We start from the raw sequence: 124,005 nt of genomic DNA on the forward strand, positions 1-124,005 counted from the left end.
TGTAAATGGAGAGCAAGCTCTCTTTCATACCAGCTTATATTGTTGCTGTGTCATTTCTTACACAATTACTTCAAGTACTTGGTAAGATAGTGATACATTGTTTTCGACAGCATAAATCCCCGAGATAGAATTGCAGATTGACAAATTGAAAGAAACAAAGAAGTGATATTTTTTCATCTTGAGAAATTCTTGTAAACTTTTGCAGTTCCACACCGCACCAGACAGAAATGTTAGCTTACATTGTAATGATTTATGAAAATTAATATTAAGACTGAATTGAGAATACTGATAAAGAGAAATTAAAATTCTGCATTTTGATTACTTTGAAGCAATAAAATTTTTGTCATTCTGAGATTTTTTGTATCAGAAGTGCTCTTAAATACCATGTACATTTTCTTTCATATCTTTTGTTGCATTTTTTTCCCCATCAATTGTAATGCCCTAAAGCAAGGCAAAATGAAAGATAAGCAACTTAATTCATACAACAGCAGCACATATACACTTATTTTTCAAATTTTGTGGTAGGATATAGTAATTTTGTCAAAATAACTTGTAAAAAAATTTATCAAATAACAAAATTAACATTTAACTTTTTAAAATTATTTTTGAACTTCCTAAAAGTAATTCTAAATGGACTCTAAGTGGGTCTTTTATAAAATTTTAATATTTCATTTATTCCTGACATTAAATTATATTAGAAAAACAGAAGGTTAAACAAGGTAGAAGTTACCTCATAACTTATAAATTAAATAATTTTATTTTGTGCATGCGTCAAATAATCAATTTTTATGTTCAAAAGTAACATGTACCCTTCAACAATCAGGTGTTGTTGTTAATGTTTTAGCACCAGAAATCAAATGGGTAAATTAAAACAATTTCTAAGTGAGACAAGTGTCATTTTCCCTGCTAAATAATACCATATGCCAAATTTTTAAGTGATGATTTCCTTTTGCAAACGGCCCAAATACCAGAACAATTGCTTAAATACTTTATTGATCTTATTATATTTATTTCGTTATACATAACCTTTTTTTTTTTTTTTTTGCCAACCGGAGATTTATCAAGATTCGCGTTACCTTGTTTTCTCACCTTCTATTAATAAGGATTCATGCAAAACTTGCCGCTATACATATTTTAACAATAACAGCAACTAGCTATGTTTAACCAGCCTAATTATGTCTCTACTTTATGACTATAAAACATAAATTTATCATGTTAACTTAAAAACTTTGTTCCAATATTGTTCAAAACTTTAATCAAGACTCTCTGTTTATGCCCTTTTTTTTATTGAATTTGTGAAGTTGAAATGATTTTTATGTATCTGGAAGCCTGTAAAACTAATATTTTGGATATTGGAGGAAACTGAAGAGTAAATTTAGGGCTGATTTGGTTGTTCCAGTAGTTTGATGTTGATGAAGGATTTGCAGATAAAGTCATCTGGTGATAAACCAACGCACATTGTTCCGTTTGTCTAGTGATAAGACAACAAATGTTGTTGCATGTGATTCTTCTTCTCCGTTTTCAAACTCTACGAGAAACTTCAATTTGGGTAGGTGTTCAAATCTTGTACAGTTGGTCAAAAAGCATAAGCCATGGGATCTGAGACGATGTTTAAGCAGTATTCACCTAAATAGCAGCAGCTCTCTTTGAATAGCAGATGTTCTGAGTATAACTGTGTATATATATTTTTTTAAAATTACGAAAATAGCATAAGGATTTGGGTTCGTTCCAGTTCTGGATTTTTTAACCGAAAACGGAATGGGGGAGGTTTGATTTTGATTTTCGGATTAGGCTTTAGATAGAAGGCGATGAATATGGGTATATCAGTGTTATCCTATTGTGTGTGAATGCGTATGGTGATAAAATGAAGACACCTATCAAATTGAGCCACTTGGCAAACTTTTTAAGTTCATAAGCAAATAAACCGAACTGCAAATTCGGTTTATTTACTAGATTACACTGCCTCACTAATATTTACGCAATATAATGGTCCGATTTCTAATTTTCTATTGAGAATCCGTTTTTTACCTGCCTCACTAATATTTACTCAATATTATAATTTGAAGTTTTGAACTTCATAGGATAGCAAAATTCGGGCTCGGCCTTAGGTACGGTGATTTTCGCATTTGGTTTACACCTATTTTTAGGCATTTGGGTCACATTTTTTAAGCTCAGATTTTATATTTTAAAATATTATATATGTATTGTTAATTTATTTTATAATTTTTAAATTTTTTTTAATAAAACTTGACATGAAAAATATGGATTTTAAATATATGTAATAAATAAGTCAAATAAATATAATTATTTAAAATAATATATATTTTATAAAATCTAAATCCGTGACCAAATGTCACGCTTATCAAGTGATGTCTGGGATAAACCGTAATAGAAAAGCCCTTCTTCACTAAGAAATTCACCGCATGCGAGCTCAACTACACTGCATTAGAGAAGACTTAAGAGTTGAGGGATCCTCCTAACAGTTAAAGTTGTCGAAAACCGGAAAGAGAAAGACCTATTACTACATGTTGGCGAAGGCGACCAAGCTACGCAACCAGGATCGGAAGCCTTTTAGTACATTTACTCCCATTCCTGGGCTTGATACTAGCCAAGCACGTTTCTTTGACATCCCGAATAATATGCACTCATGGTTAACTAAGCTACCTCCAATGGACAAATAATACTTTATTTTATTCTTTCAATGATGAAGGGTTTATATCTAATTTTTATTTAACTAGATACTTTCATAGAATATGAGTAAATTTATTGACATAAACATATTAATATATTTTCTTCTTTCGAATTATTTTGTTATTGAATGATGTTAGAATAAGTTCATTTATATATATATATATATATATACTCTACTATCAAAAAAGAAATCCTTTCCATTGTTTTGTGCATTACAAAATTTCAAAGTGATTTATTAAATAAAAAATTCCTACTTAGAATTAATTGCAAAGCTGCAAAACATGTTTTGGAAAAAGATGTTCAAAATATTGCATCAAAACAGTTTTTTGCACGATGGCAAGCCATTTTATATATATATATATATATATATATATATATATATATATATATATATATATATATTTTCACACGTCCGGTGCAACCAAAGTTTCCAACTTCCCCCATGGTTAAGATTGACTTTTGTTTTGTTTTTAACTTTATTTGTAATTAAGCCAAAGTTTTCACTAAATTATCCTTGTCATTTAGTATAACATGAATTATTAATTCTATTGGAATTATTACTGACGTGACTCAAAAGTTATTTATAATTTCTAAATATAAGAGCATATTGTTATAATATAGTTTGGTGAGTCCAAGATTGATCCATAGATAAAAAATTTAATTTAGTTTCCTTAAATTATTTAAAACTGAAAAAATTTAAATACACATTATTTAGTTTAAAATTTAGATGAAACTATGGAAATAAATTATATAGGATTATGGATCCACTCTTAGTAGTGAATATAATTTTAAAAATTCTTTTTATTATTTTTTGGCCAAAAAGATTCATCACATAAGTTATCATTGTTTTACAATCAATCTTATTGTGGATTATGTACTTAGTGTCTCAAAATTCAATTTTTCTACAATATGTCAAAATACCATTTTAGCATACCTTGTACTAAGATATTAAGAATTTGTTGTGCAAAACTCCTTTGTTTGTCTATAAAAAATCAAAATTTTAAAATATAAAATATGGATAAAATTAAATAAAAATAATTTAATTTATATAACTAAAATTGAATTTGATTAAATCACATTTTTCTACTAAGAGTTTTATCTCACCCTAACTATATTATATAGTTAAACATAATTGAAATAAAGATTACTATTAAAATTAAATTACACATAATCATAAATAAAATATCTAAAATTGAAAATAAAACTAAATTTTTTGATGAAAATAATTTCAAAATCTTAAAAGAGTATTTAGGGGAGATGAGGGGAAGAATTTGGATAGAAAGAAGAAAGGAGTAGAAAAGGAATAAAATGGTAATTTTATATTAAAATATGTAGAAATACAAAATAGAGCGAGAGTTACACAAAATAGAGTTAAAATTTGAATTCAAAACTATCAAATTAGGCCGAGGGGGTCCTTTATCCATAAATACAATAGATAAATAATGGTTATTAGATGAAAACAATTCAAGTGCATAAAATTGCATCCCATGGCACACTTTAATTAGATGGAACACGACATTAGGGTTGTCATTTCGTATATGTACATGTACGCATGTGCGGTTTTCATTCCAATAATATGCCACCAAGTCACCAATCAACACAAGGTTAGTGGACATTGTTTCAGTGTGTGTAGGTTTATGATAAGCACATAGTTCGGTCGAATAAGATGTCGCCACATCATTGATCAATGAAAAGTCAACTAGGCTTCACAAAATTAGCATGCATTCTACCACACCAAATTTGAATCTCTATAAATATTGTTTTATACAATTGGAGTTCGTTTATTCCTAGTTTCTGTCATTCTTTGGTTTTAAGGGCTTCTGGATCTGTTCATGATTTCGGTATCACCATTTGAGACCTTGAACATGAGTAAAATTATAATTTTGCCCTTTATACCATTCGTAAGGTTTTTAACTATTCTAAGCTTTAAAATGTCGTATGTTCTATGGTTTGATTTCTCAATTAATCGTGAGGTATCATGCACATTTTATATTAAAGTGAAAATCATTGGATTGAGAATGTAGAGTGGGAGACACTGAAATAAGAGTATAAAATCGGAATCAGAATCCAATTTATTATTTACTTTGTCTTAGATTGGGAGTAAATAATTTCAAATTAAAATTTTACTCTTATTTAAATTATTTTATTTTTAATTAAAATTTAATAAAAATATTTGAAATTTAAAAATTTATTTTATTTTATTTATAAATTAATAATAATTAATAATATTTTTAATTATGCAAATCATAACTTTTATTAATTTTAATTTTAATTATGTAAATTAAAAATTATTGATAATAGAAACACAAATAAAACATTATTATTAATAATATAGTACAAAATTAATATTTTCTTAGATGAAACTATTTATTATTATTGATTATTAATATTAAATAAATATAATAATATTATATTTTCAAATAAAGGTAGTATATAGTAATATTATTAATTCTCTATAAATATAATATTATTATTTTTAAGTAATTTTAAATTAGAATCAACGTAAGTTATTATTTTAAACTAAATATAATAATATTAATAAAGTTTAATATAATTACTTTTATTAAATGTAATTACATTGAATTATTATATTTAGTTTTATTAAATATAATTACATTGAATTTAATAAAAAAAATTAGTAAACATTGGAATGGTCAAAATTTGGGCTTGAGCTTAAAAATCTATGCCAGATCAAATTTAGGTCAGGGGCCATTCCTTGCCCGACCCCAACTAATCACTTAATAATAAAAAAAAAGTGTGTTTTTGTTTGGATTTTGTGTTTTTATTTGAATTAGACATGTTTTTGTTTTTGTTTAGTTATTTATATGATTTTATGGCTAAAATATTAAGTAGAGTAATGTTTATGTTTATGTTGTTTTAAATAAGTTTTAATTTTTTTAATTTTAATATATTAAGGGAGATAAATTTAAATTATTAATATTGAAAAATTAAAAAAAATTGGTTGGACTCGGACTTTCTTAACCTGATTAAGGTGAAAAAGTCAAGTTTTTCATCGGGTTCAGTTCCTTGTCTTCATTATTCGGCCCAAACCCGAGCCCGACGCGACCCATTGCCATGCTTATTGCGGGTAGCCTTTACCCCAACGCATCCTGACGAGTAGGTCCCATTCTCCACAATTCGAATCTACTCTCTCCCTCTGAATCCGCTACTGCCAATTCTACCGCAATAAATTGCCACATTGATAAGTGAAGTTCATTTACAACGTACCACCTCCAGATCACTGCAAATTAACGCTCCACCTACGCATAGTATCATTTGCTGGAAGTTTTGACACGCGATTCTTGAGAGGGTCCGCCTGTTGTTGTATCTGATGCAGCCGCTTGTTATTATTTTTTATTCTACGGACATAACCGGCCGCAGGAAACAAAACAGGCAATTGTTAAAGGTAATTCTCATTAAGCTCCCTCATTTTTTAGTAATTATCATTCTAGCTAGAACACTACCCAAGACCCCCTCAATTAAAATTGGAAATACGTTTTTTTTATTACGAACATGAAAATGTACGTAAAATAAACGAGAATTCTATAATAATGCGATTAATATTTGAACATAAGCTAATAAAATTGATTATAAATTATCTTTTAATATTAGATTATAACATTAATGATATTTTGCATAAAAAATTATCGGAATATTTTTATTCTTTTTTAATAGTGCAGTGCAGTCTAAATATCATACCAATAATATTTGTATATTATATAAATATAAATAGGGTTGGCAATGGGACAAGATGAGATGAGATTTACCAATCTCAGTCCCATCCTGTATATGCAAATGGGATGAAAAAAGGTCCAAGTCCCATCCCTATATTTTTTTTGAGACGAAAATATGTCCCAATCACGTCCCAAAAGAGATAGGATCCTGCGGGATCCATCTCAATTGGAAAAATTTTCATTCTTAATTGGTAATGAGACGGGATGGGACGAAATTTGTCAATCTCACTCTCGTCCCGCATATGTAATTGGGATAAAAAAATGTCTCACTCCCGTCCCTAAATTTTTTTATGGGACAAAAATATATCCTAATCCCATCCCAAATGGGATGGGATCCTCCATCGAAAACAATTATCATCCCTAAATATAAAGTACCTAATGTTTGGAATTTTCAAATAACACTTGGGAACAATTTCTTATACAAATTAATTCTTACAAACTTTTATGAAATTAATTACTTTATTTATCCTTTCATGCAGTATTATTTCTATAATTACATTTATTCACTATTTTCAAGCTTCTCATCTCTTTTTGACTGAAATTTATGTTGCGTACTAAACGCAGAAATCATGGCTTTGTATGAGATTTTAAAAATTAAGGCAACTGGGACAAATCCCTCAATTATATGATAATTATGGGTCTTGATTTGCAAAATCATGATTTTCAGAATGTTTTTGTCTTTTAGAGAAATTGTTATGTTCGGGTAACAGCTAAATGAGATGGGACCTTTACAAAGACTTGATTCTATACTACTTAGTAAAGAATCACAAAAAAGATGAATCGTCCATCTCTTAGGACAGCAAGAATAGAGGTATTAAGACCTTCTTTTGTTAAGGGTTTTATACCAACTTGTATTAAGCCGATGTGAACATAATTAAAATTCTTATCTTTTATTTTCTTTAAAGAGTGTTCTGAAAATAGGTGAATAGTTTCAAATGATTTTGAAAGGGTTATGTCACGTTCTTCAGTTTTTATGACATAATCATTTTTTAAAAAATCAAGCTTTTTTATTTTGTAAATCATTTCTTTAGAAATCTTTGGTAGTTCCCAATTATCAATTGCTTTATTAAAGTCTTCAATAATAAATTCTTCTGAATTTACCACATTCTTTGAATCACTAGTTCTTCCAGAAGAAGAGCTAGAGAAAGATGATACTCTACAAAGTAGAGAATCCATGGGTAGGGACCTATAATCTAGTTTTAATCCTACAGGTATGGCTACAATCCAAGACTAAGAATTGGTTTTACTACCCTTCAACCAAATCGGGACTTACGACCAAATACTACCAAGGCACCAGAAGTAACGCTCACCACACAAGTAAAATCTTAACTAAACTACAAGTCTTTAAACCATAGAGTCTCTAAACTATCTCACACTATTCTCCCCAGGCTCATATGTATATATATATATATATGTGAGAATATATATGGTATTGTATTATGTATAAAAATTATATTGAAAATAAGAATCTGAAAAGATATTTTTTCCTTATTTTTCAAAATCTGTGGTAGGATATAGTAATTTTGTCAAAAGTAACTTTTAAAAAATTTTACCAAAAAAATTAACATTTAATTTTTAAAATCACTTTTGAACTTCCCAAAAACAATTCTAAACGGGTCCTAAGTGGGTCTTTTATAAAATTTTAATATTTCATTTATCCCCGACATTAAATTATAATAAAAAAATGTTAGGTTAAAAAAAGTAGAAGTTACCTTGTAACTTATAAATTAAATAATTTTATTTTGTGCATGTGTCAAATAATCAATTTATATGTTCAAAAGTAACATGTACCCTTCAACAATCAGTTGCTTTTGTTAATGTTTTAGCACCAAAAATCAAATGTGGTAAATTAAAACAATTTCTAAGTGAGACAAAAGTGTCATTTTCCCGGCTAAATAATACCATGTGCCAAATTTTTAAGTGATGATTTCCTTTTGCAAACGGCCCAAATACCAGAACAATTGCTGAAATACTTGATTGATTTTATTATATTTATTTCGTTATGCATGATTTTATTATTTTTTTTGCCAACCGGAGATTTATCAAGACTCGCGTTACCTTGTTTTCTCACCTTCTATTAATAAGGATTCATGCAAAACTTGCCGCTATACATATTTTAACAATAACAGCAACTAGCTATGTTTAACCGGCCTAATTATGTCTCTACTTTATGACTGTAAAACATAAATTTATCATGTTAACTTAAAAACTTTGTTCCAATATTGTTCAAAACTTTAATCAAGACTCTCTGTTTATGCCATTTTTTTTTTTTATTGAATTTGTGAAGTTGAAATGATTTTTATGTATCTGGAAGCCTGTAAAAACTAATATTTTGGATATTGGAGGAAACTGAAGAGTAAATTTAGGGCTGCTTGTGCTTGTTCCAGTATTATCCTATTGTTATCTTTAATCAAATAATAAAGTAGTTTGATGTTGATGAAGGATTTGCAGATAAAGCGCATCTAGTGATAAACCAACTCACATTGTTTCGTTTGTCTAGTGATAAGCCAACAAATGTGTTGCTTCTTCCCAGTTTTCAAACTTCTACGAGGAATTTCAATTTGGGTAGGTGTTCAAATACAAATGTGTTGCTTCTTTTCAGTTTTCAAACTTCTACGAGGAACTTCAATTTGGGTAGGTGTTCAAATCTTGTGCGGTTGGTCAAAAAAGTATAAGCCATGGGATCTGAGACGTGTATAAGCAATATTCACCTAAATGGCAGCCGCTTTCTATGAATAGCAAACCCTACCAAAGCAATAAAGGCATTGTATGATTTTATTCTCCCAACGATTCCCAGAATGATTATCAGTTGCCGCAAACAATTCAAGATGGTTACAAGGATTTCAGATGCTAGGTAGGATTTGTTTTAGGATTTTTTATAGCAATAATGTTAGTTACTTGATGTACGATTTAACATCGTTTTTTTTTTTTTAACAAATAAAATTCTTATTACTTATATCCGATAATCAGATAATTAGCAGAATGTACACCAATTAATTTGCAGTCTTTTCTTGGTATTCGGCCGGGGCCATGCATCTGTCATTAAAGCAGTATTCTTGCCTATGAAATGATAGAAGTTTATGAGTGATTTCTGACAAATTAATTTAGAGAAACAATATATTAGGATAAACTTATACATAAGATTTAATGACATAGACAATATCATCAAACATCAGATATAAGATTTATATCATGAATCTAATCGAAAAAAGTTTGTATCTCAACTTTATAAATGCATCATTGCTCTATTTTGGATAAATGTATCGTTACTCTTTCTTGGATAAGACTTTTGCCTATATGAGTTAAAAGACTAATTCCAAAATCTGACAAGAAACTAATAATCGGAAAAAGTTTCTGTGTCTGTGCCTGGAAGGATAACATTGACGCAATGGTTAACAAAAGGTTAGCTAGACGAGATGTGGACGTGGAGAAAGTAACGAGGGCAATTCAAGTGAGCTTTTGGTGCATACACCAGCAACCATCTCAGAGGCCAATTATGGGAAAAGTGGAGCGGATGCTAGAAGGAATTAAGGAAGTTGGGTAATAAAGCCCAACAACACCCAAAACGCGTGGCAGGTTATGTGTACAAAGTAACAATATCTACTTGATTGTTAAGCTCGAACTGTCACAAAAATAAGATATTTCTTTCTAATCCACTTGTTATAAAAATAAGTTATAACTTTCTTGTTTGTCCTGTCCACTCCAGGTCTGTTGATTTTAATAAGTTGCCTTGACAGTTCCAAAACTTAGTTGTTTTACCAGATAGCATGTGTTGCATGCTTATTTAGGTGATCTTTTTATACAAGTAAACTTTTTTTTTTTGTTTTTTTAATACTTAGTTTGAAAGTTTCTTTGTGGACATAATGTAAGTATGTGAAGAAATTTTGCACAGAAACAAATGTCTTTGCCTTTTACTCTACCTATTAGCTTTTAGTCTTTGCTCATCCACAATATTCTGTTTTTATTACTTTTGAGTTTGTTACTTTGAATATTCATTTATTTTAAATCTTCAATTACATTTAAGAAATTTAGAATGCAGATTTATCTCACTATTTTTTTTTCTAGGTTTAAGTAAAATTTGGGGCACATGCTTACTTAGAGTTTACATTATTAATTCTAGTGAAGCTCAAACTCATTAGATTTATGTAAGATAAAGGCAATACTCATATGTAGATTGGCTTATGCATCATTACGGCATGAGAATCCATTAGTGTTGTTCTTTTTTTTTTGAAAAGGAAAATTCTATTAATTTAAGGAAGAAAAAAGGTACATTAAACGTGAAGGGTATGAACCCATCCATACAACATTTTTGAATTTTTCTAAAGCTAGTTTAGCTAAAGAATGGGCAATGACATTGCAAGATCTATGAGTATATTTGATGTTAATTTGTTCAAACTGTTTCATTAAGCTTTGAATTTCTGAAAGTACCCAATAAATCTCGGTTCTACTACACTGCCTGTTGTTTACTAAGTTAACTACTCCTTGAGCGTCTGATTCCACAGTCAAAGCGCGTACATGTGCATCTCTAGCAATCTGTATGTCCCATTCTATGGCTTCTGCCTCAGCAAAAGAAACATCTCCAAAGAATTTTGAGACTTTAATTGCAGTTGCTATCACCTTCCCGTTCTCATCTCTAATAATAGCTCCCAGCCCTGCAAGGTTTGATTCTGAGTTGGTAGCTGCATCCATATTAACTTTGGCATATCCATTCTGGGGGGGACTCCACGTCTGAGTAAGCATCACCTACTGATTTTCCTTGTGTGCATCACTTGGTTGTTTAACTCTTGTGTAAGCTTCAGTAACGGCTTCAGCTTTGGCAATAAGCACCTGGGGGTTTTCTCTTTTCCCTTGGAAAAGCATTTTGTTTCTTGCGTTCCATGCCACCCAAAAGATTGTTACCATCATTTCTAAGTCAGCTTTTCCTCTTCTTCTGTTCATGTCATGCATCATAGTCAGAATATCTTGCCCAGGCCTTCCTCTGATATCATCTTCCATGTGAGTAAGCTTCCAAATTTTCCTGACAACCTTACACTCCACCAACACATGAAGGACATTCTCCAGCCCTGTTTTGCACGCCTGGCAGGTGGGCTCCTGAATTATTTTCCTCTTCCACAAATTCTCAGTCGATGGAAGGAGATTCTTGGCAGCCCTCCATACAAAAATTTTGATCTTCTCCGGCAAGGCTAGGTTCCAGATTATATTCCGTTGGTTTTTCACAGCCTATGAACTTGATGGCATGGCTGGAAATTTCAGCTTGAGTGTTGTTTGATACCCACTCCTTACAGTGTACTGCCCTCTCTTCTCATAGCGCCAAATGATTTCATCTTCCCGCGGCCTTCTCGGCAAATGAATTCTGACTATGCTATCAGCATCCAACCTATCAAAATGATTGTATATCAGCTTCTCATCTTAATGATTCTCCTCGTTTATCAGTTCAGAAACCAGTGCATCAGTTCGCATATTTGGCTTGAACACAGGTTTAAAGGTTAGTGGCTTGGGGATCCAATTGGCCTTATGAATCTCAATCTACTGCCCATTTCCAATCCTCCACCTAGAACCAACATGTATAATCTACTGCCCCCACAAAATGCTTCTCCAAATGAAGGAAGGGTTGGAGCCAAGCTTTGCATTCAAGACGTCTTTATTCTCGAAATACATGGTCTTCAAGACTCTCGCCACCAAAGAATCAGGAAATTTCAAAATCCGCCAACCTTGTTTTGCTAATAATGCCTAGTTGAAGCTGGAAAAATCTCGGAACCCCATTCCTCCCTTCCATTTAGCTTGACTCAGCTTCTCCCACTTCGACCATTGAATATTCCTTCTATCATTCTTTGATCCCCACCAGAAATTAGCAACTGCTCGCTGAATATCATTACACACTCCCATAAGGATCTTGAAGACACTCATTGCATAAGCTGGAATGGCTTGCGCTGCAACTTTGATCAAAATTTCCGCATGAGAAGAGCTTATGCTGCCAGCTGATTTCTTGTTGTAAAGCCTTAGCTTAATGTCGTTGAAAAAGCTGCTTCTTTTTCTCCCAACCATAGATGGCAGGCCTAGGTACTTCTCGTGCCTTGAAACGATGTTGAGCCGAAATATGTTCCCAATTGCAGTAGCTTGATCACTCTGGATGTTGCCGCTTAGGAATAGAGAAGATTTCTCAAAATTAAAAATTTGTCCAGAAGCTGTAGAGTAACAATCAAGGATCTTTTTCAAGTTTTGGCAATCGGCAGTTGAGGCTCTACTGAATATGAGGCTGTCATCGGCAAATAATAGGTAGGAAATTCTCAAGTCTCTCCCAAATGACAGCCCATGAATACGCTTTTGTTGTTCTGCCTGCAACAGCAACGAGGAGAAGGCCTCCGCAGTCCGTACATGTGATAAACAAGTATGGGGATAGAGGGCAACCTTGCCTTAGGCCTCTTTGAGGTTTGATTAACCTTCTAATCGAACCATTTATCATTTTAGAAAACGAGACAGAACTTATACATCTCATGATTAAGCTAATCCATTTTTGGGAGAAGCCTAGGCATTTCATGGTTTGCTCAAGGAAGCTCCATTCTAATCTATCATAAGCTTTACTAACATCAAGTTTCAAGGCTACCAAGCCATTTCTTTTTCCTTTGCAGTGCCTAATTTTGTGAAGGCATTCATAGCCAACTATGATATTGTCTGTAATCAACCTATCGAGAATGAAAGCACTTTGCATTGCGGAGATTATTTTGTGCAGGATTTGTTTAAATCTATTAGCAATTGACTTAGCCACAATTCTATAGATAACGTTACAAAGGCTAATAGGCCTAAATTCTGTAACTTTTCTAAGCTTCCCAATTTTTGGCACTAAAGCAATGTAGGTGTGGTTGAGAGGAGTTATTGTACCTTGCTTATTTAGGATGTGAAGGCAAGTAGTGGTAACTCCCTCTTTAACTTGATGCCAATGTTTTTTATAGAACACTGCTGGCAGGCCGTCTGGTCCTGGAGCCTTGGTTGGACACATCTGATTTAAGGCTTCAACCACTTCCTCTGCTGAAAACAGCTTCTCTAGTAGCTCATTCATGTCTTCAGAGACTCTCGGGCTGATTCCTATAAGTGCTGCTGACATCTGATCATGACTTGGCTTCGAGGTTGTAAAGAGTTTTGTGAAATAGTTACAGAACTCATGCTCCACTTCTTCGGCCTTCGCAACCCATTTCCCTGCATCAGTTTCAATTCCCCATATTCTATTCTTCTTCTTTCTGGATGAGACCTTATGATGAAAAAATTTTGTGTTCTTGTCGCCTTCCTTTAGCCAATCCGCTCTTGAGCGCTGTTTCCAGTAGATTTCTTCATCAATGAGAATGTTTTGAATTTGTGGATCAGATGAGATCATTAGTGTTGTTCTTATATAGGAATAAAGTCGATCAGATTCTTTCCGGATCTTAGTCTTCACTCTAGATAATTAATAAGGGCATGTGATTGGAAATTAGTCAGAAGAGAATAATAATATAGCATAAATGTGGTTAATTATGTACACGTGTCAAAAATAACTTGAAAAATTAAAAAATTAATTAAGCTTCAATTAATCATATAATGGTCAAATAGAGGTCACATTGATCGACTTCGCATTGAACAGAGTGCAACTATTCAAACAATTATAGTACGTGTACTGACCATACATACTGTTGGTTTTTTGGAGGGGAGGATTTGGGGTCCGGATTTATATCACCAATTTTAAATAGCAAACAAAGAGCGTGCCACTTCAACTATTCAAAAGCCTTTTGATTTATTTAAAAAAAAAAAACCAACCAAGAAAGATCCAATATTGACTCCTCAAATGTAGGAGAAAAAACAGGAAATATAAGGAGACATGATTAAGAAAAGAAATGTCAAAAGCTTAATTTCTAATTTAATTCTCCAATGGCCTCTTACCCCAAATCTCTTGTTCTTCTCCCTCTTACCTTATGTATTTTCTATATCACTTCACAACTTTGGCATAGGCAATACTATCCTCATTCAAGGCCATTACTCAAATACCCTTTTGATGATGATTCCAATACCAATCAAGACTGTGACGATGGCAGCTGCTTTAAAAGCAGAGACATCCTGGAAAATCCGGATTATGAAGATGAATTTAAAGGCAAATGGGAGCTGGCTTCTGAAAATTCTGGCATATCAGCTATGCATATCATCTTGTTTCCTAATACCAACAAGGCAATTATGCTCGATGCCGTTTCATTAGGCCCATCAAACGTTCGGTTGCCCGTTGGAATCTATCGTCTTAATCCTGGCGCTTGGCAAAAATATGTCGATTATCGGGCTCTTGCTGTTGAATATGACGCCGAATCTGCAGCTATAAGGCCACTCAAGGTACGTGCATTTATCGTTATTTTTTGTTATGTGTTTTCTTTTTTTTTTTAATATTTTGTGTTAATTGTTGCATTTTCAATATCATTCATGCATATGTTTAGATCATCACAGATCCTGACAGACACGTGGAGCTCATCGGGTGGATTATCGGCTAACGGGACCGTCGTGATCTCCGGCGGATGGAGCGGCAGAGGGAGATCTGTTAGATACCTTTCCGGATGCTACCATGCATGTTATTGGAAAGAGCACCATTGGGAACTTTCTGCCAAAAGATGGTACATATATTTTGCCAAATTTATTATATATATAACATTTAGTTTTCTTTATGTACGATCGCAAGCCGTCAGCAGAAGATCTTTAATAGCTCAGCACATCTCAAATTAATATTTATAAATTGGTATTAAGTTATTAATACGTTCAATTCTAACTTTGTATGTATAATGTTACTCATGTATTATTATTTATACAGGTTTTCCACGCAACATATTTTACCAGATGGCAGTTTCATAGTGGTTGGAGGGAGAAGAGAGTTTAGTTACGAATATATCCTCAAGGAGGGAAAAAGAATAATCTATGACCTACCGATTCTTAACGAGACCACTAACCCATCAGAAAATAATTTATACCCGTTTGTTTTCCTGTCAACCGATGGAAATCTCTTCATCTTTGCTAATGACCGTTCGATTCTGCTCAATCCAGAAACCAATGAGATCCTCCACGTATTCCCTATCTTACGCGGTGGGTCACGAAATTACCCGGCGTCTGCCACGTCAGCACTGTTGCCTATAAAGCTCCAAGATCCGAACTCGAATGCGATCCGAGCCGAAGTGCTTATATGTGGGGGTGCAAAGCCTGAGGCGGGCGTGTTAGCGGGCAAGGGTGAGTTCATGAATGCATTGCAAGATTGTGGAAGAATTGAGATAACGAATAAAAGTGCCACTTGGCAGAGGGAGATGATGCCAAGTCCGAGGGTCATGGGTGAAATGTTGCTCCTGCCCACAGGAGATGTTCTCATCATCAATGGCGCCAAAAAGGGCACCGCAGGATGGAACTTTGCGACTGACCCAAATACGACTCCGGTACTTTATGAACCCGATGACCAGATAAACGAACGGTTCTCGGAGCTAACCCCAACAAGTAAGCCGCGAATGTGTCATTCCACGTCAGTAGTACTTCCAGACGGGAAAATTTTAGTCGCGGGAAGCAACCCGCACTCTCGTTATAATTTAACGAGCGGGTCAAAATACCCAACAGAACTTCGAATTGAGAAATTTTATCCGCCATACTTCGAGGAATCATTCGCCTCGTATCGCCCTTCCATTGTATCAAAATTTAAGGGTAAAATGGTAAAATACGGACAAAATTTTGTTATTCAATTTAAATTGGACGAATTAGAGGTAAGTTCGAATGATTTGAAAGTGACGATGTATGCACCACCATTTACGACGCATGGAGTTTCAATGGGGCAAAGGCTTTTAGTACTAGCCACAAAAGAGCTGATTGACGTAGGGTCAGGAATTTTCCAAGTCAGCGTTATGGCACCACCAACGGCTAAGATTGCTCCTCCGAGTTTCTATCTTCTTTTTGTTGTATATCGCCAAGTACCTAGTCCTGGAACATGGGTGCAAATCGGATGATATATGCCTCTTTTTTTTTTTCTTGTTTTTTAGGACAATACTTTGAATTAAAATAGTTAATATCCATTACGTTTTTTTTTGCTTACAATGTTCAAAACATTAGAATTTTACCAAGAACAGTACGGATTTTGGTTTGAGAGTGAAAAGTATTATTTTGTGCTAAAATTTGCGTGTTAGATTTTTGAAATTATGCAACTCAAGAGAGGAGATGAGGTGGGTACTTAAAAAATTCTAAGTTTGACGTGCAACCCAAGCAAAGAATATGAACAATTGAATTTAACAATTATACAGTAATTAATTAACAATTGATATAAATAATAAACGACAGGAGAATTTGATTTTATTTTCTTAAAATTACAAAAGGTAGGAAGTGTAAATAGCGAAAATCAAATTTTTTAACATTTATTTCTTCAGGATTTGAGCTCGAGTCACCGACGGCAGCTTGAAAACACTCAATCAAGTCTCCAAAGGTGGCAACAAGATAAATCTTACAAAATAATGAGATAATTTGACAATCTCACCCACGTCTTATCGTCCATATATCTAAACTAATTGAGTTTGAGGATTTTATTGCCACATGAAAGATCTTATATATGTATCCATTGGCTCTTGTTCTAAAAATTGATCTTGAATTGTTTTATGACATTTTTTTTTTCAGATTTTGTACGAGTAATAAAAGATCATTACCCTTATTTTTCTCATCCTCAAATCTTTTTTTTTTTTTTAAAAGTGTTTTGATATTAGACGGCAGTTATTTTGAGTTGTGAAATGTAGGTAATGAAAGCTCCCACTTCCATTTGCCTCATTTTCAACAGTCTCGAACGTCAAAATCAAAATATTGTAATTTCCTATGTTTTTCTGGACCGTCCAGTCATACTACTACCGTGTCATGATTTCCCTGTTCAATGCATAAAGTTTCCAACCAATTTCCCATGATTCCAAATATATTAAATTAAAACCGAGTTCCTAAATCCAATTTCCCATATTTCTAACCTAATTTGATTATTTTTTTACTCTAATTCAATTATATTAATTAATCATTAATATTTTATACAAAAATATTATATATATATATATTATTTTTTAATTAATTTTTTAATACAGAACCGATCGATTTTTAATTTTATCTGATTCAAAATTAAAAAGCGATCGATTCACATTTTTTAAAGGCCATTAGATTCTAATTAACTAAACTAAATTGAACTGAATACGAACCCTAACTATAGTTATCAACCTACAAGTTTCTCATCCCAAATCACAAATCACGTTACTAAATAAAAATTTTATGTGACACATTAGCAAACGCCAACATCAAAAAACTGCAAATTCATATTTGATTTCTCCAATGGATGCTTTGTCGCAGACAGTGATGCTGGTATAAAAACAACGTTAGAATTAATGGAAGATACAATTCGTTGAATTGCTTCCCTCATTTTCAATAGTGTAATGTCAAAATAACAGACTCCTAATTCATTTTCAATCGTTCATTTTTTATTTTATTTTTCAAAAATATTGTATGTTATATATTTTTTTTTCCTGGCAAGGAACTCTAATTTTTTTACAAAGTTAAATGAATTGAAGATGCGTTTAGTCCAAACAATGTGTTCGTTTTGTGGTGGCTAATTGATTTTCCCAAAAAAAAAATGCTTTTGACTTACAAATTAAAAACATTTTCAAACCCTTTTGAATTCAACATAAAATTCTATGAACTTTTTTATTAAAAAACTTAATAAATTCTTTTTAAAAGTAGAAAATAAATTTACCTAAAAAAGTTTTATTCCTATGTATAAAAAAATGGGTTTTATTCCAAATAACAAAAAAAAGATTCAATATATGAATGCAAGATACGATACAACTTGTTCAAAGGCACGCCTCATTTTGAACAAGCCTGCCTCCAGAGGTCAAAAGATTAGAATCTTCTATGTTTCTCTGGACCGTCCAATATTTATACTACTATTTTGTCATGTTTCTCTTGATGAAAATTTCCAGTTCCCAGCAACTTCCTAAATCAAACGGTCGTTGTTCATATGATCAAACGCCTAAACATCATCAAAAGTTGGCAAATCACGGGACCATCTCCAACAAACGTCCAGTAAAATCCCAGATCAAGATTTCTCACCGCACAACGGGGACCATGAATACCAACTGAGGAATAATAACATCCGGATTCCTATTTCGTATAATTCTCAACTGAGGAAATAACTTTTCCATTTGTATCAAATAAGTCCATGTTCCCACTAAAATGATTGAAATATCCTTAGTTCCAATTTTCTTCCATACTCCTCTAGTCTCGTCCCATCCCATGAACAAACGCAAATTGAAGAATTATCTCTTTCAAAATTGATGTGAACAAGAATTGATTTCTTAACATCCCATTTTTATCGTATAATGATAAATTAACAATGTCGTCTTTTAACTTATCAGTTGACTTATCTCTTTAATTAAAAATAAAGATAATAACTTCGAATTTTTTATAAAAACTCAAATCTTTTAGTTCTTCCTTAATATTTAAAACAAATTTCGAAATTAATCGCAACACACCTCTATAATATGCTATTAGATATGTATTTAGATTCTCAATAAACTTCAAATTCTAATTTTGAGGAAACACGTTCGCACATGTCGTGTAATGAGGAGGTATCAGTAAGTCACAGGTCTGGGACCTATTTGAAATAAATCGACAAGTTATGTTCTAATTTGAAAATACAGAAAAAATGAAAGAAAGGCGCAGAAGTTTATTACGAGAAGCAATACGTGTTCAAGAAAAAATTGAACTAAATTCAAGCCACCAGATTCTGTGGCTGTTAACGCTTCAAACAACTCTCTTCTTCACAGACTTCCATTAAAAACCCAGAGGCTCTCAATTTTCACAAACAAAATATCCTCTCATTTCATCAGCAGCACAACCCCAGAAACCACAAACAAGCTAGCAAACCCTCTGAGCCTCCTTCACTGAAAGCACAAGCTATTTGTGTGTGTGTGTGCGCGCGCGTGCGTGTTGAGCGTTTCAATTATGGCTGCTACATCAGTATGTGCAGCTGGGTTATCATCTTCGTTTCATGGAAGCTGGGGAGCTTCGTTTGCTAATGGTGGTGAAGAATACAGGATGTTGGCAAGATCAGTGCCGAATGTTAGAGTGGCAAGACCCATTAGAATGCAACCGATGATGGGGAACATTAATGAAGGCAAAGGCATTTTTGCTCCTGTTGTTGTTCTCACTCGTAATATCATTGGCAAGAAGAGGTTCAATCAGCTTAGAGGCAAAGCTATTGCCTTGCATTCTCAGGTATCTATCTCTCTCTCTTTTTTTTTTTTTTTCACTTTCTAATAGTTTTTCTTTTTTTAAAATATTGATTATATCTTCATTATGCGGCTCTTCTTTTTCTACTTTGTTTATAATTTTTAAATTAGTTTTATTTTTATTTTTAAAAATAATTGTTTAGGAGAACAATTAATTAGAGTCATATAGTATGGCCAATCAAATGGATAGATCCTCTTGTGAGATTGTTGATTGCCGGATAAGAATGTTAGAAATAATTATTAAATCTTAAGCATATGGATTATAAGTGGGCCCGCATTGTCATATGGTAAAAAGTTAATAAAAATTAGTAAAATTTACCCATCCAACAGTATTCAGGTGATATCTCACAGCAATATATATACTGTTAAATAGTCAAAAAAATTAACAGAAATTAGTAAAATTGGACCATCTAATGGTGCTCGAATTATGGAATAGAGGTACCAGAGTCACAACCGTTATGAGTACACAAGAGGGCTTTGATCAAAGTTGAGCTTAACTCATCAAAGAAGTCACTGAAAGATTATTATTCAGGAAAAGCATATCCTAATATGTATAGATTTTTTGGTGATTTCACTTCACAAGCAGAAAGCATTTTTCTGGTTCGTGTAACTGCTAATCTGTTATAATGTTAATCTTGACAGGTAATTACTGAATTCTGCAAATCAATAGGAGCTGATGCAAAGCAAAGGCAAGGCCTCATCCGTTTGGCTAAGAAGAATGGAGAAAGACTTGGCTTCCTTGCATGATAAGAAAAACATTTATTGTTTTGTGTTGTTATCACCATGAGATGTTTTAAGTTTATAGTTTTTTCAAGTGCTTTCTAATGTAAACATACTTTTCTTCAGCTGGGTGCGTCCCAGAAATAGAATGTAACCTAAGATTAATCCATCCTCTTCTACCCTTATCATTCTTCAGTTTAGCTGCAGTTCTTTGTCAGGTTTTTCTCACTATGGCGAAAATCAGCAGCAATCGAAAGATCCAAAGTTATAAAGCAACTTTACAGTAATGAATAAAGGGTGTAACTTGTAAAAGTAGAACTAGAATTTGCCTTGATTCAGCAAATAAATCTCAAGAGGCAATACAACCAGAGTCGATCTGAATGAACAATTCAAGATAGAGTTCTATTTGAACAAATCAGAGTAGTACAAAACTACAAACAAACTGGGTCGCAAAAAAATTTCTCAATATCTCCTCTATCAAAACAATAGAAGTCATTGTATTACATGTCTAAAGGCATATGGCAACACATTTGAAGTATCTAGTGTTTAATTGTTTATGGTAAATAGGGCACAAAAAATACAGAAACAGATTCAACGGTCTAAGCCACAATTTGGCAACTACAAGTACAGGCTACTGCGACAAAACGGTCACTTTTGAGTTCACACACTGTATCGACTTTTCACTGATCGATCCCTTCTAGAGTCATCCTGCAATAATGGAAGCAATGAGAGATCCAGCAAGAAAGCATGCATTCAAAATCAGAAAAAGGTGGGGAAAATGAAAAGGAATTTTACGTGGAAGCTGTAAGTGATCCTATCAGTGAGATCGAGGATCTCCTTCCACTTCTTTCCAATGCCCATCTACACCAGGTTTTGAGTAACAGCAATTAAGAAATAACGTTAAGCTTGTCACATCAATACAATCTGTAATCGACAGCACATCACAAACTCACAAAATTATGTAAAGTCTTTTGATGCCACACAGGAAAGAACTCAATGTAACTCAATCTCGGTTCACAACAATATATGCAAACACTATATGCATACCTCATAAAACATGCCATCCAAGAAAAGTCATTTGAGGAACTTTAAGACATTGTACTCATGCTATGTAACTCACAACACGGCAAATAATGATAAAATCCTTCAAATGAAGGCTACCACCATTTCCTGGTGGCACAAGAACCATTCCCACAGAACACCAAAAAAGAACTCCCCTAACACCCGCAATTTCAACATATACGAATTCATCAAGGTCAAACTTGTGATACTTGAGAGTTGGAAAATATTAACCTCCAATATATTGTAGGATTTTATAGGAGGTTTTACTTTTATAATTTGAGTATTATGTACCAAAAAAAAAAAAAAAGTAATCTGGGCCTTCAAATGTTGGGCAGCCATCTAGGCAACTTAATTTAGAACAGGCAGTAGAAAGAACAAATGAGAACTATCTTGCCTTGAGCTAGGAATAGAGAATTTCAGAAATAGTGAGGATAAGGAATTTACCCATGACCTAAGTTTTATTTGGCATTGAATCATAGAAAGAACTTAATATTATGTTTTATTTTCTCTCCACCTAGAAAGTATCCCTTCTCAACTTCCTCTAATGCATTCTTCTCCTTGTTACATTGCATGTAAAGCTCCAAATATTGGTGTGTCATTGCATCTTCAGTATGTTGTAAATCTACAATGAAAACTCCATGGTTATCCTATTCATAACTTAAACAGTAGCTAATCAGATGGTGAACTCTTTCAGAATTTTTGCATCCATGAGGCTTAAAATTTGTTCCAAAATCGAAAACTTGGTTCAGTTAAGCAAAAAGCGGAGAATATTTTAAAATTGACACCTAAGCTCAAGCACTGAAAAGAGATTGTAGTACAGTATATAAAAACAAATCAGAACAGATAACAATTAATGCATACTTCGAGGGGCTAAAAATATGATTTATGAATCCACAGAACTGTAAATGAATCACATTCAATAAAAAGAAAAAAAGGAATATTAAGTGCCAATATAGAAAGAAATCATACCTGAGCAGCTTCATTTGCTGCTGTCTTGGTCCATAAGGCAAGTTTGTCCTGCCTCTGGCGTACACTAGCAACAACCCCACAAATCTCATCCGCCTCATCAAATTGCTCTCCAATCAGGGCCATCATCTGCACAACAAACAACAGTTGAATTGATTGCCAAAAATGCTATGGAATCCATAAGCAACAAAAACCAACTGCCCACATGTTTTCAAATCAAAACTTCTACAAACAGAAATCAAGCGAGCATGTAAGAACTATACTGTTTCAAGCCACATGGTATCAAGGTTAGCCTTCCTGTTGCTAGTGACCGACCACTTTCCTCCATTCGCACACTCAGGATCTTCCCACTTTGGTTCTATCCCAGTTTTGAACAAATGGAAATCCGCATTCATTGGCAACCGGCTTGGCTTGAATATCTGTTCATACAAACTGAAAAGGGAAAAAAATCAACCAAATGATCAAGAACATATAACCAGATTAAACATTAAAATGAATCAAACTCAACTACCTATTTCTTTTTTGGAAAACGTATATGATCTAACTAATATCAAAACCAATTGATTTGGGTTAAAACAAAAAAAAAAAAAACTAAAACAAATGTGTGTCTAAAGCTGGATCAAACAAATTCATGAAGAGCACAATAATAACTATTATAAAGATGTTAATAAAATTTCACTAGATCTCCAGACACAAGATTCTCCAGGATTCAAAAGTTCACATTACTTTGCTTTAAATTTCTTATCAACCAAGCGAGAAGAATCAATCATAAAGCTCAGTTAATTCAATGCAAACCCATCTCATTAATTAGATCAATAAACCTAACAACACAAAGAAAAGAAAATCCAAACATTTACAAATATTGATCAGAAAAAAGATATTAAAGCAGAAAGAAACAAACCCAGTTGAAAATAACATATAACAGAGCCATATCGAGGGTATGTGTGTTAGTAGCGTACCACCAAAATTCTTCGACAGTGTCGAAGGTGTAGACTTTGCGCATGGAGGAGCCCCACGCGGCGCCCTGTTTGGGCTTTGATATGTTGTCGAACCAAAACGTCCATTTTCTCTCGAGCTTGTGCGGCTGTGATTGCGGCGGCACCTCCGCCGCCGCCGTCGCGCTTGCCTCCTCACTTGTTGCCATATCTCTCTCTTCTTTGTTTCTATTAATTATATTTTTTTCCCCCTGACAGATCTATTAATTATATATTTATATTATTGATGAAAGAACAGAGAGTCGTTTCTATGTCTCTCTTAATATGGAGAATTTTTATGGACCCAGTTTGGGTGGCCCATTTCTTTTAGAAGCCCATTGAATTTCTTGGACTTGTTTAATTTGTTAAGCAATTAGTTTAGATAAGTTTGTACTTTGTAGTTTGTACTTTGTCAAGAGTCTAAACTACTTTCTTCCATCAACTCTTTTTTAATTTTTTTTTCTTTTTTCCATTTCTCAAAATAACAACAACATCAACGTCATATTATCATCATTAATAACAATAATAATAATGTGAATTATTTATCAATTAGGAGCAAAATAATATAGTAAGAGAAAGAGAAAGAGAAAAAGCAAATAAGAGATATGACGTTTAGAGAGAAATTTTATTAAATTTCAAGTGTATACTAACAAAGAGATGGGCTCTCATTTTATAGTCTTATAACTATACAAGTGAAATAAATGATTAATAAATAAATATATAATTAGTCATAACTTCTTATGAGATATTGGAGTCATAAGTATTGAAGAGTTGTTTAGTACAGAGATAAAGAGTTACTTTGATGAACACTCATATCATTATAATTATTTAATAACACTTTCTCGTGATTGTTCATTTTACAAAAAATATACCTTGTTAAAATCCTAATAAGAACTTGTTAGAAAAAAGATTAATTAAAGAAAAAGAGTACATTATTCATTTATATCTTATGCAAGTTCGAACTACCTCATTCAAACCTTACTAGAAAATTTTGATAGGACAAAAGCTTAGTGAAGGAAAAAGAGTACAGTGCGTGTATATAGTTCTCCACATTAATAACTCTCCTTTTTAAATACGTTCCCTCTCAAAATGACATGGGTGCTTTAAAGATCAATCATAATTTGTTATAATTAACAACAATTTGGTGAAACAATGTGCAAGATCAACACCATTCTTTGAAAGTTTGAAAACATTTAATAAATTGGAGATATCATCATCTTGAATTTGAAGAATATCGCCATGCATATATCTTCGTAATTTTGTTAATCTTCTCAAATAAAACCAAGCTTTAACATTCATATTAAGGAAAAAGAATGATATAATTTTCATACTATTTTGACATTTTCAAATTTATGCTGAAAAAAAAAATTATTTTGCAATGATACAATTTTTCCATTGCCTTTATATGCACAAGTTGGAACGAAATATGGTAATTCAGAACCAAAACATATATATTATATTTTAAAATAGAACAATTTTTTAATATAAATATTTTTTATAATATTAGTATTTCACTTGATAAATTTCAATCCATAAATTGAAAGAAGTTCTTTCATTTCAAGATCTTCACCTTAAATTTTATTTTTGTAAGAAATAGGTTCATAAGCTCTTTAGGAGTCTTTTCATGATGAGATCATCAATACATTTTGCAAAGATTACAAATTTAATATTTAATAAAATCACATAGTAGAGTGGATAATGACATATCCACTTATAATAAATTTTCACTCAAAATATTATATTGTATAAGTCTAGATTGTTATAATATACATAAGTATGATTATAGAATTGTCAAGAATATATAAGATGCAAGCTTTTTGATTTAGTAATTCAGGTATTTGTTTCAAGCATTTTATCCTTCAAGAATAAGTACATAGAATTTTCAATTTACTTTGGACACACTATAGTTCAAGTTTATATTTTATTAATAAATTTTACGACTTCGGACATAAGGACTACAAGTCAAAAAACCCTCAAAATTTACTAATCAATTGTATGTCCTCTAGCGTATGGACTATAAGTTCAAATCTTTTATAATTTTGGCCAATCATATAATTTGATAATCTTCATATTTTTTTATTTGTGATCAAAAAATTTTTATTATAACCAATTTTTTTCACAAAAATCTTATGTCAATTTCAATTTTTTCTCTTATACTAAAGGCCCATTTGGTATTGTTTTTAGGAGGCTTAAAAGTGATTTTAAAAATTTTAAAAATAATTTTAGTGTTTGGTAAAAAAAAATCAAAATCATTTTTGTCAAAATTAGCCCTTTCCCCGTATAGTTGATTTTAAAGGTAGGAAAATAGTATCTTTTAGATTCTGATTTTGAAAATCAATTTTATCTTTTAATATAATTTCATAAATATCCTTACAATTATTATATAAACCCAAAATTATCCTTATTCAAATTGGAAACAAAATCAATAATTTAGTAATTTTTTATTATAATTCATATATTCTTTTTTACCCTATTTCTTCTTCTATTGTTTGCTTTCTTTTTTCTTTTTTTGTAGCTCATTACTTTTTTTTATGTTTATTTATTGGAGTACCTCATTATACTTTGATTGATGTTATTTTAATGAAACTGTAATTGATTTTTTAATTATCAATTGTTTTAAGATTAAACAAAAAAAGAAATAAAATCAATATAGTAAAAATTTTATTTTTAGCTAAAATTATTATAACACACAATTAAAAATATTGTATGTACATGTTTTTGTGTGTAAGTAAAATATATTATGCATTATGTACATTTTAGTCATTTATTTTCTCACAGCAGTTTAACAGTAAAATTTTATTAAACACATATAACTGCTTTCAAAACTCATAGTACTTCTGAAAATAAAATTTACCAAACGCTTAATTAATTATCTTCACAGTTGATTATTTTTACAACACAACTAACAATAATTATTTTAAAGGCTACAACATTCCCAAATCAACCCTACTTACCAACATTAATTAAATATTTCTCATTTTCAATATACGTGCCCAATTGAGATCTTTCAAACCTTCTAATATATATGCCTTTACAAAGGCTAAAGATCGCTCTTTCTTAATGTGCATGATTGACTTTTATAGGGCAAGTTGAATCTCTTTATTATCGACCTTTTCAAGTGTTTTTGGAATTCATTTACTAGTTGATACATTATGTCTTCTTAGGGACCATATATTCAATAATTTAATCTAGGTAAAATATTTTGCTACATATGCAAACATGATCTCTTTAGAAGCACCAAATTATTTCACTTTAACCTCCTAGGAATTAAATTTTTGAATCAATGGATCTATCACATGCTTCAGGCGTTCATATATTTATTTCTCTCACCATTTCTTCCTTCAGGGACATCATATATATCAACCCTCAATCATATTCTTTTTGTGAATTATTTTTCAATTTCTAGACCTATTGAACTTCTAATTCATCACAAATTATTTCAATTTTTAAATTGTTCCACTTCGGCTAGTGCAATCTATATATTGCAATCATTAATGCTTAAATGGTGATTATTGTAATGTTGATAGCTTTAGTCATGGCATATCTAGCACTAATCTCACAATTATCAAAGAAATATTTGCTTTAAGAAATGAAAATATATCATCAGTTAGATGAGATTAGTTATTTACATCAAAAACTTAATATTTTGTTCATATATAAAGAGAAACAATGGCTTCAATATACACGATAACAATCTCAATTTGCTACTGCAGGAGCATAAATGAGCTATAAAATATCTACACATGCCACATGTTTTCTTTATATATAATCTTGATGATTTTCTCCTCATATGCATATAAAAGCAAGAAAATCATATATGAACTTTTGTCGATATTTTGATGGTCACATATTTCTTTTAAATTATTTTACCGAAATAAATTACCTATTAGGATATTCAACTTTCACTCCTTCAAGGAGATAAAATAAATCGTTGTGTTAATTCAATGACCTCGCCTGGCCCTTTGGCAAAAGCTTAAAGGGATTGATTCTGATGACATCCGTGAGACCGCTTACGAGGTCTTTTTCACTTCATGCAGGTCTTCTCCAGGGTTTGGTGGACACAATGCTATAACCTTTTATTCCTCACATGACAATAATAATAATAACGGTGGTGGTGACGAGGGAGAAGGAGGAGGCTGTGGTACCGAGTCTGGGTCACCAACTGCTAGGTTTAACGGCGTCATACTAATTCCAATTTCTATTTTGAGCATGCAACAAATGCCATTCAATTTGCCTGCCAACATGTATCAGAAGTTGCTGCCTACCGTCTAATCTTTCTTGATTCAAACTTCATATTGTATGAAAGTCTTTTAAGTCGGTGATGTTGCAAATGCAAGAGTCAGGCCTACATTGCGAACTCTTAGACATAACCTCATTCTTTTGAATGCCATTCTTACAGATAAAGCTCAGGCTTTAGCTATAAAAGAAGTTATGAAGGCATCTTTCAAAGCATTCCTTATGGTTTTGCTTACTAGGGGAAGCTCCCCATTCTTTTATCGTTCCGATCATCAAATGATTAAGGAGGATTTTGACAGCTTGAAGAGGGTCTTCTGCATATGTGGTGAAGGACTGATAGTCGAAGATGTGATGGATCGCGAGGCTGAGACCATTGAAGGGGTGATAGGTTTGATGGGGCAACAAATTGAAAAACTAATAGAAGATTTCATAATTCTTTTCTGTGAAACAAGTGGTATCAGAGTTGGAGGAACATGTCAAAAGTTACCAATGCCACCAACAACATGAATGTGGAACAGAGCAGATCCTAGCACTACACTGAGGGTGTTGTGTCACATGAACGACCGAACTGCAAATCAGTTTCTGAAGAAATCTTTCCAGTTAGCAAAGAGATGAAGGTAAATCTTGTCTTGTACATTTGAAGCAGAGAGAGTAAATTTGTGTTTCACAATAATATTGATCACTTCTAGCCATGTAGCTGAAAATAGAACTTGGAGATACCATAGGGGGTTCTTGTATCTAAATTCTGTTCACTCAAATTCTATATGAAGATGTTGCCGAGGGCTGAGAGAGTATTATAGTCTTTTTGGACTTCAATTTTTTTCTTTTATTTTTTCCCTAGCACTGGGCATTGTTTGATCTTAGTGTGAATCTTCTTGGAGTATTTTATCATAGAGAGTGTGCATAATATATCTTCGCTGATAACTTTTTTCTTTTTATTTTTAATCATTGTTTATCTTGTCTATAGGATGAATATTTTCATAATCTAAAACTCACATTGAATGTTTTCAGAAACAAAAAACTGACATTGTTGTCTATTGAGCTATTACTCTGGGATTAAAAAAGAACTTAGAGCGAAATCCATTTATATTAGTCAATCGTTTTTAATCTGCCATTCATAGTTTTGTTCAAAGCAGTGCAGGTTTAATGGTTTTTATTTTGAAAAATACATTTTCAACATTTTTCCTCAAATTTCAACTCTCCAATAAAGTCATTATTGAAACAAATAATTGAAATCCTTCATACAACTCTATACCTATGGACTAGAGTATTATGAATTCAAAACTCAAAGCTCCAAAACGGTTGCGTTTTGATTAATTACTTTTACTCATAATTCACGTGCAGTCACAAGTCACTTAATTTAAGGGAAAAACATCATTGCTTTCTGTCGTTTTGGGCAAACTTAAGTAAAACACGTGAGATAGCATGTGAGGAAGGACTCAAAGTCGTTATGAAGCCGTTACACACGTGTTAGAAGGCTGTGCAATCTAGGTTTTCACAACAGGGTATATAAAGGCTGGTTGTTGAAGCAAATTCTCTGTGAGTTAGTGTGCCTTTCAAAGAGTTCCAAGAAAGTGAGAAAGATTCATCTTGTTCCTTGTATCTTTCTCTGTATTAAGTCTGTAAAATTCATCTTGAATCATCAATAAAGAGTGTTCTGTGGCGTCTCCCATGGATGTAGATTGTGCATCTTATGCACAATCGATCCACGTTAAAATTCTATTCTTTGTGAGTGTGTTTGCTTCTTTGACGCAACGGTTTGCTAGATGTCGGTCTAATTTGCGTTCTCACGAAGAGAAAAAGGTATAACAAATTCTGAATTAGAATTTAAAACGAGAAAACTCAAATTTTGATTAAAGATTAGATGATTTTTACAATGGATTTAGCACATATTTATAGTACTCATACTCAACTCCATCTACTGCATTCCACTCAATAAAAGACATCAGCTGTAATCCACTAATAACACTCAATAAAACACACCAATTGTAATCCACTAATAACACTCAATAAAACACAACAATTGTAATCCACTAATAACACTCATCACACCAACTGTAATTCACTATTTGGGCCCTCATGTCTTATGTTGTATCAATTTCTCCCCCTCTTAAAGACAACTCATCCTCGAGTTAGTCAAGGAATTTGTTCTGGACCATGATACTCTTACAAATCTTGAACATTGAAAGTGTTAGAAATGGCATAGTGTTCAGGGAGATCGATGATATAGGCATTATCATTAATCTTTTAAAGGATGCGAAAATGACCAATTTTCTTCTGCTTGAGCTTACTGTATTCTCCTGCGGGAACTCGTTCTTTGCACAGATGTACCATGACATAATCACCCACTTTATATGACTTGAATCTTCTGTGCTTGTCAGCAATGGCCTTGTATTTTGCGGTAGATTCTTCTAACTTCTTTTTTACCTCTCCATGTACATCGATCACTTTATCGATTAAATGATCAGCAATGACACTTATTCCATGAAGCTTTGGTAAAAGGAACCAAGTCTAAAGTGTGCAATGGAGGACGAATATAAAAAACTTCAAATGGAGATTTACTACTAGAACGATTAGGCACATTATTGTAAGTAAATTCAGCTTATGGTAAAGCATTCTCCCATTGTCTTGGGTTTTCTTTAACCAAGCATCGCAAGATATTACCTAGTGTGCGATTAGTGAATTCAGTCTGCCTATCTGTTTGTGGATGACAAGTGTTACTAAATTATAAAGTTGTATCAAGTCTTTTCCATAAAGTACGCCAAAAATAACTCAGAAATTTGTTATCTCGATCAGAAACTATTATCTTTGGTGATTCATGTAGACAAACAATTTCTCGAAAGAATAGTTGTGCAATGTAGGTAGCATCTGAAGTTTTCATGTATGGAATAAAATGAGCCATTTTAGAAAAATGATCTACCACAACAAAGATAGAATCTGAACCTTCATGTGTTCATGGTAATCCTAAAATAAAATCCATGGACAAGTCTTCCCAATGTGCATTTGGAATAGGAAGTGGCATGTATAACCCAATATTCTGAGCTTGTCCTTTTACAGTCTAGCATGTATAACAACATTTGACAAATTTCTCAATATCACGTTTGAGATGAGGCCAGAAATATCGAGCTTCTACCAATGAAATGGTTTTGTCACGTCCCATATGATCTCCTAAACCTCCAATGTGTAGCTCTTGAATGATGTGTTCTCTTAGTGATCCTTGTGGAATACATAGACGATCTTCAAAGAAATAAAAATCCATCATGTAATTGGTGTTTACTTGCAACTCTGCTAGTGCACTTTTGCCATTCTTCATGAAAATCCTCGTCATCTGCATACAAATTTTTCAAATAATCAAAACCAATTATTTCATTATAAACACTAGTCAATAACATAACTTGAGAACTTAGTGCATCAGCGACTTTGTTCAATTGGCTTGACTTGTGTTTGAGAGTGAAAGTGAACTTTTAAATGTAGGCAATTCATCTCGCATGCATTCGATTGGCTTTAGAAGAACTGTTGAGATACTTGAGAGCTTGATGATCTGTGTTTATGATGAATTCTTTTTTAATTAGATATGGCTCCCATTCTTGCAAAGTGCGAACAATTGCATATAATTCTTGTTCATATGTTGACCATTTCTTTCTGGCTTCGCTGAGCTTCACACTGAAAAAAGCAATTGGCTTCATTTCTTAAGATAGAACAGCTCCAATTCCCACTCCAAAAGCATCACAATCGACTTCAAAAATATTGTTAGAGTCAGGAAGTGTAAGCACAGGTGCATTTGTAAGCTTCTCCTTCAAGACCGTAAAGCTTTGTTCTGCTATTTTTGTCCAAACAAATTATTTTTACTTCAAACAGGTTGTAAGTAGTGTAGCTATGGTGCTGTAGTCCTTCACAAATCGTCTGTAAAAGGTTGCGAGGCCGTGAAAACTTCGAACATCTGAAATTATCTTCGGTGTCGGCCATTCTCGAAAAGCTTTCGCATTTTCTTGATCGACTTTAATTCCGTCTGAACTTACAAGAAAGCCCAAAAAAATTAAGTTGTCTTTCATAAAGCTACAGTTTTTAAGATTGGCATACAACTTGTTCTTTCATAACATCTCAAATACTTCTTTCAAATGTTAAATATGATCTTCCTCGCTATGGCTGTAAATTAAGATGTCATCAAAATAAACAACAACAAATTTTCCAATGAAAGGTTGAAATACCTAATTCATTAACCTCATAAAAGTGCTTGGAGCATTCGATAGACCAAAGGGCATAACTAGTCACTCGTACATACCCTCATAAGTTTTAAATATTGTTTTCCACTCATCACCAGGGCAAATCCGAATTTGATGGTACCCACTCCGCTAAAAAAATCTTAGAAAATAATTTTGACCCTCCTAATCTGTCAAGCATGTCATCTAATCGAGGAATAGGAAAACGATATTGTATCGTAATCTTGTTGATGGCTTGACTATCTATGCACATCCTCCAGCTTCCATCTTTCTTTGGAGTTAGGAGTGTGGGTACAGCTACAGGGCTCATACTTTCTCGAACCAGACCTTTCTTGAGAAGATCTTCAACTTGCTCATGCAGAATCTCATGTTCTTTAGGGCTCATGTGGTAGTGTGGTAAGTATGGTAAGCTTGCTCCAAGAATAAGATCAATGTGGTGTTGGATATCTCTAAGTGGAGGTAATCCGATTGGTAATTCATCGGGAACAACATCAGTGAATTCTGCCAATAAAGTTTGGATTGAGTCTGGTACGCTTTGTGAGATAAGAGCACCAAAAGAAGGTTGTTCTTAGTCTTTGAGCATGTTGGAGTGTTAGACTGCTTTATTGGGGCAAGAATAAACTTCATGTTGTCTTTATAAAATGTATAAGTGTTATTTTTGCCATTATGCACTATATTTAAATCAAATTGCCAAGGACGACCAAACAACATATGACAAGCATCCATATTAACAACATCATACATTACCTTGTCTTTATACTTACCAATAGAGAAAGGAACACGACATTGTTCGGTCACCTTTGTCTCGCCGACATCTTTAATCCACCCAATGCGGTATGGAGTTGGGTGTGGTTGAGTTGGTAATTGCAATTTATCTACCATGGTCTTGGATACTATGTTCTCGCTGCTTTCGCTATCAATGATAAGATCACATACCCGTTGGTTGACCGTGCACCGTGTTTTGAAGATGTTATGTCATTGAATGCTTTCATCCTTCTTCGGGGTATACATTAATCGTCTTATTACTACTGATACTCATTCATCTTCATAAGTGAACTCCTCTGATTCGTCTTCTTTTTCATATTCATCATCCTCCGGATACTCATCTTCTTCAATGTCATCATCATGTGTGCCCAAGTTAATTGGTTTACTTTGTCGACACTGATTAGAGTAATGACCCGTCTGACCACAACGATAACATTTGTTTCCCCTTGGGACTGCATAAGAATTGGTGGATTTGGATTTGTTCACTGGTTCATTTTGTAATCGTCCTGCCGATTGATTCTAGGAGAAATTTGGCCTAGGTACTTCTTCACGTGGTCTGGCTATTGTCTTTCCTTTATTCCAGTCAGGCTTTTGTGGTGGTATAGAAGATTGTGAAGAAACCTGAATACGGGTGCCTCTTTTGTTGAGTTGTGCTTCAATCTTCAAGGCCAGTTGTATTGCACTAGACAAAGTGTGATATGACTGCTTGAATACTTCATTTTGAATATCAGTGCGAAGTCCATCAATGAACCTCAAAATCTTTTGATTTTCAGTCTCGCGAACATCCACGCAAGCAGCAAGTTTGTGAAATTCTGTAACATACTCATGTACTGTTCGGTTGGTTTGCTGACAATGTTGATACCGACTGAAAAGTGTCTGCTCATAATCTGGAGGAAGAAAATGCTCAATCATTAATTTTCTCATGTGTTGCCAAGTTCGAACTTTGTGCTTTGCTTGTCGAATTCGTGTTGTTTGTAATTGATCCCACCAAGTAAGCGCACCTCCTTTGAGTCGATAGGCCACCAATTTGACTTTCATGTGCTCCTTAGTCCCCCAATAGTTAAAGAATTTTTCAACTTCAGCTAGCCAATCAAGAAATTCATCAATCATGAATAGGCCATCAAATTGTGGAATTTCAATTTTCATTCGGTAGTCAATTTGCCGAGGCCCTTGGTTATTTTCTAGTGGCACCGGTCCTTCATCATCTTCACTAGAATCTTCGTTGAAAAGTTGATTCCGATGAAGTCTGAAATTTCCTTGAGGAATATTGGGCTGTCTTGGTTCTGCTCCAACTTCAACTCAACTTTGTTGTTGGAAATTATTGTTTTGCCCGCCAAGGAAGTGTTAAGTCAAATTCGTAAGCGCGACTTCTAAATTCTGTAATCTAGTTTCAAGTACAACAACTGATTCTCTTGTTGTGAATGTACCCATAGCTTGGTTAGATTCTTCGTCTGACATTTTTCTTTTTTTTTTACTTCTTTTTTTTTCACAATTCAAGTAAATAAACAAATATACATACGAAACAAAACTAACACAATTCTGATTTTTTTTAAATTATAGAATAAACTACCCAAAAAATAACTCTTTTTTTTCACTCGCAATTATTCCTCCTAAATTCTATCCCTTCTCCGAACAAAAAATCTAAACCCTCTTTTTTTTTTTTTACTCAAAATTGATAAAAAAATTCGCACTTTTTTTTAAGATTCACACCTTTCACTTTTTTTTTTTAGTTCGTGTAACAACAAAATACACAAGGCACTTATTATTTTTTTTTTTTCAAAACTCACTACCCCTTTTTTTTTTCTTTTAATTCCCTGCACATGCACACCTTACAAGATGCACATACCCACGTTTTTTTTTTTTTAATTCCCTGCACATGCACACCTTACAAGATGCACATACCCACGTTTTTTTTTTTTAATTCCCTGCACATGCACAACACCTTTTTTTTTTTTACAAAACTCACGGCCCTCTCTCTTTGTTTTTTTTCTTTTAAACACTCCCACCTTTTTTTTATATTCCCTAGCACAAAGACAAAGTACAACACACTAACACCTCTTTTTTTTTCTTTTTAACTCCTACTCTTTTTTTTTTTAATACCCACTCACCTTTTTTTAATATTTTCTCATTATCTCTTTTCTCCTTTTTTTTTTTTAATACTCCCTTCACGGAGCACAAAACAACTTTTTTTTTTTTTTTTCAACACACTTTTTTTTTTTTCAAGGCACAAGACACGAGCCTCAAACTTGTCACTTCTCCAGTTCTCCTCACGTCTCTCTTCTCTCTCTCTTTTTTTTTTTTTTTTTAATATTCCCTTCACAAAGCACAACACACTCATGCCAACCTTTCGTTTCTTTCTTTTTTTTAAACACTCACACTTTTTTTTTTTCAATGCAAACTTCACAAAATACACGTACTCACTTTTTTTTTTTAAATACTATGTACCCTGCTCAACACACTCACGCCCCCCCTTTTTTTTTTTTTCCCTCAAACTTTTCACTCTTTCTCACGCCTCATGCACAAAACACAAAACTCACTCCCACAATTTTTTTTTTTAACTCACTTCTTCCTGCTCTCACCTCACGGCTTCTTAATTCTTCACTAGGCTTTTTTCTTTTCCTCCTTCAGTTCGTCCTCTTCTGCTAACTTCTTTCTTTCTTTCTTATTTTTTTTTCCCAAAACCTACAAAGAACTTGCTTGATTTGGTGACTGGAGACTGGAAATGGGATCAGAGTTGGTGGATATATGGTGGCTGGAGATACGAAGATCGTGTCGGTGGCTGTGACTTGAAAGAGTCTTGGCGGTTTGTAGGCAAAATCGACTAGAAGATGATGTTGGTTTGATGTGTTGTGGTGGTGATTTTGGTTGATGAACGGAAATGATTTTTTTTTTTGTATTTTGTTTTTGTTTTTTGAAATAGAGATGGATAGTAGTGGAGATAGGTGGTTTGGATATTTGCGAAGTGGTGGTAAGTACAGTGGCGGCGGCTAGGTCTAGGATTTCAATTTGATTTTTTTTTTGTTTAATGGAAAATGGTGATGGAGAATGGATACATATGGTTACCAGGAAAACTCCGTCTGATACAGAGGAAGGCTCTGATACTAATTGACGCAGCGGTTTGTTAGATGTCGCTCTAACTTGCGTTCTCACGAAGAGAAAAAAGGTATAACAAATTTTGAATTAGTATTTGAAACGAGAAAACTCAAATTTTGATTGCAGATCGAATGATTTTTACAATGAATTTAGCATATATTTATAGTACTCGTACTCAGCTCCACCTACTACATTACACTCAATAAAACATGTCAACTGTAATCCACTAATAACACTCAACACACCCGCTGTAATCCACTAATAACACTCAATAAAACACTGTAATCCACTAATAACACTCATCACACCAACTGTAATCTACTATTTGGGCCCTCATGTTTTATGCTGCATCATTCTTGACAAGTTTAATTCTCTGTTCAATCTCCATTAACCTAGAACTAAGCTAGAAACGAGTGTTGAAGCATCAGGTCAGTTCTTGGTTATAATTGCAGCCTGGCCTGAAAACGAGCTTCTGTTCTGATTCTCATGTGAATCAACTACCTAATCAGCCAGCCACAGTTGCTTCCTGTGCAGATGCCCTCAATCTCATCACCTTCAATTCTTCAATAAGCACCTCGATTGAGTTCGAAACTTCAGTCTTGTACACATAGAATTTTGCCATAACCAAGAAGAAAACGAAGTTCAAGACATTCAATATTGCGAAAAAGGCATAGTAATAGTCCAAATGAGAAACATTAAGGTTGTTCAGAATCCACCCTTTGCGGCCGTGCCTTTTAGTTTTGTCAGAAACCGTTGAAAGCAGAAAGCTACTTAGGAAATTTCCAACTCCTAAAGTAGTCATTGAATAAGAAGTTCCAAGACTCTTCATGCTCTCTGGTGCCTGATCATAAAAGAACTCAATCTTAGCTACCTCCAAGAATGCATCAGCTGTTCCCATAAGCACAAATTGAGGAAGCAAAATGAATATCGTTAAAGGTGTCCTTTTTCAACTATACCATGGTCCTTGGCCACACTTAGTCTATATCTCTCTGTAAAAGAAGCAATAACCATAATTATAATATGAATGACTAGGCCAATTCCCATTCTTTGAAGAAGAGTGATCCCTCTCGGATTCTTAGTCCACATTCGCGTAATCCTGACAAAGTATCGGTCATATAAGATGACACAAACAAGCATTGATAAGGTTACAAATCCTGTTAAACTTGCAGGGGGGATCTTGAAGCTGCTACCAATAGCTCTATCAAGGGTAGTGCCTTGCTTTACAAAAAGGGTGTTGATTTGAGCAACCATTGTGCTGGGAACAAACATGGCAACCAAGATTGGGATCATTGCTAACATTTGCTTGGTTTCCTCTACTTGAGTCACTGAGCATAACATCCATGGATTTGTTGAACCTGTTTTGACTGCAGCTTTGTTAAAGAACCTGCACGCAAGAACAAACATGAAGATACAATTAAACAAAATGTGCCCGTGAGTCTGCCACACATTCAATGGGAACAAAAAGTAAATAAGTAAATAAAGATATTCAACTAAGACACTAACCTCAAATTTTGGGTGGAACCAATCCTGTACTTCCCTTTTTGTGCATAAGCTTCCAAGTCAAGTTCATAAAGTTCTCTGGGGTCAATAGGGAGAGGCACATTCCATTTTCTTATGGTAGCAACAATGACCTTTGCCATCCTTGTGAATGGGCTTCCAGCAGGCTTCTTGTGCATGTAGAAGGGTGTGCCCGCCAAGAAAATCACAATGGATATGGCAAGACCGAGTGTCGGAAGCCCATAACCCAAGGCCCAGCCCACATCATCTTGTATGTAGACAAGCGCTGTATTGCCTAAGAGTGTCCCAAGGAAGATACTAAACATCCACCAGTTGAAGAAGGAGAGCTTTTGGGCCTTCTCCTTGGGCTCAAAATCATCAAATTGGTCCGCGGCGATCGTCAAGATGTTGGGCTTGGTTCCTCCGGTTCCCACAGCTAACGTGTAGAGTGCAGCAAAGAAAGAACCCAATTGTAATGTTGAAGCCTTCCTGCAGCCTTGACTGTTAATATCTTTGCATGGAGGAGGTTTCAATCCAGCCAGTGACACTGATAGTGTTAGTACAATCATCCCCTGTAACCAGGAAAAAGAAAATATCATGAGTGGACTTGCATGTTTTAAAAAAAAAACCTAAATTATCTTACAAATTAATTAAATAATCGTGACCATAATAAATAAACATACATACCATGACGTAAAAAAAGGAAGCAATGACGAAGGTCCAGTAGCGGCCCAGATGGGCCTCCGCAAGCCCAGCGCCCAAAATTGGAGTGACCCAAATGGTGCCACCCCAGTTGGTGACACTGTTAGCTGACTTCACAGTGCCGTGATGCAGCTTGTCTGTCAAATACATGACCAAATTTGACGATATCCCATGAAAGGCCATTCGTTCAAACACCTCGTATACTGCAAATAATGACAGCAAAAAGAAACGTGACTACAAGTCGTGATTTGATTTGGAGAGATGGATGGGAAAGGACCGCTTTTTGGTGACCACTCATGGGTTATTTGACAACTACGAAGTTTTGGATTAAGGCTTGATTTTTACTGTTTAAAGAATCACTTTATAAAAGTTTTAAGAAGATAAATACGAGTGTAGCTATAGATTTAGCAGATGTACACAAAGAGATCATACGGGGAGGAGGAAAACGAAAAAGGGTTCCAAAGAAACATGGAAGATGGAACAAAGGCATATGCTGTTGCAAGGTGAGACAAAAGTGTAACAAAAGAAATTGTTGAAAATTGATTAAAAAAAAGAGGAAAAAAGAAAGGTAGCTTCAAATTTGGTGGCTTAACCATCAAATTTGTTGACCAAATTTGTTGATCAAATTTGATGGCTAAGCCACCAATTTTGATCAAGGTTGGTGGGCTTGATTTTAGGCAAAATCTTGCCTATAAAAGGAAGCTCTCATTTGAGAGCTTAGTATCCTAAATCCCAGAGAAAGAATTCAAGTTTTGGTGAGAAATTAAGAGAGAAATATTCTTAAGCATGTAGTTATATTGAAGGAGCATTTGGCTCATCAATATGGGTATTACGGGTTTACTTTGTTAAGGGATATTTCTCAGGATTATGTATTTGGGGCTTGGGTGAGAGAAAATTATTTCTAAGAGTGGTTGTAATAATTTTCCACATAGTGATTATTTTTCTCTAGTTGTCTCTCGACAACAGCAGTGGATTTTCTCCGGATTTAGAGTTTTCCACGTAAATCTTGTGTTGTGTGATTGATGTATTTTCCATTTAATTTTTCTATTAATTTGTTGCTTGATAAATTGCTTGGAGTGATCTTGGGAGGAAGCTCAATTTCCTAACAGTGGTATCAGAGCCATTGATTGAAGTTTTGGTGTCGGGGTACTATTCACGTATACTGTTCACGTGAAGCAGTGGGAGCCAATCCAAATAATCTGTGGTGAAGAGAATAGGAAGCAAATATGTCAGCAGCTGGTGTTTTTCAAACTTGGTTGAAGTTTGATGTTGTTGAAAAATTAATGGGAGAATGATTTTATTGGCTTGTGGAGAATTCAAGTCAAAGGTGTATCCAATCTGGTATGCAGAAAGATTTGAAGGTATGGACAATTTTGGCACCTCAAGAAAATTGTCAAGAAGGCGGAGTGGGCTCGGCAAATTACTCCAGAATCAATAAAGGAGATATTGATATTCTCGCAGATGGTGAGTTTCCTTTTAATAGGAGACTGGGTTAGTTCTTTTGGCATGTAGATCTCCAAGTTGCCATGAAAGAGAACATGTTATGATCAGCGGGGTCCACAAGTTTGCACGCGGGCATTGGCTTGGTATAAATGCAAGGTGTGTGGTGGAAAAGTTTATGTCATGGCTGAACAATTCTCAAGGAAACCAAGCATGAGAATTGCACCATAAATTTCAACAGGATATTTTGACATGTATCGAGAAAAATCTTAGAATGGTTGATTCTAAGTGGTATACTCTTTATGGTGGAGTATGATAATTCTCTATGTTGAGAATTATGACTGTTGGTGAAGACAGTGTGTTTGTAGTAGTGGCTATGAATTTTTTTTTAATCAAGGTGGAGATTGTTGAAAATTGATTAAAAAAAAAGAGGAAAAAAGAAAGGTAGCTTCAAATTTGGTGGCTTAACCATCAAATTTGTTGATCAAAATTGATGGCTAAGCCACCAATTTTGATCAAGGTTGGTGGGCTTGATTTTAGGCAAAATCTTGCCTATAAAAGGAAGCTCTCATTTGAGAGCTTGGTATCCTAAATCCCAGAGAAAGAATCCAAGTTTTGGTGAGAAATTAAGAGAGAGAAATATTCTTAAGCATGTAGTTATATTGAAGGAGCATTTGGCTCCTCAATATAGGTATTACGGGTTTACTTTGTTAAGGGATATTTCTCAAGATTATGTATTTGGGGCTTGGGTGAGAGAAAATTATTTCTGAGAGTGGTTGTAATAATTTTCCACATAGTGATTATTTTTCTCTGGTTGTCTCTCGACAACGGCCGTGGATTTTCTCCGGATTTGGAGTTTTCCACGTAAATCTTGTGTTGTGTGATTGGTGTATTCTCCATTTAATTTTTCTATTAATTTGTTGCTTGATAAATTGCTTGGAGTGATCTTGGGAGGAAGCTCAATTTCCTAACAGAAATGAGCTAGCAAAACGGCCTAGAAATAATAACTACTCATACACATATAGAATTAAACAGATAGAAGAAATTCAAATATCGTACCAACAAGAAAGGAGCAAGCTCGCCATCCCCCGCGCTTGGATCTGCGAACAGGGTTGCCTTTGAAGTCCGCAGTGCCATCTTGTGTATAGTCGTCTATATTTCCTTCTTCACCACTCATATTTTTATTTAATTATTTGCTGCTGCTCCTCTTTTCTTCTTGTTCGTCAGTTTAAGTTGAGTGTCCATAGATGTATAATATCGTCAAATTTATAGACACTCAATTTCTCTTCGCCGGGAAGGATAATTAGTAGTAAATTTACCCATATGCCATCACGATTCTTGCTTTGACTCTTTTTTTCTTTTTTTGGGATAAGAATTCTTCCTTTGACTTGTATTCAGTATCCCGCCATTTTTCTAAAGCTAACAATCGAAAGCGGTGGGTTCTTCTCATGATTGTACCACAGTACCACACAATCCTTTTTATTTATTTATTTATTAAATTTATTTAGACAATTATCATTATAGAAAGATGTCACAGTGAGGCAGTCAATAATATATAAGAAAATTTGATTTTAAATAGCATCTCAAAATAAATGTCAAGTTAAAGAACAAAAAAAAAAGTGTTTATCAAATATTTGTGTGTCGTGCTTTTGAAAGTTAAGTAGTAGCAAGTAAGTTACAAACGTGTCACACAACCCAATTGGATATATTGCTTGTTAGTTGTTGTATATGTCACGAATTATATGATCTCACAGAATCTTTTGACTCTTGAATGATCTATGATAAACAAAATTTGCAACATGCATGTTGAAAGATAAACAAAATTGTGCGTCGCCTTGATTTTCCACGACTCTTTCAATCTTCTTTTGACTAGTAATATAAGTCGTAAGAAACAGCTAGCAGGGGCTTCTAGTTCTAGTTGAACGAGAATGGTAACCGCGGGCAAGTTTGAGTATATGTAACTTGCGACAATAGTAAGTCTTTGTAGCTCAACTTTTCAAAGCCAAAAAGACGTGTTCTCACTCACTATTTTGTTAAGTGTAATTATTACTTTATAATCTTGATTACTCAGTCAAGATTAATATTCCTTTTAACTTATTGCAACGCTCAAATGCCATGCAGGCAGAAGAGTCTACGTGTTAGGTGACCTGCATTGAGCATTAACACCTTGAGCAAACTCTATATATATAAAGCTAACATTTCTGAGCCAATAAGATTCAAAACTAATTATCGTATGATTTTATAAGATAATGTAACATTATTCACGACATCAGCTAGGATACGATTAAACTGTATATCCAAGGCTTGTTTTACAAGATCATCATCATTGGGTTCGTCAATTACTGATATCTCTCGTTTAACTCGTGCAGAAACAGTTTCAGTAGAGACTTAGAAACCTAGAGTCAACGCATGGGTCAAGCTTAGTTTAATAATTTTCTTCTGGCGTAGGGACATATGAGCAGCATGGCCCAAAATTCTTTGTGGAATAAATTTTGCAAATTAAATCAATTGATGACCTCACAACTGGTGATTATAATTAAGACAAATTAAGCCAGCTTCCTCTTGCGAACGTCATCATAAATAAATGCGTGATTGACCAACACCCAAAAATTATTCGCCGAATTTTCAAAATTATGAAACCAGGTGGTGGTTGGTGTCGATTAGATTATTTCTACACCAACCACCATAAGTACCGAAAATTTGTATAATGTTATCTATAAGATTATAACCAAAATAAAAATTATTTTCATTATCGTGTTTGTTATTTAATCTCTACATTGAACCATATGAATGAGGATTATCTTATGTCTTTTTTCTAAATAAATTAATATTAACGCCAAGTGTTTGAGGGAAAATAGGAAAGGTAATAGAGCGCCACGTGTAAGCCAATGGAATGATTTCAGCACAATTGGAGGTACCCTGCATAATCCAAGGTGCCCGGCATGACTTGAGGTACCCCGTATTTATAGAGGTACCCTGTACAATTAGAGGTATCCCACACAAATAGAGATACCCCATACAAATAGGGGTACCCCATACAAATAGGGGTACCCCGCGTAATAGGGGGTACCCCACGTAACTCGAGGTACCCGGCAAAGCGGATGTAAGAGAATCCGCCGAAAATATCCGCCATGAGAAACGTCTCCGCCTCCTAAAAGATATTATTTGATTTTGTCAGAATTAGGAATCAAGAACGTCGTATCAAAAGGGGGGGATAGCCGCCTGCTACCTCTGCCAAAAGTGAAGGACATTGTCCCAAGGACAGTGGTCCCCAGCCGCCTACCCGACAGCTACTGCAGAGGTACCCCGGACCACTTTCCAGCGCGCGCCACGTTTCCAAAAGATGAGATACGCCGCGAACATGCAGATAACGGCCCAAAAAATTATAAAGAGGTAAAAGGACGTTAGCCAAAAAGGGGTACGCCACGTGGCAGCGAAGGTACTCCATATATAAAGGCGCCTAGGTTTCACTCTCCACCATGCTCTCACTCACCATTAACACTCACACTCCAAAAAATAGGTTTTCTTCAACCTTAAACCCTAAATTTACAGAGGGCTGGCCAGCTCTCTTTACCATAAAAACTTGAGTTTGCTAACTTGAGCGTCGGAGTGTGAACGCCGGGGTACCCCGGCTTCACCTCTAACCTCTATTTCACTGTTTTGCAGGCGTGAAATTCATTTGGAAGGACACCTCTCTCGTTTCTGACCTTTCACCATTGTTACCACTCTCTCTCCTCTTCTCACCTCCCCCGAATTTCAGATACACCGCACCGCACAAAATAAACTAGTGAGGTACCCCATCTCCCCCAAAAATATAAATTTATTGTTCTAAATTGATTTTGGATTTTCCTATCCCAAAATCAGTTGAAAACAATTGGCGCCGTCTGTGGGGAGACGCACAAAAAGCCTTCTCCACGGTTACCAAACTAGTTGTTGTGTGTACTCCAATATATGGCACCCGACGTACCTCCCGAAGGTTTAATGGGGGATCCTACAAGGATGAGAGAGGACAGCAGCAGTGAAGGTAGTGATCCCGCGAGAAGGGTAGCCCGCATCAGTAAGGGCAAGGGTGTCAAGCAATCGACGGGTGTTCGCCAAGAAGAAGAACCTATTTCGCACAAGCGTTTTGAGGATCTTGCCCACGCAATACTTAGGGCGGTCGGATCTCAGGCACCCGAAAGTTCACTTCCACCAGTGACGCTAGAAGCTCCACCACCTCAAACAGACGACCAAGCTATGGTCAGAAGAGGGGTACCCGAGGCCAGCAAGCCGAAGCCTAGGCCATCGGGTACCCGTTCTAAGTTTCAAACCATGGGCTCCCGCGATGAGCGTTCCACTGCCTCTTGCAATTCCCGCAGTAGCCAGGGTATGAGGCGTGCAAAGCGTACCCACGAGGATCTCCGTGAGAAGTTAAACGCCAAAAGGGCTTCTCAAATGGCGGCGACATCATCAGGTACACCGAGGGTACCCCTCGAACTTGTGTAAAAGATGGAGAACCTGGAAGCCCAAGTGAAGCTCCTCTCCGAGAAGTAAAACATCACAGCTGCACCAACGCCAATGATCTACCAATCGCCATTCACTATGGAGATTAGGACAGCAGCTCTCCCCGAGGCGTTCGCCATGCCTCAGATACCCCAATACTCGGGTACCACTCATCCCTCGGAGCATGTTGAGCTATACCGTGACCAAATACTTATTAAGGGTGTAGATGAGAGCGCCATGAGTAGGATGTTTACACACACACTCACGGGCCCCGCGAAGTCATGGTTTCGCTCTTTGAAAGCGGGTAGCATATCTTCCTTACACCAATTGTTATCTGAATTTACTAAAGAGTTTTCCTATGCTTCCACTCAAGATAGGGTAGCCTCCAAACTTGCATTTATCAAGCAAGGGGAAGCCGAGCCTTTGGCGGAGTATGTAAGTCGTTTCCACCAAGAGGTGCTGCGAACCGGAGCATTTGGAAACCAATACACATTGACCCATTTTGAGAAAAATTTGCGGTTGGGCAAGTTATGGCGTTCTTTTCAAAAGAAGCGTCCACTTTCATATGGGGAAGCCCGTTCTCGGGCGTTGCAACAAGTGGAGACGGACGAGAAATGCCAATTGAAGCGCCAAGAAGATAAGGCCGATGTTACAAAGAACAAGGAGAAGCCCAAGAGGGTGGAGGCCCCAATACCGCGGGTACCCCGAGCACGGAGCCCTCCACGGGCTGCCTTGCGGGGACGAGGGTATAACCCTCATGGTGCCTCAAGGGTACCCCAACCTCCAAGATCGCCACCACCGGATCAGCGAGAGCCACCGCCGAGGCCTCGGTATGAATCTTACCACCCACTGAATCGATCCCCAGAGCAGATATTCTACCATATTCGGGATAGCGGCCTCTTCCGTCCTCCTAAGCCAATGAAGAAGTACCCCAACATGAAGCGTAGCCTGAAGTATTGCGAGTTCCATGAGGACTTTGGTCACAGCACAGTCGAGTGCTTCACCTTGCGAGAAGAAATTGAATCTTTGATTCTCAACGGGTACCTCAAAGAATTTGTTGCTGGCATGAGAGAAGCTCGGAAATCTGCGGAACAGGATAAAGGTAAGCGGGTAGTTGATGGCAGTCCCGAACGAGAGGTACCCCCTGGACACAAGAAAGGCGTGTATGTCCGAATGATCATGGGCGGACCGACTTTAGCGGGCCAATCTAGGAGGGCTATCAAAGGCTATGGTAGATCGTTGTCAATAACCACCAATATGGGCAGAGAAGTCAACCTTAATGAATGGGGTACACCGAAGGTACCCCACCATCCCCCGCCTATCCTTTTTACAGAAAAAGATGCGGAGGGCATCTCGTACCCCCACGACGATGCCTTCGTAATTACGTTGAAGGTTGCCACTGGTAAGGTAGCAAGAACTCTCGTAGATACCGGTAGCTCCGTTGACATCATTTTCAAAAGCGCCTTGGATCAACTATTGATTGAGTCGCCAAAGATCACCCCATATGCTACGCCTCTTATTGGGTTCGCCGGAGATATGGTTATATCAAAAGGCATCATTACGCTGCCCGTTACACTTAGTAAGGTACTTCACCGTGTTGTTCATATGATTGATTTTCTTATTGTAGATCACCTGGGTGCCTACAATATTATATTGGGTAGGCCGTTCTTAGTAGCAACTAAAGCGGTGGTATCCATGCACTACCTCGCCATGAAAGTCCCGGCCGCCCAATAAGTTATCACCATTAAAGGGGACCAGCAATCGGCTCGTAGATGTTATTCCGTGGCCTCCAAAGTCACTTACCAAATAGCTTCAGATCCGCCAATGAAGGGGTACCCTAGTGGCAGCCAACCCACACCTTCCCCCTCAAAGCGAGCACTTGCTAGACAGCGGAGAACAGTACTGAAAAAATCTCCTCAAGTAGCCCACCCATGAGAAAAGTTGGAGTTTTCACCAAGGGGGATAGAAGCAGTTACGGGGGATAGCTCGAGGGTACCCCACGGGGACCATGAGGAGCCCAGATGTGAAGTTGAGGCACCTTTGAATCCCCGAATATTGAAAGATGAAATGCGGGGTACCCCAGTTGAAGATTTTATTTCAGTCTCGATTTGTGCCACCGACCCAACAAAGACAGTGAAAGTAGGCTCCAACCTCTCGGAGGAACAAAGGGAGAAACTCATCACCTTCCTATGTGAGCACCTCGATGTATTTGCTTGGTCCCACTCGGATATGCCGGGTATCCCACATTCTCTCTCTTGTCACAAACTCAATGTCAGCCCGCATAATAAACCAGTCAAACAGAAGCGTCGCACCTTCAATCAAGAGAGGTACGATGCAATTGAACAAGAGGTAGACCGCCTATTAGTAGCACGGTTTATTCGGGAAGCAGTGTACCCCGGTTGGGTGTCCAACGTTGTTCTTGTCAAGAAATCAAACGGAAAATGGCGCATGTGCGTGGACTTCACCGACTTGAATAAGTCCTGCCCCAAGGATAGCTTCCCGCTTCCTCGGGTGGACCAGCTGATTGATGCAACAGCTGGGCATGAAATGCTTAGTTTTATAGACGCCTTCTCCGAGTACAACCAAATCCCGATGTACGAACCCGATAAAGAGAAAACAGCCTTCATCACCAACCGGGGGTTATACTGTTATAAGGTTATGCCGTTTGGTTTGAAGAATGTCGGGGCTACCTATCAGCGGCTAGTGAACAAAATTTTCAAAGAACAAATCGGGCGCACCATGGAGGTGTACATAGACGACATGATCACCAAATCGGTGCATGCGAGGGAACACCTGGGGCACCTCAGAGATACCTTTACCGTTTTGAGAAAACATCAGATGCGGCTTAACCCTGAAAAATGTGCATTCGGGGTAACCTCGGGAAAGTTTCTCGGGTTCATGGTACAACAACGGGGGATTGAAGCCAACCCCGATAAAATTCGTGCAGTTCTTGACATGAAATCGCCAAGCACCATCAAGGAGGTTCAAAGCTTGGCAGGCCGGGTAGCTGCTCTGAGCCGCTTTATCTCCAAGGCTACCGACCGGTGTAAGCCCTTTTTCAAAGCTTTGAAGACCAGTAAAAAGCTCCAATGGACACCCGATTGCGAAGAGGCTTTCCAAGAACTGAAGGGGTACCTCGTGAATGCTCCACTACTTGCCAAACCTGAGCCGGGAGAGGGGCTGCTGCTGTATCTCGCCGTATCCGAGCATGCCACCAGCTCTGTGTTACTCCGAGAGGATGATAATGGGGTACAACGACCTATTTACTACACTAGTAAGGCTATGGTTGATGCCGAAAAGAGGTACCCCACCTCTGAGAAGATCATTTTGGCATTGGTTGTCTCCGCACGGAAGCTCAGACCATATTTTCAGGCTCACACCATTGCAGTCGTCACCAACCTTCCCCTCCGGTAAATCCTTCAGAAGTTAGACATGTCCGGAAGGCTTCTCCGATGGTCCCTTGAATTAAGCGAGTTCGACATCATCTTCAAGCTTCGTTCGGCGATTAAAGCTCAGGCCATTGCTGATTTCATCGCGGAATTCGCCAATGACTCAAGTGGTGAATGTGATCTGAGATACCTGTTAGATACCCCACCTACCGATGAAGAGGAGCAGGTCTGGGAAATATATGTGGATGGTTCCTCTAACTCGCACGGAAGTGGCACGGGAGTTATTATAATCGACCTGAACAAGGTGAAAATATGCTACGCCCTGCAATTCAGATTCAAGGCTTCAAACAACGAAGCCGAGTACGAGGCAATCATAGCGGGGTTGAGGATGTCAAAGGCTTTGGGAGCAAAAAGGGTACACGTCAAGAGTGACGCACAGTTGGTGGTAAGCCAGATTACCGCACAATATCAAGCGAAAGAGGAAAACATGAAGGGGTACCTCGAAAAAATCAAAAAATTGATGTCCCAATTTTGCGAGGTTAAAGTGGAAAGGGTACCCTAACTGGAGAACAGCGAAGCCGATACCCTAGCAAAAATGGCGTCCCTTGGTGTAGCTCAGTCAGCTGGCCCCATCACAACAGAACATATACTCGCCCCCAGCATTGATCTCCTAGAGCCGTTGGAAGTAGGATCACTGTCCAACGAGGTACTTTGGATGGAGCCTATCATAAGGCACCTCAAGGACGAAGACCTCCCCTCAGATAAAAGTGAAGCGAGAAGACTAAAGTATAAAGCTGCCCGGTATTGCTTGATCCAGGATACCCTATACAGAAGAGGGTTCACTCTTCCTTAACTTAAATGCTTGGGAAGCGACGAGACCGAGTATGTCATGAGGGAGATACATGAGGGGATTTGTGGCAATCATTATGGAGCACAATCACTGGCGCAAAAAGCTCTCCGTCAGGGGTACTACTGGCCAACCATGCGGGAAGATGCCAAGAATATGGTACGAAACTGTGACAAATGCCAAAGGTTCGCCAGGGTACCCCACCTACCCCCAGAGAAGCTAACAGTTATATCTTCCCCTTGGCCCTTCGCTATGTGGGGAGTGGACTTCATTGGCCCGTTGCCTACCGGGAAGGGGCAAGCAAAACATGCAATCGTGGCGGTAGATTATTTTACAAAATGGGCGGAAGCGGAGCCACTAACAAGCATCACAGAAAGAAAAACCACCAAATTCATTTGGAAGAACCTCATTTGCAGATTTGGAATCCCCTATGCAATTGTCAGTGATAACGGCAAGCAATTCGATAATGAAAAATTTCGAAGCTTTTGTTCGGAGTTGGGGATAGCCAACCGATTTGCTACACCTGCCCACCCCTAATCTAATGGGCAAGTCGAAGCCGTTAACAAGATTATCAAAGGTATCCTGAAGAATAAGCTAGAAGAAAGAAAGGGAGCATGGGTAGATGAGCTACCTGGCGTACTGTGGGCATACCGGACTACTCAAAACACCTCCACTAGGGAGACCCCGTTTTCCCTCGCATTCGGTGTTGACGCAGTGATTCCAGCAGAAATCGGGGTACCCTCTCACAGGGTTGAATACTTCGATGAGGCCGAGAACACCTCCTTGGTTGCTTCAAACCTTGATTTGATGGCTGAAAAAAGGGCTAGAGCAGAACTGAGGACAGCCATATATCAGCATCGCATTTCGGGTCTATATGAAAAAAGGGTACGCCCTCGATCCTTCAAGAAATGAGACTTGGTCTTGAGAAGGGTAACTCAGAACACTAGGGTACCCTGCGAAGGTGCTTTCGGGGTAAATTGGGAAGGACTTTACCGCATCGACAAACCCGTTGGGACAGGTGCATACAGGCTACTCCACATGGATGGCGCAATTGTGAGGCACCCCTGGAACGCTGCAATGCTACAGAAATATTACTAAAGGACAGTGTCTCAACTTTTAATCTTTTGCTGTTATTTGCTTTCTTTAATGTTTTTGTGTGGTAGGCCAAATGGGGTACCCCAAATGCCCTATGTCAGTCAGTTGCAACTTTAGAGTTTCTTTAATTGTCAAATGAACGGGATAGGAGGTCTTGCGGTCTCCCATTCTCATCAGGGTAACAAAGCTAAGTCATGTATTGATCAACGCTTTCGTTATCTATAAATGCATGTTCTTTCTCAACAAATATGGTGTGGGTTCTTTATTTATTTTTCTCCACTTCGATCTTAGAGTGCGGATTATATTCATTTATCGCCATTAATATACCCTCGCATCTGGTAATATGCAATTCTCGCCATACGTTTGTCAATTATGACTAACCTATCACAGGACCAGCCAGGGTACCTGATATGCCTAGATCGTGACGATCTATGTAAACCCAAGATGGGCAACGGAGGGAACAGCCCGGGGGTAGCCTTTCTGCGGAAGCATGATAAAGCTACCTAGACAAAGAGAGGGAGGGTCAAAGAGGACCCGAGGGTGAAGAAAAACCGGCATACCCTAGCGGCACGAAGTTCGGCTTAGGTATGAGAACACCCACACCTCCGTCCTCGTACTTTTGCAAAGTATGGGGTAGGCTATTTAAAAAATTCGGAGAAAACTTCGAAAGAATAAGAAAGTGATTGGTTGGACCAATTGCGCTTTCAACGTTTGATCGAGATGTCGCAATGATATTTTGATTACCTATTTGTGGGGAATCCGCCATAGTTTCCGAGAAAGACATGCACCACATTTGTAGGGAATCCGCCTGATGTTGGATATTTATTAAGGTACCAGGGGTACCCCATTTCAAAAAAAATGAGAGGTACCCTAGACATTTACAAGGTAACAGTTTAGTCAAGCATTCATTGGTAGAATAACAAGCATACAAAGTACAAGAGAACTCGATGGCATGGTATCATAACAAAAGAGAAGTCCCAATAATACAAAATATCCCGAGAAACCAATAAGAAAGAAACAAGGTCCAAATAGCAAAATGTGGATAGGTCCCAAAAAAAATAAGAGCATAGTGAAAAGGCTACACCGAGGGGGGAACGCCATCCCTAACATCCGTCTCCAGAGGGCGATCAGCAGAGGACTCCGAGGTACCTGGAATATGAGCAGCCGAAGTAGGGGCATCCGAAGCAGGCAACGGCTGAAGCTGATGGGGTACCCTAGGCGACCCGGAAGGGGTACCCGACCGTGGCTGGGAAGGCTTCTTCCTCTCTGCAATTGTCTTCAGAATCGTAGCCTTGTTGACAAATTTCTACACCCGGGGTACCTCCAACTCCGGATCCACACTCCACACCTCCGTCATGATGAGTGAGAATGCATCCTCCTCTATCGTCTTTTGCTGAGATATCAGATCCCCGTTGGTGGCCCTCAACTCCTCACAATCCTTCTTCACCCTAGCTTTCTCTCCCGACAGGCCAACAATGCGTTCTTGCGGAGTTTTAACTTCTCGAGCGAGCTGATCCTCACGAGATTGACGGCTTTGAAGCTCACTCCTTAATTTGTCGACCTCTGACTGTGCAACAACAAGGGAGTCGAGATCCGGAAGGCAGTGGCTTAGGAGAAAGGATGCCTGCGGGTCATGAAAGACATGTTAAATATATGTATATGACAAAAAGATTAAAAAAGTAAAAAGAAAATGATGAAGAGTACACCCGGGGTACCCCAGGAAAGCCTACCTCTTGGGTAGCCCTAAGTGCTTGACCGTAACGCTGGCTCAAGCTCATCTTGTCAACCTCTTCAGCAACCGCAGAGGTAACATTTTCAGCAGAGTAGTAAAAGTGGCGAGCCAAGTGCGAAACCTCCTTGTTAGAAGCCGGGTCTAAGTCACCCTCACGTAACTCATCGGGGAAAGTAGAAACCAGCCCGAATTTTCTCTTCTTCGAGCGAGGGGTACCCTTCGACCCGCTGTAGGAGGTCGGGAGCCTTTCGGGGGTACCGCCGAATCCTGAGATCCGGAAGCACCGCCCACTACCGCTTGGAAGAAGGCGTCAAAAGCGTCACCCGTCGATTCCATGACTGCACCCAATGCACAAACGTTATGTTAGCTGGACAAGTACTAAGTACTGCAAAAGTAAAAAATAGGAAATGGAAAGCGGGGAAGCGAAACGAAGAATGCAATGATAATGGGGTACCCCAGTCCCATAAGTAACAATAGGATACCCCCCGACACCCAAATCATACATGAGTCACCCCCAGGAGCAGGCGGAGGACTTCGGTCAATCAGCCCCGCTCTCCATAATCGGCTCTCATTTAGCACATCACTACCCCTCTGTGCACCTCGAAGCCTGTCCACAAACTTCTTCACCTCTCTCCCCACCTCCTGAACTGGGCATGATCCTTTAGCACATGTCACACCTGCGAAAGCATAAAGAACTCAAGGTTAGCGAGACATTCAGGCGAAAGATTCTGATAAAGAACCATAAGTAAGGGAGATACTTACAGTCTACATTGAAGGAATGGGGAACCTCCACGGGGTCGCCCTTCTCACCCAGAGTCTCTGTCCTCCACCTACCCTCAGCGACAAACCATCCCTTTCGGTAACCCTTCTTCAAGGTGGAGTTCCCCTCAACGATATGGCCATGATCACCCCAGGGGGAGAAGTAAGCAATGCCGGGACCCTCAGGCTTCTTGAATTGGTAAAGGCCCCTCAACTCCCGAACAGAAATGTCGCGCTTCACGACCTCCAACCATAACACATGTAAGCCCGTCACTGTCCTCCACCCTGGAAGGGACAGCTGCCCAGGAGCTACCCCCAAATAACTAAACATTTTCATAAAGAATGGTTGGAGGGGCAGGCGAAATCCTAGATCGAAGAGGTCGATATGGAGAGCAATCCCATCAGACTTTGGACACTCGGGTCGCTCATCCACATGGGGTACCCTAAGCTGGACAGACGAAGGAATATTGTATTTGACTCTAGTTTGTTCTAAGTCCCCCAAAGTAGCCCTCCTAATGCCTAGGGAAAAAAGGTTGCTAGATTTTGAAGGTGTGGCAGGGGGAGATTTAGGCGGCTGGTCCGAGGAACGAGCTGGAACCTTAGGCTTGGTTGTCTTACCCTTCTTCCGAAGATGGGGGTAGGCCATTTACTAGGAAAGCGTGGGCTGACACGAGGGGTACTCCTAGGAGGAGGGGGCTCAGAATGAGAATTAAAACTCTTTGAGGAACTAGGAGGGGACCGATCCCCCTCGCTAATGGAGATGTGGGAAGGGGAACCCGTAGGAGGGCTGTCAACCCTACCAACCCCAACTTTACGTCGCTTCCTCATGGGTCCCGTGTGTTTCTTACCCATCTACCTTTCTCCAACAATACATCCACAAGCCCCCAACAATACACCCAACAATACACCCAACAATACACCCAACGATACACCCAACAACACATCCACAAGCCACATGTTTTCCAAACAACAATATATCCATACCAAGCACCATCCACCACACATCAACCACCAAATGCAAACACCAACCAACAAAACAAAAAACAACAAAAACCAAAAATAAAATTTTCTCAGAGTATGCAAAATAGCGCCACTGTGAATGCGCCAAAGGAGGAGAAGCGAGGAGGAATACCTGTGATTCACTAATTCAGCAGATCGGGATTGATAATCGCGGCGAAATGAAGCTGCAGGCAACCAAAAATAGTGGGTAAAAATATGCAAGTATAAAAATAAAAATAAGCTTAAATATATATAGTTATTTATAAATAAGTAAATAAATAAAATGAAGAACGAAGAAGCTGTAGTAACCGGCGTCGGCTGTAATGGCTGCAACCACCGAGAACCGACGCCGACCGCCGCAGCTGCAGCCACCAAGAAGAACCGACGCCGGAAAAATGCAAAGGAGGACGTCGGCCAAAAAGAAAAAAGAAGAGAAAACCGAGAAGCTGCAGTCACCAAAGAAGAACTGGCAGCCATGGCCGCAACCATCAAAACCGACGCCGGAAATCACAAAAAAAAAAAAGAAGAGAAAAATCAAAAAGTTACAGCCGCTAAACTAACGCTGGAAACCACCAAACCGACGTCGGCTGCAGCGGCTACAGCCACCAAACCGACGCCGGCCGCAACCACACCAAATCAACGCCGGAAATCACAAAAAAAAAAAAAAACACCAGCCGAAACGAAAAAGAGAGAAGAAAATGGAAGGAAGAGAGAAAGCACCAAGGGAAAAATGAAGAAACGATGAAGGAAGAGTTACCGTGTGTATCCTCGAATTGAGATCTCGCCGTGAGCCGCTGAAAATAGCCTTGAATCGACCAGATCTGGAGCCCAAAACCGCCACTGCAGCAGCCGAGATCCACGCCGGAAAACGTACTAGATCAACGCCGACCGAGAGAGAAGGAGAAAGAGGAAAGAAAAAAAAAAGGAAGAAAAAAGAAAGGGAAAGAAGAGAAAACGGGAAAGAAAGAAAACGGAAGGAGAAGGAAATAAAAGAAAAAGAGGGAAGAATGAATAAAGCCTAGGGGAAGACGAACGGAAGTAAAAAAAAAAAAAGCGGGAAAAGGAAAAGACAAAGGGAAGATTTTTAGTTTGAAGTACACAAAGTTTAGTCAAGGGAAGAAGCTAAGCAAGGTACCCGCCAGTCCAGCCGCGTCGCCACGTGTCACTCATACAATGAGTTTCTTTTGCCTCCAATACTTCTCGCCAAAAAGAAACTAGGGGGATGTTGTTTGAGGGAAAATAGGAAAGGTAATAAAGCGCCACGTGTTAGCTAATGGAATGATTTCAGCACAATTGGAGGTACCCTGCATAATCCGAGGTGCCCGGCATGACTTGAGGTACCCCGTATTTATAAAGGTACCCTGTACAATTAGAGGTATCCCACACAAATAGAGATACCCCATACAAATAGGGGTACCCCGCGTAATAGAGGGTACCCCACGTAACTCGAGGTACCCGGCAAAGCGGATGTAAGAGAATCCGTCGAAAATATCCGCCATGAGAAACGTCTCCGCCTCCTAAAAGATATTATTTGATTTTGTCAGAATTAGGAATCAAGAACGTCGTATCAAAAGGGGGGGACAGCTGCCTGCTACCTCTTCCAAAAGTGAGGGACAATGTCCCAAGGACAGTGGTCCCCAGCCGCCTACCCGACAGCTACTGCAGAGGTACCCCGGACCACTTTCCAGCGCGCGCCACGTTTCCAAAAGATGAAATACGCCGCGAACATGCAGATAACGGCCCAAAAAATTATAAAGAGGTAAAAGGACGTTAGCCAAAAAGGGGTATGCCACGTGGCAGCTAAGGTACTCCATATATAATGGCGCCTAGGTTTCACTCTCCACCATGCTCTCACTCGCCATTAACACTCACACTCCAAAAAATAGGTTTTCTTCAACCTTAAACCCTAAATTTACAGAGGGCTGGCCAGCTCTCTTTACCATAAAAACTTGAGTTTGCTAACTTGAGCGTCGGAGTGTGAACGCCGGGGTACCCCGGCTTCACCTCTAACCTCTATTTCACTGTTTTGCAAGCGTGAAATTCATTTGGAAGGACACCTCTCTCGTTTCTGACCTTTCACCATTGTTACCACTCTCTCTCCCCTTCTCACCTCCCCCGAATTTCAGATACACCGCACCGCACAAAATAAACTAGTGAGGTACCCCATCTCCCCCAAAAATATAAATTTATTGTTCTAGATTAATTTTGGATTTTCCTACCCCAAAATCAGTTGAAAACACCAAGTATTATGAATGAGGATTACGTTGCGAATTATATTTTCTCATGTACGATAAAAAGAAAACTAACGTGATTATCGGCTGTGAAAAATGGGGGACCACCCCAGGAGATGACAAATTGACAATCGACAAGAATCAAAATGCATTTATTGCAATTTGTTTTCAACGGACCATCTTTATTAGACGATCTCTAATTTACATTTAATGGAAGATACACTTTTTCACATTAACAGTTCGTGAATTTTATACACATACTGATTATATAAGAGATGTATCTTATATTATATGTAAGATAGGGGATACCCGCAGGCCTTATTTCATCACTGGAGTAAGAATTTTTTTCTAGATTTTAGATTTAAAAAATATAATACGTCACGAATTATATTCCTGCCGACTAACGAAAATTTTTTCCTGCCGACTGACGCAGGCTACGGATGCACAAATATAATACGTCGCGAATTATATTATCTCGCTTCTCACGTACGATCTTTGACTCTTGAATGATCGTGTGCGTCGCCTTGATTTTCCACGACTCTTTCACTCTTCTTTTGACTAGTAATATAAGCCATCAGAAACAACAGGGGCTTCTAGTTCTAGTTGAATGAGAACGGTAAACGCGGGCCAACAAAGATGCAATTGAAATTGAGATTTTCCATTAAAAATAGGACGTTACCACTGACGTAATGTGTGTGTTTATTTATTTGAACTCTGGCATCAATTATTTGAAATTGTTGTGATGCTAGTTTGTTCAAACGAGCCAGGTCTAGAATGGGTTGGATATATTTAAAAATATTTAAAAGAAAATTAACTTTCATAATACACATGAAAATACTCAAATCCTCAATCCAACGTTGCCGAGTTTTGTATTTCAATTGATGTGATATAAATTATAAAATTACCATTTTAATAACACAATATAACTATTATGTATGATTTTTTTTTTAATTCTAGATATTTTTATTCAGAATTTGATGATACATTTTCAACGTTGAAAATGCGGGAGAGAATAACACTGTAGAACACCACGTGAAACAACTTGCATTAAAATTATGATATGAACAGAATTATCAAAATTCAAAACGGGGCATTTTAGGTATTATGATATAAATATATTTTGATTGTACCAACTGGCTGCATTATTTAGCCCTTAAAAAGTGAATGCATACATAATTTGTAAAAGTATTTTAACATCAACTATTTAAAATTGTTGTGAATGCTCGTTAATTCAAATGATAAAATCTTTTAAATAGAGATAAGAGGTTCAAATTGATTATTTATAATTTTTATATTTAATTTATGATAGATTTTTTAGTTTTTTAGTTTTTTTATGAATACTTTTTCTAGATTTTAGATTGAAAAAGTGCTAATAAAGAGATCACATCCATATGTGAACATAAAGCACTTTTTTATATAAAAAAAAATAGAATCAACCTATACTTTGTTATCTCTAAAAATAGAATCAACCTACACTTTTTTATCCCAAAAAATATAATCAATCTATGTTTATAATATATTATGAGATGTGGCATTTGTGTCACAAATGATGGTGTGATGTAATTTAATCACGTTTAAAAATTTATAAAAATTGGTCACATTCACTATTTGAATATTTTATTTTCATATCAGATGTAGATTACATCACATAATGAGCATTTTCATTTTATTTTAAAGGGAAAAAAATAATACTAAACATCCCAAAACTTCCACTACAATATTCATTTCAAAATAAGGTGTGGTACTCGTCAAGCGATGACAAATCTTTCATAGTTTTTAAAGTAGTTTATTTTAATATTTAATGATTTACATGATCCGTGCTACGTACCTCTTATATATAGTACAATGAATTTTTTTCTAGATAAGCACTATTGTTTATTTCAACTTTTGGACCAATTAAATGAATTAAAATTGGATTGATGCTCCTCATTGATTGGGATGGAGTTCAAGTTTCAAGATTCTTCCGAATCAACTACGTTTCTAAAAATATGTTGAAAATCAAACCAACCACTTATGTTTTTAGTCGATCGATCATGAGTGCCAACCAATGATATTTTAGTCTACCAAATTGATTACGCTTTTAGAAATACGTTGAAAGATCAAACCAACCATTTTAATTTACTTAGAATAAAAGCTTGAGTACCGAGTCCAATAGTCCAATATTAAATGTCACTTGTTATTAAATGATGAAAACAAAATTAGTTATTATTTTATTATATTATTAATAAATAAATGTCACATCAATTCTGATTTAAATCAAGATTCAAATATTAATATTCTTGACATTATTGTTTTATTTATTTAAAGAGAAGAAAAGAATAAGCAATACAAATAATGATATATACGTAAAACACACACACACACACACACACACATATATATATATAAGGGGGTCCAGCTGCATTGCGTCAGGGGTTTGTTTACCCCAATCATTTGTCTTTTTGCAAATGACCATTTAGATCGTAAAGAAAAGTAATCAACGGCTGAGGTTTAACACTTAGAAAATGGGTAACCGGCTATAGCTACAGTATCAGTAAAAGGAAAACAAAAAGGAAATATATAGTCCTTTGCTCCAGAAGACTCTAGACTTCGTCAATGAGCCAAACGGAGACAACCGTTTGCTCCAGAAACTCCCCCTCTTGTACCTCCACGGCGACGCCGTTACTGCCTCCGTCACCATCCTCTCTGACGCAAGACTCCGTTCGAATCCGAACGAATACGACCGCTTCAACAAAAAATCACAGCCGTTGAACCTCTCCTCCGAGTTGAAGTTCTTGTTGTTAATCGCCACCGCCACCGCCACCGCCACGTCATCAACGCACGACGTGATTTCAGAACCATTCGTGGAGGCGGCCGTCTTCGTCGGCATTTGGATTTCGGATAGAGATTCAAGGGATGTAGTCACGAGTCGTAGCAATGAGCTGTCGTCAAGACTCGGTCGGATTCTCGCTGCCATTGTGAGAACAAATAGAGACTCGGTCAGAAAAATTCCAGCTTGGCATAAGGGAATTGTGAAGACGAAAAAAATTCCAGCTCGGTAGAAGGGGCTTGTTTTTCAAAACAAACAAATTGTGCTTCTGGTATTTATTTTTGCTGATGAAGCTTTTTTTTTTTTTTTTTTGCAACAACATATGATGTAGTAGGAGTTCATAGGGCTAGGATTAGAAGTTAAAAATTTCAAAATGGGTGACAAAGTTGTAGTTGTGCTTGTGAGTGCTAATTTATATATATATTTTTTATTATCCTTTTATCTTTAATTTATTCTGAATAAATTTCTAGTCTTCTTTCACTACTAGTAAGATTGAAATTAAGGTCATGGAGAAATTTGGATGACAGGTTATTGATGATAGGCAACAAAATATCATTTCTTCCAGTTAAGAGGAACCCTATTTTAGTTAATATGGTTGTGGTTGCAACTATAATAAATAGTAAAATGTCAAAAACACATTTCTCTTTTTTACACGGTTTAGGTTCTTGACCATGCTAGCAACTATGCTTTCCCTATAAAAATTTCTTTTTGTTACTGCAATCTGGTGATAGAGTGAATTGAATGAATTTTTGGTACTTTCTTTGTTTCGTGCTTGGGTCATTCAATAAAAATAATTACGTGGCATTCCAAAGATTTTAGTGTTGTCATATCAGATTCAAAAAGAAAAGGTGTAAACTGCACGCAGTTGCTTTTGTTGGATGAGGTTATAGGCATGTATAGAGATACCACCACTATAAATCTTTATTTCCAAGTTATATTTGGTTTTTGGTACATGTAGTTGTATATCTGAGAGCCTTCTGTCCTCATTCAAAGTTCATACATCTTTGGCATATGAAGGGTTCAGTCTTTTCATCTACATGAGCGGAGAGGTGATGCTGCTCCATCAGGGTTCAGTCTAATTTTGTATAAGCTGATTTCATCTGTTCATTTTGTTTTAGTTTTAAATTTCGTTATTGATGACAGAGTGGAGGCAGACTAGTTGAGTTTGCTATGGCCAAGGAGAGCTTGACAGTTGCTAGGCCGCAAGAAGTTTTTAAGTTTTTGCAGCTGAAGTTGCTGGCATACCTTGTGCTGGTCTCTCTACTCACCAGGCCCTGACTCAGCTCCTTGGTGTCAACCTAGATGGAAGTGGCCTGCAGAAAAACATTATGATCACTGCTGCCTCAGGGGGTGTAGGTCTCTGTGTCGTTCAGTCGACAAAGCTTGGAAACACAAGCATGATTTGCTTCAAATGAGTGTGTGTGCGTGTTTTAAGAATCAATAGATGAAGTCTGCATGCTGCCTCAACCACCACTAACCGAGGACTTTCATTTACGCGTCTCATATTTAGATTACAATATAGTGTAACCCAAGAACGTAGCAGTTTTTCTGTAATTAGTTTGTTGTATTGATTACAGAAAGGCACCCTTTCATGAGATGTAGTTGGGTGCCTCTGCATTTTCGACATGGAAGGCTACTTATTGGCATTATTATATCACATATTATATATTTTACGCATCTTCTTTCCCATGCTGTTTGTTTTTATAACTGTAAGATATATTCTTTTGTAGATGTTCTTGGATCAGCAGTTGGGTTTGCAGTCTTCACAATTGTTTTACTCTCATGGGCATTGACATTTGCCATCGGAGAGGAGCATCTCTTTGGCTCTGCTTGGGATAAACTAGTAATGTATAATGTTACTGAGAGATTAGGCTTGACAGGTTGGAGCTAGTCATAATCTGTTTCCGGGCTCATGAATCTTAAAACTCATTTCAATTGTCCTGTAAATAGTTTGGTGTTGAAACTTGAAACAACATAAATTATGTTGAAGGTAATATTGGACCCATTTTTCTCAATTAGTAAAAGAACCTTTCCTGTTGAATCTAGTGGCAGATTTATGCTTTTATATGAAAAATAATGTATCATCGCATTTTTTTATTAAAAAAAATTATAAACATGAGAACTCCTGAACCTTTCTTTCGTATGTATTAACTTTGTTCGATAAAAAAATTGTCTACCTTGAATTTTGAAACTTGAAACGGTTGCTTTATTCTCATCTAATAAGCTGCAAAAATGCCTTGATAATGGGCAATGTTATGTGACCAAGCCAGTGACTCGCAACATATTATTTGGAAAAATATGTTCTCTTTTATTCATTCAATTTGAAAACAAATAATTTGTGCAATAATTAATTATGCACAGTTTTTAGTATTAACAATTATTTATTTACCAACCGATAATACTTTTATTTTGTGCTTACTTGATAATTTATATTTGTTTTTATGTAATATATTTTGATTTATTTATTATGTCTTAACTATATTTAATTACATGTATTTTTTTGTCTATAATATAAAATATTAATTTCACATTTTTTAAGTCTCCAAACAGATAAACAGATGTTAATGTTTTATTCAACATGTTTGAAAACCTTAATATTAATCAAGACCGCCTTATAATTGTGCTTCTGTAAAAAAGATTGACCTTTTCTGTTTACCAGAACTGATTTTTTGATTACATGAGCTTACAATAGATATGATTGTCTGGGATAGCTGACAGTTTTGACTCAATCTCATCTGTTCATGATTCAATGGTCACGATTGTCCCATTTGACAATGGTTGGTGAAGCATGTTGTAGTATTCGAATCTTTGTATTCCGGTCAACCCATATCACACATTAACCCTGCAAATCTCAACTGTTCTTTGACTGTATCAGATGCTTCAAATTATGCCACAGGTACAGTCGACTTAAAAAAATACAAGTTGTTCACTCTCTGTCTAATGGTTGTGAGGAAAACATGTATGAAGGTTATGATGGACCGCAAATTACTACATTATAAAATTATTTTTCTATCAATAGAGCCTCAATTTTTTTTTTGGCATCTTTTTTCTTTTCAATTTCTCTAAAACTGCCTGTAATCTTAATTTTCAGCTGTGTTTTAATATTTTCCATAATTTATAAATAAATTTTGTTTAATTTTATATTTTAATGTCAATTACCACACACAATAGTCCATTATATTTTTATCTTTCTTTTTTTAACATTATCCTTCATCTCAATTAAGCCTCTATTTCTTGGTTGGTGATTTACTATTTTTAATTTTGGTATTATTATTATTACGCTAATTATCATCTTCTTCTTCTTCTTGATAATTGGTTTCTAGCCTTGCTTAGCGACTTAGCGACTTGTATGTTATAATTCATCTAAGTGCCAGCTGGATTCCTTGCACAAAACACCCATCCTGCGACAAACAGTTGATCACAAAATTTGTGATAGGGTGTTTGGTTCATCAAGGTCAAGATGATTTTCTCTTAGTTTTCTTCGAGAAAAAGACCATTTAGTCCCTGTATTTTAAGATTAATGTCCATCTAGTCCCTATATTTTTAAAAATGTCTCGAAACATCCCTGCCGTTAAAGTATTGATACCCTTACCATTACTTTTTATTTATTTTGACTTGTTTTTACAATATTACCCTTTTATAATAATTTTTTTGGACATTAATAAAAAGAAAATAATTAAATTACCAATTTAACCCTAGAAAATTAAAAAAAAATTATATTAATTTTTTGTAAGCACCATTTGCACACTTGGTAGTTTGCATACAATTTTTTACAATTAAAAATTACTATATTTTTTTAGGGTTAAATTGATAATTTAATTATTTTCTTTTTTATAATGTCCAAACAAAAAAATTCTTATAAAAGGGTAATATTATAAAAGTAAGTGAAAAGAAATAAAAAGTAACGGTAGGGGTATTAATAACTTAATGGTAGGGATGTTTTAAGACATTTTAAAAAATACAAGGACTAAATGGATACTAATATTAAAATACATTGACTAAATGGTCTTTTACCCGTTTTCTTCTTCTTTTAACTTATACTTTACCTCAATTTAGACTGTCATTTTTTGTTAATAATAATAATAATAATAATAATAATAATAATAATAATATTATTATTATTATTATTATTATTATTATTATTATTACCATCGGTACATATTTTTTCTTCACATTTTTTTTCCAAACTAATTTTCATTTACTTTACTCATGCACAAATTTTCCACAAAAAATCATGATTAAATTTGATATTTCCCCCTTTTCCCCCCAAGTACGCAATGCAATACCTGACCATACCTTTAAATCCACTTCCTAAAATTTTCGTCCCTATTTTCGAAAATTTCAAATCCATCTTACCCCAACCCATACTTGCACGCTTCCAATGTCTTGTTTTTAACCATTACTTGCATGCACCCTTTTTCCTTTATTTGCATGCGATACTTAACCACTTCCAACCCATTACAGTCGTTTGTTTTTGGTCAAAAAGCGGATCCCCTGCAGGTTACCGGGCCATTACCTTTTTGTCAGGTTACTAGCTACCGTGTTGTGTCTCTTCTTCAGCCATTAAATTAAATCCAACGGTCACTCTGCTACAAGACAAACGACTTGGGTACCAAACCCCTGATGCAAAGTAGCTGCCCCCATATATAAGAATGGATCAGCAGTTCCCTACAAATATTCTCAATTTTACATTAATTAATATCCATTAAATTTTAATTGAATTAATGGATGAGATTTATTAAAATTAAATATTCAAGATTTTTTAATATCTTTTCTCTCCACATAGACCCTACCTCAAATCTTTCTCCCTCTTTTATTTTTTCTCTTCATTCTCGTGATGTGCTTTCTCTCTCTCCCCTCCTCTCTTCTCTTCCCTTGGAGAGAGTTAAGAATTTTATGGCTGAGGAAAAAAAAAGCAAAAGTTTAATAAAAAAACTTTCTTCATTTAGGTCTTATTTGAAATGGAGGTGTTGTACCTTTTAAACTATAGTTGCTGTAGAAAAAAACTATAACTATGAAACAAAAGTTAATAATATGTAGTAAATATAAATTATTAAAAATATAATAAATTTTTTATCATACAAATAAAAAATCATATTAATATAGCTTCCAAGCTATAGCAATTAGTGTTTACTAAATAATTTTAAGTCTTTTATGGACAAGATGTTGAATAATATCATAATTTTAGAATAGTTCTTCAAAAATATATACCAAAAGAAAATTTTCATTTTATATTCAATGCAATCCTTTAGGGCTATATTCTCAATTTTCTTTCATTGTATATTTTAACATCCAACCTCTAGGAATTTTAATATTTACACTTCAAGGTGAAAATTTTTAATTGAAGAATACAATTTGTGAAAATTAAACATATATAATTCAAAGTAAATTAGGTTTGTAAAATTATACTCTGAAAAAAAAAATCTAGTATTGAACGACAGATGTGATTTTGTTCAAACTGGATATACAGAGCACTTAGAGATGGCCAATGGGCCATGCCGGCCATCAAAGCAAGGCTCATGCGTGTTTGTGCCCCTGTCGTGCCATGTCCACTATGTGTTTCGTGCCGTGCCGTGCCGTATTTTTTTTGGTTAGCCCTGAGTGCGTGTGTTGTGCCTAAGAAAAAAAACCTAATAAGCTTTTTTCTTTTCTTTTTTAAAATTTTTTAAGAGCGCATGCCATGTTGTTCACATATTTTTTTTCAAATCTATATACTTTTTTTATATCTATACCTTTATTCAAATTCAATAGAATCGAAAATTCAAAACTAAAGTCCATATTCAATAATAATAAACTAATAATAGTAAGAGAACGTAATATCAATTACTAAATTTGACTTTATAGTATTATGATTTTTTTAATACTGAACAACAACAATAATGATAATAAACTTTTTTAAAGGATTAACTTAATTGTTAACTTAGATTTACATAGAGTCATAGATCATAGTTCACAATAATATTAACGTACATTTATAAAATCATGATATTTATAATTTTATTCATTAAAATCATGATATCAATTATTTATATTAATAAATTATAAATATAAATCAATTATAGTTTTTTAAACTAAAAATTAAATGATTTTTAAAAAATCAATTTTCAATTTATTTGTAAAATCATAAAATTTTAAATTTACTTTCATTAAAAAATAAAACGTGCTCATTGCAGGCTTTTTCACCGTGCCGTGCTTTTAAGACCCGCATGCCTAAAATTCTAACCCCAGCCCGTGTCGTCCCGCCCCGCGTGCCCCACCGAAACACGCCCGTGTCATTCTGTGTTGTACAGACACGTGCCGTGCTCGTGCTGTACCACGTGCCGTCCGGCCCATTGGCCATCTCTAGGGGTACTGGAGCCTTCAGTTTATTCGACGATTCTCTATTGCCTCTAGTGAAGATGTATCAAGCCTCTAGTAAAGATGCGGCCACGATATAATATTTTCTAACATTCAATTATCACCATGAAAAATCATTTTGCATGCCATAACTAGTTAAAACAAATACAAGATTAGTAATGAAGATATTAAAATAAAACATATAAATATGCAAATAATGCCTTGTAAAGAAAGATAGAATACTTCCTCATATAGTTAGAGTCTCCTGTTGATAATGTGTTTAATTATTTATCAATTAAGAGCACAATAATATAGCAAGAGAAAGAGAAAAAGCAAATAAAAGACACAATGTTTAGAGATGAATTTTATTCAATCTCAAGTATAAGGAGATAAGCCCTCCTTATATAGTCTTATAACCATATAAATGAAGTGAATGATTAGTAAATAAGTACATTATTAGTCATAACCTCTTATGAGATATTGAAAGATGTAAGTAATAAAGAGTTGTTTGGTGGAGAGATGAAGAGTTACTTTGATGAACATCCACATAATTATGATTATTTCATAACAAATAATAATATTGTTATAAATTATGTGTCTCTCTCACAATAACAATTTCTTTTTATTTTTCTATACATTATAATAGCTATATTTTTTATATATTAATTAAATTAAATATGTATAATTTATCATTTTACTTTAAACAACTAAATTAACAATATCAAGCTAATAACTAAAATCATTAACTATTACTTAATATATATATTTTTTTAAAGGAACTATTATTTAATATTTGGTTAATAAGAATCATTCAATTAATATTAATTCTTTGAAATATTCATAATCCATCACATTTTATCTTTTCTTACCGAATACAATTTTTAAATTTTAAAAATAACATTTTCGTTTTCGTTTTCATTTTCATTTTCAGAAAAAAAAACCCAATTCCAATGAAAACATTTTCTGGCAACAAAACAATCAGAAGGGAAATGCAAAGTTGAAAGTGTCAAAGATTTCCATCGGCTCTCTTCAAAAAAGTTGCGCTGTGTTCTTTGTAATCTAAACAGTTTAGATTTCAATTTCAATATCTTCTTGGTCGTCTCTTTCCCGTTGCTCATTTTTCACCTTTTACAATCAAAAACACAAAAAATAAAAACAACAACAAAAAAATGGCATCACTGGCAACAAATTTCACAGCATTCCTCTTCCTCTTCCCAGTAGGCCTACGCCGTCTCCTTTTCTCCTCCTCTCTCTATCTCAAAAACCCTTCTCTTTACCGATCAAAACCTTGGTTTTTCTCCGACCAACGCTTCAAAAATCTTGATCTTTATTTCCTCATCATCTCTCTCCCCATTGCCTCTTTCAGCGAGTTCTTCTTCTTCCTGACCTTCTCCGGCCACCCAACTTACAAATATTCATTCTTTTCACAGTCATTTTCCCTTTTCATCTTCTGGGCACTCATTCTTGTCATTATTTTCCGTGAATGTTATGACACTTTCCTTGTTAACGAGAGTTTTGTTTACGTTCTTGCTGGGTTTTCCTTTCTCATTGAATATACAGTGATTGGTAAAGGGGTTGTGGGTCTTGGTGGAGTGGTTTATGATCTTTTATGTGATTTGACCCTTGTCTGTGCTTTTGCTTGCTTGGTTTTGGCAATTAGGCCTACTTCTTTCTTTGCTGAGTTTTTCTTGTCTTGTGGGTTGATCTTTAAAGGTTCTTGGTTGTTGCAAGCTGGGTTTTCTTTGTACACTGATGCTTTTGCATTTAAAGGGTGTCATAAGATTTCTTTATCTGTGGCCAAAGGAAATGTTGATGTTAAGTGTGATCTTCAGGAGGATGGTTTTAGGGGAATTTCATTGATCAATCTGTTGTTTGTTGTTCACGCAATGGGGGTGCTTTTTGGGAGCTTTGTGTTATTTGCATTCTTGTCAAGAAATAGGAATTCCAGGTATAGTGAGGCAAGTGGCCCGTTGCTAGCACAGCTTGAATCTGATAGCACGTTGACGCGCCCTGTTCCTGAATTTGAACTGGAATGATGTGTATTTATTTTTCATTGTGCTTGTACAAAGAATTGAGTTAATGAAAAATAGTTGTTCGTTCTTTCTCAAAAGTAGGCAGTTTTTTGTAGGCGTGAAGAGTTAGTTCTTTTTACAGTCCTCTGATTAAGTATTTTCCATCCACTGATGCTTATTGTACACGTGAGAATTATATAAAGATGGTGATAACTGATAACATGAACAATTTAGGAGCTCCTAGTTAATGCTGCTGCAGTTTCGCTTGCTTTGTCAAAGAATAGACCCAACAACAAACAATGGTTTTCTGCTTTCTCTAAAATATGATGACTGCTGTTACTGCATAGAGTAAGAAAAGAAGACCATGTTTACTGACTTCTCATTAACTATTTTCCATCAATGGATGCATATTGTTGATCATTAATTAAAATAACTGACCAATGCTGATATTGTAATTTGTTTTTTGGAACTAATTCATGTGGACTGAGTTGCTTATATATGCATATATTTCAGTGGGTTTGTGCTTATCCAATTCTGCTAGAAAGTTCAGGATAAAAAAGCAGTATGTCTTTCTTGTGTGATGTAATTTTGTGTATGATTCTATTAATGGTTTCCTTTAACGCGTTTGCGTGCATATGCACACTTGAGAATTTTATGAAGATGGTGTTAACACGAACAAGTTAGAAGTTATCATTTAGTAACTTCATGGATAGCGGTACTGCGGTTTTGGCTGCTTTGTCATAGAATAGACCCAACAACAAACAGTGATTCCCAGTCTTTGTGCTTTTTCTAAGATATGATTAATTATTTTTAAAGATATGTCAAGCTTTTACTAAATAGACGAGAAGAAGGCCGGTTTTCATGAACTTTTGTGTAATCTTTGGTCTTCTGTACTCCGATATGCATGATACACTATAGATGTGTGAATTACTGCACAAGAGAAGAAAGCAAAGTTTAAGAAGTTGTATGATGGTTTAGTGGGAGGATAAGAGAGTTCAAAATGATGTAGAGGATGTAATTTGTGTCTTTCTTCAAGTGCTCTTTGGAAGTTGTATTGATGCCTTGATTCATCTCATGTGTACGCAATGCTTTACTACAGGAAAGAAAAAGATGAGAGCTTTAATAAATTCCGAATATCTTGAAAAGTTGATGCTAGTGAACTAATTGACAAAGCACACCTCTGGGGTAATGTAATAACTGAATGACAAATCGACATATTTTAAACTTCGGAACTTTTTGCTTCATATGGTATGTAAATTACTCTAACTTTCATCATTGCTTTGTTTTGTTGTCTGAAGTTTAGTTTATAGCCCCGAAGTAGAGTAGCCAAGAATCATGAACAACTGATATCCTAATCTGGGCAGAGATCATGTCACTTATTCATATTATAGTGTTAGAAGAAGTTGATCAGTTTTGGTCAAAATGTTATGTTTCTTGACTGGAACTTCCAGTTTAAATTGTCAGCTTCTGCCTGGATATTGAAGGTCCATATTCCCCAATCATCAGCTTTATTTTTCTGCTCCTATGGCTTGTTCATTTTAGAGAAAGAAAGAAGAGAAAAAGGTGGGCACTACTGATGACTGGCCCTACTCCTGTGAAAGTTCACAGGAAATTGTAAAATTTTTTAGAACAACCCTTATGTTTCCTTTGTATTGCCTTTTTGCAATCATTGCATAAGATATATCTGAAATCATATTTTATTGGTTCATTCTTTATTGCTTGGCTTAACCTATCACTCCGTGGTTTGTATATCAAGTAATAGATTTGTCAGAGCACAACAACGTCATGTGAAGCCAAAAGTAACTGTAAATTGCACCTTCAGTCAGAGCATGTCATTGTGAGCATACTTAAGCAACAGCACCTTTTAGAGGCAGATAATACTGCAAAACTTTGTGGGAATGGGAGTTCCTGATTGGTATCCTTATTCTTTATGAAGCCAGCTGGCAAGTGGCTTCATTTGTTTTTTGGTGCCATTTGTGAGATAAATATTTTCATGCTAGATTGTTGGGGAAGCGGTACCCAGATCGTAACTTTCGCCATCCATGTCTTCTTATCTATTGCCAATTCATAGCTTCACTGCCTCACAAGTTACAATTTGACATATGTCTATTGATAAATCAGCTTACCTGCGTATAGATAATTATTTATCAAAAATGTGGTTGTTCTCCCTTGAAGTTTCAGTATTAGTTGGGGCCATCCTTCCAAAGGCAGGAAATTGGGAGTGAGAACTGAAAGCTTGGCTGGGGAGGTGATGTCCCTCTGGTTCCTGTAGCTCCATTAATATATCACTGGTAGAACCAGAAATATTCATAGCTTTATTCTTTTTTTAACAGCCAGCAAGGTAGAGGTGAGGGATTCAGTTCGGAAATTTCCGGCAGTTTACTAGTAGTAGATAAGAACTCTGGTATGTTTCTTCTGGACATTCTAACACTACTTTATTATGTAGTTCTAGTTTAGTTTTATGAAGTTCTGTTTGGAAATGGCTACGGTTATCACGCAAGGTACTAGACCAGTTCAACTTCTTATTTTTCTCATTTTTTGGGACGTAAACAGAGTAAAGATGCAAATAATTTTTTACATATTTAGGCTTCCATATTATTCTTGTCATATGCTAATATAATGGGCTTGATGGTTCTAATTGATGTATGGTCATCGTTGCAATCTTACCACATTGAAATAGAGTGAAGGTCCAAATGCGCTATTTTGACAGAATATATTTTCTTAACCTAACTGCTTTTGTTTTTGGGAATCGTAGGCTGAAAAATGAACTTATAAATATTGAATTAATGAAGTATGCTGTTCAGACTTCTTTCTGTAAAACATATTTTAGTATAGCTTTTGTTATGAATGCTTCCTGTATCGTCTCAGCTGTTATTTGTATGAAATGAATGTATAACGAATAGTATCGCATGATTTAATTAAATTTAGACTATGAGTAACTGCATGATTTAAAACCTCAAGATCATGTTTTAGGGTCGAAGAATAATATTTAATCTCTAACATATACATGCCTACACTTCAGGATACTCTGCTGTTATGAAGACCAGTGTGGCTAACATTTTTTATGTCCGAAGTAATGACAGGCTGTGATAGATTTATGGTGCATTTTGTAGTGCTATTGACATCATCAAAGTCCCTTATAAATAACCAAAAATACTTTTATATTGATTTTGTTATTTTGTGTTTATTTTATTATTTTTGATGAAATAGGTAAAAGTGCATTTAGATTAAACGTCAGTTGGAATGTGTTCTGGAGAATGGTTGCATGTCAAAAAATTGCTTTACAAAGTTTAATTAGTATTTTTTAGCTTTCCTTTTTGCTTTTGCAAAGCGAGTTTATTCAAAAGTATATTTTACAGAACCCTGAAAGGTGGTTTAGAAAACTGTTCTTCAGTATGTTGAACTTTAAGAAAACTTAAAGATCTACATTATTCAATTGATGTTGAAGCTATCAAGCATACAGATTCTACTTTATTAAAGTTAATTAGCAACAAAGATTGACTTATGTTACTGATGTCCTAGCTGTGAATATGGTAATGGATAAATTGAATTTACGTCAATCCAATTTGGTATATCCCATTGAAGAAGAGAACTTTGGTATTGTCAACCATCTTTGACGGAAACGCCTAAATCCATGGATTTTAATTCGGAAGCGGAGTTTCTTGATCTTCCTAGTAAAATCACCATATTTTCGTTTCAGCATTTTAAATTTAGGTAACTGGACTGATTTTCCCACACAACTGCATCGTGCATTCCCTGAAAGACAATAACATTAGTGTGATCACAAAATCCTAAAGCAAAACTTGTTTGTGTTTATCCTACTATGATTTTGCTTCATACCCCTGATTAATTCGGAAAAGAAGGGAATCACTTCAATTTGCAATGTTCTTTTTGTCCCCTCTAAGGTTTCTTAAACACCAGACTTACCTTAGATGACATGGTCTGAGTGATGGATTTACCTTATTTCATTTACAACATCGCATCCATTAAAACCTAAAATGCTAGTTCATTCAGAGGAAATTTCATAGTTTCTATATCATTTTTGCTATTCTTTCTGTTCTTTGTTGGCAAATATTGGCTTTATAGCTGACGTCTTTTGAGGTTGGAGGGAGCTGTCAGCACATCCTGGCCCGTAAAACTTAGTTCTGTTGTATATGCATTTTCTATGAATATTGGAACATGGCTATTTACTTATGCTCAAATCTCCAACTTTTAGTATCAAAATACAGTTTAAATATTCAGTTTTAGATTTAGCAAGATGTGTTAAGAAATATGTTAATACTTGAAATAACCGTTATTGAGTTATTTCTAATGAGGAAATCCCTTATTTTATTAAAGTCAGGACTACGATAAAAGACAAGAAAAAAACATAGTCTAATGCGGTGTCTTTTGTCCTTTAACACATTGAAGTTTTGGTCCTGACATTATTAAGATGAGGGCTTCCTCATTAAAAGAGGACTCAACGATTAATTGCTTTATTTTTGGGAAAGAAAAACAATTATGTTCATTTGATGCTTATATACTCCATATATGTTTTGCTTCTTGGCTTATGTGGTCCTTCATTTCAGTAAACAAATAAACCAAATACATTTCTTTAGATTTAATTAGTCTTCTCGTGGTTATAGTATTTCCCGATACTTTTGAGTCGTTTAAATGCTTATTGTAATCAATTAAAATTATTGTATTTTATTACTTGACACCTTCGCACATAATGTCTAAATTTGCCACTGATTAGCTAGGAGCATACCTTGAACCTTTTCAGTTTGTTCATCTTCTCCAAAGTTCGGCCCCTGCAGAGTCTGCAAATTGAGTAGATGATATTAGTTTCCATGCTGTTCAAGTCTAGATGCAATCTTGAGGCGTAAGAGTGATTTCATTAGACTTAACTTGGTTTTTACTATTTTGATTGACTATGTTTACTCCGAAGATGACATATTGATATGAGAAGAAATGAAAAGAACTATGTTTCTAAGTTCTTAATAAAACTTCTTGCATGGTGTATACCCGTTTACTTTGATGTCTAAGGTGTGATTCAGTACCTCAACCAAACTTTCCAATCGCTTTCTCATCCTTCTCTGTATGAAACCTTTCGTGCACTTTTTGGACAATTTTGTCAGTCAAAAATGTAAGAAGGCCATTGCTTATAGTTAAAGTAATGACAAGAAAAATTTTCACACCTGCAGAATTAGGATAACAATCAGAAATATTACCTTTACGTGGTATTTTACATAGGCATAGAAGTTTAGTAGACTCCATACAGTCTTGTCTAGTCTTTTACCTTCAATGTGTCGCGGGTAAATGTCTGAAAATATATCATGCAAATCTGTCTTAGTAGGAGCATATTTAATCTTCTTTTGGTACAAGGATAACCTACTTGGATTTGAAATGGAAGAAAGAATACTGTTGTTACATATTGTTGCATGTTGCTAAAATGTTGTTATCATCTCCAAGGCTTTGATTAATTAACTCTAGATTATTATTGATGAATAGCTATATTTTTATGCTTTTTCCTGTGTAAGATGATCAGGATATAGTTTATAGCCGCTCTTTGCAACTTGGTCAAATTTTGGAAGAAAAGATGATACCAAAAGTGACAAATCCTCCATTCGTGCTCAAATCTTCGAATGGTTCCCCTCTCAATTCTGGAGGAGGAATTGGTGCCCAGCAGCATGGAGGTACTTTGGCCCATTTTTTTGAGCTGCCCACATCCGTAAGCTCCTATCACATGGTAATTAAGTCCATATAAGGAACAGAAAAAAGATTTGATTTCAGTGCTGTATGTAGGTTTTTTAATAGAAAAATCACATAGGCAGTACAAACCTGCAAAAAAGCTGTTGCAATAATCACATCTGAATGTTCTTTGAAACGCATTGGGAATACTGCAGCGATTTTTAGTGGCTTCCAATCCGGAAATAGTAAGAAAATACATTGTGAAAGTTCTAAACCTGAATCTGATATGGTAAGAGTAAAGTACTACTTTTGGTCAAAATCTGAATAGAAAGGTTTAGCCAAGTATTGTGGGAATTTTCTGTATGCCTGAAGTTTAAAGTAAACTGAAGATTTAAGTTATTTAAACTTTTGAATGACTTGAATTTGGAATGAACCATCAAACTATTTCGAATGCTAACCACATTTTGAGAAAGGCCAAAGAATAAGGCAATTTTTTATGTTTCTACCTTATGAGTTATCAACAACTATAAGTTTTTGGCATATGGAGTGATTAGGGTATTCTGCATGAGGTTGGAAGATATAACGCAAATGAGTTGCAAATGTCTTGTGGATATGTAGTTACTGCATTTGAAGCCTTTTAAGGCAAATTGAGGTTTGTTACATCATTGAATTAAGGTTATGGTGTCCATTGTAATACTACTCCTCACTATTCCAGTATTTTTAGACTTGGAGCTTACCTGTTTGATTACATAAAATGTCTCTCTCGGGTGATAGACTAGCTTGATTGGTTTGCACATCCCTTGAAAAGTATCCTCAGAGTTGACAGTCCACAACATTTCTTTCAGCTGAGAACTTAGTATTGTTGCTTGCACCGTAGAAATTTCTGAGATTACCTTCATAGAGTCTGGAAAAAGAATATGGAATCAATCTAGCTATATTAGGAACTATGGACATTTCATTGGTTTGTGTAATAATGTATTCTCTCTCTCTCTCTCTGTGTTGGATGCTAATGCTATAGTCATGCTTTTCTGGTAGTGTGTTTTAAAGAAAAGGGAAAAAAGGACTGAGCTTCCTTGAGAGAGGAGCAAAGAATTATTAGTGAAATCTTAGGTATCTTTACATTGTGAACATCAACTTATTTTTGTTCTTGAAAATTTTACTTTCTTCTCATCTTTTTTCTTGACATTCAAATTTAACATTTTTGTCAGCCAATTCACCATTATTATTTTATTAAAAATGAACAAACCTTACCTTTGATTCAAACATGTAGTCATTCTTATGGGACGCAAATTACTACTATATATTGTGGCAAAGTGCCTACTATTATTGAGATTGGGTGAAGGATAAACGGACCTTTACCACGTGGAATCTTAGATAAGTTGAGTCTTAGAGTAAGCTGGTATCCCTCTTTAGCAGGTTGAACAATCTCCACAACATCTAAAGAAATTGCCTTTACCATCTCCATACTGTAATGTGAAAGCCCATATGATAGCAAGTCTCCTTGGGACAGTAGTGGGGTTGATATTGACAAGTAGGCATGCTGCGGATCTGACAGTGAAGACTGTTCAACAATAAGAGGCCATTTACAGTAAGTCTCAAATTCTTTCTTGAAAGCCTATTTATATGTTTTATGTCATCCCAGTATATGCACACTCTTATAACTAGTACTTTATCCCTAAAAATTTACTTATTCTGATATGAGAATTGGTTTAAATTGAGTCTAGCAGATTCCACTATTCTTTGCTAAAGATATGCTTCAGTAATCTTTCCAACTAAGCCGAGTATTTGCTTTTTTTTTTTTTTTAATTCCCAAATGCAGATTGGCTCTTGAATTGTGATTTTCTGACCATGTACATATGGACTATTTTCTCGATTGGTCGCATGAATTGACTGGATGTCTAAATTTCAAAATACAAGAAGATTGTGGAAAGTTCACCTGAACATGGTATTCCACTGACCCAAATTCATGCAAGTGATGATCAATCTCAATTGGTTTATCAGCACTGTCATGAAAGGAACAATAGTTATCATTAGCATAATTTTGCAGTCATCAACAATAAACTACTACTTTTTCCCAAGTGATAATATGCTCTTGTAGGCCTAATTTACTTTAAAAAAAGGATCACTGGTCAGTTAACAAGTATGATTTGCAGATCTACAGTTATAGCTTATAGTTCTTATGCTGCATTTGTGTTGTTGAGTAATATGATGTCAAGATTTAACCGAACCAAATGATAGAACCTGTCAAGATGCTGTTTGATCGTGTTTCACTTGCTGAATTTGAGGCTGTCCCTAAGAAAATTATGGAAACAAAAGTGTTCCTTGCTTTTGTGGTGGGATTGGATTTATTATCAAATATGCTAAGAATTCTTCTGTTCAGCTTTGTCCCACCATCTACATACATTATTTCTGGACACATCATTGTTTTGTCCGCCTGTAAATCAAAAGTTCCTGTCTATAACTATACTAGAGACAGTGTGGCTGTCATTTTTGAGAAACATTATCTACAGCTGCTCCATTTGGTTGTGTGACGACTTCCTATATGATTTCTAGCTTTGACATTTGAGGGTGTAATCATTGATTCATGTATTCTGATTTTTATGATGACAAGGTGACTGATATCTAGCCATAGAAGGGAATCTTGACTTGGGTTTCTGTAACAATCAAGTGTATAAGATAATAAGGATTGTCATTTGGTATGGTTTTCAGTTACATTCAGAATTATACTAATGTTTTAAGATATACAAACACACATGCACACACACTACTAATTCACCTTTTTATTTCAGGAGTGCAGTATTGCCATGTTCATCTTTTAAACTGAACTACTCATCAACATGCATGGAGTATCAAGGTATGAAAATGTATGCAAGCAGAAGCAAAAGTAAAATATTTTATGATTTTCCATAAGTTCAATAAGGGTACCTGGGAATTTTCCTTAGACAAAATAAATGTGCTTACCGGTACAATTGGAGCAGGATCTTCTTCAGAGATGGAGAGGCTCTCTCAAAACATGCCATGATAATGGGTTAGAAAATGAACTGAAACACTCAGTTGTTGCACCTTAAATTTGTTGTGAAGATAAGGAATTTTGGAGTAAAATGCAATTGTAATTTTCTGTTGCTATCATATCTAGTCTGGCTAACTTTGCTTCGAAGCAAATACCAAACTGTCTTTTTCTGTTTATTTCAGCTTTGTCACCGTCTTGTTTGTAAGCTAAGCAAAATTGATCACTTGTCCACAGATCACTTGTCCACATCCTCTTAAATTCTGTTTTTGGATTCATTCATTTGTTTTAAGTGGCAATTGGAAGGTGTGCGACAATTTAGTTTGTTAAGCAAAACATGTTCTTGATCACTCCTTTTTCATTATCAATATTATTATTATTTTTTAAACTAAGGAATGCCTAACCTCATATTTCAATAACATTTCCAAATTTTGTAATTTCCCTCATATTAATATTTTTCTTTCTTTTTATTTGCTTGCATCAATTTAAAGACAAAAAAAAACTAAATTATTAGAAATAATTAGTATGATAGAAAGACAAAAAAAAAATTAAATTATTAGAAATAATTAGTATGATAGAAATTAAAGTAATAGATCTAACTTTTTGTTTTAAATGCTGGGGAATAAAAAATACAGTAAACAAAAACAAAACAGAACACTTGTGTTCTTAACCGAAAAAATTCAAGTATTCGAATGTAGCAGACACAAAAATATTCAAAATTGTCAATGTTGACTCGATGAGGGAGCTCTAAACTTTTTTTTCCACTTTAGTATATTATATTACATATTTTGTAATTTCATCCAATGATTCACTGGTGAAAGCAAAAATCTTTACTAGATTTGCATTTGAAATGAAAATCCCATATCAAGAGTCTTTTTTTTTTATCACGACTGGTATGAAAGTCACATGTGATTGGGGATGGCAAAAATTTGGGTCGATCCTAAAAAGTTCGGTATTAAGCTAGGTTTATTATCCAGATTTAAAAAATATGATTTTATATTTTATAATATTTTTATTTTATAGTTTTATGATTTTAAAATTTCATCTTAATGAAATTGAGCTTAAAAATACAAACTTTAGATATTTAAAATTTTAAATATATGTAGTAGGTGGACCAAATAAATATAATTATTTAAAGTAATATATATTTTTATAAAATTTAAATTGCGGTTTATCAAGTGAAGCTTGGTTTAGCTTAGCCTCATTCCCGGCTTAGCCTCATTTCTGGTCAAGTATTACCTAATTCCCATTACCCGGATCTAGATTTGGGTTGGACGGATATTTTTGACACCTTAATTGACATAATATTCGTTCTTGAGTCTTAAAAATCCTATTGATTAATATATCATGTAAGTACTGTGAAGCTCCTTAAACTTGCCACAACACTTAAATAGAGGTTCAAGAAAAAAAAATAATAATAAACTACTTCAGAACTCAAATGGTTAAACAAGATGAGATTGAAGCAATACAAATCAATAATATACTAAAATGTTATACAATTAGCACCTCCACTTTACAAATACAACCCTTGAACTAAAAGAAAATTACTAAAAAAAATTCTTTTTGTCATTTTTTTTTATAAGGAAAAATCCTCATCATTGACTTTGTGAAAAAGCTATTATTAAATCATTAAAAGACTACTGCGGAAAACAAATCCAGCCAAGTGCACGAAACTACTCACAGCTCCCGAGAATGGAAATCACATCGGTGGTAACACCAAAGTTCTGTCCTACTGACTCCAAAACTGACATCTTATCGACCCATTAAACGTACCAAAACCCTCATTGCATCACCAACTAATCAGAATCTTCCACGTTGATACCCTGTTATTATAACGACATTAACTAACCGCACACCAACTGGCTCTACTGACAGCCCACAGATCAAATCTTCCCACAATATCTTGACCGTTGATCACCATAATGAAATAAAAAAATAAATATTTGATTTCTCTCTGATGATCTCTAAGCTGACTCTGAGTCTCTGAGCACACTTCACAAATTTGCCAAATGCCTCCTTTTCTCTGTCGCGTAATCTTTTTCTCTTCCTTTTATTAATCCCTCAAATATTGGGTTTTTAACTTCTAATATTTTGACACAATTAACAGCAGCATTTCGCAATTTAAATTTTATTTTCTTGTAAGTTGCAAGAAAAATTCCCTTTTTCCGTTCATTTTCTCAGCGAATTTCTTTTTTTTTTTGGAAAATTAATTTTAGAAAAATCTTGTTACTTTCTGTTGCTTGTAAATTTTGTATACTTTTGTCATCAGTTGGGGAGGCTGAATTGCGTTTTTGAAGTTTGATCGTGTCAATGAATGAGCGTTGACCTTATAAAACACTGCATTCGGTAGCTAATTTTATATCAAAATTTCGATTTTTGGAGATAGGATTTGTGAATTCTTGATTTTTCTGCTATCTGGGCAAACGGGAATTTTGAGTTTACATTAAGTTGATTGATAGATTTAGGTTTTTTTGGGTTGTGGGTTGATGAGAAAATTTGAACTTTAGGGTAAGTGTTTATGAATCGGTGTGTTTTAGTGAAACGGCAAATGGGATTTTTATTAATCAGAAAAGGTCCCTGTAGTTTGTACTAACCACAAATATTTTAATCAGTTATCTTTAAACTTGATTGATTGTCTATGGCAACGGATCTTGTGGATGCTAAAGATGTTAATGGCTGCCAAAGAAAGCCTTTAAATACCAAAGAGAGTGAAAATTTTGAGAATGAAACTCATGGAGAGGAGTATAGTGAAACAAAAGCTTTGTTGTCTTCTAGGAGAGGTGGAACAGCAAGGATGTCTGATAAAACACGGCGAAAAGTGCAGTGGAATGATAAGAATGGGAAGAAACTTGCGGAGGTGGTAGAATTTGAACCGAGGTAATATATTGTTTATACGGTGTATTTTTCGGTTTTGTTTATGCTGTGGGTCGTTTGACTGTTTGCTTGAGTTTTGAGTTTCTGGTTCTCAATAGCCTAATTATGCATACTCAATCTAACTAAATGGTTACTTAAAGAAGGAACAATGGGTGAAAGTTGAGATTTTGTAGCAGGGTTGACTTTTAGATGAAGTCATTGTAATTTATTCAGCGTGTTGCTTTCTTGAATCTGTGGTCTTTAAAGTTGCTTTTACTCAGCACTTCTATCTTGTGACTAGCGGTTGAGAGAACGCCTTGCTATTTTTGTTTATGTTAAGTTGCCTATTGCTGCTTCTTATTAGTAGCCTATGGGTGGTTTTGTTAAAGTGGGTGGAGCAGTTATGGCATGAGCTGAGCTTGACCTAGTTGAGTAAATAAGTTCTGTTTTCTAGGCTTTTCTATTCACAGAAAAATCTTGCCATTGTTGCGATAGTAACTAGGCAAGCAGACTTAGAGAATATAGGTTGATATAATTTGTAGATTGATTTCTGTTATAATTAGAGGCTTAATGACCTCACCTCACAACAGTTCTCCTCCGTGATTTTTACAGATTAGCATTTTTCAGTCGTGTAATGGTTAGGTAGCGCTTAAAAGAAACACTATTGGATTAATTGTCAGCTACATCAAGTAATCTTCTAACTTCTGAATGATTAGTCTCAAACCACAGAGAATGCTTACGTTTATCATTACAGTTAAAAATTACTGCAACTTTTGTATAGTATGGTTCTTATAGATGCCAAATGTAGGACTTATTTTTTTGACTAGTTTACACTTGCTCAATTTTTGACCTTCCGGACCCTGTTGCTAGCTTTTCGTTGGTCATTCTCCTTAGAAAGCCATTCAATCTATGCTCAGGACTAACAGTACATCTACTTTCGGTTTTCACATGTTCTAGATTCTATTGGTGGCTATACCTTGTCAGTGTTATGGAATCAATCATTTGCTGTTACTTAATGCTTACTACCAAACTTCCTGGATGGCTAAGTTTGTCTGTGCGTTTCTTCAACACAATGATTGTGTCATGAAGAAATCAGTGAAAGCTTCTCTGTTTTTCCTTTCTTCTTTATGTATTTCTTTGCCTTCAGTACATATCTTAACATAATACTTTCTTGTCTCTTTACATGTTATGATGTAGTGCAAAGAAATTAGTGTAATGCTTAACTAGCAATCTATAATTATTTAATCAGATGCATTGAATCTTTTGAAACTCTTCAACCTCCTTTTTTTATTTCACCTGTATAAATACCTCGACCATAATGGGTAGGCTATGCTTCATTCATTTTACAATCATTATGCATGCGAACAATATCTACATACGATTTGCGTAGACATTGCAATTCTCTTTCTTATGTATAAACAAGTTACTGTTTCTCTCTCACTACCAACTCTCCTGTTTTGAATGCAGTGAAGCAAGTGACTCTGAAGATGAGGATTCAGAATCTTGCATCTGTACCATAATGTAGATGTTTTTTAGTAAACTGTCTATCTGTAGACTTTGCTGGAAATTAAGCTTTTCTCTTGAAAACATCATTTTGGTGAAAATTGACCATTCTCAAATATTACTGTTGTAAGGATGGACTAAAGGTCCGAAAAGAAGCTAGGCTGTCTCTCGTGGTCAGTGACGTTTGGAGCTATTCATCAAGGGTGACTTTTTATACCATTCCTTTAAAAGGATTTGCCGTGAGTTTCCACAAGCAGCAGAAAACTGCATGTATTTTTTTCCCACAGATTGAGTCAGATAATGACGACAATGGCACCCTTGCTTCCATGATATGTAATTATCGAGTGCAATTCAGATTTTTATGCCTTTTTCCACGTACTTTGATTTGTTACAAGTTGAACCACTGAGGAGACATGACTATAATGTTAACAAAGTAATTTCATTCTGTTCATCTCTTTTTGCTTGGAAAAAATTGAGGAATCTCTAGCACTGAGATTTAGTTCTTGCGTGCTGATGGATTTTTTAGTCGATGACATTTTGGTCTAAACTTTCTTAAAGTTTGTGCAGTAATGATTCCCGAATCTTTGGTTGCTCTAGAGTAGAGAGCTGTTTGAAATTAAGGGGTGCATGGTGCAATTTTCCTTTATCAGGCATATATTCCATCTACCCAATTACTAAGAATGTCTTTTCATTACATCCTTCATGATTTGTTAAAAGAAATATTCGTTGATTGTATGTTACAGTAAGATGCAAATTCCATCATTCAGTTGAGTTTGCAAGTTTATACCATGTGGATTCAATTCCCTTTTTATCTCAGTAGTCGGATGAAGTTTGAAATGGTTATCTGTTGCAGTTAAGCTCTCTGGTTGCATTTGATTTTAGTAAAGCTTCTCTCCTGAAGGAAAAGAGAACATTTCAGAAACTTAATGGTTTCAACAAAGAGCCAAAAGCCACATTCTCACAGCACTCGGCAACACTACTTTCCAAAAACATCATAGTTATGAATTATAGTCAAAAAATAATAAAAGAATCAGAAACGAAAACCCAACAAGCAACAAAACAACAAACACCCCATATTGTTTCACGCTTGAACAGACTATGAATCAAACAGTTGCAATTTATGTTGGCAGAACTGAAGTTCTTGCATTTGACGATGTTTCATTATGTCGTTGATGCCTTCAAGTTGGTGATAGCTATAATTGGTATATCTTCTCTGCTTTGCCGCGAACATGATCTGCTGTTATTGATGATGCTGGTCTTGGACTCGTTACAGTTTGATGAAGCTAACCAGTTTGAAAGGCTGGCATCAACTGCAATCTCGTGCAGTAGAGGCTTCGATTGGTTGTGATGTGGTGCTAAATTGAAAGGATACAGATTGGAACTTGTCTTCAAATCAGAGGGTACTTGTGCTTCTTGCTGTAATCCATTGTTCTCCTTTCTTAGAAGCTGAGGTGCCGCAGCTCTTCTTGCCTTGACTGCTTTCCATTGAGTGAGATTCTCCACAGGATTCAACACAGAATTTACATACTGGCTCCTATCCCGGGCATTTCTTTTCGGGTCTCCATCTGTTGAGGCAGGAAGTTGCATGTGCATATGGTTGTTGGTTATGTTTCTTTCGGGTGATTCCACTGATTGATTGTTTAGTTGCTTCAAGAACTCACTTTGGCTTATTCTTTGATCATCAATGTCATTCTCATCGTCATAATCATACTCAAATTCATCATCCGCATCATCATCCTCATCCAAGTCACTCCCAATGTAGGCCATATCGCCCTCGTCCTCCTCATCATCATAGCTATCTCTGCAATTTTGGTATCTATGGTTGCTGGGAAACGGCCCCATTTTCGACCCGGTAGATTTCTCTTCGTACACAGTAGTAGACAGGCTTCCATTGGCAAATCTTTCACCATTCTTTTCCCTCATCTCATCCTCATCACTCTCCGACAATCGATATGCAGTTTCATCATCTTTTAATGGCTCATAGGTTTGAACATTCAGATTAAAGCTCACTTTCTTCCCAATTTTGATGCTTGATATCCCCTTAATCTTCTTGTCACTGCAACTAACATTAAGAAGTACAAAAAAAATTATTTTGAACTACATTTAAAAGTTTTTTTTTTAAAAAAAAAAAAGAAACCAAGAAAATCAACGCTGACCTGAGCTGAGAGACTGAAGAATCCAAAGGCTCATAACTCCCAAGTCTCTGCACAAAACCATGCATAAGCATTGAGAAAGCAAATTAAAGAAGTTGACATGTACCATAAAACAAATCAAAAGAAGTTGAAACACAGGCTTACATGGTCACCGGGCAATACTTTATTGGCCGGTTTTCGACGTCTCCGTTTGCCGGAAAAACCAAAACAACCCAGAAAACACCCCATTACAAGCCTCTGTCTGCTAAGTTCAAAGAGACAAAATCTTTGTAGGAAATGTTTTTTGTTGGCTTGATCAGGGTGGTGGTGAGTTTATAATAAGAAAGGCACCAGATGGACTGAAATAGACAGAGAGTGTGTGACACAAGAGGCAAACTTTAAAAAATGCAATTTGGGCTCCAACGGTTTTTGAAAATAGGAACGTTGGAGTTTAATGATAAGCGGAAAGGCAAAGTTTTGGGGGGGGGGGGGGGAGGAGGAGCACGAGTTCATTTAATTTTTTATTTAAGGGTGGGGATGGGGACAGAACAGCTTTCAACTTTGTCTCTTTGATCTCTTCAACAGCAAAAATGTGGTAAGAGTTAAAATTTACTTTTTAACCTTAGATTTTACAGCTTCCTTTCCTTGTTATGCAAAGCCAGTCGTCCCTGTACGTCTAGGTCTATGCTGAATCTTTTGATTCCTACATGAGATCTCTCGTAAGAAGAGGTAAAGCTAATTATAGAGGATAAAAGATGTTTTAGTCAAAGTATTAATGTTTTTTAATGCACATTGAGCGAAAATATCTTTTGCAGATATTTTTGGTGCACTGATTTCCTCTCATTTGTCAATAAACCCTAATAGTTTGCTCGATTTAATTAAAATGAAATCTGTTTGATGTGTTCAAAAACTTTAGATTGCAGTGGTTAAAAAATTAGGATGAAAGGGAATGTTCTCAGATTAATGAACAAGTCAATTCTACGGTAGTATAGTAACCCTTTTGTGAACAAATACTGAAATTCAAATTGTTATTTTCATTCTTTAAAACGTAATTGTTTAATTCAAAATCATATTAGATCAAACCAAAAACTGTTCTAATGGATGATTTTCATACAATGTATTGATTTCAAACTATGAAATTATACACTTACAGATAGGAATTTAATGTGTAACTATTATAATACTGATTAGATAAATTGATCAAAAGTGTGGTAATCAAATTAATAGCTTACTTTCTTTTAAAGTTCACGAGGTCCCATATATATTATTGAACACAAATGCAAAATGCTCCCATCTCTTGTAGAATCTAATTTTACTGAATAATAAAATTTTTAAATTCATTTCATTTTTATATACAAAATGACACATTTATAATAAGAACAAACTATATTCTTTGAGTGAGAACTATCATTTCTTGCATTATTTTTCCCTTCAAATTTATAAATAAAATTCAATTTTTATCACACTTAAAGTTGAAGGTTCAAGTTTTCCCAAATGTGTAAATAAACATTTTTTTTTGAGCCAATGGGCCATTGGCGTGCCCATGCTCTCAATGTTGTTGGCTCCCCACGTTGGGATAGAATTAATCTCCCTCTAATTTAAAGTGAGAGCTGATATTCAAGCTGCATTGTAATAGAATTGATCAAAAGTGTGGTAATCAAATTAATAGCTTACTTTCTTTTAAAGTTCACGAGGTTCTATATATATTATTGAACACAAATGCAAAATGCTCCCAGCTCTTGTAGAATCTAATTTTACTGAATAATAAATTTTTTAAATTCATTTCATTTTTATATACAAAATGACACATTTACAATAAGAACTGACTATATTCTTTGGGTGAGACTACCATTTCTTACATTATTTTTCTCTTTAAATTTTTAAATTAAATTCAATTGTTATCACACTCGAAGTTGAAGGTTCAAGTCTTCCCAATTGTGTAAATAAACATAATTTTTTTTTAAAATTTTTTGAAATCAGATTCTTTGAATTAAACTTGAACTTTCGAGACTGATCCCAGCAGATATTTGAACTGTGGTTGTAATTTGTAAAAATTAATTTTGTACTAGGTAAATATGTGTGGTTCCCATCACGTGCAGATCACATGACAAAAAAAATTTCTACTGTCTGATTGATTCATTTTCTCTGGCAAGACTGTCTCATTCAAGACCAGGGTTTCAACTTTGAAAAATCCGAAATCTTCCGAACCAACCCCCAAATCAAATCATAGCCGTCCATCGGAACCCCCAAGTAAATCACCGCCGTCCAAATCTCAATTCCATTCCCTCTAATTATATGCACACTTCACAATAATTACTCCCTTTCCCCCTCCACTCCCCCCCTCCTCCCCCCCTCTCCCTCTTACCCTTAATCGCCCATAAAATCAGAAACCCTAGAAATGGACTCAGATCAGGGGAAGCTATTCATTGGTGGGATTTCATGGGAGACAAGCGAGGAACGGCTGAGGGAGTACTTCAGCCAATACGGCGACGTTTTACAGACCGTCGTTATGAGAGAGAAGACCACCGGTAGACCCCGAGGTTTTGGGTTTGTTGTTTTCGCAGATCCTTCGATTCTCGATCGTGTTCTTCAAGATAAACACAGCCTCGATGGAAGAACGGTTCGATTTTTATTGACAGTGTGAAAAAGTTTTTATTCTTGACTTGTTTTTGCGTTCATTACAGTGATATTTTGGTCTGTTATTTGTGGGTTTTGGTGCTTATTGGTTTAGGGTTTCTGGGTTTTGCTAATTCTGATTTGACCTGGTTGGTATTGATAGTTATTAATCTGTGAACTTAAAAGTTTCATTTTTTTATCTTTCTATTTGGCTTTTGGGTGTTAGTATTAAGCTTCTATTTATGTATATGCTGTTTATTTTTTATTAATTCTCGAACTTGATGGAGTTTTTGTCTACTTTGATAGCTTCCTTTTCTATATTCTTGTTCATTCGACTATTATTTGCTTGTAAATCACTTAATTGGTTAAGGAGATAGTAATATTGTGGCGAAGAACCGAGTAATTCAGCTTCCTTCTTTTGTTTATTCATATTTATTTGTCATGATTGTTGGTGTGCGTGGTGAATGGAATGAAAGTAAACTGTGGCCCAGGTGCTCTGCCAAACAACCTCTATGAAGTCTAGCTGAACATTTGATTCTTCATTTGAAAATTAACTATGGTAATAAATTTCATGCTTGTGTGAGATGTAATATTGTTTAACCTTTTGAGTGCAAAGATAGCCGAGTCTATGTTACATTGGTTTTGGATGAGCCTAATGAGTTATTAATTTTTGTCGGCCCCAGCCACTCCTAGCTTGCATGATTAGTGAGTTTGAGACCTTGATAAGTTGATTAGTGTAATTGTGTGAATTCACAAGTACGAAATTATATTTTTGTTCATTGGAACATCTTTTCATAGGAGTTTTAAGATGAACTAGTTTCATTGATTTTCAAGATGAAGTATTAGTTAAAATGGGTACTAGTGGTCTTTACCATGCCCCCATGCCCACCCACCTTTTGCTTACAGCTTTTCATGTCCTTATCAAAGTAATTTTATTTTACTAATCTGGGAAATATAGTTTTAAGTTTAGTTTATTCAAGCAAGGTTTTTGATAGATGTTTGTATATCTAAAATGTATGTGAACTTTGAATCTCTGAACCTTTGCTTCAGTATATATTGTGTTTTTCTTCAGGTTGAGGCAAAGCGAGCTATGTCAAGGGAGGAGCAGCAATTCTCTGCCAGGTCTGGAAATACTAATTCTGGCAGAAGCAATGGGGGTGGTGGAACTATCAGGACTAAGAAGATATTTGTTGGAGGGTTGCCCCCCACCCTGACTGAAGATGGATTTCGTCAGTATTTTGAAGCTTATGGTCATGTTACTGATGTTGTAATCATGTACGACCAGAATACTCAACGACCTCGTGGATTTGGCTTTATCTCCTTTGACACTGAAGATGCAGTTGACAGGGTTTTACAGAAGACCTTTCATGATTTGAATGGTAAGCAGGTAGAAGTAAAACGGGCTCTTCCTAAAGATGCCAATCCTGGTGGAGGTAGTCGTAGCATGGGTGGTGGCGGTGGTGGTGGCGGTTTTGGTGGTTATCAGGGTTATGGTGCTTCTGGTGGCAATGCAAGTGCATTTGAAGGTCGTATGGAATCTAATAGATACATGCAGCCTCAGAATCCTGGAAGTGGCTTTACACCTTATGGTTCTTCCGGGTATGGCGCATCTGGTTATGGTTATGGTCCATCCAGCAACAGTGTTGGTTATGGTGGTTATGGAAGTTATGGTGGTACAAACGCTGGGTATGGTGGCCCTGTTGGTACCCCCTATGGGAACCCAAATGTACCTAATACTGGCTATGCAAGTGGTCCACCGGGTGCACCTAGAAGTTCATGGGGCACACAAACTCCCTCTGGTTATGGTGCCATGGGCTATGGGAATGCTGCAGCATGGGGTGCTGGTGGCAGCAGCGGTGGTCCCGGTTCAGCGCATGCTGGTCAATCTCCTAGTGGAGCTACTGGGTATGGGAATCAAGGTTATGGCTATGGTGGGTATGGTGGAAGTGATGGATCTTATGGCAATCCCTCTGGTTATGGGGCAGTAGGAGGGCGTTCTGGGAGTGTCCCGAATAGTAATGCTGGTAACCAGGGTGGGGGAGAATTACAAGGGAGTGGTGGCGGTTACATGGGAAGTGGCTATGGTGATGCCAATGGAAATCCAGGGTATGGAAACGCAGCATGGAGATCTGATCCGTCACAAGCCTCTGGTAATTATGGGACTCAAGGAAATGGTTACGGTGGATACAGTGGTGCATCCCGACAAGCCCAACAACAGTGATTTGCTCCCTTGTAGCCAACTGGACTGTATCACTGTGATAGTCCCTTCTTTTTGGAGAGGAGGTTGTCGTGGTCTCCTTTTTCCTGCAGCATGGGGCACGGCTCAAGCTGATGCCGTTGCACTTTGGGACCGGTTGGATTGCTTGAATCCTAGTAGTTTGCTTTTTCTATTTTGCTAGTAATAAGAGTAGTTTCAAGGCGTTGCTAGATGCCCTTATTATACTTTATTTGCTATTGAGTGTAGTTTAAATTTGGCGTGCTTATAATTGTCTACTACTACAGCTTTCTTTTTCTGTCGTAGTATTTTAAGCTATAGTGGCTTGATATTTCTTACACTGGTTTGATTGCAGCATAACTTTAATGTCTCATCTTTCTTACAAAGAATTATATGCCACTAGAAATTCGCTGATTGTAGCCATGTTTGATTTGATTTGCATATGATTAGGGTAAGAGATGTATTCAAGGCTTTTAAGCAATATTAAGCAATAGCAGTGGAGCTATGGGTCACTTGGGTTGATGTTTTCATAGAGGGTAGCAGTAATCCTAGCGGTAGTTGACACTTGGTAGTGGGTAGCGATAATCTTAGTGGTAGTTGACACTTTGAGGATGGCATAATCATTTTCCCCCTGTATTTGCGCTTGTGTTGTACAGGAGGAGATGCTCGTGTTCTGTGGTGGAGTCAAGTGTCCACTCATGGCTGAAACCGAGCTTCATTATTTGGGTTGTTGTGCAATGTGGGGGTTGTGTTCATCGTGGAATGGGATTGGAAGAGGGCATATTCAGTTGAACTATTGAACTAACTTGAGAAAGACCATTCCCCAGCTTGGTGATGCCAATGCTTTCAAATATTGCAGATTCTTGGCATTTCATTTTCCTGATCTTGGTGCAGGTTTGTCATGAGCTGATGGAATTTTGAAGTGAACGGCCTAAGATATATGCTGCTTTAGCTATTAGCTGTTAGCTGTCTTTTTTCAGAATGTCACTGGGACATGATTGTTTAGGATGCTTCCTAATTCATTGGAGTCAATCATAATGTTTGATTCGAGAGGTTAGATTCCCCCTCAAAAAAAAAAAAAATGCTTAGTATATGTCTTCTGAAGTTTTTGAATAAAGTAACAACTCGCACTATGTTTGTGCTGGAGGAATTTTTATTTTACTTTTCCAAATTCTAACTCTGAGAGAAGAAGGTTGATTTTGCTAATGGTCTTTAGCTCACGCGAATGGATACAACTGTCTCATTTATTCTTTTCCCTTTCCTTACGTGGCTGTCGATGATCAATGGAAAATTTATATTTGATCTTTTGCCCATTGTGTTTATTTTGTGCAAGTTTTAGCGTATTCATCTTGGTTTTGTGATCGTTTAATATTTGTTTCTGAAAGTATTGGATGTGAAGGACGAAGCTGGGTTCGTTTGCTTGTCTATTACTGTGGTGACCAGTCCAACGGCAGTTTGAAAATCTTACCGGTAAGTGATAATCACTTTCAATCTATCCTACCATGGAAACCGAACAGCTTCTTTTGTGAGGAACATTGTTTCTGGTCTTTGCTTTGTTTGCAAATCAAAAGATTCCGTAACTTAACAAACCAAAATTAGGGGCTGTTCGTTTATCACTCAAACGCAAAAATAAATGTTGGAAAAAAAAATGCTGATGAGATTGTCCTTACGTTCAAAATATAATTTATGCCGCCGCGAACAGGAAAAAAAAATAAAAAAAAAGGAACTTTATAAAACCAGTCGTACAAATTTGTTTATACCACCAATTAAGAAGGTAATAATCTTATCATCAGATTCCTTAGCTGCGTGCTTGTCCGATGAAGCAGTAAACGTCGGACGACGCTTCACCTTCTGTAAAATATTTATTTTAGGACAGGTGTCAGCACATTGAGACATAAGTTGCTGACAACATGCATGCAAATATCCTCAATCCTCGACACAATGATACAGCAATGCTGTATGTGGTTTGCATGCATGCCACGCTAAAGGTTTGTTTGACCGTTTCACTTTTGCAAATGGTGCTTCTACATGATTACTTATTTCCCCAATCCCCATAATAAAACAAGCAGCACGGCCATAGGCCCATAGCTCTCTCTTTATTACATGCAACTCTAAGCGGCTTAATTTCCAGAACTTTTTCTTCCAGTGAAATCAGCTGTCTCTAAGAGTGATCTGTGTGTGCGCATGTCTTTGAAGCAAAGAGTAAGAGACATGGAGAGAGAGTTGTTGGGAGAAATGGATAAGGATTCGATGGCAACTGAAGCTCCTTATGCCCCTGTTACTTATGAAAGAAGAGTGAGTACTGACTTGGAAGATAGACTACCAAAGCCCTGTAAGCTTGTTTGCTCGAATTGATAAATTCTTTCCTGGAACACTAGATCTAGCCTTTTATCTTCTCATTACATTAATCTTTTACTCAATTGTTTTATGCATGGAATTGCATACTTAGATATGCCAAGAGCATTGGAAGCTCCAGATACATACCACCCAAATGGAACGCCAGGGCACATGCATCACGGCCTCAGTGTTCTTCAGCAACATGTAGCCTTTTTCGACCAAGACGACAATGGAATCATTTACCCTTGGGAGACTTATTCAGGTTAATTAATTAAGAATGTGCCGGTTAATGTTATATAATAACACAATAGATTATTCAATCTTGATTGTCTAATTCATGTTCCTTTTTCATACTAACTATACATTTATATATATGATCAGGGTTGCGACAAATTGGATTCAACATCATAGCCTCTCTTGTTCTTGCCTTTGTCATCAACCTTGGATTGACTTATCCTACTCTCCCTGTGAGTCGATTAATTAATAACCTTCTCGTGAGATGTCCTGTTTTTAACTGACCTTATATATCTCATACGCCTAGTGATAAAGCATTTGGAGGTTACTTATAAATGTGTGGCATCTAGTTTACGGCAATGAACGTTGCTAGTTTGTCACATGTTACATATATATTGGATTATTTCTGTTTTACAGGGATGGTTCCCGTCTCCTTTGTTACCCATCTACATACACAACATACACAGGAGCAAGCATGGGAGCGACTCGGGAACATACGACACCGAGGGAAGGTTAGACACCAAGAGTCACGCATATATATATATAAAGATGTATTAAGAGGTTAAATAGAACTACTCGCGTTCATCCTTCTGATATGTGTATGCATATGTGCATCCAATGGAATCTCATCAGGTACACGCCAGTGAATCTCGAAAACATGTTCAGCAAATATGCTCGAACGGTTCCTGATAAGTTGACGCTGGGAGAGGTGTGGAACCTGACTGAGGGAAACCGTTTAGCATTCGACTTGTTCGGCTGGTTTGTTTCAGGACCCTTGATACAATCATATCATCTGTATATCACAACGGACTATTAATTGCTTTGCATTGTTGCACTCTGATTATGTACAAATTGCTTGCAGGGTTGCTGCTAAACTGGAATGGATTCTTTTGTACATTCTGGCGAGGGATGAAGAAGGCCTCCTGTCAAAAGAAGCGGTGAGGCGATGTTTCGATGGAAGTCTGTTCGAGTACTGTGCCAGGATGAACCTGGTTGGTGAGGATAAGATGGGATAGAAGGTAATGCTGCTGGTCTCTCTGCAATTAGCTTGTTTAAAATGATGTTTAGTTTTGTGTAATTGGTATGGTCTTGTAATAAAGCTAAAGCAATATTGGCATATGATAAAATGGATCTTTTGTTTTAAGCATACTCTGTTTGTTGTTCAAAAACAAAATTGTAGTCTACATTTGGTTTGTCTATTTGTGGTTTGTCTCGAGTAAGTCGAAATCTTCTTGTTATATGCAGAAATCTTTTCTTTAATTATGAACCTCGTTCTTTCTACTTTGGGCGTTAATAAATTTTCAATTTTTTTATTTGAAATGTAGGTCGGTCTAATCAAATCATTCTTTTAATTAACTCAAATTTCAATCTCTTAACGTTCACATATATGTCAATACTCAAAGAGCGTTTTTTTTTTTTTTACACATGGAACCGGCAAAGTCAAATCAAATTGGAGAAAAAACACAGAGAAAAGCACAGAAAGAGCATTTATTTTATTTTATTTTTTTTGCTTTTGGTTTTATCGAAACACGGAAAGTGCTTTTTTTTTTTTGGGTTTTGTTTTACCAAACAGTGATGATGGCTAATATGATATGGCAAATCTGAAGTTATACAATTACTAAAAATATGGTAAAAATAAATACTAAAACAAGTGGGTTAAATGGGGGCAAGTTTTGTTTTTACTGTTCAAAAATTTTACTAAAACAGTAAAAATAAAGTAACAATGAATGGTAAATACGTGGGTCAAGTGAGGCCATTGTCTTTTAGTGTTTTAACTTACACGACTGGTTGTCTGTTAATCATCGAAAGTCTAAAAATTTTGTTAATTTTAGAGTTTTTTTTATAGAACTTGTTTACTTGTTTTTCGAATATTCATATATGGACAAAAAGTGAGATTTTGTGACTTTTATCCCAATGAGAAAAAGAAAAAGTGAGATTTTGTGATTTTTATCCTGACGAGAAAAAGAAAAAAAATTTAAATGAGAAATAAATATTATATTATAAAAATATTTATAATATTTATATAAAGTATATTTATTTTTTAAATTATAAAATTTATTTTTTTAATTTTTTTATAAGGATACGAATGTCAAATTTATTTATTTTTTTATAATGACATAAGTGTCAAATAGTTATATTTAAGATATTTTTTATTTATAAAAGTAAATAAGATAGTATTTATATTTAAATATTAAAAAATAAATATATCATATTAGTATTTAGGAGTATTCAGATTTTAAAAAAAATTAGATTTATTTAGATTTCAGATAGAAGCTATCTAAATATAGGTAGGATTTTCTCCTTTTGTTTTTTTGTTTTTAAGTCTCTCTTATTGTTTTATATCTAATGAAAAAAATTAGCTTATTTTAAATTCAATTATAACCGCTTATTTCATTAGGAGAGAAAAATATATTAGGAGAAGATCCTTCGTCTTAAAAAGAAGTTATGGGAAATATTAGATAGTAATCAAAAAACAGTTATGGAGCATTTATTTACTTACCAGTAATCAGTAATCAGAATGGAAATTTACTTACCAGTAATAAGAATGGAAATGGAAATTTTGAAATTGGAATTTAATGAGGCGTTTACTCACAAAATGGTTTACTCACAAGATGAATGTTTGGAATCGGAGGGAAAATAGTGTGGGATTCACAAATTTAGGAGTCATTTCCAGAGTTTTGATTCCCGGAATCAAAATTCTAACCGTTGAAATGTCTTGTTTAGTTCTAATTAAATCTCTTAATAACCGTTTTATTTCTTTGTTTAAATAATAATTAAAAAATAAAAAAATCAAATAAAAGTAGATGCATCTCTCAGGTTATCTAATTTGAACCGACAACAGTTAACGGCGTTGAGCCACCACCCGCAGTGGCCACATCGAACCAGCAGCAGTACTAGCCGTCACGAAAGCCACCGATTTTGGTTTGATGATGGTAGTGTACAGGGGCGGACCCATAGCTTTATATTATCCCGGGCTAAATTAAAAATATATCCCGGGCTAAATTAAAAATTTTATATTTTGGAGTGAACATAAACATCTATAAGTAAAAAAAAGTACATTAAATAAGAGGATACAAAAAACTATATAAATATGTACTTTAAATAAAAATAAATATACAAAAAGACTAGAAAACAAAAGATAATTTAAATATAAAAATACTATTTTTTAATTATGGAATATAACATTGCAACATATATTTGTTGGGAAAATATGCTCTTTAAAAGCATATGTGTTTATTTAATTGTAATAAATAATTTTTTTGATTAATAAAATAAATGAGGTATTTTATTCAAATATCTTAATTGCATTAATATTTGTATTAAAGTCCATTTAATCATATTATATGTATTTATGTGATCACCATGTGGATTCACAGAAGACATAAATACAAGTTATCTTATGATTAAATAAACTTAGTTCGCAGTTGATAAATAAAGTTGGGCACTTTATTTAGGTATAGACTGTAATAAATTCATTGAATGATTTGTCTTAATCATGTATGAATTTATTGATGTAGTATGACTACATTGAACATGATCACATGTGAGATTTAATTAACTTTGTAATAACTATCAGACTTATTAAATCTCATAGGCATTGATTTTACTGTAATCTTAATCTTGAGTTAATTATGATTTCATGATTGTAATTGTTATTTCATTTGAGTTACCAATGGGCACGACACATCCTTGTGGTCAAGATTACCCGGTATCTTGGTGGGAGCAATTATGAGTATTGGAGTTATGGATTAACAATATAGAATTTGTACAACACATCTCTTGATAGGTTTTCGGCACTTGATCATAGAATTCTCTGGCCAGAGTGTGCCAACATATTTAGTATGTTGAAAATGATCATTAGAGAAAACCAGTAAGGATCAAGGAATAAGATGTTATTAAATTGATTGGACAGTTGAGATATCAATTTAATTAACGATGTGGTACAAAGGATTGTGCAGTAAAGAAATCAATGTGGCTTGGGACGAATTATTATTCGAGCATGCAATTATGGAAGTCAGTTCCAATCTTTTAGTGGAGTAGATTTGGAATTAAATAATTGAGCTAGTTTAATTACAGGCCTAATTATTGTAGCCACTATTGTATGTTCTCAAATGATCCCCGGGTTAGCTCATTTAATTGACTGCACCACTACTGGACTAATAAGTAAGATAACTAGCTATTTGGGTCAAAAGCCTAAATATATCATTTAGTGGGAGGCTCCATTTAATTAGCTTTTGTATAGACTTGGCAAAATCCGGGTCCGGTCCGGGTTTTGGTGTTGCCCGGGACCGGACCGGATGAGAGAAATGCAAGCCCGGACCCGGGTTAAAACCCGGTTTTTCCGGGTGCGGTCCGGGCTTGAGCCCGGCACCTTCCGGGTCCGGGTTTTGATCCGGGTTTTTAAAACCCGCATGTGATAACTTCAATTTTTTTTCAATTTTTTTCTTTAATTTTTTTTTTCATTTCTCTAACAATGTAAATTTTAAAAAAGAAAATAATCAAATAAACTCATTCAATCTCAAACTTTAAAAAAGAAAATAGTCAAATACAAATATATAACACATTAACAATGCAAATTTTGCACAAATGATAAATAAAAATTATTTCAATCTACTTTCTAATACCTAAATTCATCTAATTTCTAACTTAAACTCATTCAATCTATATATAAAATAAATAAATTAAATTCAACAACACAATAAATTTAAATAACATCTAACATATCATAAATTCATAATTATATATTTATATATAATATATTTATTTTTTAAATTTATTAAAAAATCGGGTCCGGTCCGGGTTCCGGGTTTTTTGTGTTGAACCCGGACCCGGGCCCGGAAATGTCCGGGTTTGAGAATTTCAAACCCGGATCCGGTTTTTATATGCATGCGGTCCGGGCAAAGCCCGGACCGGATTGGCCGGGTCCGGGCCGGGTCCGGTCCGGGCGGGCTTTTTTGACACCCCTACTTTTGTATAAGGGGCCTTATGTTATTTTACAAGATGGGTCCCCTATTGAAAAAGAAAATAACGTGAATTTTATTTAGGGTATTATTTGGAGCCTAGGGTTTTCACTAAAGGGAAATATATAAGGCTTATTTTCTCTAAAGAAAAAAGAGAAGTCACTTTATACAGATCAGAGAATAAGATTTTTCTCTCCATTGTTGAGAGAAAAATTTTCTCGTGCTAGTTGCTTTGGTAGTGATAAAGGCGCCCACACGTCAAGTGCAGATCGAACCTTAGTCATAACCTGGAAGATCATTGGAGACTGTTCCTGATCTAACAAGCGTGGTGGTGACAGATCGTGATCTAACAGGAGCGGTGGTGGCGGATCGTGATCTAGGAGCCTAAAACACTTCAGCGGAAAAAGCCAACTCAGATTTTCAAGGTACGATTTCTAGAATACAAATTCTTATATATTATATGAGAGGGATCTTCAAAAGGTTTTATAAAAATTTAAAAACTTAATTTTTCCCCAACAATTGGTATCAGAGCCATCTCATATTAATATATAAGAATTTCGTATGAAATTAATCTTGAAATTTATGTATTAGAGTGGCACATTTTATTCAGATATATATTATTTGTTTAATATATGAATAAAGCATGTTATGGTTTGTCTTGATTCATGGTTAGATTTTCCGTTGTAATATTTCTTTGGATCTGTAACAAGAGGGGTGGTCTTTTATCACCATATTTCCCTCTTGATTTAGTTTACTGTTAAAGAAATTTTGTAAGCCAAAATTCGCATAGGAAATTTGTAATTATCGCTGGAAAATGAGATCAAAGCGACGGAAGCCGAAATTTTTTTTTTTCTTCGACAGCGGCCACCAACCAGCAACGCAAAAACACGCGTGCGGCAGGGCATGCTGCAGCAGCGCGCGCGGCCAGCAATGGCCAGCGGCGCGCGCTGCGCTGCACGCAGCAAAGCAGTGCACGCGGCCAGCATTGGCCAGCGGCGCGTGCTGCGCTGTGCGCAGCAAGCAGCGCGCGCGGCCAGCGAGGCCAGCAGCGCGCGCTGCATGTGCTGCAGTTGGAAGCAACGCTGCCGAGGCCAGCAGCAAGGTGCGCGCGGGTCTGGTCGCTCCTCGTCGGAGATGTGACGGAGACCGGCCGGCGTCTCTGAACAGCGGCGGTTGACCGGGAACAGCAGCTACTTTTTTTTGCTGGTGGCGGCTGAGGAAGAAGAGGAAAAGAAAAATGTGATTTTAGGGTTCCATGGTTTTTATCATGGAGGTCCCTATAGCTTCATATTTTTCAGTTGGGCAGAAATATTTTTTAATTTTTTGCATTTAAGTCCAAAAACCGTTTTGGGCTTAAAGAATCCTAGTTTTAGGCCCAATTTCAATTGGGCTTAATGGATTAAAAAAATGCATTGACAAAATTAAATACATTAAATTTATTTTTGGTCCAAAAGTTTTATTTTAATAAAAAAAATTAATTATTTATTTATTTCCTTTCAAAATTAAAATTGGACCAATTATAAATTTAAAAGCCCAATTTCCCCTAGTCCATTAACAAAAACAAGCTTATGGAAGATGGACATTGACAAGAAGTCCAATGAAGATTAGGCATAGGGTTAATGTATTTTTCATTATTAGGAAAGCCATGAATTAAGATTATTTAATTGTTTTTCTATATGTTATGTTTTGGATGATAACATGCCATGATAACATGTCATATAGAATAGGTAGTGCCACTCTATGCATAATGATACATGTCATTCATTAATTATGAATTTCATTATATTGTTTGAAATTTACGCATGCTTAATAATATTTGATATCATCTAGATAATATTATAGGAAGCATGCAATTAACAATATGTATGTTTTAAAAAGAAAAAACCAATTTTAAAATATTGAGTGAGAGAGGGAAAATTCAAGATAATTTTCCCACGGGCTCCATTGTTAGTTCAATAATATAATTATATATATACCTCGACTTCATGATACGGTGATGCTCCCTACAGAGGGTATATATATTAGATATTTTATTTGATGAACTTCTTCAAAGATAAAATTGAAATATTTTTCAATCGATTGTTCACCCCAACGGTGACTATTGATATGAAAAATACGTAGATTGAAACAATGGTTATACACTCAACTAAAGTTTGTTATTAATCTTCCCAACGAAGCTCTGTTAACAAATTTAGGCCCAAAAAGATAACGATAATTATTTATCATGTCTCTACATGAAAGTAAATAATCCAATGGGTAATTGGGTCTAGTAAGTATAGACATGACTTCCCCACCGGATAGCTTGTCAAAGCAGTACTAGATTATCGTTACAATAAATTAAAATACATTTATGGTTTTTTGCATTTTTGTCATTTATTGTGAATATTGTTTCAAATTATTTATGCATGGATGTTTTTATTTTTCAGAAAATGTCTTCCCTGAGCCCACTTACTATTATTCTGAGTCAAAACAAACTCACTGGAGAGAACTATATAGATTAGAAAAAAAATCTATTCATTGTCCTGACTGCTGAAAATTATAAATATGTCTTAACCCAGCCATGCCCCCCAGTTCCAGCGTATGATGCTCATAGAAATCAGAGGAGGCTTTATGAGAAATGGCAAAAGGCCAATGAAATGGCAAAGTGCTACATTTTAGCCTCGATTTCTAATATTTTGCAGACCAAACATCAGAACTTGGAGACTGCCACTGAAATAATGGATAGTCTCCAACAGATGTTCGGGCAGAGTACTCGCTCTGCGAGACAAGCAGCGCTGAAAGGAATTATGAACAGTAAAATGAGGAAGGGCACAAGAGTTCGTGATCATGTCCTCAAAATGATGGACTATTTGAATGAGGCTGAGATTCAGGGAGCACAAATCGATGATAACTCAAAGATTGACATGGTGCTAGAATCTCTGCCAGAAACATTCAAGGAGTTTAAGGTCAATTATAACATGAACAAAAGAAATATGACCTTAACTGAATTGATGAACGAACTCCATTTTGCTGAAGAGATCTATCGTGCTGAGAAATATCTGGGAAGCATAAATTTTACTGAAAAAAGTTCATCTTCTGGGCCTAAACCGAAAGGCAAAGGTAAGAAGAAAGCTGGGAAAAAGAAACCGTCTACCAAGCATGATGGCAAGCCGAAAGGCAAATGTTTCAAGTGTGGACAGAAAGGTCACTGGAAAAAGAATTGCCCTAAGATTGTGAAATCAGGTATGGGAAATCTTTTTGTAATTGAGGCCTGTTTAGTTCAGAATCCTATTGACACTTGGGTGTTGGATTCAGGAGCAACTAATCATATTTGTAATTCACTTTATTGGTTTCAGGAAACCAGGAAAATAAGTGAAGGAAGCGTCAAGCTGCAGTTAGGGACAGGACAGTTCGTGTCAGCAGTAAAGACTGGATCTGTTTTATTATCTTTTAATAATGAGACTTTAGTTTTGAATAATTGTCTTTATGTTCCAGACATTAAGAGGAATTTAATTTCAGTAGCTTGTTTGTCAAAGCAAGGGTACACTGTAAATTTTGGATCCTCTGTTTCTATTTTTCATAATAAGAGACTTATTTGTTCTGGTACATTGGAAGATAATTTATATCATTTAAGTCCAATGATCCATTCTATGCATGACACAGTGATAAATAATGATGAGCATACACATTTATCTAAGAAAATAAATATTTCTTCCAACCAATGTTACCTCTGGCATTTACGCTTGGGTCATATAAACCAAAATAGGATACAGAGAATGATCAAAGATGGGCTCTTGGGTCTATTAGAAAATGAATCATTGCCACTCTGTGAATCCTGTTTAGAAGGGAAAATGACCAAAAGGCCATTCTCGGCCAAAGGAGTACGTGCAACAGTACCACTTGAATTGGTACATACAGATGTATGTGGACCAATTAATGTACAAGCTCGAGGAGGTTATGAGTATTTCATCAATTTACTGATGATTACTCAAGATACGGTTATGTTTATCTGATGCGTCATAAGTCTGAAGCTCTTGAGAAATTCAAAGAGTATAGGGCTGAGACAGAAAAGCAATTAGATAAGAACATAAAGAAACTTCGATCTGATCGAGGTGGTGAATTTCTCTCAGGAGATTTCAAAGAGTATCTGGTTGAAAATGGGATTATATCTTAATTGACTACCCCGGGAACACCACAACAAAATGGGGTAGCTGAAAGAAGAAATAGAACTCTTTTGGATATGGTGAGATCTATACTTAGTTATTCTTCATTACCAATCTCTTTTTGGGGACTAGCACTGGAAACTGCAGTTTACCTTTTGAACTTAGTTCCATCTAAGTCAGTGCCTAAAACCCCAATAGAATTATGGTCAGGTCGCAAACCAAGTTTACGACGTGTCCGTATTTGGGGATCACCAGCACATGTGCTGAAACCAAAGGCAGACAAAATGGATTCACGTTCTGAGGTTTGTATGTTTGTGGGGTATCCCAAAGGAACAAGGGGAGGTTTATTTTATAGTCCTCACGATAGGAAAGTGATCGTGAGCACACATTTCACTTCCCTTGAGGAAGACTATATGAATAACTTCAAACCTAAGAGTAAGGTAATACTTGAAGAACTGTCAGGTGATCAGGTTGATGCTCAGCTTTCAGTGCTTGTTACAGAACAGGAAGAACAGCAACAACCAGATGATCAACATAGGATTAACCCTGAACAACCATCACTTTTAGAACCTCGTCGTAGTGGGAGGGTAACTAGGTTACCTACGAGATACATGCTTTTGGGAGAAACCTATACGGCTATCTCAGATGAACATGTATAAGATCCCACTAGTTACAATGAAGCTCTAATAGATAGAGATGTTGAATTTTGGAAAAAGGTCATGAATCAAGAAATGGATTCTATGTATTCCAATAAAGTCTGGGAACTTGTAGAGGCACCAAATAGGATAAAACCTATAGGGTGCAAGTGGATCTACAAGAGAAAAAGAGGAGTAGACGGAAGGGTGGAAACATTTAAAGCAAGATTAGTAGCCAAAGGGTTTACTCAGAAAGAGGGAATCGATTATGAGGAAACTTTTTCTCCGGTTGCTATGCTTAAATCCATCAGGATTCTGCTCTCCATTGCTGCAGTGCTAGATTATGAAATTTGGCAAATGGATGTCAAGACTGCCTTTCTTAACGGGCATCTTGAAGAAAACATCTACATGCAGCAACCAGATGGATTTATACAAAAAGGCCAAGAACACATGGTATGTAAGTTGCAGAGATCCATTTATGGATTGAAGCAAGCATCCCGGTCATGGAACATCAGATTTGATCAAGCGATTAAATCGTTTGGATTCATTCAGAACATTGATGAACCATGTGTGTACAAGAAAATTCAAGAAAAATCTGTAGCCTTCCTAATTCTTTATGTAGACGATATTCTCCTAATTGGAAACGATATAGGAGTATTGACTACAATAAAGAGTTGGTTAGCAAAACAATTTGATATGAAAGATCTGGGAGAGGCAAGTTATATTCTTGGTATCAAGTTACTACGAGACCGGAAGAATAAAACTTTAGCCTTGTCTCAAGCGGTCTATATTGATAAGATATTGGCTAGATTTAGCATAAAAAATTCCAAGACTGGTTTATTACCATTCAGACATGGAATTACATTCTCTAAGGATCAATCACCTAAAACATCTGAAGAGATAGAGAGAATGAGACGAGTTCCCTATGTAGAAGCTGTGGGAAGTCTCATGTATGCCATGCTTTGCACTAGGCCAGACATCTGTTTTGCGGTAAGGATGGTTAGTAGATATCAATCTAATCCTGAACCTGAACACTGGACTGCGGTCAAGCATATAATGAAGTATCTGAAAAGAACTAAAAATTATATGCTTGTGTATTCTGGTGATGAACTCATTCCAGTGGGTTATACTGATTCTGACTTTATGTCAAATAAGGATTCTAGAAAATCAACTTCCGGCTATGTGTTTACATTGGGAAGTGGAGCTATTAGTTGGAGGAGTGTGAAACAATCTTGTATCGCAGACTCCACAACTGAAGCTGAATATGTGGCTGCATCCGAAGCTGCAAAAGAAGCTGTATGGCTCCGCAAGTTCCTACAAGATCTTGAGGTGGTACCTGCTGTAACTGCACCCCTTAAACTATTTTGCGATAATAGTGGTGCGGTAGCTCAATCTAAGGAACCAAGAAACCACAAGAAACAAAAACATATTGAGAGGAAGTATCATCTTATAAGGGATATAGTGCAGAGAGGTGATGTGGAGGTTACTCAGATTGCGTCACAGCAAAACTTGGCAGATCCTTTTACTAAGGCCATACCTGGGAAACCTTTTAACTTGCACTTGGAATCCATGGGCATGCGTGAGATGCCAAATATGCTTTGAGAGCTAGTGGGAGATTGTTGGGAAAATATGCTCTTTAAAAGCATATGTGTTTATTTAATTGTAATAAACAATTTTTCTGATTAATAAAATAAATGAGGTATTTTATTCAAATATCTTAATTGCATTAATATTTGTATTAAAGTCCATTTAATCATATTATATGTATTTATGTGATCACCATGTGGATTCACAAAAGAAATAAATACAAGTTATCTTATGATTAAACAAATTTAGTTTGCAGTTGATAAATAAAGTTGGGCACTTTATTTAGGTATAGACTGTAATAAATTCATTGAATGATTTGTCTTAATCATGTATGAATTTATTGATGTAGTACGACTACATTGAACAGGATCACATGTGAGATTTAATTAACTTTGTAATAACTGTCAAACTTATTAAATCTCATAGGCATTGATTTTACTGTAATCTTAATCTTGAGTTAATTATGATTTCATGATTGTAATTGTTATTCCATTTGAGTTACCAATGGGCACGACACATCCTTGTAGTCAAGATTACCCGGTATCTTGGTGGGAGCAATTATGAGTATTGGAGTTATGATTAACAATATAGAATTTGTACAACACATCTCTTGATAGGTTTTCGGCACTTGATCATAGAATTCTCTGGCCAGAGTGTGCCAACATATTTAGTATGTTGAAAATGATCATTAGAGAAAACCAGTAAGGATCAAGGAATAAGATGTTATTAAATTGATTGGACAGTTGAGATATCAATTTAATTAACGATGTGGTACAAAGGATTGTGCAGTAAAGAAATCAATGTGGCTTGGGACGAATTATTATTCGAGCATACAATTATGGAAGTCAGTTCCAATCTTTTAGTGGAGTAGATTTGGAATTAAATAATTGAGCTAGTTTAATTACAGGCCTAATTATTGTAGCCACTATTGTATGTTCTCAAATGATCTCCGGGTTAGCTCATTTAATTGACTGCACCACTACTGGACTAATAAGTAAGATAACTAGCTATTTGGGTCAAAAGCCTAAATATATCATTTAGTGGGAGGCTCCATTTAATTAGCTTTTGTATAAGGAGCCTTATGTTATTTTACAAGATGGGTCCCCTATTGAAAAAGAAAATAACGTGAGTTTTATTTAGGGCATTATTTGGAGCCTAAGGTTTTCACTAAAGGGAGATATATAAGGCTTATTTTCTCTAAAGAAAAAAGAGAAGCCACTTTATACAGATCAGAGAATAAGATTTTTCTCTCCATTGTTGAGAGAAAAATTTTATCGTGCTAGTTGCTTTGGTAGTGATAAAGGCGCCCACACGTCAAGTGCAGATCGAACCTGAGTCATAACCTGGAAGATCATTGGAGACTGTTCCTGATCTAACAAGCGTGGTGGTGACGGATCGTGATCTAACAGGAGCGGTGGTGGCGGATCGTGATCTAGGAGCCTAAAACACTTCAGCGGAAAAAGCCAACTCGGATTTTCAAGGTACGATTTCTAGAATACAAATTCTTATATATTATATGAGAGCGATCTTCAAAAGGTTTTATAAAAATTTAAAAACTTAATTTTTCCCCAACAATATTAACATCTAATTATATAAGAATTAATAAATCAATTAAGAATTTCAAGTTTGAATAAATCAATACATGTAATTATAATCAATTAAAATATTGCAAATAGAACTTTATGTTTGAAAAGTACTTAATTACCAAGCTTAAATAAATTAAACAATTAAAATTTATTCATCTTTTTAAATTATAAAAATATTAGTTGTCAAGAGTTTCAATAATAAACTAAATTCTAACTTAGTAAAAAAATATTTGTGCGCCATTATTTCTTTGCCAGACACTTTGACTCACTTTAAAAAATCATATCAAAATACTCAAATTTTGTTTTCTAACTTATCCTCTTAGTTAATGTAACTAATAAATAAAATCTCAACATTCACATAAATTTTTTATGAAATTGTTAATAGTTTTTATTATATATCTTTTTAGTATTTTTAATACTAGTGACAATGCTATATTATATTGACATACTTTTTTAAATTTTAAATTTAAAAATAAATTAAAGTAGTAATAACATTTTAGACCCCTAATATTTTCATTCTATTCAATAAGTATATAATTTAATCATTTTATAAAATAAGCCACTAATAAAAAAATATAATTGAATTAGGGATATATTTAAAAATAAAGTAAAAACTCTATTGTTTTATGAAATTTGATGAAAATATAAAAGCAGCTGAATTAGGGACTTATATAAAAATAAAGTAAAAACTCTATTCTTATATAAAATTAATCTAAAGACAAGGGGTTTAAATGATTTTTTTCTAGACTAGACCGGACTGCAGCCTGGTCTAGCCCAGTTGTAGGTCCGCCACTGGTAGTGTATGTGCCGATGATGATGATGATTATTATTATTATTAATCATAAAAAGTAGAATAATTAAATATTAATTGTAATAATCTTTGAATGATAATAATTATAATATAAAATAATAAGTATGGATTTATTGAGGATTTTTTAGTAATTAAAAATGATCTAACTTATTTTAATTTTAATTCTTATAATTAAAATAAATAATTTATTTTGATTTTAATTTTTTATTTTATTTCAATTTCTTCCAATTATTGATTAGTAAATGCACCATTAGTTATTTCTAATTATTGATAATTTTAGAAGGTTTTTTCGCTTTGCGTGTTCCATCACCATCAAAGCTACGGCTAAATCGTGGTTACCCTTATTTGCAAAATGCTCATCCAATCGTGTTTATGGATGGCAATGGGGTGGGGGTGGAGGTGAGGAGGCCTACCCCATTCCCCACCCCGTTAGAAATTTTTGCCTCCATTCCTTAATAAATTTAGTGGGGCGGGGATGAAGAATCTCCATGTGGGGAATGATTTTCTCATCCCCACTCCATTTCCTATTTATCTATTTTATAATATGTATAAATATATTATTTTAGTAAGTTAAAAATTAGAGACTTAAAATAAAATCATCATCATATTATAAAGCATTTATTTTTTTTAAAAAAAATATTTAAAAGTTTGAAATAATATCTTAAAATGATATTAAAAGTAAAAAATATTTAAGGAGCGTAACATCTTAAAAGATAAAAGAAAATATGACAATGTTTCAGAAAATATGACAATGTTTCAGAGTTGAAAAATATTATAGGATTTTCTTTCATTCATATCTTGTTTATATGGCATAAAAATTAAAAAAAAATTATTAATTGACATTATAATTGATAAAATAAAAATTATTAAATAAGAATTAAAAACATATTTATATATAATGGGGATTGGGGTGGGGTGGGGTGGGGTGGGGAGTACAAAACCAAACCCCACCCCATTAAGAATTTGGAGATTATTTTCCTCCCACTCTCCACCCCATTCCCTAAAAATTATTCAAAATTTTTTTCATTTAGGGTAGGGCTCCATAGGACCCCAAACCCGGGGAGGATTTTGCCATCCCTAATCCCTAATCGCGTTTACCTTTTTCTTTTCTTTTTTTTTTTTAAGGAAGACCATTCTATATATAGCTTTAGACAGTAGGAAAATCCAATTAACAAAACAAAATGCTCATTTTCTAATTCTGTACGTAGGTAAAAAATTACTGGTTCAGTACTGCATCAGATGAAAGTGCTTGGATGTGTAGCGATTTGTTGAATGCTTGAATGAGCCTGGCAATGGTTTTTCAGAGGATGATGCATGCATGCATGCATCCATACATACATACATACATACACACACATATGTCGGACCATGTGTTTGACTATCTTCCGTAATGTTCTTTGATTCCCTTTTAGAGTGAAAAAAAAAAATTCTGAATTTTTTATACGTACATTTCGATTTATTATGATTTGTGTCGAATATTATCAATCTCTTACATATCAATTTTCACTTTTAGGTCAAGTTAGCTGTTTTTCTAATATGATATCTGAGTTAAGGACTCAAGTTCGTTGATCAATTGATTTCTCTACCATGATTAACTACTAAAATGAAGAGATAGGTGATGTGGATTTTGATTTTTGAAAGCATTTCTTAAAATTAATTGTAAGTATCTTGTGAGATGGCTTTTAATATAAGCATCAGTTCAAATTAGCTTTATTTATTTCAATCAAACATTACTGGAAGCATTTCCGACTAGTATATCGAATCCACTAATTATGCATTAACAAGGAATATAGAGCATTTGAATCCACCAAAAAGATGTATAAAGATGAGTATTAAGACTACTCGCAACATCTACATAGCCTAAAGAAAGGCTTTATTCTTTATATTGTAAAGGTTAAAGCTTACATAGACTCTTAAAGGGACAAACTATTAAACTAAAATAGACTCTAACCAAACACAAACTTTGACTCTTAACAAATGCATATTTGCAGTTGTTTTAAACAGAAAACAAATTAAAGAGACCCATTAGGCAAACCTAAAATAACTCTTTATTCTTGACTAGCCAAAGCTTCTTTCAGCTAACTCTTATTTAAACAAAGAAGACAAACCTAAGGTAGCCATATCATGTTGGGGAAAAAAAAAAGAAAAAGAAAAGCACCAATCCATTGACCTAAATGATCAAGAAAATCATAAAGATATAATATGAAGTTCATTAACCCTTGAGACAATGAGACATAATGTCATTCCTTCAACGATTTTGATGGTGATCAATTGTTCTTCATGAGATCCTCCATGAGAGGAAGGATCTTGCACACATTGAGCGGTTTTGTGTGGCACAAATCAAGACCAGCCTGCATAAAAGCTTCCTTCTCAGTCTCTGAATTGAGTGAAGTGACCCCCACAATCTTGGTTTCAATACCCATGCTTCGTATCTCCCTAGTTGCCTGCTTTTAAAAAAAAAAAATCGCTAGATTTCACCATATTCCCTCTTAATGAGCTCGAACACATACAATAGTGCGTGTATATACTATATAAATAAACACAGTAATTGCTTTGGACATTGTTTTGTATTGAGGTGCTGTACTTTTTAAATCACAATTATTGTAAAAATAAATTATAATTAAGAATTAAAAGTCGATATTATGTACTAAATATGACTTTTTAATAATAATTTTGAGCAAAATAATAAAGATATTATAGGTTTATAGTTATACAAGTGTTGTATCGAATCAACTTAACTCTCAAGGTACTGTAGTTAGTGTTTACCAAATATTTTATTGCTAGACTTTTTAGTATAATTATCCAACCTTAATACTAACCAGAGTCTTAATATGTAGCAATCGAGAATTATAAATGATTATATCTTTTAAGTTAAATATTCCATTTTAGAAAAAATTAATTATTCTATAAATACCTCAATTCCATTCATGACAGGCATTTCCTTGTCAATGAATACAATATCAAATTTTGCCCCAGCACGGAATAGATCAACAGCTTCTTTTCCATTTTCAGCTACTTCAACTTTGAACCCAAGGGACTTCAAAGCCATTGAGTGGATTGTACGGATGAAAGGATCATCATCAACCACGAGCGCATGAAAATGCAAATTTTTGGCTAAGGGATTTCCCATGGTCTTTGCTTTCTTTGAGCTGGATTCACCTTCTCCAAGCATCATTTTGGCAGTTGAATTTTCCTGCATTTATGAAAATTAAATAAACTGATTGTAGAGTTTTGTTTATGATTAGTGCAAATTAGCAATCTTTTCGGGAAGTTAATTCATCAGTAATGTTCTCATACATTACTTAATGGGAAAATGTTAAAGTAAAAGAGTATGTGAAATTGAAAACTGTTCTAATATTAAGTTGATCACAATAGAAGCGGTTCAAATAACGAATTTAAAGCAAAAAAACATCTATCTTTTAAGTACTATAACTACTCTTTATAAATGATTATTCTAACACTAATTAAAATCATTGAGTTTGTGATCTCTAATGAAAATGAAAATGTTAAGGAACCTGTATTTGGCAAGTAAAAACTTCCCTAAATTGATGCTAAAATAATAATAATTGTAGCATGAAAACCTACAAAAATGCTTAAATGAATCAAACAATAAGATACAACTACTGATTAAGCTAGTTTGAAGTACCTTATAGAGTGCTTAAGAAATAAGACATAAACAATGATTGTTTCCGCAGCTACTTATGGTTTATATAAGCAAGAAAAAGTGTTGACATCCTTATCTTGCTTTCACTAAAGTAGGATGTGTTTAGGATTTTCAATTTTTAGTAGATATCATGCTTATTATTTTGCCAAAAACTAACAATTTACATTATTGTGAAAATATAGTGCAATCTACTAAACTAGATTTCGTATTCTGTAAAATTTAATTTGAGAGATGAAAAAAAAAATTACTTAAAAAGGTGTCATATTTTTCTAAAAGATCTGACAATACCGTTAAAACTATCTTATCATCAGATACACAATTAAGACTGTCAGATAGGATATCTATATTTATACATAATTTATCCATCAGATTTAATCATATTCATGATAGAGTTACTTGCAATTAATGTTATTGTACGTACCGCTCATAGTTTATCGAATTGTAAAACCACGTTTATTTCTTTTCTTTTTTTTCTCTATTGTTTATAAAAATAATTACCTCAAATAGTTTCCTTTATTGGATTTCTTACTCAATAACATTAAAGAAAAATCTAGTGCTCTTGCAGTATCACACAAATGAAAAAATAAAATGAACAAAAATAGAGCAAATGAGGACTAAGATTCTTCTTAAACTTGGACGTTGAAAGTATATAATTATGGGGTTCAAAAGGGTTATTTCCACCCAGCCCCCAAATGTTTTGACATTTTCTATTGTGCCCCCAAAATGTTAACAATTTTTACCCCACACCAAATCTGTGAATTTGACTGTTATTTTTAACGGAACTATTTGAAATTTAATTCCACCTTACCCCCAAATGTTTTAATATTTTTCACTGCGCCCCCAAATGTTTCAACAATTTCTACCCCGCACCTAAATTCATTAATTTGATTGTTTATTCTAATGGTCAAAAGCGAAATTTGGAAGTTCATGCCCTATATATTATTTAATGATGATAAATTAAATTTATTTGATAAGTTAATTGATGGGATTATTATTTAATTACCTTTAATTAAAATTTTTAATGTAAATATCAATTATTGTATTAGCTTTTTATGTCATTTAATTCTTCTCTAATTCAAGATAAGAAGTATTTTCACTATTTTGGACATTTAATTAAATTTCAAATAGTTCCGTTAAAAATAACAGTCAAATTCATAGATTTGGGTGTGGAGTAAAATTGTTAGAACATTTTGGGGGCACAATAGCAAATGTCAAAACATTTGGGGGCTGGGTGGAAATAACCCTTTTGAACCCCATAATTATATACTTTCAACGTCCAAGTTTAAGAAGAATCTTAGTCCTCATTTGCTCTATTTTTGTTCATTTTATTTTTTCATTTGTGTGATACTGCAAGAGCACTAGATTTTTCTTTAATGTTATTGAGTAAGAAATCCAATAAAGGAAACTATTTGAGGTAATTATTTTTATAAACAATAGAGAAAAAAAAGAAAAGAAATAAACGTGGTTTTACAATTCGATAAACTATGAGCGGTACGTACAATAACATTAATTGCAAGTAACTCTATCATGAATATGATTAAATCTGATGGATAAATTATGTATAAATATAGATATCCTATCTGACAGTCTTAATTGTGTATCTGATGATAAGATAGTTTTAACGGTATTGTCAGATCTTTTAGAAAAATATGACACCTTTTTAAGTAATTTTTTTTTTTCATCTCTCAAATTAAATTTTACAGAATACGAAATCCAATTTAGTAGATTACAATATATTTCCACAATAATGTAAATTGTTAGTTTTTGGCAAAATAATAAGCATAATATCTACTAAAAATTGACAATCCTAAACACATCCTACTTTAGTGAAAGCAAGATAAGGATGTTAACACCTTTTCTTGCTTATAAAACCATAAGTAGTTGTGGAAATAAACATTGTTTATGTCTTATTTCTTAAGACTCTATAAGGTACTTCAAACTAACTTAATCAGTAGTTGTATCTTATTGTTTGATTCATTTAAGTATTTTTGTAGGTTTTCATGCTACAATTATTATTATTTTAGCATCAATTTAGGGAAATTTTTACTTGCCAAATACAGGTTCCTTAACATTTTCATTTTTATTAGAGATCACAAACTCAATGATTTTAATTATAGTGTTAAAATAATCATTTATAAAGAGTAGTTATAGTACTTAAAAGATAGATGTTTTTTTGCTTTAAATTCGTTATTTGAACCGCTTCTATTGTGATCAACTTAATGTTAGGAAAGTTTTCAATTTCAGTTACTCTTTTACTTTAACATTTTCCCATTAAGTAATGCAGGAGAACATTACTGATGAATTAACTTGCTGAAAAGATTGCTAATTTGCACTAATCATAGATAAAACTCTACAATTAGTCTATTTAATTTTCATATATGAAGGAAAATTCAACTGCCAAAATGATGCTTGGAGAAGGTGAATCCAGCTCAAAGAAAGCAAAGACCATGGGAAATCCCTTAGCCAAAAATTTGCTTTTTCATGTACTCGTGGTTGATGATGATCCTTTCATCCGTACAATCCACTCAATGGCTTTGAAGTCCCTCGGGTTCAAAGTTGAATTAACCTGGTTCAGAATGTAAAAACAATGGCTTGTCCTTTGAAATGCTTTTAAAAATATACGAAAAATCAATAAGTAATTCAGTAAATTTGTTCTTTACAGACACATATATATACAAAACACATATACAAAGATGATGGTGATAAATTTCAAGTAATTGAAATTACTGTTAGATTTCAAGTAAATGTAATTTTACATTTGTTCATTCTTTATTATTTTGTGATATAACAAATATATTTTTTCCCGACTAATATACTATTGTTAGCTTGCTCATGGACATTCAATAAATAATATATAAGATTTTACCTTTATCCAATTCGCTAGAGTGTCCGTAACATAAATTACATGGGGCAGTTTTCGTAATATTAAATTTTAGGTGGGGTTATTTTAACTCATCAAATACTCTCTGCACCCCATTTTAATAAATATTTTTATTACATAAATGTCTTTAAGTTACAACACTATTATAACCCAACATTATAAATTTTAACGTGTTTCTCTTTCTAACATTTTTAAGTTTACATGCTTTTGTCTCTTTTTTCTTTGTCTATAATTGTTTTTCAACTTAATGTTAGGTTTTAAATTTTTGGTACTCATTCTTACATTTAGCAAAATTTCTCTTAATTTAAGCTTTCTTTCAACTAATTAGCTCCGTTTCTTAGTTTTTAGGGAGAGTGTCAATTTTTCCCCTTACTAAAATCAATATAAACTACTTATTCTCCTATTATTTTCATACAACTATTAAACCACTGGCAATATAATTTTACAGTATTACCTTTATTTTTAAATACGCTTTCATTCTATTTATTATAAATTAAATAGATCATATAAATGGAAAAAAAATTAAATACTAAAAATAAGAAGTATTGTTTTGATGTGATTAAAAAATTAATAATTTTTATTCACGTTAAAACATCTATTTCTTGTTTTTAATACTTATTTTTTTTAACTTTAGTTTCTTTTGGTATGATTTAGTTAATTTATAATAAACATGCGTGAAAGTGTATTTGAAAATAAGAGTAATACTGTAAAATTATATTGTCAAGCAGGTCTTTGGCTATTACAAAGATAGTAGGAGACATGTGGTATATATTGACTTCAGTAGGGGAGAAATTGACAATCTCCTTAGTTTTTATTAAGTATAATACATATGATGCAATGCATTTTATGAAACTTCAACAATTAAGATTCCATAACCCAAAAAAAAAATTAATTAATTTGAAAAAAGTATTTTCAGAAAGATAAAAAATTACAAATTTATTTTGAGTTTTATCGGTACTAAGATTTATAAGACTTATTGTCATTGACATAAACTAAACAACAATGCAAATGACTTCACAAAAAAAAAATGGAGTATTAAATGGGAAAGAGTTTTATTTAGGGAATAAAAAGAAAAAAAAAATCCACTGCAACAAGTCAATAATGGAGGATTTGATTTTAAGACCATTACAGAAGACAAAATAGAAATTAGTACTAGAATTGCTAATAATTATAAAAATGATATGGGTATATTGGGTATATTAGTGGGTTTATACAATAAAAGATAAATTTTAAAATTTTTCATAATGAATTTATTAAGTACATGAGTTTATTGAGAGTTATGGTGGGTTCAAATAACCTATCCTAATTAAATCTTGTTCAAAGTATAAGTTAAGGTGCAAGTAATTCCACCCAAATAAATTTTTGATCCAATCGCCCCAGTTAACATTTTGTATTATATGCATTGTTTGCATTAAACATATATACAAGTAAAAATAATTCGCTTTAAAAAAAAAAGAAAAAAGAAGAAGAAGTACCTTTAAAAGTTAATTAAGTTGAAGTTTGGAGATAAATTGTTGGTTATGTGTACTTGTTTTCATTATAAGTTATTAAGTGTTTAAATCCTTACAAAGTATAAAGAAGATGCATGTAAACGCTTGCATAATTTTGATGTAATCAATGCAAAATTGATGACATAATTACCAATTTACTTTCATTTGCAAACCACAGATAGGAATTATAATGAAATGATGCGGCATATAATCATTTATTTATATTGTAAAATTAATGTTATTAGTGATAATATAAAAAAAAGTTATGACTACTTTGGAGCTGCTCTAAGATAGAATACGAATTACGGCCACACACGTAAAGTGATAAATAATAAAAAAATCCATTATAACTTTGATCATATAATTATAAAATAATATTTTACCTTAAAACGATTTCAACATAATCAGACCCTATAAAAAATTAATTATTATGATAATTACTAAGTTGCTACGCAACATACAAAATATAAGAGTCGTGCTAGCGTCAATCAGCCTTTGGAAGCGATCGACGCGGTTGCTACTTTAAAGGGGGACACGTGACTCTTTTTTTCCTTTTTAACCCATACAATTTGTGATTAAAAAAGCCCTTATTCTTTATGCTTAGTTACTATATTACCATTTCTTTCAGTTTTCTCAAGAAATATCATTTATTTAAGAGTTTAAATTGACATATTAGTTAACATGACAGTAACACCCTTACATAAATATTTCTTATCAAAAAAAGAAACATTAATGCTCCAATATTTCTTTTCTACTTCTTAGTTAACCTCTCTCTTTTATTGTGATACCTACAAATAACTTGATTTTTTTGTGAAGTTTATAGGTTCTCTTAATTACATTAATATGGTAGATTTAGCTCATTTTGAATTTAAGTTTTGATTTAAATATTCAAACGGCTTCGTATGATTGATTTAAGAGATTCAAATAAAAATTTTCATTATAAATATTAATTTTTTTGTCAAGTAATTTAGTGACTTATAACAAAAAGTAATTTTTATTTGTATAATTTTTTAATAAATTTAATGCAGTAATGACTCCATATTTTTATTCATAAACCTCTTTTGTTTTGTGGTTAATTGTTTGTCTCTGGAAATAAGTTAGTCAAATATATAAAGGGTGATTACATTACAAATAATCCATACAAATGGCAAAAATTGAAACTAAAATAAAAGCGTTTAATCAACCACAAAAAGCAAGAAGCAGCGACTTCGACAATTGCTCCAAAGGCGACTGACTGACGCTAGCAATGCTCGAAATATAATTTTATATCAGTTCTATAAGAATATTATTATTCGGAAACGAAATTACTTATTGTTTAATGCAATGAAAATAAGTCCATTAATTGCAAATACCGCAGTGAATATAATTTCATCTCGATAGTTCTTGAAGTAAAAATGAAACTAATCGCTGGCCAATTCCGCTCATTTTTCCTCTTTGACTGAAAATAAATGTCGCATAAATTAATTAATGAGAATTAAACTTGCACGGCAACAATAATTTTTTAATATGCACCACCATGTTTTCATTTACCATAATTGGATGGTAGTAATTTCACATTAGATATTAAAGAAATTTTCCATTGGGAATATTTAATTTTCTCCAATATTTCAATAATATTGCTTATTATAAATGCTAGAAAAAATAAATAAAACAAGATACTTCTATTGACTTCTCCAACATATCATGCATATCAAAATTATTGAAATATATTTGTGTAAAATCACATGCAAAATATGCTTTGAAATATAAGTGTGCAACTCAAGACGGGGTGAATTGAGATTCTAAAAATTATTTGATTCTAAAACAAATTATCATGCAAATCTAAAATGAAATTAATGAAATAATAATTAAATCAATTACAACATAAAAAGATAAGGAAAGAGAGATTCAAACACGAAGATGTTTACGTGGTTCAGCCAACCTCGCCTACGTCCACACCTCCAAGCTTTCCGGGCTTGAGGATTTCACTAAACAAGCCTCCAAGAGTTCAAATGTTTACACTTGACTTCTAAGGTGTCAATGAACCTTTACAACAAAAGATTTTCCCCAATCTCTTAACCCAAGTGTATCCCAACACTTACAATCACTCAAAGTAAAAGATTAAAAATTATTTTTCTCTCACATAATATTTAAGATTACACATCAATGCCCAATGTGTGAATAGATAAAGCAAGAATGTGTTTTAAAGCTCTATGAAGATTGTATTATCGAATATAAGCACAATGATCGTGTTGTGATCAATCTTGTTTGAATTTGAATGAGCTTATTTATAGTTAGAGCTGAAAAACTAGCCGTTACAGACTGTCTGCCCGAAAACGGTTCGTCGTTAGCCATTAACGATTAACCATTTAGTCTGGTCAAAAGTTACCGTTGGGCCAAATTTCAAATAAACGGTTTGCCGTTTAAGCTTACCCGTTAACTGTTAAATTTCAAAGACCTGCAAAATAAACTTCAGTTATTAGTTCATACTAAACAGTTAAAGATTTATACGAAATAACCTTTCTGAAATTTATCAGTTAGCTGTTTGTAATTAACGGTTCGCCGTTTGTTTCCAGTAATCTGCAAAACAAGTTAGCCTTATCCGTTTCAGTTAAACTTTTGCCGTTTGTTTCCAGGTACAATCTTTCATTCTGAATTTTATCGGTTAACCGTTTCAATAAATGGTTCATGGTTTAATTCCAGTGGTCTTCCCAGCTTTTTGTATTTTCCGTTTTTCTTAACCGGCTAAAGCTTAAGCAATTTGATACTCTCTGGTTTTAATCGGTTAACCGTTTAAAAGAAAAACGGTTCACCATTTATTTTCAGAATCACAGTTTAAGCCAGATTTTGCAGAGAATCATTTTCCAATTTGAAATTTAACAGTGATCTAACTTTTATGAATATAATTGAAATGATTATAAGGCTTTCGTTTATTAAGGAATAGCTCCAACATTTTAATTAAAAACCATTTAAAGTTTGTTATCATCAAAATCAATATTATTAACATATTCATGTTAACATGCTTATTTTCCACTTAAGTGGGCTTATAAATTAAGATAAATGCTCTTTTAGTTATTATATTCTAATTTTAAGTGTTTATTTAATCTAAATATTTTTAAAAAAATCTCAAAATACCTCAATCTTAAATATGTTATATTACTAATAATTATTTATTAACAAATTGACCAATAAATATCAATCTAAAATAACGAGTATTTTTTGTGCCGTTACAACAATCTTATTAATCATTATTTGAAGTAGTGTTTAACACTAATCAACTTTAAGAAATGTTTAATCTTCAAAAGGAAACAAAAATTAATGACTTGAAGATCGCTAATTAACTAGCAGTATATATCGTAAACATTAAGTAGCGTTGTTTCGGTTATGAACTTATGGTCCGTTACTAAAATTAAAGTAGTACAAGTTAATCACACTGCCTCGGGTTTTAGAAGTACTTATGTCACATGTACTAATGTTAAGTTGGCATTAATTAGAAGTGACACAAATAACGAATTCCGGCAACTTGCAGCAGAAAACCTAAAATTTATTCTGCTAATTAACTAATGACTTGCTAAAACTATCCGAGAGAAAAATTATTAATTGAACACATTTTAAATAAATACTTGCTGTTATCTGCTATGGAGTGTTTAAACACTTGCGGATACATTCAGTACACCCGAGAATGATAGAGGATACGAATAATATCCAACTCTTAAACAAGAGAATTGGCTACACTTCTATCCATCAAACACCTAATTAAAAATATGTGTCGGTGTCACATTATATTTTCCTGGTCAAAATTAAAAAGAAAACTGAAATTATTATTTTCAGAACAGACAACAATTCTCATATGTTAGAGATGAAACCATGAAGCAGTTTCACTAAACATTATATGAAATAATTTCATTTCCTACTTACAATATACTTTTTCCCTGTATGGGGCTTAATTGACAGTCCAAACTCTTAAGAATCTTCACTAGAAGTCAACAATAATATGATCCAATCAGTTGGTAGCATGAACAACCTCTAAACCAATTTCCTAGTTGAAAACTTGAAATAGTAACTAAATGGGTCTCTCGATTATACTCTATGATATAGTAGTAGTATGCACGATAAAAATAAATAAATAAGTGGCTACTGGAATTTCAAAGCCATATTCTCTATACAATACTGAGGCATGAATTAAAATTAGACAACTACATATTTAATACTAGTTTGCAATATTGAAACCAAATTTACAATTACAAGATTGAAAAAGTCGAGGGCAAAAGTAGAAGGCAAACACTCAGTATAGGCTATTGAGATTGCTGTAAACAATGACATACAGACGAGTGGGGCATAAAGGCCACCGTTGATTGAGAATGACATGCTTGAGTGGGATATTGAGACCTTATGCAGATTAGGAATCCTTATTATCTTATGATTAGTTTTCTTACTAAGTAAAGTTTATTACTTTGTTTCCTTTTTAGTTTAATTTTTTTTAATTTATGGTTTAGAATAATTATTACTAATATAAATGGTCTTCCTTTATAGGTTTTTAAGACAAAGTTCAATAATATTCTCAGTTTCCAAAACTTTATGTGAGTTTTTTAATTTAGTTAATTCTCGACATTTTACAAAATCAACGAGTCTTAACTCTGGTATTCTCTTGAATTAACATAAATTTAAATAACTCTTTTATTCCAATATTTTCAAGAATATTGAATATTTGAATGTTAAGCTTCCTCTGCATTAGTTTGGTATCAAAGCTGAAAGCCTGATTCTTAATTGTCCTCGACCACCTACCCTTTTGCTTTTTTTTTGTTTCCCTTTTTCAAAAAAATCAAGAACAAATAAATTTAAAAAACCCAAAAAAAAAAAAAAAAAAACCAGAAGCCATCATAGCAGGAGCCGTCTACAACTGCTGACGTTCTTTCCTATTGCCATTTTAACGACCAGTCACTGCCATCAAATTCAAAGGAAGCCAGCAACCAAAACCCAACCTGCATTCCATGCACCATTCCGCTGCTGAAATCATCGAAATCTGCCAAAATCCCTGCAACACAGCCGCCGACTTTCGCCATAGTTTAGCCAGCTCCACCACCATCAATCAACTCGACCTTTCTCACTATTCCTCATTGTCAACTGACGAACCAATTGCTGGAAATTGAAACCAACACCAAACCACCGCTGTTATCTCCAATTTCCGGCCAAAACACCATTTTTTTAGACACCACTGCCATCATACTTACCGACCATAAATCTTTCAGATCCACCCAACTAGTCGATTTCAGACAACTGTCACCGAAAACCTAAAATTTTGCTTAATTACTATTTTACCCATTAAATTTGTTTAATTTTCAGTTTACCCCCAGTTCTTTTAAGGCTTCCGTCTTTCTTACCATTTTCACTTAACTTTATCATATTGATATCATGCCTTTAAGAAAAGCCCATAGGCATTATGCCCTTGAGGTAGCAACTTACGACCAAGATGATGTTCCGATAAATGAATCTATGGCTAGCATGAAAGTCAGGATTGACATGTTAGCTGCACAAATGGCAGAGTTATTCGTCGATCGTCATTGTATACTAGAATGCGAAGATAAATCAAGTGAAAACTTTGCTAACCCATTCTCTATGTGTCGACATAGAATTGAGTCTACCGATCATTGAAGATGGAAATTTGGGTTGATTGACATTCCTAAATTTCAAAGAAATAGACAACCAGAAGAATTATTAGATTAGATTAATCCCATTGAGGAAGTTCTTGATAATAAACTAGTCTCACTTACTGCAACTCGGTTTCGCTGTAGGGCAGCAACTTGATGGCAAGAAACAAACTTACAAGTATGAGGTAAGGCAAAAAGAAGATTGACTCTTGAGAAAAGTTGAAGAAGCACTTGTGTGGATCATTCTTACCTCACAATTACGCCAAATTGTTATACTAATAGTTACATAATTTAGGCAAGATAATCAATCAGTAGATGATTACACCATATAATTCCATTGATTGGTAGTATGCAATCACTTAACAGAGACAAAAGAACAAAAAGTTTCTTACTACAGTGGAAGCCTACAATCACAGTTTCAGGACTAGTTGAATTTAGTTGATCCATTCTCAATCTTTGAGGCACATCAACAGACTTTACAATTGGAGAAATAATTTAATCAGGATAATAATGACTCAAAGTTTCGGGGTTCTCAAAGTGTTGTTCGTAATAATTCATGTCCAACTTGCTAAACTCACAATTTCACTCCTCCAAATAAAACAAAAAAAAAATCTAATGAAAGTGGTCAAAGTAGCAAGACCCAATCCTTGGGCTCAGGATTATATTATTTCAAGTATAAGAAAAATGGACACTGAATGACAGAGTATAAAAAGGGTGGAAAGTATAGTAAAGACTTATTCGTGGGCATCGGGAAAAGTGAAGAGCACCAACAGGAATAAATCGAAGAGTTTGCTAAAGAGCCAGCTTTTGATACTAGTGACAGTGCACAATCCATTAAAGAACATGGTGATAGCGGGCGAATGTTGATAGTAAATCGAGCATTCTTCACTTTTAAAAGACAAGACAAGGACAAGCGATTATAAGAATGTTATTTCAAAGAAAGCTATATCGAAACTAAACTTAAAGACGGAACCTCATGAAACTCTGTACAAGCTCATATGGCTGAAGAAAGGAAATCAAGTAATAGTATCTAAACATTGTTTAGTTTTGTTATCTATTAGATCAATTTACAAAAGCCAAGTTTGGTGTGATGTTGTGGCTATGGATATTTGTTATCTATTATTGGGTAGACCTTGGCTGATCGAAATTTAGTGCGCGATGGGAAAAGAAGCACCTACAGTTTTATGCTTGACAACACAAGGATTGTTCTTCTATCTACCAAGAAGCTCACTCTCAAACAAAACTTGGGTAATTATTTGTTAGGTAAGAAGCAATTTATATATGTTGTAGCAAATACTAAGATGGCCTATATTTTATTATGAAAGCAGAGCCGCGGTAATTCTAAGATACTGAAAATTGTGAAACTTATAATTGAGGAATTTCAAGATTTGTTCCCTGATGAGCTACCAAAAGGTTTACCGCCTTTTAGGATATACAACGCCAAATTGATTTAGTACCAGGTTCTACATGACCAGATTGATCTTATTATCTTATGAGCCCTATGGAGCATGAAGAATTAAGGCATCAAGTGGAAGAGTTACTGGGAAAGGCATTTATTTGTGAAAGTCTCAGTCTTATGCAGTCCCTGCTTTGTTGACTCTAAAGAAAGATGGTTCTTGGATAATGTGTGTGGACAGTCAAGTCATTAATAAAATTATAGTTTGGTATCACTTTCTAATCCCTCGATTAGATGATTTATTGGATCAGACCAATGGAGCAACTTTGTTTTTGTTTTACTTCATGGTTTAGGATAATTACTACTAATATAAATAACCCTCTCTTATGGCCTTTGGAGGCAGATTTAAGTTCAATAATATTCTCAGTTTCCAAAGCTTTGTGTGAGCTTTCGAGTTTAGTTAATTCTCAACATTTTGTAAAATCAATGAGTCTTAACGCCTTGGTTCACAGTATTCTCTTTAATCAACATGAATTTAGATAGTTCCTTTATTCCAGTATTTTCAAGAATCAACAAAATATTTGAATGTTAACTTTTATTGTATCAGTTGGTAGCATGAACAAAAATAATATAATCCGATCAGATGGTAACATGAACAACTTCTAAACCAATTTCCTGGTTGAAAACTTGAAATCCTAACTAAATGGTTCTCACTATTATACTTAATGATATAGGAGTATGCACGATAACAATAAATAAATAAAAGTATACTGGAATTTAAAAGCATATTCTGTATACAATACTAAGGCATGAATTAAAATTAGACAACCAGATAGTTATATATTAACTTAATACCAGTTTACAATATTGAAACTAAGTTTACAATGACAAGATTGAACAAGTCACCGGCAAAGTAGAAGGCAACCACTTAGTATAGGCTGTTGAGACTGCTGTAAACAATGACATGCAAAAGAATGGGACATCAAAGGTACCGTGGAGAATTGACATGCTCGAGTGGGATGTTGAGACCACAGTGGACAATATCATGCATTCCATAGATGTTTATCTCGTGGATAGCTGATGGCAAATTAGTGAATGGATTAGTTCATACATAATTTTCAAGGTAATACACCATCCACAGTCAGTGTAAACTGTATCTGTAATTGTCACCAATATTTCAATATTACCCAATATTTGTAAAAATAAACCGAATAAGAAGCTTTTATCGACTTTTCCAATATATGTTGCAAGTTAAAACTATTGAAATATATTCTCACGAGAGTTCAAATCACATGCAAAATATTGAAATATATTCTTCGTATTATACATTAACGAATAGCAATGAACATGTAGCTATCGAATCCACCAAAAAGATGTATATATATAAATATTAAAACTATACTTGCAACATTTATATATAGCCTAAAAAAGGCTTTATTCTTTATAACTTTATTAAGAAAAAGGTAAAGTTTACATAGACACTTAACAAGACACAAACTACAACAAACTCTTAACCAAAACTCAAACTTTAACTCTTAAGAAATGCAAATTTGCATTCGTTTTAAAACGAAAACAAATTAATGAGACCCATGAGACAAACCTAAAATATATGACTCTTTATTCTTGGGTAGCCAAATCTATATTCTGCTAACTCTTATTCAAACAAACAAGACAAAACTAAGATAGTTATATCATCTGAAAGGTGAAAAAAAAAAAAAAAGCACCAATCCATTGGCCTAAATGATTAAGAAAATTAACCCCCAGAGGCAATGAGATATAGTGCCATTTCTTCAATATGGTGATCAATTATTCTTCATGAGATCCTCCATGAGAGGGAGGATCTTGTCCACACTGAGTGGTTTTGTGTGGCACAAATCAAGACCAGCCTGCATAAAAGCTTCCCTCTCAGCCTCTGAGTTGAGTGAAGTGACCCCCACAATCTTGATTTTGATGCCCATGCTTCGTATCTCTCTGGTTGCCTGTCATATACAAATTAAAACAATAATAACAAGACTCCAATGCAATAGTTGTTTATTTATACTATATAGTAAACACGATAGTTACTTTAATATGTAGCAATAGAAAGCTATATATCTTTTAAATTAAAATATTTTAATTTTCTGAAATTCATTAATTGTATGCATATATATACCTCAATTCCATTCATGACCGGCATTTCCTTGTCAATGAATACAATGTCAAATTTTGCCCCAGAACGGAATAGATCAACAGCTTCTTTTCCATTTTCAGCTACTTCAACTTTGAACCCAAGCGACTTCAAGGCCATGGAGTGGATTGTGCGGATGAAACAATCGTCATCAACCACAAGGGCAAACAAACGCAAATTTTTGGCTGATGGATTTTCCATGATCTTTGCTTTCTTTGAGCTGGATTCACCTTCTCCAAGCATCATTTCGGCAGTTGAATTTTCCTATATAGATGAAAACTAAGTAAATTAATTGTAGAGTTTTGTTTACGATTAGTGAAAATTAACAATCTTTTCAGCAATTTAATTCATCAGTAATGTTCTCCTACATTACTTTAATGGGAAAAAAAGTTAGAGTAAAAGAGTAATTGAAATTGAAGATTGTATTAATACTAAGTTCATCACAATAGAAGTGGTACAAGTAACGAATTTTAAGCAAAAAAAGCATTTATCTTTTAAATACTATAACTCTTTATAGATGGTTATTTTGACATTATAAGTAAAATCACTGAGTTTGTGACCTCTAACGAAAATGAAAATGTTAAGGAACCTATTTTTGGCAAGTAAGAACTTCTCTATATTGATGCTAAAATGATGATAATTGTAGTATGAAAACCCATAGAAAATGCTCAAATGAATCAAATAATAAGAAACAACTACTGATTAAGTTAGTTTGAAATACCTTATAGAGTGCTTAAGAAATAAGACTTAGACAATGCTTATTTCCACAACTAGTTATGGTTTATATAAGCAAGAAAAGGTGTTAACATCCTTATCTTGCTTTCACTAAAGTAGGATGTATTTAGGATTTTCAATTTTTAGTAGATATTATGCTTATTAGTTTGCCAAAAATTAACAATTTACATTATTATGAAAATATATCGTAATCTACTAAACTAGATTCCGTATCCTGTAAAATTTAGTTTGAGAGATGGAAAAAAATTACTCGAAGGTGTTATACTTTTCGAGAAGATCTGACAATACCGTTAAAACTATCTTATTATCAGATACGCAATTAAAACTGTAAGATAGGATATCTATATTTATTCATCAGTTTTACTCATATTCATCACCGAGTTACTTGCAATTAATGTTATTGTACGCACCGCTCATAGTTTATCGAATGGTAAAACCATGTCTATTTCTTTTTTTTTTCTCTTATTGTTTATAAAAATAACTACCTCAAATAGTTCCCTTAACAAGATTTCTTACTCAACAACATTAAAAAAAATCTTGAGTGCTCCTAGAGCATTATATATATGGCAAGAAATAAATGGAAATAGAGCAATGTAGCACCTAAGATACTTTCTTAAACTTGAAAAATGGAAGGATGTAACTTTGGCGTTTAGAATATTAAAAAAAACTGCTTGTCCTTTGAAATGATTTTAAATATATACAAGAAATCAATAAATAAATGGAAAAAAGACGCCTATACCCACAAAATCTAGGGAAATGGTCACAAAGATCTCAAGTTTTTGAAAAGGGATATCAGAACCCCTTTTTGACCATAATACCTTTGAATATAATAATTAAAAAAATAAATTTAAAGTTTTTAATTAATACAAATTTAATATAAATAATATAATCTATCTAGTGGATTAATAGCATTAATTTTTTTAACATTTAAAATAATATTAAAATTTTAAGTAATTATATTTATTCTAATAATATATTTATATTTATTATAAAGAGTTTAAATAAACCTTTGGGTTAAATAAATTTTACAATTAACAAAATATCTACCTATTAATAATATAAAAGTATTTTTAAATATTAAATCACAATAACTAATAATCTTTGACATAAAAAATTTAAAGAAAAAGACGAATTAATGGGTCATTTACTTGATATTTTGTCTTGAGAAATAAAATATATTTTTATTATAAGAAAAAATATTTTAAATAACAAAGAGTATAAGAAAAATATCTTATAATTATTACTTTTGTTTTTCACACTGGCTAGAATCTATATTCCTTATTTTTTGTATTTTATTTTTATTTTACTTTATATATATTATTTATTTAATTAATAATAAATATAAATAAAAGTGTATTTCAAAATGAGGATAATAAAGTAAACTTATTATGTGAGGGGTTGTTGTTTATTATGAAAACAATAAAAGGTTAAATGACATATATTGATTTCAATAAAGAGAAACTGATAATTTTCCCTCATTTATATTACAAAATAATAAAGAATGAACAAAATCAAGAATGTAAAATTACATTGACCAAATTTTATTTCCTATACGTTAATACGTACTCCTCTCCACGTGCAAAACATAATTAGTGACCAAACATTAATTTTGATTTGACTACATTTTGCACCAATTGCAAATCTGAAATTACACAAATAATTAAAAGAAGCGTTCTATTGTAAACATTTTTATGGTGTCAAGTTACTTAGGTGAGAAAAATGGATGTAAATTACTTAAGTTGACTTTCTTTCCAAAGTTTGTATCAATTACACTCTCTTATCAAATTTTATAACCTATGCTTCGCTATTAAAATTTTGAAATCTGTCATCGTTATTTATGTATATATGTGTGTAAAGCACAAATTTACTAATTTATTTAGGAAAAAAGACACATACATCTTCAAAATTTGGAAAAATGATTATAAAACCCTCAAGTTTTCAATGAGAAATACTAAGACTCCCTTTTTATTTTGACTCCATAACCCAAAAAGGGTAAAAGCTCATTTAGTCCATGTATTTTAATATTAGTATCCATTTAATCCCTATATTTTAAAAAATATCTCGAAACATCTGCCGTTACTTTTTTATTTCTTTTGGCTTATTTTTACAATATTATCCTTTTATAATAATTTTTTTGTTTGAACATTAATAAAAAATAATAATTAAATTACCAATTTAACCCTAGAAAATAAAAAAATTATATTAATTTTTTTACAAGCACAATTTGCACACTTGGTAGTTTGCATACAATTTTTGACAATTTAATTTTTGACAATTAAAAATTAATATAATTTTTTTTATTTTTTGGGGTTAAATTGGTAATTTAATTATTATTTTTTATTAATGTTCAAACAAAAAAAAATTATTATAAAAGGGTAATATTGTAAAAGTAAGTCAAAAGAAATAAAAAGTAACGCTAGGGGTATCAATACTTTAACGGTAGAGATGTTTCGAGATATTTTTTAAAATATAGGGACTAAATGGATACTAATATTAAAATACATGAATTAAATGAGCTTTTACCCTTTTTGGGTTATGGAGTCAAAATAAAAAGGGAGTCTTAGTATTTCTCATTGAAAACTTGAGGGTTTTATGATCATTTTTCCAAATTTTGAAGATGTATGTGTCTTTTTTCCTAAATAAATTAATAAATTTGTGCTTTACACACATATATACATAAATAACGATAACAGATTTCAAAGTTTTAATAGCGAAGCATAGGTTATAAAATTTGATAAGAGAGTGTAATTGATACAAACTTTGGAAAGAAAGTCAACTTAAGTAATTTACATCCATTTTTCTCACCTAAGTAACTTGACACCATAAAAATGTTTACAATAGAACGCTTCTTTTAATTATTTGTGTAATTTCAGATTTGCAATTGGTGCAAAATGTAGTCAAATCAAAATTAATGTTTGGTCACTAATTATGTTTTGCACGTGGAGAGGAGTACGTATTAACGTATAGGAAATAAAATTTGGTCAATGTAATTTTACATTCTTGATTTTGTTCATTCTTTATTATTTTGTAATATAAATAAGGGAAAATTGTCAGTTTCTCTTTATTGAAATCAATATATGTCATTTAACCTTTTATTGTTTTCATAATAAACAACAACCCCTCACATAATAAGTTTACTGTATTATCCTCATTTTGAAATACACTTTTATTTATATTTATTATTAATTAAATAAATCATATATATAAAGTAAAATAAAAATAAAATACAAAAAATAAGGAATATAGATTCTAGCCAGTGTGAAAAACAAAAGTAATAATTATAAGATATTTTTCTTATACTCTTTGTTATTTAAAATATTTTTTCTTATAATAAAAATATATTTTATTTCTCAAGACAAAATATCAAGTAAATGACCCATTAATTCGTCTTTTTCTTTAAATTTTTTATGTCAAAGATTATTAGTTATTGTGAAATAGTAGAGAATAGGTGTTATATATCGATTTCAGTAGAAAATTTGACGATCTTCCTATAAACAATATATTTTTATTTCCTAACAAATACAAAATTGTTAGTGTGTTTATTAATGTTCAGTAATATGTAATATTTTATTTAGTTATAGTGTCTATGACGTAAATTACATCGAGGGTATTTTAGTAATATTAAATTTAACTAAATCATGTTTAAAGTGCAAATGGCCCCACTCAAATAAATTTTTGATAT

General features: G+C 34.4%; 10 protein-coding genes and 1 pseudogene across 18 annotated transcripts; 5 read left to right on the top strand and 6 right to left on the bottom strand.

The window, feature by feature from the left end:
* Window positions 1-19,195: 19,195 nt before the first annotated feature.
* On the top strand, window positions 19,196-20,597 carry LOC18032961 (protein PROTON GRADIENT REGULATION 5, chloroplastic). The gene is made up of 2 exons (XM_006420254.2): window positions 19,196-19,694; window positions 20,351-20,597. Exons 1-2 carry the CDS (start codon window positions 19,422-19,424, stop codon window positions 20,453-20,455), a joined length of 378 nt encoding a protein of 125 aa, XP_006420317.1. The 5' UTR covers window positions 19,196-19,421; the 3' UTR covers window positions 20,456-20,597.
* Window positions 20,598-20,878: 281 nt separating this feature from the next.
* On the bottom strand, window positions 20,879-23,645 carry LOC18032613 (eukaryotic translation initiation factor). Its single transcript, XM_006420255.2, has 5 exons — window positions 23,416-23,645; window positions 22,720-22,888; window positions 22,460-22,585; window positions 21,224-21,289; window positions 20,879-21,136 (listed from the first exon to the last, which is right to left on the bottom strand). Exons 1-5 carry the CDS (start codon window positions 23,598-23,600, stop codon window positions 21,089-21,091), a joined length of 594 nt encoding a protein of 197 aa, XP_006420318.1. The 5' UTR covers window positions 23,601-23,645; the 3' UTR covers window positions 20,879-21,088.
* Window positions 23,646-35,880: 12,235 nt separating this feature from the next.
* On the bottom strand, window positions 35,881-38,440 carry LOC18033259 (annotated as a pseudogene).
* A 5,524-nt stretch (window positions 38,441-43,964) lies between these two features.
* LOC112098870 lies at window positions 43,965-45,599 on the top strand. The gene has a single exon (XM_024185375.1). It carries the CDS (start codon window positions 43,965-43,967, stop codon window positions 45,597-45,599), a length of 1,635 nt encoding a protein of 544 aa, XP_024041143.1.
* Window positions 45,600-65,179: 19,580 nt separating this feature from the next.
* On the bottom strand, window positions 65,180-74,789 carry LOC18032773 (actin-related protein 2/3 complex subunit 2B). 7 transcript variants are annotated; one of them, XM_024179151.1, is made up of 10 exons: window positions 74,706-74,789; window positions 73,681-73,747; window positions 73,098-73,305; window positions 72,482-72,648; window positions 71,895-71,972; window positions 71,660-71,792; window positions 71,285-71,376; window positions 71,114-71,170; window positions 70,822-70,873; window positions 65,180-66,413 (listed from the first exon to the last, which is right to left on the bottom strand). In XM_024179151.1, the coding sequence occupies exons 1-10, from the start codon at window positions 74,762-74,764 to the stop codon at window positions 66,391-66,393; spliced, it is 936 nt and encodes a 311-aa protein (XP_024034919.1). In that variant the 5' UTR covers window positions 74,765-74,789; the 3' UTR covers window positions 65,180-66,390. The 7 variants fall into 7 exon arrangements, 6 of the variants coding, with proteins under 6 accessions (XP_024034919.1, XP_006420322.2, XP_024034913.1 ...); XM_006420259.2 differs by lacking the exon at window positions 65,180-66,413 and adding an exon at window positions 69,431-69,830; XR_002904284.1 differs by lacking the exon at window positions 65,180-66,413 and adding an exon at window positions 69,814-69,830 and having other exon boundaries at window positions 70,962-71,170.
* A 1,896-nt stretch (window positions 74,790-76,685) lies between these two features.
* On the top strand, window positions 76,686-79,579 carry LOC18032646. The gene is made up of 2 exons (XM_006420260.2): window positions 76,686-77,628; window positions 79,072-79,579. The coding sequence occupies exons 1-2, from the start codon at window positions 77,390-77,392 to the stop codon at window positions 79,127-79,129; spliced, it is 297 nt and encodes a 98-aa protein (XP_006420323.1). The 5' UTR covers window positions 76,686-77,389; the 3' UTR covers window positions 79,130-79,579.
* Window positions 79,580-80,113: 534 nt separating this feature from the next.
* On the bottom strand, window positions 80,114-81,689 carry LOC18032585 (probable serine/threonine-protein kinase mps1). Of its 2 annotated transcripts, none has more exons than XM_006420261.2 (3): window positions 81,405-81,689; window positions 81,264-81,310; window positions 80,114-81,163 (listed from the first exon to the last, which is right to left on the bottom strand). In XM_006420261.2, the coding sequence occupies exons 1-3, from the start codon at window positions 81,486-81,488 to the stop codon at window positions 80,269-80,271; spliced, it is 1,026 nt and encodes a 341-aa protein (XP_006420324.1). In that variant the 5' UTR covers window positions 81,489-81,689; the 3' UTR covers window positions 80,114-80,268. The 2 variants fall into 2 exon arrangements, with proteins under 2 accessions (XP_006420324.1, XP_024039928.1); XM_024184160.1 differs by having other exon boundaries at window positions 80,114-81,169.
* A 1,671-nt stretch (window positions 81,690-83,360) lies between these two features.
* On the top strand, window positions 83,361-87,276 carry LOC18032548 (heterogeneous nuclear ribonucleoprotein 1). 2 transcript variants are annotated; one of them, XR_002904326.1, is made up of 3 exons: window positions 83,361-83,859; window positions 84,928-86,208; window positions 86,727-87,276. XR_002904326.1 is itself a non-coding variant. In XM_006420262.2 (2 exons), exons 1-2 carry the CDS (start codon window positions 83,638-83,640, stop codon window positions 86,074-86,076), a joined length of 1,371 nt encoding a protein of 456 aa, XP_006420325.1. In that variant the 5' UTR covers window positions 83,361-83,637; the 3' UTR covers window positions 86,077-87,276. The 2 variants fall into 2 exon arrangements, 1 of the variants encoding a protein (XP_006420325.1); XM_006420262.2 differs by having other exon boundaries at window positions 84,928-87,276.
* Window positions 87,277-88,170: 894 nt separating this feature from the next.
* LOC18032352 (peroxygenase) lies at window positions 88,171-89,722 on the top strand. Its single transcript, XM_024185011.1, has 6 exons — window positions 88,171-88,402; window positions 88,520-88,669; window positions 88,789-88,874; window positions 89,059-89,153; window positions 89,275-89,400; window positions 89,504-89,722. Exons 1-6 carry the CDS (start codon window positions 88,255-88,257, stop codon window positions 89,655-89,657), a joined length of 759 nt encoding a protein of 252 aa, XP_024040779.1. The 5' UTR covers window positions 88,171-88,254; the 3' UTR covers window positions 89,658-89,722.
* Window positions 89,723-104,630: 14,908 nt separating this feature from the next.
* LOC18032122 (two-component response regulator ARR22) lies at window positions 104,631-115,440 on the bottom strand. The gene is made up of 3 exons (XM_006420265.2): window positions 115,360-115,440; window positions 105,278-105,556; window positions 104,631-104,807 (listed from the first exon to the last, which is right to left on the bottom strand). The coding sequence occupies exons 1-3, from the start codon at window positions 115,438-115,440 to the stop codon at window positions 104,631-104,633; spliced, it is 537 nt and encodes a 178-aa protein (XP_006420328.2).
* Window positions 115,441-119,223: 3,783 nt separating this feature from the next.
* Window positions 119,224-119,834, bottom strand: LOC18032118 (two-component response regulator ARR22). The gene is made up of 2 exons (XM_006420266.1): window positions 119,574-119,834; window positions 119,224-119,400 (listed from the first exon to the last, which is right to left on the bottom strand). Exons 1-2 carry the CDS (start codon window positions 119,832-119,834, stop codon window positions 119,224-119,226), a joined length of 438 nt encoding a protein of 145 aa, XP_006420329.1.
* Window positions 119,835-124,005: the final 4,171 nt, after the last annotated feature.

Source organism: Citrus clementina, unplaced genomic scaffold (assembly GCF_000493195.1).
Source record: "Citrus clementina cultivar Clemenules unplaced genomic scaffold, Citrus_clementina_v1.0 scaffold_9, whole genome shotgun sequence".
Taxonomy (NCBI): Eukaryota; Viridiplantae; Streptophyta; class Magnoliopsida; order Sapindales; family Rutaceae; genus Citrus; species Citrus x clementina.

Bases quoted from the DNA above. Each gene is read 5' to 3' on its own strand.
- LOC18032548 (XM_006420262.2), top strand. From the start codon at position 83,638: ATGGACTCAGATCAGGGGAAGCTATTCATTGGTGGGATTTCATGGGAG. The intron at 83,860-84,927 runs GTTCGATTTTTA...GTTTTTCTTCAG, and splicing joins ACAGCCTCGATGGAAGAACG to GTTGAGGCAAAGCGAGCTAT.
- LOC18032613 (XM_006420255.2), bottom strand. From the start codon at position 23,600: ATGGCAACAAGTGAGGAGGCAAGCGCGACGGCGGCGGCGGAGGTGCCG. The intron at 22,586-22,719 runs GTATAGTTCTTA...TTTGTTGTGCAG, and splicing joins ATACCATGTGGCTTGAAACA to ATGATGGCCCTGATTGGAGA. The intron at 21,290-22,459 runs GTATGATTTCTT...AACCTGGTGTAG, and splicing joins CAGCAAATGAAGCTGCTCAG to ATGGGCATTGGAAAGAAGTG.
- LOC18032773 (XM_006420259.2), bottom strand. From the start codon at position 74,764: ATGGCATGTTTTGAGAGAGCCTCTCCATCTCTGAAGAAGATCCTGCTC. The intron at 71,973-72,481 runs GTAAGCTCCAAG...CCGGATTGGAAG, and splicing joins CATTTTATGTAATCAAACAG to CCACTAAAAATCGCTGCAGT. The intron at 69,831-70,821 runs GTATGCTCCTAG...ATTGTCTTTCAG, and splicing joins ACAAACTGAAAAGGTTCAAG to GGAATGCACGATGCAGTTGT.
- LOC18032646 (XM_006420260.2), top strand. From the start codon at position 77,390: ATGGCAACGGATCTTGTGGATGCTAAAGATGTTAATGGCTGCCAAAGA. The intron at 77,629-79,071 runs GTAATATATTGT...TTTTGAATGCAG, and splicing joins GTGGTAGAATTTGAACCGAG to TGAAGCAAGTGACTCTGAAG.
- LOC18032961 (XM_006420254.2), top strand. From the start codon at position 19,422: ATGGCTGCTACATCAGTATGTGCAGCTGGGTTATCATCTTCGTTTCAT. The intron at 19,695-20,350 runs GTATCTATCTCT...TAATCTTGACAG, and splicing joins CTATTGCCTTGCATTCTCAG to GTAATTACTGAATTCTGCAA.
- LOC18032118 (XM_006420266.1), bottom strand. From the start codon at position 119,834: ATGATGCTTGGAGAAGGTGAATCCAGCTCAAAGAAAGCAAAGATCATG. The intron at 119,401-119,573 runs GTATATATATGC...TGTATATGACAG, and splicing joins CGGTCATGAATGGAATTGAG to GCAACCAGAGAGATACGAAG.
- LOC18032352 (XM_024185011.1), top strand. From the start codon at position 88,255: ATGTCTTTGAAGCAAAGAGTAAGAGACATGGAGAGAGAGTTGTTGGGA. The intron at 88,403-88,519 runs GTAAGCTTGTTT...TTGCATACTTAG, and splicing joins AGATAGACTACCAAAGCCCT to ATATGCCAAGAGCATTGGAA. The intron at 89,401-89,503 runs GTTTGTTTCAGG...AATTGCTTGCAG, and splicing joins GCATTCGACTTGTTCGGCTG to GGTTGCTGCTAAACTGGAAT.
- LOC112098870 (XM_024185375.1), top strand. From the start codon at position 43,965: ATGGAGATTAGGACAGCAGCTCTCCCCGAGGCGTTCGCCATGCCTCAG.
- LOC18032122 (XM_006420265.2), bottom strand. From the start codon at position 115,440: ATGGCGAAAGTCGGCGGCTGTGTTGCAGGGATTTTGGCAGATTTCGAT. The intron at 105,557-115,359 runs GTTGGGTTTTGG...TCATAAATGCAG, and splicing joins GAATGGTGCATGGAATGCAG to GAAAATTCAACTGCCAAAAT. The intron at 104,808-105,277 runs GTATTTATAGAA...TTTTAAAAGCAG, and splicing joins CTGTCATGAATGGAATTGAG to GCAACTAGGGAGATACGAAG.
- LOC18032585 (XM_024184160.1), bottom strand. From the start codon at position 81,488: ATGGGGTGTTTTCTGGGTTGTTTTGGTTTTTCCGGCAAACGGAGACGT. The intron at 81,311-81,404 runs GTAAGCCTGTGT...GGTTTTGTGCAG, and splicing joins AAGTATTGCCCGGTGACCAT to AGACTTGGGAGTTATGAGCC. The intron at 81,170-81,263 runs GTCAGCGTTGAT...TCTTAATGTTAG, and splicing joins TCTTCAGTCTCTCAGCTCAG to TTGCAGTGACAAGAAGATTA.